We start from the raw sequence: 144,179 nt of genomic DNA on the forward strand, positions 1-144,179 counted from the left end.
TTTACTGTAGAGTAATTTAATATTCCCAGAAGGGGGATTGCTGGGTCGTGTGGAAGTTCAATTTCTAGTTCTTTTAGGAATCATCATGCTGTTTACCATGGAGGTTGAACTAGTCTGCATTCCTACCAACAGTGTAGAAGCATTCTTTTTTCTTCACATTCTTGACAGCATCGGTTGTTTTTTGTTTTATTAATGATAGCCTTTCTTACTGGAGTTAGGCAGTATCTCAATGTGGATTTGCTTTGCATTTCTCTGGTGATTAGTGAGGCTGGGTCTTTTTTCATGTGCCTGTTGGCTGCTTGTATGTCTTCTTTTAAGAAGTGTTTATTTATGTCTTTTGCATACTTTTTAATAGGGCTGTTTGTATTTTTCCTTTCGGACATTTGAGTTCCTTGTAGATCCTGGATGTAGGCCTTTGTCAGATATGCAGTTGGCAAATATTTTTTCCCAGTCTGTGGGCTGTCTCTCCACTCTCTTTATGGTTTCTTTTGCCTTACAGAAGCTTTTCAGTTTGTATACACCAACAACAAACAGGCAGAAAACCCAATAAAAGCACAATCTCATTCACAATAGACACATACACACACAAAATGAAATACCTTGTTGTCTTCCTAACCAGAGAAATGAAAGACCTTTACAATGAAAACTGCAAACGCTGCTCAAATAAGTCAAAGATGACACAAACAAATGGAAAAATATTCCACGCTCATGGATTGGAAGAGTCAACATTGTTAAGATGTTCATCCTACCAAAGACAATCTATGGATTCAATGCTATACTCATTAAACTACCAACATCATTCTTCTGAGACCTCGAAATAGCAATATAGAAATTCATATGGAAACATCAATGACCATCAATAGCCAAAACAAACCTTAGCAAAAGAAACAACACAGGAGGTTTTACATTTCCAGACTTTAAACTTTACTTTAAGGCTATATACCTGGTATTGTTACAAGAATAGGTATATAGACCAATGGAACAGGATAGAGATTCCAGAAGCAAAACCTCAATTTCTTGACCAACTCATCATTGACAAAGCCTCCACAACAATCACTGGGGAGAAAAGAAACTTTTCAGCAAATGATTCTGGGAAAACTGGCTGACCACATGCAGAAGAATGAAACAGGACCCCTACCTATCACCATATGCAAAAATCCAGATGGATCAAAGACATAAACGTAAAACCCCAAATGTTAAGAATCTTAGAAAACACAGGGGACACCCTGACAGATATCAGGAGAGGCAACCAATTTATAATCAAAACCCCATAAGTCCATGCCATGAGAGATAAGATTGACAAGTAGGACTTTTTTTTTGGAAAGAATAATTATTCCTCTATGTTTGAGTTTGGGGGGTTTCCAGACTCTTAAGTTACACATTCATGGACATTCTTTTTAGACTTCATCTAGCCATGGGTAAACCATGACTAAAAAATTTCTTTAAGGGGGACCATGTACTAAGGTCCTGGGCCTGAGCAAGCATTCTATATAAAGGGCATGAGAGTTCCTCATAGTCTCAGAACTCTTTCTTGTCCAGTCTTTTCTGGAAGCTCTAAAAGATGATGTGAAGAGCAAAGTCAGTTGGCGAGAAAAAAGTTAGGTAAAAAAGATGGCTTTAGAGAACAAAACCAAGGTTGTGAATGAGGTATAACTTTGAAGGGATTTCAGGGAGAAATGAAGCCAATTTCTTCCACTTCTATTTCTTTAGTGGTGTTAGAGAGGCAATACCTTTTTTCAAATAGTTGTATTTATAAGGAAATAAATTGCTATACCTTTCTGGGAAAATGAGTCAGTGTACAAGAAGGGAACCCCCCCCAAAAAACCTGAAGTATCTTTTGGAGGGCAGGCCCCTTGTAGTACAGGCTTCCCCTGCTAGGTAAGTGTTCTAGGAACCCATCAGCATCAGTGTATCAGCTAGTGGTGTTGTGAGAGGCTGTGCTTGGCTTCAGTGAATTTTTTTGGAGATTCTTTCAATGCACTTGCCTATTTCATGATGGGTGATTTACAAGCACGCGTGCCCACACTATGCTGAGTGTTCAGCAGTTTTTGATAAATAATGGCATGATTCTCATGCTTCACCCTCCCTATTCACTCAGTATCACGCTGAGTGATTTTTTTTTAAAAGTAAACTTTTTTGTTTTCCTAGGTTAAAAAAAGTCCTCAAAAGGAAACATTTTGCTGCTGTGGAAGAGGTGAAACAAAAAACAGCAGAAGAACTAAAAGGCATAAAAATGGACGAGTTCAAAAGTGTTTTGAGCAGTAGCAAAAATGTCTTGATAGGTGTGTTGCATCAAATGAAGAGTACTTTGAAGGTGGCTGAAGTTTAAACATGTAAGAATGAATATATAATTTTTAATAAATAAATTCTGGTTAGGGGGGTCTTCCCTTGTAAGTACTTTTTTTTGGAAAATCATTTCTGATGTTACTTTATGGAAAAAATAACTAAAACCCAAACCAACAAACAAACAAGCAAGCAATATTTTAAGAGTGATTTTACTGGTTAACTCTTGTCTGCAACCTTATTTCCAAGTTTTCAGGAGTGATTGAAATCATTCTTCATGAATGATTTACAAGGACCAAGGGATGAAAGGAATAAAGAGACTCTTGGAGACTAGGAGATGACTATTTCTGCTCCAGGGAACCCAAAAAAGTCATCAGGACCTGTGATTCTTTATTTTTCTGTTGGTTAATCAAGAAGTCTTCCCTTGGGAGGGGGCAGTGTTTACAGTAGTTGCTAAATGAACTGTCAGATGGTATTTCCTCACTGACTTGACATAGACTTAGCAGTTTCTGCCATTAGAATGCATTTAGGGGTGATCAACATAAAAACTTCTATTAAGAAGAAATGTTTCCTTTGAGGTAGTAACCCATTAGCTCAGATGCCCATCTGAGAATAGCATGCACATGGCAAGGGCTGGAGCATGAACAAGACCAGCACACTTTGTGGGAGGGTTTGGGAGATAGCGTGGTGGGCAAAGTACAGAGGGACTTTGGCATTGCCCTATCCTCAGAAGAGAACTTCAGACTCCGAGTAGTACAGGAGTGGGAGAGCAGCAACTAGAAGACCAATTGCATTGTGGGGTAACTCTGTCCTGTTAACATTGAAATTACCTGTGTTAAAATGGTATGAGTGAGTCAAACCCTGGATATTTGTGCAGAGCAGACTATTGCTGAATGTCAAAGGGAAAAGTTATTCTTTTTTTTTCTTCTGTTTTCTAAATCCTACTTGGGAGTTGTTTTTATCTCCTGGTAAGAAAGCATGAGCTATAGTGTGGCTACATTAAACTAAATGCACTTAGATATTGTTCCACTCACTTAGAGTGCCTCATTTCAACAAGGCTTTTTTCTCCAGTTCAGAGGAGTTATCCACCAGCCAGGTTTATATATTTTTCTGATCTATGGCTTGACATATCCTGAGTATTTCTTATTATCAGAAAAGAGAGAAAAAGGCCCCATTAAGTCCTCACAACAATCTTGAGCTGTCTTCTGGTCTGCAATCTGTTTAATTGGAATGGAGCCTACTGATTTCAAAATGAGTCATATGTTTTTCTCTTTTTTGGAAGAGATGGTTTTCTTTTTCTTAAAATTGATAATTTAATGAGCATATGCATTTTCTAAATAACTGGGAGTTTGTAGGATTTTCTTTTTCTTTCCCAAACTACACAAAACCAAGCCATTACCAGATGAACCATTAGTATTTTCACTTTCTATAACTCTCGAATTTAATTCCTGTGGGATTGTTAGCATTGTTTTTACAGTGTTTTACAAAAAAAGGTAATATGTCTCCACATGACTTAAGGGACTTGATATTTGACATAAAATTATGATCATGTACAGCTCTAAATCTATATACAGAAAGATGAAACTGAATCATTTCATTGACTACAGTACGTTTTCTCCCCAAATAAATTGATTTTAGATGAATTCCCTTCATCTCTTCCACCCTGCTGGGCTCGACTACTTGCTGTGAGACACAGTTAAATAGGAAGGAGGCTGTTGTTATTTGATGGCAAATTAATTCAACGATTTCAACAAACATTTATCGAATGCCTACTATATGCCAAATATAATATGACGTGCTAGGCATAGAAAGAGGAATCAGGTATAGTTCTTGCTTTCCAGAAGTTCACTATGGAGCTAGGTCAGAGCATTTTTTAGTCATCCATAATGTAATCTTTAGTGGTCTATTAGTGACAATGCAAGGGGAGTGCATGGAAGGAAATGATCTGTATTCTTGGGCCATATCTGAACTGGACTTTGAATCTTCGCAGGTGAAAATCATGGAAAGGATGTTTCAGGAAGAAGGAAAAAATAAGAACAGAATTCTATAAACTTAGATTACCTACTGGCTATCTGGCTACAATGCACTAGAATTTAATCTGGGCTAGAAACAGAGATGAGTTTTATATCTCTCCCACAAATCTTTAAAAACTAACATTTATATGATGTCTTATAAAAGACAAAGTGCTTTCCCATGAATTATGTCATTTGCTTCTCACAAAACCATGTAAGATAAGAATTACAGAAATTCCTCTGCTTCCAAATGCTCAAGTTATGACTGTTTCCTAATTCAAGCAGAGCTACTCTTCATAGTAAAATCTTAGAAACTCTGTTTTCTACCAACAGTTGGCGATGGTGGTCATGCACTGTCTGTAGCCACTCTGGGCCTCTGTAGTTTGCTCATAGTGGGCCTCTGTAGTTTGCTCATTGTATATGTAGTGTTTGTGGTGAGTTTTGAGTATTTTACAATTACATTGCATAACAATGGAAATGTATTCTGAGACATACATCCCTAGGTGAATTTGTCATTGTGTGACTATCATAGAATGTACTTGTACAAACCTACATGGGTTACACAGACCTAGGCTCTGTGGTATAGCCTTCTGCTCCTAGGCTATAAACTTGTACCGCATATTGCATATTGCTATACTGAATGCTGTGGGCAATTGTAACACGATGGAATTTGTGTATTTAAATATAACTAAACATAGAAAAGGTACTGTAAAAATATTGCATAAAAGTTAAATAATAGTAACTAGTATAGGGTACTTACCATGAACAAAACTTGCAGAATTGGAAGTAGCTGTGGGTGAGTGAGTAGTGAGTGAATGTGAAGGCATTATTGTACACTACTGAACTTCATCAACACTGCACACTTAGGCTACACTAAATTTATAAAAAATGTTTTCTTTCTTCATTAATAAATTAATCATAGTTTACTGTAACTTTTAATTTTATAAACGTGATTTTTAAAAAACACTTTTGACTGTTTAACACAGCTTAAAACACAAAAGAAACACAAACTTCAACAACTGTATAAAAATATTTTCTTTCTTTATATCCTTAGTGTATAAACTTTTTTCTATTTTTAAAAGTTTTAATTAAAAACTTATTTTTGTTAATAACTAGACACAAACATGCATATTAGCCTAGGTCTACACAGGGTCAGGATCATCCATATCACTGTCTTTCACCTCCACATCCTGCCCTGCTGGGAGGTCTTCAGGGGCAATAACACATATGAAGCTGTCATCTGTGATGGCAATGCCTTCTTCTGGAGTATCTCCTGAAGGACCTGTCTGAGCCTGTTTTACAGTTAACATTTTTTTAAATAAGCAGGAGTACACTCTAAAATAACATTGAACAGTATAGTATAGTGAATGCATAAACCAGTAACATAGTTGTTTATTATCATTATCAAGTATCAGGCACTATATAAAATTGTATGTGCTGTACTCTTATAGGACTAGAAATTCAGTGGGTTTGTTTACATCAGCACTACCACAAACTTATGAGTGAAGTTATGTGACAATGCTATAGAAGCTGTGATGTCATTAGACAGTAGGGATTTTATGGGACCACTAAGGTATATGCCGTTCATTGTTGACTGAAAGATTGTTAATGCAGAACATGACTGTATTATGAACTGCATTGTGTGCAATAAATAGAAAGACAGAAGCATGTGGTAAAGTCGGTAAGGCGAGTACAGCAGAACCTTTGGTGTTCCTGTGGTCCCCTTGCTCTACTTTTAGTTTTAGGTGCAGCCATAGTGGACAGTTCTGGGCAGTCTTTGGACTTCTCTCACATACTGGTGTCACCCCTGAAGAGTGAACTGTATTTTGCTTCAGGGCTTTCTCTGGACTGACATAAGCTTGCTCAGACCACATCTAAGTGCAGCCCTCTCGGGTGCAGGGACTTTAATGTCCTGTATGCAACCCTCAACCAATGTTGGAGAGGGACCTGTGGATAAATCTAGTTCTTTAGTAGACAATTCTGAAATGCATTTCTGCAGGTCCTGGCAGATTTGAGCTCCTGGTGCTACAGCATCTAGATCAATAATATACCCTTTTATTGACTTTTCTTCTTTCTCTAGCCTTCTTAACTGCCTGGCAGTACATTTACCTAGAGACCTTCTTCAGAGTATAAGTTCCATGAGAGCAGGAAATTTTGTTTAGTACCTCAAAGAGTTCCTGGCAAAGAATAGGCAAATCCATGTTTGTTGAATGAATAAGAAAAAGAATATATATATGACAACAAAGAGGAAAAGAATATACCCAGATTTAAAAATTCAAAGGAACAAATTCACACTCTTATGCTGTAGAAATACATTGAGATCTGCAAAATTAAACTTTTCTTTGTCACTTTGGACTACAAACAGATGAACTTGAAACTTATCTTGTTGGTGAGTAAAATACTACATGATATTGTCTATATTGTGTATATGAGAAGACTGAGCTTCAGGTAGACCAAGGACTTGGGTGAGACATAAAAAGTGGCTAAATCTGTGGCAGGTTGAGAAAGGCTCACCCAAGATATCAAGTCCTGATTCCTGAAACTTTAGATGCTATCTTATTTGGTAAGAGGGTCCTTGCAGATGTCATTAAGTTCAGAATCTTGAGGAGGTAACTCTGAATTATCTGGGTGAGACTTATTGCCACCATCTGAGGGAGGACCCCCACAATTCAGAATTTATTTATAAAAAATTACACCCCAAAACCCTAGAATTCATTTATTAAAAAATGTGTATTTGTTTTTAAACTTGTTGCCTTCTAAGTACTCTCTGTTTGATGCAGAGCACCTACCGAGACACTTTTCCATTGCTCAAAACAGCTTTTGAACTCACCAATTTTGATGCCTTTTAGTGCTTCTACCTTTTTTTTTGTTTCACCTCTTCCATATCAGCAAAGCATCTCCCTTTGAGGATATTTTTATCCAGGAAAAAAAAAAAGTTGCTAGGGGTGATTTGGTGAATAGGGAGAGTTGGGCACTGGGGTCAGGCAATTTTTGATTAAAAGAAACCTGTTGAACACTCAGTGTGGTGTGGGCAGGTGCACTCATAAGTCACCCATCATGAAAAGGGCAAACATTTTGAAAGGATCTTAAAAGAAAAATTCACTGAAGCTGAATACAGTCTCTCACAACAATGCTAGCGTACACTGATACGGATGGGTTCCTAGAACACTAACCTAGTGTTCTAGGAACCTGTATTACAAGAGGCCCGCCCTCCAAATGATAATTCCAGGTTTTTTTGCCCCCTCCCCCTTATATATATCCTTATAAAAGAAACACAAAGGGAGATGACACAAGCACAGGATGAGAAGATAATGCGAAGTTGGAGCAGAAAGAGCTGCAGCCACAGTTAAGGAATGCTGACAGCCTCAGGGGTTAGAAGAAGCAGGAATGGATTCTACTCTGGAGCCTCCAGAGGGAGTGCAGTGCTGTCAACATCTTAAATTTTGACTTCTGTCCTACAGAACTGTGAGCAAATAAAGACTACCTGATGTTTTAAGTTACCCAGTTTATGGTAGTTTGTTACAGCAGCCCTAGAAAACGAGTACAGAGGTCCAATAAATGTGTAATATTCACATTAAAGAGTCTCAAAAAGGGAAGAGTCCACCTAAGTCAGCAGGCTGCTTTTTTAGCATTCTCAGGTCCTGGTGAGATTCATTTATGAAAAATTAGTTTTTTTCCTTCTCAAACAGCCTTCATGAAAGACCAGTTAGAGGCAGGAAAGAAGCTCTCGTGGTCTTGCAACATTGGAGGGAAGTTTAGCATGATTAATTAAATTTTTACATCTGACCACCTGCGGTGATGTCCTTTAGGCTGTTTGTGCATAGTTCTGCACCTACTCCAAATTAATTATAGATGAAATTTCAACTTTAGAACTTATAGTTCAACTTTAGGGAAAATGATAAGTTTCTTTCCTCAAACTAACTCCTGAGGAGATAAGGAAAGTATACACACAAATCACAATGCTATGGTAGAGATTTATAGAAATATTGTGACCTGACCAAGGACAAAGAAACTTCTCTATTCCCTTCCCCATGCTCCTAACATAAAATTAGCCTGAAATTCATACTAACTTACAATAGTTCTTTGGGACAGTAGTTTGTCATCTTTTTGGTTTGCTGACTTCCTAAATAAAGTTGTTTTCTTTGCCTCAACACTTTGTCTTTTAACTTATTGGCTGTCATGTGGTGATTGGTACTAGCTTGGACTCAGTTGCAGTTTTTGCAGTGAGTCATGCCCTCCAGAGAGCATCTTAGAAGGGAGTCAGGGTGACCAGGGATCATCATGTTGGAGCTTGGAGTGCATTAAAATGTGCAACTAGCCCATAATCACCTGCTGCTTCTGTCCTGAACGACTATTTGTAAAATAGAAAAATAGATAGGTAGATTTAAAATGAAAACAACTTCTGAGTTTATTTGAGCCAATCAAAGGTTGGAAAATTTCCCAAGAAATGTACTTTTAGAGAGAAACTCCAAAGATAGAACAACTAGAAAAATCCCTTCTTCTTTTTTTACTATCTGCCCAGCCTATCCATGATCAAAGACATCACATTTTACATTCCCATACAACCCTCCCCATAAACACAGCTCACTACAGTACAACGTGCACACATGCATGTACACACACAGCTGTACTGGTAGCAATAACGGTATGCCACTAAAAGAATACCTTTTAATAACCAAAATGTCCATCAACGGATGAATGAATGAACAAAGTGTGGCATATTATATAATGGACCACCTATCAGCAATGGAACATTTTTACACCTATTGTTACTGTCTGTGGTTTCTGGGTAATGGAAAGGAATAAAATACTGTCACATACAACAACATGAATGAATATAAGCAATGTTATGTTGAGTAAAAGTAATCAAACATAAAGTATATATGCCATTGAACTCCATTTCTGTGAAAGTCTAGAACAAACAAAATTATTCTATAGCCATTCTGGCACAGGAGCTATACCCTAAAACCACACCAAACCAAACCAAACAAAAAACTAGTCTATAGCCAGAGTGAATTAGTGGTAGCTTGGGGCTGGCAATCAGGAGACTGATTGCAAAAGGGTATCAAGGAGTTTTTAGTGGGCTGGAAATGCTCTATATCTGGGTTGTGAAGCTAATTAGTTGATTACATGGTTGTACATATTTTTCAAAACTCATAGAACTTGCATACATAACATAGATGCATTTTATTGTATGCAAATTATACCTTGATAAAGTTAATCTAAGAAAAGAACTAAAAGATCTTCTGTACCACTTTTGCATGAGTGTTCCAGCTAAATTATATTGTGTAAAAAGCCAAATATTTTATGTGAGACAATACTATTTCCTCATATATTGTAAGTTATTAGTATAAAAACACAAAATATTAGGTAACTAGAAATATCCATTCCTCTTCTTTCACTCTACCTACAGCTTATTATGTGACCACAGACAGTAACAATAGGTGTAAAAATGTTCCTAAATTTCTATATGTAAAGTCTAAATTTGGATTGTTGATAAAATTTGAATAGAGCACTGTTTTTTAAACTTCCAAATAAAGTTTTATCATTTCAGACTTGAAAACACCCATGATTTAGGGAATGCAAATTGTGGCCCACTCATGACATTTTAAAGGTACTTTTAGTCTTTGCCTGCAGGAAAGATGGGTATATATAACTCATTTGCAAATGTTTTTTCATATGTCTCAACTTTTAACGTCTATTATAAGGAGAGAAATTGTGGCTCTCAAGTTTTTCATTTCTCTTAGTATCAAAGTACTCTTGATAGCAGGTTAAACAAGTAGAGACCATTTAAAAACAAAGAAGATCCACAGATTAGGTACAGCATGTATTTTCTGTTATAAATAAAACTGTTAGCTCAATATAAGAATCACAAGGCATAAAATGCAATCTACAAAAAACTATCAAAATCCAGACATGCGGTAGACATTTTTGTTTCAGATAGAACTCCAGGATCTTGAAATAGATGCAATGATTTCAAGCCTTTTCTCAACTAAATCCAATAAAAAAGGAAATTAGTTCAATGTATTATATTCCATTGTGCCTAAGATACTGCATACAATAGCTTGGAAAATTACAAAGGAAGTTGAAGACTCAATTACTTTTTGGGCCCTTGTTTAAAGACAAAATTGAAAATACAAGCTGCTTGACATTTGATATTTAACATTATGGTTGACATTGAAATTCCAGTGTGTGGGTTAGTGTTTTGCTGAGGGCCAATTCCAGTGGACAATAAATATCTGTCCCGGTATCTCAGTGGATAAAAAGGAAGGAGCTAGTCAACGATGTTGATGAATCTTTCATACATTCTACTATTCTCTGATTTCCTCTCAGTACCATAGATTGGGGGTGGGGTTCAGGCACCACTCATCATGTCTCCTGTTTCCTCTTCCTTCTCTCACCCTACTGCTGTGGTATCTAGTACAATGGTGGCTTTTGTCAGTGCCATTAGAGCAAGTCATGTTTGTTTTCCCTCCCAGTTTTATTGAGGTATAATTGACAAACAAAAATTGTGAATTCAAAGTGTATAATGTTTGATATACATATATAAGATTTGATATGTTTTCACTGCATAATAATTACCATACCAAATTAATCAACACATCCATAACTGTATTCTTTTTGTGTGTGTTTGTGTGGCAAGGGCACAATATCTACTCTTAGAAAATTTCAAGTATACAATACAATATTATTAACTACAGTCATCATGCTGTTTATTGGATTCCCAGAACTTATTGATTTTATTACTGAAAGTCTGTACTCTTTCATCCCTGTTTTCCTCATGCCCCAGCATCTGGCAACCTCCATTCTACCCTCAGCTTCTTTAAGTTCAACTTAGATTCCACATGTGAGACCATATAGTATTTGTCTGTATCTGGCTTATTTCACATAGTATAATGTCCTCCTAGGTCATCTTTGTTGTCACATATGACATTTCCTTCATTTTATGGCTTAATAATATTCCACATTTTATTTATCCATTCATCCATTGATGGACAATTAGGTGGTTTCTTGGCTATTGTGAATGATGCTGAAATGAAAATGGGAGTGCAGACTGCTCTTTGAGATGCTAACTTCATTTACTTTGACTGTATACCTAGCTGTGGGATTGCTGGATCATATGGTAATTCCATTTTTAATTTTTTGAGGCAACGTCATACCATCTTCCATAATGGCTCTACTAATTTACATTCCCACCAACAGTTTTTCTCTGTATCCTTGCCAAAACTTGCTGTGCCATGCCTTGTCTTTTTGATTCTTGTTTACGTGTCTTCTTATTGACGAAAAAAAGATATAGCAATCATGAAACACATATATGTTAAATGAATGCACAGATGCTGACAATTGCAAACAAACAAATGCTTGAAACAATAATGGTTCCAATGTAATTCATGTAGTAGCATGCAGTTGGGTCATATAGGAGAGTGGGCAGTGGCAGAGGTTAAGGTGATGTGGAGTAGTTGGGAGAGCCCCAACTAGGTGTAAAACCAGACTAGGTAAGAGCAGATAGCAAAAATAGAAAGGTTGAAATTACATTTTAGATTCCTCAACTTCTATCATAGAGGTATGCTACCATGAAAGTAGTTATTTTCTTTTCTGAATGGACTAGTTGTCTGAGAAAATAAATGACAGTTAGATGTTTCTATTCTCTCATCATATTCATACCACACTTATAGAAGAGTTTTTTTGTTTATTTTTTTAAGGTTAGAAGTTTTGGAGTAGTCAGTCAGAGCTATTTTGATGTTTACTGTCATGAAGTATATAAAATATGAACACTTAGTCATGATTTATCACTAAAATTTGCTAAGTACAAACCTATGTTTAAATGAAGTTAGCTATATTAAATATATAATGGGAGGAAAACAGTAGTAACTATAATTCTTTAGATTACTTTCAACAATATCTATGTATTTAATAATAGAATCACTATTGAATTCACAATATATGAGTAAAAAGTTGGTGTCTGTCTGTTTTGTGAATTGTTGTTCTGATAGAGTCTGTGTAGCAGACTCTGGTCAGTGAGCTTGGTGGAAAGTTTTGGTTCCATATGTATACATCCCATGTATACAGATATGACCCATTCATCATGCTTAATCAGTTCCTTTTTTGATTTAAGTTGATCAGCAAACATGGAATTTCACATCCCTAGATTTGTCATACCCATTTCATATGGATACATTTTTCTTTTTAAATATAGAAGTAGACATTTGATATATTTCTAATAGTCTAGTGCCCAGTAGGTACCCAGTGCCTTATTTTGAAGTTGTGTGATGAGAACCACACATACAAGGAAATAAAGCTATATGTTTAAATGGAGCAATTAGGTAACACAAATTACAGCGAGTGTATAAGAAATAACTCACTGTAATTGAATATGCCATATGCATAATTATATGGTACATTATGCTCCTATCAATCAACAATACAACCAACTAGTACATCATATGCAACACAAATACTGCATTAGAACAAACAACTGTGTAGTAAGAGCCTTGTAAAACACACTATGTTTTCATGGTTAAGATGAAACAAGCTTTTTAATTATGCTATCACTCACTGAAATCAATACTAAAAAGGGGTTTTAACTTTTTATCTAGCTAGTAAGTATAAGGCTATTTTGCATTTAAATTTTTTTTATTATAAAGTGTGAAGTACAATTCAGGGTTAGGTATACAAATGTTGATTACGCAGGCACCCTTTTTGATGAGGTATGCGCCTCCCTCCTCTGGCAGTTTCCCTCAACTGCCAATCTTACTCCCCCTCCCCTGAGAGTTTCCCACTACTGCCAATTGCTTTCTCATAGTATTATAATTGTTCAAGGTCCGCTTATGAGTGAGAACATTTGGTACTCTGTTTTGTGTTTCTGTGATAGATCACTAAGTATGATCGACTCTAACTCCAACCAATAGTTGCATTTAAATTTTAATTAAATATATAATTGTATAATAACCAATGGGATATATCTGATGACAAACTACATCTATTGAACAAATTAGATAACTGGAAAAATATTTTTATTTCCTTCTGACATACTCCTTTTATCCAGTAGTATTACCCTTTCTTCTCAGCAGATTCTGTTCTGAATTCTTGTGTTCAGCTGATATTGATACATTCTTGTTCTTCTCTTTAAGACAATGTATAGTGTGTAAGCTTGCTAACTTTCTCATCTTTGAACTCTTTAATATTTTTCACCTTCTTCTTTACTATTTATTAACTGCCTTTAGCAATCTATTCTCTGTATAGAATTTCTCCAAGGATTGGGCTGTTTCCAGAATGAAATTTTTGTATTTGAAACCCTGAAATACTCCTTTAGAATACATTTAATTAATACATAGTTCATGTACACACACATACACACAAACATACACACACACACACACTCATTTTCTTGCTCAAGATCCCAATGTTGTAATAACTAGAGATTGATTAAATGAGTATGGATGCTAGCAAACTCCAACAGATTGCAGTGGTAGAAAGATTACAAGCGTTAGAAAAGGAGCAAATGAAGAAGCTCCAGGCTCAAAATAAACTTGGGATATATTTTTAACTAAGTCTTTTTACCCATTAAAGGAAGTCCATTAGGTTGTAGGTAGCACAGGAAAGAAGAGCATCAGTATTTTATAAACCTGGCTACCTCATCTCTTTTGGAGTTCAGATAAATCAGAATGTGCAAAGAACAGAGGCAATAGCATTTTACAGGTGGTGGGATCAAAAGCTTTCTCCTCCAGGGAAAAATTGCTCTATTATTTTCCATTTCTAGCCTTGGGTTAGAATTCAGATTGATTGTCCCATGAGTGTAGTCCAGCCAGAGCCTTCTGCAAAAAGGATTTCGCTTACCTGATTCCTTTATGTAATTTTGGGTCTCCGGTGGTGGCTTCACATTTCAAGATCTCAATAGAGCAATTGCAGAAACATCCCTGGGATGTTCAATTGTCTCCTGGAGTATTTTAGCTTTCAACTCCCTACACATATAGATTTATGGGCTACTAGAGAAAATGATTGAAATGAGAAGAGTGTGTATGTGTGTGAGTGTGTATGTGTGTGTGTATGTGTGTGTGTGTGTGTGTGTGTGTGTGTGTGTGTGTGTGTGAGAGAGAGACAGAGACAGAGAGAGATGGACAAAGAGAGAGATCAATAAGTATTCCTCTACTTTTTTGAGATCTGAAAATATAGGTATTTAACATTTAAGTTAATGCTACATGTGTCTGTGTTTCCATTTACATTGAGTCAATTATCAAAATCATGACTGAATGAATCTGTTGTAAACTCCATATATTTAGTCCATAAAATGATGTACATTTGCAACCTGTATCATACCTCTGTGTATGTGACTTTAAATATATCTTATTAAAATTAGCAAAATATGAACATAGTAATTGTGTCTTTCATAAGGCCATACATTAAAATATCAGGCTTCTATGTAAAAGCTTCCAAATGATTTTTTTCTTCTTTTTTTCATACTTACAAGATATTGGATGATTGGGGAAGACTGCCAGGAAAGAACCCTTCCTTTAAGACATGTAATTCAGGGAATGACTGCTGTACAGCACAAAATACACTTTGATCCAAGTGTTCAGAGAAGGGTCCTGTAATTCAGATTTGGGCCAGGCACTAAGCATTTTTTAAAATTGATGAGGATGTGAAAATAACCATAACTCATTTAACTTCCTCATCAGCAATAATGAATGCCACACAAGACTCCACCACACATCAATACAAATTCAGCTGCAAGGCACTGATATACTGAGGTTATAAGAGAGAGACCCAATCTATAGTTCAGAAATGGAGGACTTAGAAAGGTATTCTAATTATACCTGCTCTAGCTGAAGCTAAAATCTACCTGGTGAGTATTTAAGAAGATGATATTTATTTAGTTTTCTCCCTAGTGCAAGGAACTATGCTGTATCCTGTGAAGATTTTGTTAATTAATAGTGAAGGAAATAGTCCTAGAGGACTTACATCATTTGTCCAATAACCAGTTGCTTAATTTTATAGTGAAGTAAATAGTCCTAGAGGCTTAAGTGATTTGTTCAATAACCAATTGCTCATAAGTTAAAATGAAGTAAGGTTCTGTGTGGTTCCAAATATTTGCTTGTAATTGCTTCACTCCAACAGTCCAGTGTAGTTACAAAATGTGTTAGTTTGCTGAAACAGAAATACTCAGTCTGACAATGAATTTCATACTTACATTGACAGTACTGTCCAAACAACTTGGCAAGGTTTTATAACTTCAGTGCATCAGTGTCTCATAGCTGAATTTGTGCTGATATATGGTGGTGTCTTGCTGTGTGGTGTTCATTATCATTATTGCATGTTTTTGTGTGCTGTCCCAAGAATGTCAGAGCTTGAATTAGAGCAATAAACAAACATTAAATTTCTTGTTAAACTTGGCAAAGATTGGAGATGCACTCAGAAACATGTCAGTCTAAGCTATGGGGATAATGACATGAATAAAATGTACAAATGGATTAAATATTTTTCTGAGAAGACAGAAAGCGTCCCTGATAAAGAGAGGTCAGGACAGTCAGTAAAAGACAGAACTGACAAAAACATTGCAAAAATTTGTTGAATTGTGCATCAAAATTGTTGGCTGACTACGAGAAGCATAGCAGATAAATAAACATCAATAAATAAATAGTTAGAAAATCTTAACCAAAAATCTTGGCATGAGAAATTTATGTGCAAAAATGGTCCTGAAGCTCTTGCATCACAACAATGCACCAGCTCACACAGTACTATTGTGAGGGAATTTTTTGCCAGTAAACAAATAACTGTATTGGAACATCCTCCCTTCTTACCTAATCTGGCCCCAAATGACTTTTTTCTTTACTTGAAGGTAAAGAGAATATTAAAAGGAAGATATTTTTATGACATTTGGGACATCAAGGGTAATACAACGACATCTCTGATGGCCATTCCAGAAAAAGCGTTCCAAAATTGCTTTGACGGGTGTAGAAGACACAGACATCAGTGCATAGGTGACCACAGTGATATTCAACAGTGAGGTATGTAGCACTTTTTCTAGGATGAGTCCTCAAACTTAATGGTCAGACCTTGTATTTCCACCTTTCCACAGATATGAGTAACTTCTGTTGTTACGGAGGCAAGAATAAGTGGGAGTGAATAATCTGTGTGGTTATTTTCACAGGATTTAAAATAACTTTAGATTGACCATATTATAGTTGATTTAATCAACAAAGTACCCTAAGCAAAGATAAAATTAATTCTCAATTAGTTCTTTAAAAAATTCTAAAACTTAGGAATCTGCTGGGGGAAGAGGGGCACATCTCATCTGCATAATGAACATTTGTATCCCTAATCCTAAATTGTACCCCACATCTTTAAAATAAAAAAAGCAAAACAAAACAAAACAAAATTATGAAACTCAAACTTTAAAAGAAAAATTTAAAGATCATCTGGTTGAATCTTCTTACTTTATAGAGTAAAAGCTTAACGAGTTTGTGCTTGGTTATAACACAGGTGAGAACATCTAAGAATCTGCTTCTGTGTTTGTACATCTAAGTTGAAGGCAAGAAGGAGATGGTCACATTTATTGGGAGTCAATATATAATTGTGTTGCATCTGAGAGATTCCCATCTCTCAGGAGATAAAAATCTACAGTCAATAAGAGGAATTAACACGAGTCTGATTTTTTGTTTATATTGAGTCAATCAAGATTATGACTGAATAAATTTTCTGTAAACTTTGAATGCCTACCGTAGTGGAGGCAGTATATTTACAACCTAAACTACATCTTTATGCATGCAAATTTAGTTTCTTCATCTTAATCCAGCTAATTTTTCAACTTTTTCAAGTGTAAGAATCTTTAAAAAATCAAAACATTACTGGAATTTCCACTTGACAGTAGTAATATTCTTAGCATTTACTAACAGAAAATATTTTCAAAAAGTTGCTGTCAATTCAATAGCCCTTTAAAATATATTTGTATTCCATGAGTGTTAGAAGCATGTCTACATATTTGAGAAACAGTAGAACATACACATAAGGGATCTCTTTTTTCAGTATGTAGACATTATCTGATGTGTACATGGATTCTCTTAGTTGCCATAATTTCATTTCACCCATTTACTTATTCACCACATTAATTTTTCATTTACTGCATAATGACATCACATGCCAGATACCGTGTTAGGCGGCGAGTATATGGTAGAGGCCGGGTAGATTGGTTCTTGACTTCTTGGAGCTTAGAGGATAACATCTGAATGGAGGAAGTGTAAAAGGCACCCAGAAAGCATTAATAGTGGCACTTGGCCTAGTTTAGGGGTTTAGGGATCAAACAATGCTTCTTGAGTCAACAACTCACCTGAGACTGGAAGGATGAATAAGTTAGGGAGCTTGTAGAAAAAGACTGTAGGCAAATGGGCACAGTGCTGAGAGAGCCATTAGCTACAAACACAGCGCCAGTCTAGAGCTATTTGCTATAAAGAAGGAGATATATAACCTTATTTTCTATTGATTAAATTAACTGGAATCATTAAGACAAGAAAAACAAACAAACATGCAAACAAATAAACAAACAAACGTTTAGTTAGGCCCTGGTGAAGGCATGGGGTTATTAGAAAAGAACTTACATTACAGAAATGCTTACAGTAGGATGCTTAATATGGATGTACTCAGAGTCCATGAGCTCAAGGCTCATCATATGCTCAAGGTCCGACAGGGTGAAGGTCTGTTTGCTGAGTCTCTTGCAGAGCCTTGCTGAACTCTCTCAGAGTTAAAGGCTAGTCTGTCCCCAAACACCTTCAGAGAGCTCTCATGCAACCATTCATTTGTTCACAAATATTCAATTCCTGTGGTACTTTTCTAGTAACTGGGATATATAAAAGATCTCTGCCCTCAAAGTTTACAATCTGGTGGGTAGGTAGAAGGAAATAAATATAAGGCATGTCAGGTGGCGATGCCAAGAAGATAAAGTGCCATGAAGATAAAGCATATTAAAAAGCATATTAAGCAGAAGACTGAAATTGGGGGTGGGTGGGTAATACCTGTGTAAAGTGGACAGATTAGGTATCTCTGACCCAACCACATTTCAGATGAGACCCAGAGAGAGTAAGAAAGTCCCATTGTTACATGCCTACATTTTCTACACTCTATTAAGTCAGAAAGAATATGATCCTTTCCGTTTTTATTCTAAGGCCTACCCTCTAAGGTCACATTTTCTGCCCACAATTTGCTGCTATGAAGGGTGACTGGCAGTGTTAATATTTATTCCATTCAAGAGAAATCTGAAGGGAAGAACTATTTTGTGAAGGTCTTTTGACCCTATCTAGCCTCTAACAAATCTCTCAGCTTGGTGCAGTAGTTTCAAATGTTTACTGACACCTATAATAAGTTATTATAAACTTTGGTACTTTAAGCACAATTTTTTGACCTCACAATGCAGTTTTATTTATTTTTTCAGTGTCACAGTCCCCTCAGGAGAATGCTGAACAAATACCTTGGAACATACATGTTAGTCATTAGGGATGCTCAAAAATGAAATTTTTCTCACTCTGAGTATATTGGTAAGATTGTTCTTCTCTGCCTATTTAAGCTAGCCTTGGTTATGAGATTTCTTCTGGACAATACAATGTGAGCTGAAGTGATTGATGTGTGTCACTTCTAGGAAGTAACTTTAAGAGCTATTGCATAATTCATCAAGTTTTCTCTTCTGTCTCTGAGATTACAGAAACCGTGTGCTGAAAAAGTCTTCTGTTAGCTGGGTTTCTGAGTAATAATATTGAATTGAGGTCCCTGGTTTACCTATAATAGAGTGAGGAAGAAATTAACTTCGTTGTCTAAATCCACTAAGATTTTGGTTTTTGTTGTTGCAATTTAGCTTAGCTTATACTGGCTGTTCTGGTCCCATGCACAAGAGTAGGAGTGGACTGTTTGTCATTTAACTATAAAAGTTTTCCACTGAGCCAAGGACAATACTATCCATGAAAAGATGAGAAATGATCACACAGCTAGGAAAGTATTGGAGGAGAAGGCCAGAAGAAACTGGATCTTATATCAAGCTGAAGAGACTGAAATGATATCAATGGCCCTTTACTTCAAAGAGGGGAAAAGTGGTGTGACAATATGATGCCAGTAAGGTCAGACATTTAAGAAACACTAGGCATATGGCGGATTATTTCTTTTATATGGTATCTGATATATCTTTCCAGGATTAGGATGGTAAGTAAAAGCATTGCTGAGGGATGGGTAAGTACATTCTTCTTGAATGCAACCCATACCCCAGTATAGGATACTTTGTTAAATACATTTCCTCTTTCAGAAGCACTCTGAAACCTTTTCTGTGCCATTCTCTGCACTAGAAGTCTGATCTATATGAGTTTCTTTGTTCTCTGGATTCTAATTAAGTTTGGGCAATGGGAGATCAAGACTAAAAGGAGAGTGAAGCAGAAGTATGTAGTCTACTGTCTCTATCCCTGTCAAGTTGTTGTGGGCTGGTTGTATCCATCTACCTGAATCCACAGCTTGTAACTTGGCTCTCTCTAAACAGTCATTTTTTCAGGTGCTAGTGAGTGGTCTCTCCTTTCACCCCTTCTAGATTAGGTATAGTAGTGGCACTTTTTTCTTCCTGGATGGGGACATAGCACCTTCCTTTGCTGGCCACCCTAAGACTTGCCTAAATTTTAATAAATGGTTCCTTTAATAAATTGTCCTTAAGTACTCTGTCTTAAAGTGCAATCTGTTTCCTATCAGGGATCTGACTACAATTTCTTACTCTCATATGCTTTTATTTCTTCTATATTCTCATCTACCTTTCCTAGTTCAATCATCAGGGTAGTCTATCTTCACATTCAAGAGATTCATGATTCTCAAAGTCTTGAGTCTTTATTTCAAAGACTATCACAGTCTTCATGTACATAAATACTGTGTTCTTCTTGAATTTCATAAAACTTGTGATGTAAAATTAGGTCTTTACTGGAATCCTTGCTATGTTCTTTTAATTTCCATTTAGACTTTTAAGTGCTTAAGTAAAGAGTCGCTGTTGTAGAAGAATTAGAAATTACAATAATGACGATAGTCATCACTCGTATTTATGGTTAGTGCATACCTACACACTGACTATTCTTCTAGGTGTTTACATGTATTAACTAAAAAAAGTCTAAAATAATGTCTACAGAGATGCAAAGATTTTGTTGTGTATCTTTTGATTTTTCTTATGCAATAAAGTATATTTGTTTTTAACAAAAATGAGATCCCATAAGTATATTATTTGTAATACACCTTTTTTTCACCTAAAATATGTGTGATCACGTTTCTAGACCAATATCATCTACAATGTGATCTACATAATCACTTTTTTAAAAGAGTGATGCAAGACATTGCATTTAATATTGTACTTATATATTCTGCTATTGTTGGATGTGTCTATTTGTTTCCAGTTTTTTGCTATTATGAGCAAAGTGATGAAAAACATTCTTATATATAAATCTTTAGCACATTTCTTATTACTTCTTTAGAATAAATTCTAGTGCCTGGAATTATAAGGTCAAAGGATGTGAACGTTTTAGGACTTTTGAAATTATTCTTAAAAACCCTAATGAGGGTTGTATCAATTTCCACTTACAACAGTATTGTAATAGTGTTTCTATATATACCACCTGAACTGGTTATCATTGTTAATACTACTCCTTCCTAATAAAAATATAATAATAATTAAACAGTTTTAAAATGTCTCATAGCATTTCTTTAATTGTTAGTGAAGTTGAGAACATTTAAATGTTTATTACTATTTATATGCCATTTATTATTTTTTGAAGTGTCTCAATGATATTTTCCATGAGAATGTTTGACTGATTATTGGATTCAATGTATTTCTTTTTAATTAAAGTTGTGCACATAATTTAAGGAGTCACTAGCAGTATAAATTGTTAACGAAGACAATAGTGCCCATTCCTCTTACCCTCTGCTTCCTCTTTCCTGGAAGTAACCACTTTTAACACCTTGACTTGATTTTTCTGGTATCTCTACATCTCTAAAACATGCTAGATTTTCCACTTTGGAAGATGAAGATTCAGCTGTTTTTCTCATTATCTCCCCACCCCCCAGCATTTACATTCTCATCTTTCCCTTCTTATACTATAGTTATATCATTATTTTAGTTAAATTAAGTTTCATTGCTTATGTTATGATGTTTAGAGGTATGTTAAACTGTGATCGCTTTCCTTTCTTGCATAACTTTTTTTCCCCCTGGATTAAATGTCTTTAAAAATATGTATGTTTTGTTTATTTATTTAATGCTTGTTTATTTGCTTAGTTTGCTAAATATTTATCAGTAACAACCGCAAATTATTTTCCAAGTTTCTATTCTCACTTATGCTAGATATTCTATCAAATTAATCTTCCGGAAAAGAGTTACAGCCTACCTCAACATGGACTGCTAGCCTTCTATACCTGGAGCACAGATTGTGTCATCATCTCTCCTTATTCTAATCCATATAATTTCCTTAGCTTTTCTTTGTTGTTGCATTTCTTAGTTCCTGTACCTCAAATATTCCTTTTTTTTTTTTTTACTCCCTCATTTCAATGGAGTGCATTTTTTGTACCTTCTAGAGTAAGGGTGCATGGGGTTAAAGTTTTAGATTTTACAAGTCAGATTACATTTTTATTTTTACCTTCATACTTGGCTGGATAGATATTTCTGGACTGGAAATAAAACAAGAACTTTGAGACATTGCTTTCAGTTTCCATTCTGAAGCTATTCTCTCTCTTGATCATTTGTGCTTTTTTTTTTTTTTCTGGATGCTCATAGAATGTCCTCTTTGTTTCCAGCATCTTGAAATTTTTCAATAATGTGTCCTGTTGGAGATTTAGATCATCTAGTGCTGAGAACCTGATGAGTTCTTTTAATTTGGACACCTGCCTCATTTCTAGAAACTTTTTTGAACAACTTTTTTTTTTTTAACTTTATTGTATTCTAAATATGTGAGGTACAAGTCAGGATTAGGTAAGGTATATGAGGGGTCTACAAGCAGTTGAAGTTTTGGCCTCCATCTGGACCTTACTTCACCTGGTTTAAGATGCAGTACCCTTAGTGAGATTACATGCCCCCCACTCCCCTGACAGTGTCCTGCTCCTGCTGATCCCTTTCTTCTAGTAGTCTTGAACAGCTTCTTTAATACTTTTCTCCTTTCTCAGTTCTTTCTTTTTGTTCTCCTATTATTTGACTGTTGAACTCTCTGGATTTTCTCATTTTATATTTTGTTTGTGTGTTTTTCCATATGTCTCTTCTTTCTTTTTGAAATCTCTTCTGGTTTATTTCTTGAAATTTATCTCCCAATTCTAATGAATTAAAAAATGTTATGTTTTTAATTTAAAGATACTTCTTTTGGTGTTCCCAGAGTTTTTCTGTGTCTATGGTATGCTAATGATTGATTATCTCAGGATTAAAAGAATCACTGGTCATTAACAGTGAGGATTCTTTTTTGGAGGAGGGCACTTTGGTTCTCTCAGAAACTTAATAGGTTTCTAGACTAATTGTGTCAAATAGATTTAAGTGTGAGATGCTACAACAAATTTGTAAAAGTCTGAAGCCTGAGAATTTTTGGCATTTGGTTTCTGTGTTTTGAATACCCTCATTAGCTTAAAGGCTGCTGCTTTGCAGTAATTTGAGATATCCTCTTGGGTGGTGTGGCCATGCTTACTGTGGGCTTAGTGCTGCTTTTCTGCCAGAAAACTTTTAATGGAATGTGCTTAAGCAAGTTCAAGGTCACCAACCTCATTTTCTGTCAAGGCTGTCACTTCACAACTTGTGAGTGTTTCAATATGGGGTACAGAAGCAATTGGTTTTTTTACACTGAAAAAATTCTAATTGGGGACTCTCAGTCAATCTAGATTCTTGCTGAAGGCAGAGTATATCTCAGTCATGCTGCTTTACTTCCTATCTCTGCAAGCAGAATGACTTGCTGTGGTCTGAGTTTATTCTTTTGTTGTTGTTGTTGTTATTGAACTTGGCTGAAAATTGCCAGATTAATTATAATATCCTCACATTCTGAGACGTTCCAATCTTTTAAAAACTACATCCTATGTGGAAATTCTGGTCTGTGTTTCGGAAGGTGTCAAGTCACACTTTGGCCAAGTGTTCTGCTGCATGTAACAAAAGCATTTATATTGTAGCCTGTATGAATCAGTATAATTAGTTACTGATTCATTCAGCTGTAATAGAAAACCAAATCAACAGTGTTTAAACAGGTTAGAATTTACTTCTTTTTTTTTTCTCCCACTTAGTATGTCTGGAAGTTCATAGTCCAGGGTCAGTGCAGCCACTCAAAGATACCCTCAGAGATCTGGACTCCTTTCATCTCCTCCATTTGCCATTTTTAGTGTGTGCTTTTCACTCTTGTAAGATTACTGTTATAACTTTTTCTTTCTGGGGATAAAGAGAAGGCAGAGTGCATGCCACCTGCTTCTCTATTTGAGAAAGCTTTCCTGAAAGTCCCATCCAGCAAATTCTGCTGATAATCGATGTTTGGTTTGCCACATACCATGTGATCTCTACTACCCTAATCCTTGGATAGGATGAATGTTGTGCTAATCAACCAGGAGTGTCTGCAGGGTCCTTTGCCTGAGCTACTGATCCATTTGTTGTCGCCATTAGTCTATCTGTAATGACCTTTTATTTCATTTCTCATGGAAGTGATCTCTCTCCTGACCAAGCTCCAGCTGAATCTATACAGATTAGTTGTCTCTCCCAACCTTTAGTTCAGTGTTGCCAAGTTGTCTAGCTCAGTCCCTGCAGCAAGCCTGATGTTGCTCTCCTCTGCCCAGTCAGCATTATTTTCTCTCTACCCATTTTCTCCTACTTCTGCTTTGTTAAATAAGTTCTTATTTATAGAAAATTTCTTATTCTATGTTTTAAACTACAGTACATTCATTTAAATGAGCTTCAAAGATTTTTCAGTGTAGTCTCTCCAACCTTAAGCAAAATATTAAATGTAAATTTGAAATTCATTTAAAAATGTATCAAGGCATGTAAGTAGATCTATATTTAATTTCCAATTCTATTAAAGGAAACATGGAGGGTAAGAAAATCCCTTATCAGTTTTACCTAGTCATATATAAAATTGGCTCTAATAAGAATATGCTGATCTCCACTTATTTTCACATTATTATTGCCATTCTGATGTTGATTCTTCCTTGTTCTCTAATTTCTGGGTCCATGAATCTGTTCTATTAGAGACAAAAATCAAATGGGCAGAGAAATCAGAACTTCTTCAAGCTTCTCATCAAGTAACAGTAGTAAGAAATGCATGAATGAGCACAATAGGTTTTAATGAAGGAGAGAAAAGAAAGGGGATTTATATTTCACACCCTACAGAAAATAATTTAAAAACCTATTTGAAACAAAGTTCTTTTTAAGTAATTCTGCTATGGAAAGTTTTTTATTTTCCTGCACCTGCTTTGATTTTAAGCCTCTTTTCTTTTCCTACTGTGTTCTATCTTCCACCATCCTTCTACTCTTATGTTCTGCCCTCTGTTATATGGTTCAGTTCAGTTGTGACCTGACTCCCACCTGGATAGTTGGATACACAAACTCAGAAAGGTACTCATCAAAGCAAAGCTTTGTGTTGTCCTTAAGTAGGGTGCAGATATAGTTGTTTTTGGAAAAAAAAGTTGTCTAATACAATATAATCCCATAGTTCTCAAAGTAGGCTGCAAACAGGAAAACAATAAATGTATTTTGTGGAAATTTTGATCATTTCTAAGTGGATTTTTAAAGTATAGTTTTGAGAGGCATGCTAGTCTATAGACATTTTGGCTAGATAGTCTTTGCAGGTCATGATTTTTTTTTTTTAATGGACCATAGTGGGAGAGTAAAAAGATGATGCTAAAAGGCTAAAACTGTACCAATGGGATGTTGTCAAAGTGTTGTATAAAACTTATGGTAAGTTCTTCTTTGTCAGTTTTTCTTTATCGCTAAATAGAACACAGATGTGATGTTAACAGTTCAAGTGTCCATACTGGACCACAAGGGGAAAGCATGTGTGGGGTTGGTAGAGGAGCAAGACAGAAGGACCCTGACATCATAGAGTGCCAAGGTAGCTCTTGGTTGCTTATAGCCAGTTTGTTTATGTGAAAAGGAATTAAGCCTCTATCTTGTTTAAGCCACCCTATTTTGGGATTTTTGTAACTTGAAGCAAAATCAATTTTTAATGACACATATGTACATTTATTGTAGGAATTTGATATAACCAAAGAGCTATAAAGTGTTTACTTTATAGCTAGACTGACTTCTAAAGCAGTGATCTCCAAAATGAGGTTAGCATACCATAGCTGGGTGTGGTGGCTCATGCCTATAATCCTAATGAGTCATGAGGCTGAGGTGAGAGGATCATTTGAGGCCAGGAGTTCAAGATCAACCTGATAAACATAATAAGACCTCATTTCCAAAATAAAAATAAAAAAATTAGCCAGGCATGGTGGCACATGCCTGTAGTCCTAACTTGTTGAGAAGCTTAGGTGAGAGGGTGGCTTGAATCCAGAAACTGCAGGCTACAATGAGCTATATAACTGTGCCACTGCACTCCAGTCTGGGTGACAGAGTGAAATCTCTTCTCAAAAAAAAAAGAAAGAAAGAAAAAGAAAAAAAAAAAAAGAAAAGCATATACCATAGTGTGTGTAAAATGGTCCTTGGTGATATAGGAGGAAAATCTTAGAACATTTCTTTTTAAAAAATTTTAATTATAATCTAATTAGAAAGAAATAGATATTTACTCATATTCAGTTAACAAATTGACTATGGGTGTATGGAACAACCATGTATTCCAAAGGAAGTTCTACAAATGGAGGTCACACTCTGGATTCTTAGTTTGCTTATATTGCTTATATTGCAAAATGTAGGATTTTACTTGTGCTGGGTAAGATGATATTTCCTAATTTTAATTCAATAGCCCTTACAAGATGGCTAAATGACTAAAATATTTTAAGAAAGAAACTATAGATTGGAGATAATCTTAACATAAATAGACACCAAAAAATTGGCAGACACTATTCTGAGTTCCTTTTTTAAGCTATGCTATGAGGTGATAATATCCTATTTTACCTCATAAAAACATTACTATTTTAAGTGTGAGAAAAGCAGTTCTGATACTGTTAATAAATATAATAATCTGCTTAGAATTTTATTCCATCTTAATCTTTTCATTTTTAATTTCTATTTTGTATCTGTTTATCGAGTGCATAATATGTAGTAAATATGTAAAATTTATAAGTAAATAAATATATTTACAAGTATGAAGTGAGGTTTTTGTCTAATGGGGTGAATAAAAATGTTCTTAAAAAAAATTGGAGAAGTTGAAAAGCTCTAAACGAATCCCTCCTTGCCAGAAATTTGAAAAGGAGGAAGCGAGGGATACGGCTCTTTCCTTCAGTTAAAGTCAGCCTATTTCTGAACTAAAACTGCAATAACTCCATGCAAGATTGAAAAGAGATTATGATAAGCATGTTTTGTTTCTCCACTGTTCTAGTTTCCCAGCAGGTCTGGCCTAAGGCCCAGGATGGAGAAAATACAGAAACTAGGGATAATGGTACCAATAAGCAGTGCCATTCAATGAAATTTATCTTTTTTCTTAAACCATCTTTCTTGGAACTGGCTTCCACTGCTCATAATGCTGACTCCAGGTAGTTAAGTCAGCTTATTTCAACTCATTGACTATGTGGGATTCACTGTTTACCTGGACAATATTTTCTTGATATTAAAATTGAGAAATGTAGGTCTGATACCATTTTCAAACTTCTTTTCAAAAATACAGTTACTCTTTTAACCAAGAGCTAAGACTGTAGGCAGTGCATCTTCTGCTTTTGTCACCATGACAATAATTTCTTGTTATAAATTTTTCTAGTGTAAGGCTAAGAATGTTAATCAATGGAACTTAAGAAGACTTGGACTGGATAGAGTAAATGTCAGAAGTATCTATAGTTATGCTGAAACACAGGAAAACATCATTTTCTAGAAAAAGGCATGAGCATTATTTATTTTGACCTGAGAATGAGACATAAAGCAGAATCTAAAGCATAAGTCATTTAGAGTAATGCATAGTGAAACCAATGTAGGTAAATTTTTCATCAATCTTTCTATCCTTCCTATGTTATACATGATGTTGATATAAATGGAGATGCCTACTTTGCTTCTTATTTCATGATTCAGAGTTTGTGTGTGGAGCTACATTATCACTCCCAAATGTTTAGTCCTCAGTAAAAATAGCCTCAAAATGGTTGAAGCCTGAATTTAATCACAGGGGTAGGCTGTGAGAGTGAGGATATGAAGATGAATTTAATTATGTGGGTGTGGGTAGGAGGGGAAGATAGTCACAGTGGAAGTGGACATGATAGAAACTGAGGGATAAGATGTGGATGTCTTTCAGTGCATTTATTATAAATAACAACTAAGATTGTAGTGAGTTTGTGGTCAAATTACAGATGCCCTATGTAATAGGTAATAGAAATATCCTAGGATTATGAACACATAAGAAAGGTAGAGATGAACAATATGGCAGAAACATTCTCTGTTCTAAACTTTACGCTTTAAAGCAATTATCTTCACTGACAGCAACAGATGGATAATCAAAGCAGAAAGTCAACAAAGAAACATTGGAGTTAAACTAGACCCTAAAGCAAATGGACCAAACAGACATCTAAAGAACATTATACTCCAAAACTACAGAATACACTTTTTTCTTATCAGCAAATGGAACATTGTCAAAGATATACCATATGGTAGGCCACAAATCAAATCTTAATAAATTCAAAAAAATTGAAATCATATTACACACCTTCTTAGACTATAGTGAAATAAAAATAGAAATAAACTCCAAGAAGAACTCTCCAAACTGCACAATACATTTGTGTAGGAAACTAAATCATTTTCTCCTGAATGATATTTGGGTCAACAATGAAATCAAGGTGGAAATTTTAAAAAAATTCTTGAAGTGAATGACAACAATGACAGAAGTTGTCAAAACCTGATGGGACACAGCCAAAGCTGTGCTCAGAGGGAAATTTACAGCATTTAAGGTGCACATTAAAAAGACTGAAAGATCACATATTGACAACTTACACCACTCCTCAAAAAAAATAGAAAAAAGGAAGAACTAAACCCAAAGGTAACAGAAGAAAAAAAAATTAACAACGATCAGAGCAAAACTAAATGAAATTGAAATTTAAAAAACCATACAAAGGATCAATGAAATAAACAATTGGTTCTTTGAAAAAAATAAATAAAATTGACAAACCACTAGAAAGACTAAGAAAAGGAGAGATAATATTCAAATTTTATGATTTGAATTTTATACCTAGAAAGTCCTAAAGACTCATGCAAAAGACTTCTGGAGTTGATAAATAATTACAGTAAAGTCTCAAGTTTCAAAATCACCACACAAATCAGTAGTACTGCTGTACACCAATAGAGACCAAGCTGAGCATTAAATCAAGAACTCAATTCCATTTACAGTAGCTGTCATAAAACTAAATTGCCTAGGAATATCTTTAATGAAGGAGGTAAAAGATCTCTACAAGCAAAACTACAAAACATTGATGAAAGAAACTGTAGAGGACACAAACAAATGGAAAAACATCCCATGCTCATGGACTAGAAGAATCAACATTGTTAAAATGACCACATTACCCACAATTCTTATCAAACTGCTAAAGTAATTTTTCACAGAATCAGAAAACAAAAATAAAAAACTAAAATTCATATGGTACCAAAAAAGAACCAGAATAGCCAAAACAAACCTAAGCAAAATAACAAAACTGGTGGTATCACATTACCTGACTTCAAATTATACTAAAAAATTATCGTAGCCAAAACAGATGGTACTAGTACAAGAGCAGACATATGGACCAATGGAACAGAATGGGGAATTCAAATATCTACAACCAACTGATCTTCACCAGAGCAGACAAAAACATACACTGGGAAAAAGACACCCTATCCAACAATGGTGCTTGGAAAATTGGATAGCTACATGCAGAAAAATTAAAACATCCCTATCTGTCACCACATAAAAAATTAATTCAAAATGGACTTAATTCTTAAACTAAGACCTGAAACCATAGAAATACTAGAAGAAAACCTAGGAAATACTAGAGAAAACCTAGGAAAAACTCTTCTGTATATTGGCTTAGGCAAATAAGTCTCCAAAAGCAAATGCAACAAAAACAATACTAAACAAGCGAGACTTAGCTAAACTGAAAAACTTCTTCACAGCAAAAGAAATAAATCAACAGAGTAAATCAATAACCTAAAGAATGGGAGAAGATATTCACAAACTATATGTCTTACAAAAGACTAATATCCAGAACCTACAAAGAACTCAAACAAATCAACAACAAAAAAGCAAATAACCCCATTAAAAAGAGGGCAAATGACATGAACAGACATCTCTTAAAAGACGATAGACAAATGGCCAACAAACATGAAAAAGTAGTCAGCATCACTCATCATAAGGAAAATACAAATTAAAACCACTATGAGATACCACCTTACACCAGTCAGAGTGGTCATTATTAAAAAAATCAAAAAATAGTCAATGTTGGTATGGATGCAGTGTAAAGAAACTACTTATACACTGTTGGTGGGAATGTAAACTAGTACCAACTCAATGGAAAATTTATATGAAGATTTTTCAAACAACTAAAAGTAGAGCTACCATTTGATCCAACAATCCTACTACTTGCTGTCTACCCATAGAAACAGAGGTTGTTATACAAAAAAAGACACCAGCACTTACATGTTTATTGCGGTACAATTCACAATTGCAGAGATGTGGAATCAACCTAAATGCCCATCAATGGATCAGTGGATAATAGAAATGTATTGTGTGTGTGTGTGCACACACACACACCATGGAATATTATACAGTCATACAAAAAGAAATAATGTCTTTTGCAGTAACTTGGATGGAATTGAAGACCATCATCCTAACAGAAGTAATGCAGGAATGGAAAACCAAATACTGAATACTCTCCAACTTACAAATGTGAGGTAACTAAAGTATCTGCAAAGCCATATAGAATTGTCTAATGGGCACTGGGGACTCAGAAGGAGAAGGATGGGATTGGGGGAAAGATGAAAAATCATCAGTAGAGTAAAATATCCATAAGTGGGTATAGTGGGTACACTTCAGGCCCAGACTGCTTCACCACTATACAGTTCATCCATGTAACCAGAAACCATTTGTACCCCTAAAGTTATTGGCATAAAAATGCTTTAAAAAGTGGTTGATTGCCCTGCAATTGAAGAAATAAGCAAATGGAGAACATAGTGGTGTTTTGTAATAATGAACAGCAACAACAATTTATAGATTATTGTAGGTTAAAACTATGATGGTTTCTGTTTTTAATAGCTTTATTGATATATAACTCAAAAATCATACAATTAGCCCAATTAAAGTGTACAGTTTAATGAAGCTGTACATTCAGCATCACAAGTCAAATTTAGAATATTTTCATTACCATCCAAAGAAACTTCATGTCCTTTAACTGCATCAATTCCTTTATCTCTATCAGTTTTAGGCAACTACTACTACTAATATTCCTGTTTACATATAGATTTGCTTGTTCTGGACCTTTCACATTAATGGATCAAACATGTGGCCCTCCGTGGCTGGTTTCTTAGCATAATGTTTCAAGGTGCATTCATCTTGTGACATGTGTCAGTATATCTTTTTGTCTAGAATATTATTCCATTGTATGGATACACCACATTTATTCATTCATCAGTTGATGGGCACTTGGGTTGTTAACTTTTTGACCATTATGAATGATGGCTCTTCTGAAAGTTTTCTCGTGGACATGTTTTTACTTTTCTTGGGCATAATACCTAATACCTAGGAGTAGAGCTGTTTGATCATGTGGTGACTGTATTTTAAAATTTTGAGAAATCGCCAGACTTTTTGCTAAAGTGGTTTCACCGTTTTGTATTCATATCATCAGTATATGAAAGTTTCAGTTTCCCCACATTCTTGTTAATATTTGTTAATATTTGATTTTTTTATTATAACTTTTCTAGTGGTTATAAAGTGGCATCTCATTGTAGTTTTGATTTACATGTCCATGAAGACTAATGATGTTCAACATCTTTTCATGTCCTTACTAGCCATTTGTATACGTTTTTATATTTTTACATTTTTTAAATTAAAAAAAAATTTATTTTAAATATGTGGGGTGCAATTCAGGGTTTGGTATACAAATGTTCATTATGCAGGTACCGTCTTTGATAAGGTGTGCCCCCCTCCCCTGGCAGTGTCCCACTACTGCCAATCCCATTCTTATACCATTATTATAGTTGTTCAAGGTCCGCTTGTGAGTGAGAACATGTGATACTCAGTTCTTTATTTCTGTAATAGATCACTCAGTATTATAGCCTCTAAGTTTATCCAACTTGTTGGGAAGTTCATAATTATGTCCTTCTTTATGGTTGTGTAATATTCTATTGTGTATAAGTACCACATTTAAAAAAATCCAGTCCTCTTTTGATGGGCAGCATGGTTGGTTCCATGTTTTGCTATTGTAAATAATGCTGCAATAAACATGTGTGTGCAGGTATCTTTTTCATAGAGTCATCTGAGTTCCTCCAGGTGTATTCCCAGTAGGGGGATTGTGGGTTCATATGGGAGGTCAATTTTTAAATCTTTTAGGAATTGCCACACTCTTTTCGACAGAGACTGTACTAGTTTACACTCCCGCTTACAGTGTAGAAGTGTTCCCTTTATGCCGCGTCCTCTCAAGCATCTGTTGCTTTTAGAGTTATTGATGATGGTCATCCTGACTGGTGTTAGGTAGTATTGCAGTGTAGTTTTAATTTGCATTTCTTTGATGACTAGTGAGGTTGAGCATTTTTTCATAAATCTGTTGGCTGCTCATATGTCTTCTTTTGAGAAGTGTCTATTCATATCTTTTGCCCACTTTGTAATGGGGCTGTTTGTTTTTTTCTTTTCAGCACATTTGAGTTCCATGTAGATCCTAGATGTTAGGCCTTTGTCAGATATACAGTTGGCAAATATTTTTTCCCAGTCTGTGGGTTGTCTCCTTGCTCTCTCAATGGTTTCTTTGACTTTGCAGAAGCTTATCATTTTGATGAGGTCCCACTTGTATATCTTATGGCATGGGCACTTGGGGTTTTGATGAGGAATTAGTTGCCAGTTCCAATTTCCATAAGGGTGTGTCCTGCATTTTCTAAGGTTCTTATAGTTTGAGGTTTTATGTTTAGGTTTTTGATCCATTTAGAGTTTATTTTTGCATATGGTGATAGGTAGGGGTCTTGTTTTAATCTTCTGCATGTGATCAGCCAGTTTTCCCCACACCATTTACTGAATATGTTCTCCTCTCCCCAGTGGTTGATAGTGGAGGCTTTGTCAAGGATGAGTTGGTGGAGGACTGAGGTTTTGCTTCTGGAATCTCTATCCTGTTCCATTGGTCTATGTACCTGTTCTTGTACCAATACCAGGCTGTTTTGATTATTGTAGCTTTATAATAAAGCTTAAAGTCTGGGAGTGTGATGATTCCTGCTTTGTTTGTTTTTTTGAGGATTGTTTTGGTTATTCATGATAGTATGGTAGTTTATGTTTTCATCTGAATTCCTGTATTCATATGAATTCCATTTCCTGGTCTGAGAATACTGCTACTGGTCATTGAGTGGGTATTGAGTTAAATCTGTAGATTGTCTTGGGCAGGATGGACATCTTAACAATGTTGATTCTTTCAACCCATGAGCATGGAATATTTTTTCATTTGTTCCTGTCATTTTTGCTTTCTTTGAGTAGTGTTTTGTAGTTTTCATTGTAAAGGTCTTTGACTTCACTGGTTAGGAAGATGCCAAGGTATTTCTTTTCTTTTTTTTTTTTTTGTGGCTTGTGACTAGAATTGTGCTTTTTATTTGGGTTCCTATTAGTTCATTGTTGGTGAATAGACATGTGACTGCCTTTTGCACATTTATTTTATACCCTGAGACGTTGCCAAAGTCCTTTATCAGTGCAAGGAGGTTTCTGACAGATTATTTTGGGTTTTCGAGGTATAGAATCATGTCATCTGCCAAGAGGGATAACTTAACTTCCTTTTTTCCTATTTCCTTTTTTTGTCTGATTGTTCTAGCTAGGACTTCCAATACTATGTTGAACAGGAGGTGTGACAGTGGGCATCCTTGTCTTGTTCCGGTTTTCAGGGGGAAATTTTTCCAATTTCTGTCTGCATAGTAGTATGTTGGCTGTGGGTTTCTCATAGGTGGCTATTACTATTTTGAGGTATGTTCCATCTATGCCCAGTTGTTTGAGGGTTTTTATTAAGAAGGGGTGCTGGATTTTATCAAAAGCTTTTTCCACATCTAATGATATAATCACATGACTTTTGTCTTTAAATCTGTTGATGTATTTAATTACATTTATGGTCTTGTGGATTTTGAACCATCCCTGAATCCCAAGGATGAAGCCTACTTGGTCATGGTGGATGATTTTTGAGATGTTGTTGGATCCGGTTTGGTAGAGTCTGTTGAGAATTTTAGCATCTAGGTTCATTAAGGATATTGGATATTAAAGTAGTTCTCTGTCTCAGTTTGGGTATTGGTGTGATGTTAACTTCATAAAATGATTTGGGGAAAGTTCTATCTTTCTTGATTGTCTGGAATACTTTCAATAAGATAAGTATCAGCTTCTTCTTGTATGTTTTATAGAATTCTGCTGGAATTTGTAATGGGGCAGTTTGTTTTTTTCCTTTTGGCACATTTGAGTTCCTTTTAGATCCTAGTTGTTAGGCATTTGTCAGATATACAGCTGACAAATATTTTCTCAAATCTCAAGCACTAAGATTCTTCTGATTGGTTAATTCTGCTTTCTGTGCTTAACAGTTTGTTATTTATTTCATTCACTGTATTCTTTATTGCTGTTATCTCAGTTATCAACTCTTTCATTCTTTCTTCTTGTCTCTCACTTATCTTAATTCTATTAATATTTTGATATCTGTGTTTGTGATTTGAGAGCAGTCATTCTGAGTCATTCTGTTTGAGTTCTGAAGTCTGTATTCTCAGTGGCTGACCTCCCAGGAGTCTGTGTGAGACTCATATTCTTCCTTTGGTTTTTCTTCATTTGTGTAGGGCTTTTTTTTGGTAAGTATTTTTCTTATGACAAAGTTGATTTCCTGGATTATTATTGGTCTATTTAGGGTCTCGATTTATTCTTGTTTCAACCTGGGGAAGTTGTGTGATGTAAGAAAGTCCTCCATTTCATTTTGGTTTTTGTGTTTGTTTGCACACGGGTGTACATAGTAATCTCTGATAATCTTTTGTATTTCTTTGGTGTCAGTTGTGACTTGATTGTTTGAATTTCTGATTGTGATTCATTTAGCCTGCTGTTCTCTTTTTCTTGGTCAGTCTAGCTAGGGGCTCCATCAATCTTGTTTATCCTTTTAAAAAACGATCTTTTGGTTTCAATGATTTCTTTTTTGTATAATATTTTTGTCTCCTATGTCCCAAATTTGGGCATTGATTTTGGTGATCTGGATTCTTCTGCTGAAGTTAGGGTTTTGGTGGTCTTGCTTTTCCAGGTTTCTTAGATAATTTGTTAAGCTGCTAATTTGTGATCTTCCATTTTCTTCATGTGTGTTCATAGACATATGAATCCCCCTCTTAGTACTGTTTTCATGGCAACCCAGAGATTTTGGTAAGATGTTTCTTCATTTTCATTTGTTTCCACGTATCTTTAATTTCTGGTTTGATTTCTGTGTTGACCCAGGAGTTGTTTAGCATCATGCTATTTAGTGTCCATGTCTTTTTGGGTTTTGGGGGGACTTTGTTGGTATTGATATTTATTTTTATTCCACTGTGGTCTCAGAAGGTGAATGGCAGAATTTCAATCTTATGGAATTTGTTTATGCTTGATTTATGACTGAGGGTGTGTTTGATCTCAGGGTACGTTCCATGTGGTGATGAGTAGAATGTATATTCTGTGGTTGTTGTGTGGATTGTTCTGTATATATCAAGTAAGTTCACTTGGTCAAATGTAATGTTGAGGTTCCAGATCTTCTTGTTGACTCTTTGTCTTGATGTTCTGTCTAGTGTTGTTAGTGGGGTATTTAAGGCCCCAGCTATGATAGTGCTGGAGTCAATTTCTTTTTTTAGTTTACCTAGAAGCTGCTCTATGAAAGTTGATGCTCCTACGTTGGGTGCATATACGTTTAGTTTGGATATTTCTTGTTGATGGATTGAACATTTTATCATTATGTATTGATTTTCCATATCTTTTTAACTTGTTGATAGCTTAAAGTGTATTTTGTTTGATATTAAGATTTTGTCTCCTGCTTTCTTGTGTGTTCTGTTTACCTGAAATTTTCTTTCCTATCCTCTTGCTTTGAGTCTGTGAATGTCCTTTCAGATGAGATGAGTCTCTTGGAGACTATAAATTGTTGCCTTATGATATTTTATCCAATTTGCCACTCTGTATTTTCAGTGGTGCATTTAGTCCATTCACATTCAGGCTAATTGTTGAGATGTGAGAGTTCATCCCTGTCATGAGGTTCTTATAGAGTTTGTTGTTGTTGCTGCTGTTTGCTTGTTTATATGTTTTTTGTCTTTCTTTTAATTTTTGGTTGATTCATGTGTTTTTAATCTTTTCCCTGCATTCTTGGGAAGTGTGTTTTCATTCTTTTTTTCCTTTCTTCTGTGTTTAATACTTTCTTAAGTGTTTCTTGTAGAGCTGGTCTGGAGGCAATATAAACTCTTAGGGATTAAATGTCTGGGAAAGAGTTAAATCTCCATCACTGATGAAAATTTGTTTAGCTAGGTAGGTAATTCTTGGTTAAAACTGTTTACCTTTGAGAACTTTGAAAATTGGGCTCCACACTCTCCTATCTTGAAGTATTTCTGTAGATAACTCTGTTGCTATTCTAACTGGCATTCCCCAGCAGTTAGTTTGACCTTTCTCTCTTGCTGCTTTTAGGATTTTTTTCTTTTATACCTACTTTGTGTAGGTGAATTATCATGTGTCTATGAACTGTTCTCCTCATTTGTTGTTTTGCAGGGGTTCTCTGAATCTTTTGTTTGAATGGTTGCATCACTGATGAGATGAGGAAAGTTTTCTAAAAAAAATATAATTTCATGGACTGTTTTTTCCAGGGTGGTCACTGTCTGTCTATCTGCCACAGGAATTCCAATTAATCTTAGATTTGGCCTCTTGAAATGAATGCTCATCACTTGGAGGTTTTGTTCTGTCTTTTAAAGCTTATTTTCTGTGTTTTTAAGAGTTTGGGTTAGTTCTATATTCTGGTCCTCAAGCTCTGAGATTCTTTCTTCTGCTTTGGTTAATTCTGCTTTTCATGCTTATGAGTTTGTTATTTACTTCATTCATTGTATTCTTTATTGCTGTTATCTCAGTTATCAATTCCTTAATTCTTTCCTCTCCTCACTTCTCTTTATTTTCTCTGTTAATATCTTGATATCTGGTTTGTGGTTTGAGAGCCATCATTCTGGGGGCTTTTCATTGTTTGAGTTCTGAAATCTGTATTCTCAGTGGCTGACCTCCCAGGGGTCTGTGTGAGGCTAATGTTATTTCTTTGATTTTTCTTAATTTGTGTAGATTTTCTTCCCTTCTCTTTATTATTATGTTTTTACCTCTTTTTAAATTCTGTTGTTCAGTGATGGGGGTATAGCTTTAAAAATTCTGTTTGCTCAATCTCCTATTCTTCCTTTTTTTTTTTTTTTGAGTTGGAGTCTCACTCGGTCGCCCAGACTGGAGTACAGTGGCTGCTCCCGGCTACTGTAGCCTCGCCTGCTGGGCTCCGGTGAGCCTTCCGCCTCAGCCTTCTGAGTAGCCGGAATTACAGGCATGTGCTACCACGCCTGGCTGATTTTTTGATTTATTGTAGAGATGAGGTCTTGCTGCCCAGGCGGGTCTTGAACCCATGGGCTCAGGCAATCCACTCACCTCAGCCTCCCAAAGGCGTGGGATTACAGGCGGAGCCACTGAGCCCGGCTCCTATTCTTCCTTATGTAGATCCTCTGGTTTTGTTCAATTCTGAAACGGGACTGGGGGTTGGGGCCTGTAATTTTTGCAGTTTTGAGATTTAATTAAGAGTGGAGCTGTGATTCAGAAGCTATCTGGAGCTCCCAGTATCTGATGATAGGTGTGTGGGCCCCCAGGAACCCAATTCCCACTGCTTGACAATCTGTCCATGCAGTGGAGGTGTCTGTTTGCCCCCTAAAAGCAAAATGAGATAAAGTCATGAAAATCTGGAATGGAAAGGAATGGAAAAGAATGAAAAAATGAAGCAGGAAAATGAAAGGAAGGTGGAGAGAGAGAAGAATAAGAAGGAAAACAGGTGTACCAACTAATGAATAAACAGAGAAATAAACAAAGACAGAATAAATAAGAAAGAGAAAAACATACAGACAATTATACAAACAAATAACCCCCTCACTGGTGTCCACTCCCTCAAAAATACCATAGGCAAATGGAAAATATAAAAATAAAATAAAATAACAGAAACAAAGCAAGTACAAAAATATAGACAAAAACAAAGAATCAGAGAAGAAAAAAAGCAAAAACTAAAACAAAAAACAAACAACAGTAAGAAGAATGTTGTTTCTGTAACTTCAGGTTCCTTTTGGAGCCTCTGCCTTAGGGTGTGACTCCAGTCTCCAGCTTTTCCCCTCCGCTTTCAGTGCAGTCTGATAGAGGTCAGATGTCCTATAGAATACTGTGGGAGGAAGATAGATCAGATACAGATTCACCCTACTCACTGCTGCTGCTGTCAAGTCTTCCACTTAGATCTGATGTATATGTGCCTGGTATGGTGGTGTCTTGCTTTCTGAGGGGTGTCTTGCTTTCTGAGTCTGATGAGAGAATAGCCTCTAGGTCCCAAGATGGAGGCTGGGTGGAGCTGGTCGGAGCAATACAGGTCTCTGCCTGGTTTTGGGACTGAGTAGATGGTGCCTGTTGGCATTTCGTCACCAGTATTGGAACTTTATTCCAGATTTCCATGACCTGCTTTCTCCACCATTCTTCCTGCTTGTGCCCAGTCTGCTCTTGCAAGTGATGGCATTAGCCAGGTCCGGTGGGGAGGGGAGGCTGTTCTCTGCTGTCTCCTCTCAAGAGAGCCCCTAGAATGGCAGACAAACCTGTGCACCTGGGTCTCCAATCTCAGGGTAGTGGTGGGTTGTAATGATCTCTAGAGGAAAGCCTTGGTGCATGAACCTGAGTCTCCCCTCTGACAGACTTTCCCTCACCCACTGGCACACCCCACTCATACAGATAGCCTTTATGGACACTTGCTTTTTCAGAGACTCTCACATTCTGACCTGTTTGATCGTCATCTTTCCTGGAAGTTCATTTGTATATCTTATAAATCCCTGATCACATATGTGATTTGCAAAAATCTTCCCCAATTCTTTGGATTATCTTTTCACTTTTTTTTTTTTTTTTGAGTCAGAGTCTCATTCTGTTGCCCAGGCTAGAGTGCAGTGGCACACTCACAGCCAACCCAGCATTGACCTGCTGGGCCCAGGCCATCCTTCCACCTCAGCCTTCCAAGTAGCCAAAACTATGCTACCATGTGTACCATGCCCGGCTAATTTTTTATTTATTGTTGCCTGGCCTGGTCCTGAACCCACAGGTTCAGGTATCCACTTGTCTCTGAAAGTGCTGAGATTGCAGGCTGAGCCACTGAGCCCGGCCTCTTTTCACTTTTTTAATAGGTCTTTTGAAGAATGATTTCTTTCTAAGAGCCTATTTTATAGAATATCTGAGATACCATGAAAACAAAGCTAGAGAAAAGTTTATATACAGGTAGTTTATTTGGAAGCAATCTTAGAGATCAGGAGTGAGGGACAGGGGCATTGAACAGGAAAAAAGGAAAGACAAAAATATGATGCATTACACAGTGGCCACTGGTATACAGGTATGAATGACTAGTACTTGATTCTTGATAGGAATTTCTGTAGGGCTTTATAAAGTGTGTTTCAGAACTGTCCATCTGCAGGACAAAAGAGAGGGAACGTATTTATTTAGCCTCTGCTTTCCATTTACCCATTTGTTAAGGGTGCTTCCATGGTGATTATACTTCTGGGATGTATATAATGAGTGCCAAGTTAGTTTCTGATGACATTCTCATGTTGCATGTCGAAGGAGCTTTGGGATAGGAAGTAAGAGGTGGGTCCTGTAGACCCTAGGCAGTGGCTATCCAGTGGCACCTACATTAAGCTGGTTTAACCTCTAGTGAACTTGTCGTTACAACAGTGGCTGGAGTAAGAGGTGGGACCAAGAGAATTTGAATATATGTCTGTTTTGACAGGTAAAAAATGCTAGACATTGATGAAAAAGCCAGAAGTAATGTGGTGAAAAAAATATTCCCAAAGGACCATTCTAGTTAAGATGAAGTAAAGTAGCCTTGTGGATAATTTCTGGTAATAATATTGCTCATTTGAATAGTAATTAGCAGCTAAGTATTTTTGAAAACATCTAATTGAATCCTTACAATAACTCTGAGAGGTAGTAATTATTAGCTCCTTTTCTTAAGATGAGAAAATTGGGGGCTTGGAGATGATGAAATATCTTGCTCAGGGCCACACAGTGAATTTTGCTGCTGTTTAATACTTTGTCAAAGCTTGGTGAGAGAAATATTGGTGCTGTATGTCTGAGGTAAACACACTCTACTCATTCCTTTGCATCAGGAATTTCAAACTCAGGTGAGTACTGAGGCCAACCAGGAAGGGGTGATTGAAGTGGACAGAGAGTGACTGATGGGATGGCTGTTCTTCATTTCCCAATGATCTCATGTGGGCATACCAGCCCAGTGGAGCTATAGCTTCTAAATAGAAACAAACAAACCCTGAAGTTGAATCTTATTTAAAATTTAAATGTGGGGGGGAAAAAACCCCAAACCTCACGAACCTATGAAAAAACATCTATGGACCTATTTTTTTTGTGTGATGTTTACTCCAGGTACTTTAAGTACCCGTCAAAGCACTGTGCACCTAACATGTCATTTATTCTCTTCTGTAGAATTGGATTTGTTGCATTGTATTTCTGGAACATTGTACTTTTGGCTTACACTGGACTACATCCAGTATATTCTTGCACTTTTTCTAAAGCTATATAGAGGACATTGTTCACTGCTTTAGTCCTCATTATAAGAACCCGATGGGAAAAATTTCTCCCTGGACTCGGAATCAGAAGAGTTGCACTTCTCATGAAAAGCTTTGTTTTAGTCTAACGGACACTTGTAAATCACATAACTGATCATGGTTTTTCACTTGCCTTGCCTTCTAGAACTTTCAGAGCCAAATTTGTGGCCTATACACACTACAGAACACTATGCAGCCATTAAAAAGAATGAAGCAGGTCTATGAAATGACACATACAGTATGGTCATATAAGATCATTAAGTGGGGGAAAAACTCACTTTTGTCATTAAAAATTAAGCTTTGAAGAGAAAAAAGATGTGAGATTGATATTCTAGATCAAAGATCACTATCTTTGACAGCTATTTTCCAAAATTTATTTTGCTCCTTTAATTAAAATGTAAAAACAAACAAACAAAAAGTCAACAAAATTTGTGGTCTATAATAAAGTATCAATGTGATGGCACATTATTTGAGTACTGGTCTTATAGTGATTTTATTTCATTTGTACTCATATTATCTTTACTCCACTTATTCTTGAAAATAATCTTGTATTGAATGCATTTTAAAGCTGACACACACACACACACACACACACACACACACACACACACACACACACACACACGCTGGGCGGGGTACAAATGGTACATCTACCAAAGGTTGGAATCTGAGTTTAAACCCAGAGTTTGGATTCTGAGTCTAGTTTTCTCCTCTTTACGACACAATTTACTCATGTCCGCAGTCTCTAAAACTGTAAGTAGTTTTATTAGAAGGTATGTGTAGTTGGCTATTTCAATAAAGTACAACTGATTGTCTTTTTCTAAAAACATGCTTCTGAGTTTGAGTGTGTATGCACTGCACACTTGGGATACCAAGGATTTTAAAAAGGCATTAGGGGATTGATTGAAACTTATAATCATGTTAACATATTCACAGCAGGGCTGCAAAAAAATTGACTTTGAGCTTAAGAAAATTAACATCTGTCTTCTCTCAATTTCAAGTCATTTAAAATTATTTGGGTAGACATTGTGTTCACAGAAAGTGCTGAGTGCCTGTGTACGTACATTAGATTCAGTTGTGTATTCTGTTTCCTTGAAACCAACGGCAATGCTTAGGCATGACAACAATGGCCAGGGCAACTTGTGCAGTTTAAATAAAACAGAGCACATGTTCTGCTCACCTGCTATTCAGAGTGATCATTAAAGAAGCTTAGGACAACATACTTGCTCTCACATACTTCTTCAGTGCTAAGGTTTTTGAAATCTCATTTCATAGCTGTAAAGGAACACCAAAATTGTCCGTGCCTAGCCCATTATTGGATTATTAACTTATCATCCAAAAACCCATTCAATTTCATATTCTCTTTTACCTTTGGGCATTTAATTATATCTAATACCACAAGGCTATGAAAGTTTTCCAGGGGTCATTAGTTTAGCCTTCTGCTACCCGCAGAAGCAGTTTTTTAAAAAGTATTTTCAGAACAGTAGATTTTATAACCTCTTTTGGAAACACCTTTTGGCATTTAATTGGTTCTTGCCTTATACTTAGCCTGCATCCCTCCAGCTGTAGATTTAGCACTGTTCTTTATACTGAGAAAGAACAAAAAATCAATGATCCATACTGGTGTTTCTAAAAGCTTGTATGAGAATAACCTGAGGTTCTTGTTAAGATACAGATTCCCAGTGCACCAACACCAGAGGTACACATTAGAAAGATCTTGTATAAGACCAAGAAATCTGTAAGGTTTTCAAGCACTGGAGGGGGTGGATTTTCCATACTTGAAGAAGCACTGCTCTATACTATAGACCAGTGTGTCTTAGACTTTAGAAGAGAGTTTGCCAAATTTAAATATATTTGCCTAGCCTTCCTCCTGAATAATCAGATTTTACAGATCTGAAATTGAACCTTGGAGTTCATAGAAATATGCCTCGTGATAACGTTCACCAACGTTTAAGATACCTAACCCTTAACTGTACCCCACAATTTTACAATAAAAAATACGTTAAAAAAAAGATTCATGGTATGAGATCATCTCTAATCTCTCCATACATTTCAGAATATTTAGTTTTTCTTTGCTTGGAGTCAACACTTTAATGCCATAAGTGTTGTATTTAATATTTAAAAGGCATTCAGGCAAAATTGAGCAATACATAAATATATGGAAACATGCATAAATTTTCTTATAATATATACCTTAAAGAAAGCTATGTTGTTAACTTACATGATTGTGCAACAGATTGAAATGAAAACATACAGCAAAGTAGGGAGAACAACATAGCAAATACCCAGACACTTACTATCTGGATTTAATGTGCATATTGCATGCATTTCTTGAGTAACATGATTTAATGTGCATATTGCATGCAATACTTGAGTAGAATTTCTTGTCATGTTGCTTCATTCCTTTTATTCTAAACAATAAGTTATTGATAAAACTGAAGTGTCACTTGGACCCTAATGTATTCAGTTTCCTTTTCCCCTTTGCCGTCTCATAAGTAATCCTTAATTAATATGCACAATTTTTCCTTAAACTACATTTATAGAATGTTAATTGATGAATCAGAAGATGTAGGCATCTAAAATCTGCCAAAATTTCTTAGAAGAAAGTGTGTCAGTTTGTCTTACTGTCTGCAGTGTAAACTTGATTTGTTTCTGTTAGGTCATTGCCAATTGGAGATTTGTCACTAAAAATAAGTGCTAATATGATAAGTGTAGGCGGTATTGTTTAAATTTAAATGATAAATATCATTTAATTTAAACATTTTGAAATCATTTTTTGAATATAGAATACATTTATATTGTTCAAAAATCAGAAAATTTTACAAGTCATAAAGTGAAAAGTCTCTCATTCATCCTTGACATTCAACCCCTAAAGTTAACTGCTACTTTTTAGTTATTTTGTCTACTTCTGAGGTTTCTTTATGCATGTACAGGTAAGTGGGAATATTTCACTAGATTTTTACCTCTCCTTCCCCTTGATATGGCAAAGTTAGTATATTTAGTCACTGTGTGTACCTCAGGTTTTTTTCCCCACTTAACAATATAGTTTGGAGTTATTTCTATAATGGTACACAGAAAATTCCCTTGGTTATATTTTCTGCTGCATAGTATTCTATTGCACATGTATGTTGTCATTTTTTTAACTAGCCCTATTGGTGGATCTTGTTTTCTAACTTTTTCTGTTACACATGATTTTGCCATGAGACATTTCAAATGTGTGACAGTGAATTTTCTGAATCAAAGAATATATTAACTTACAGTTTTGATAGATGTTGTCATATTGTCACCCTCCTTGGGTGTTGTACCCATTATGTTACTCAAGAAATGCATGCAATATCTATTATCTCAGTCTTACCAATCAAAGTGTGATGAAACTTTTGCAATTTTGTCAATCTGATGGATGAAAAAGTTCAGTGCACTTCTGTCTTAATTTTCTGTTACTTTAAGTGAACTGAGCATCTTTTCATGCTTGAGAGCTATTATATTTATGTGAACTCCATTCATATCTTTTGACCATTATATTGAGTTGTTCTTTTCCTGATTGATTTCTAAAAGCCTTTTATGTATTAGTTAGGTTATTCTTTGTCTTTAATATTGAGTTGAAAATTATTTTTCTGATTTTTTGTCTATTGCCTTTTAAAAATAATTTTTATTGCCAAAATATTTTAGAATCTTGTATAATTAAATGTATCAGTCTTATCTCATGTAGATTATGGATTTTGAAACATAGATAAAAACATAGATATAAAGATATTACAATGGACAGGAGATGGGCAAGATGATAATGGAACTGATCAGAGTGTGACAGTCTCTGCAAAAGTGTCCATAAAGAGTGTCTGTGTGAGTGAGTGTGTGCTGGTGGGTGAGTAAAAATCTGTCTGAGGGAGACTTGGGTTCTAGCACTCGAGGATCTCCTCCAGAGGTGACTGCAACCCATTATTGTCCTGAGAGCAGAGGCTCTGGTGCACAGGATCATTTGCTGTTCTCAGGAGTCTCTTGGGAGAAGGCAGGAGAGTTCAGCTGCTCCTCACCACCTGGCACCTGGTTTATTCCACTACCTGCGGCAGCAGGCTGGGTGCTAGCAGCAGGAAACATGGAGAAGATACAGTGAGGAAATCTGGAACTGAGCCCTACTGCTGGTGAGGAGATGCCAATCACTGTCATTTTCTCTGTCCTGGGAGTGGGCAAAGACTGGCATTGCCCTGCCCACCTCTCTCCAGCCTCCAACCTGAGATGCAGAGATTACCTCCACATCCCTCTGGGATTGACCATCAGACACAGAGAGACAGTCATCCCTCCCCCATGCTGGACCAGGCACAGACAAGTCTGATCTGAGTAGGAGACTTGGTAGTAGCAGCAGCAGCAGCAGCAAAGTTGGGTGAGTTGGGATCTGATTCACCCTTCTCCCACAACAGTCCATGGGGTATCTGACCCATGCTGAGAGCAACCCAGTTGGCCTGTGCTGAGAGCAGAGGGAATGGGCTGGAGACTGGAGCCACTCCCTAATGCAGTGAAGCCAAAAGCAGTGGCAATGCTTGGAAAAGGAATCTGAAGTTCCCGAAATGGCCACAGAGGGAGCTCCTTTTTTTATGTTACATTTATGTATACTTTGTTTTTGTTATTTTATTGTTGTTTTTTAGATTTTCTGTTTGTGTATGGGTATCTTTTGAGAGTGAGTACAGCAACAGGGGTTTTTGTTTGCTTGTTTTTTTCTGTTTCTTTATTTGTTGATTGGTGTGCCTGTTTTCCCTCTTCTTCTCTTTCTTCACCTTTCTTTCATCTCCTTCTTTTCCCATTATTTTCCTTTTTCTTATCTCATTTTGCTTTCAGGGGGCAAACTTATACCCCACTCCATGGAAAGATTGTAAGGTGGTGGGAAGTGGGTTCCAGGGGGACCACACACACTTGTCAGCAGATACTGTCATCTGCAGATAGCTTCTGAGCCACAGCTCTCCTCTTAATCAAATATCAAAACTGCCAAAAGCACAGTCCCCAAACCCCAGTCTGGCTTCAAAATTGAGCAAATCCAGAGGATCTACATAAGGAAGAATAGAGGATTGATCAAAAGGAAGTGAAAGCTTTCCCCCATCACTGAACAGCAGAATTAAGGAGGGGGGGAGGAATCTTCACAAATGAAGAAGAATAAATGGAAGAACACAGGTCCCATACAGACACCAGGGAAGACAGCAACTGAAAATACAGACTTCAGAACTCAAACAATGCAGAGCCCCCAGAACAACTGGTCTCAAACCACAAACACAGCTATCAAGATATTAGTATAGAGACTATATAGCAATGAAGAAAGACAAGAGGAAAGAATGAAGGAGTAGATAACTGAGATGATGGCAATAAAGAATACAGTGAATATAATAAATAACAAATTGTTAAGTATGGAAAGCAGAATTAACCAAGCAGAAGAAAAAAATCTCAGAGCTTGAGGACCAAAATATGGAACTAACCCAAACTGTTAAAAATATGGAAAAGAAGCTTAAAAAGATGGGACAAAGCCTACAAGAGATGTGTGATTATATCAAGAGGCCGAACCTAAGATTAATTGGAATCCCTGAGGCAGATGGAGAGAGAGAGGTCACCCCGGAAGAAACATTCCATAAAATTATCTAATAAAACTTCCCTCATCTCATCAGAGATGTGACCATTAAAACACAAGAGATGCAGAGAACCCCTGCAAGACATCAAATGAGAAGACCAACTCCTAGACACATAGTAATTTGTTTACAGAATAGGTATAAAAGAAAAATTCTAAAGGCAGCAAGAGAAAAAGGTCATATTACCTACCAGGAAAGACCAATTAGCATAGCAGCAGATTTATCTATGGAAAGACTACAGGCTAGAAGAGACTGGAGTCCAATTTTCAAAGTTATTAAAGATAAGCAATTTCAACCAAGAATTTCCTACCCAGCTAAGTTAAGCTTTATCAGAATGGAAAATTAAAATCCCTCCCAGACATTCAATCCCAGAGTTTATACCACCTCCAGATCAGCTCAACAAGAAACACTTAAGAAAGTATAAAACATAGAAAAAAGAAAAAAGAAAAAAAAAAGATCACCCCGTTCCCAAGAATGTAAGAAAAAGAAACATAAATAAATCCCAAAATGAAAGAAAGTCAACAAACAAACAAACAACAACAACAAACTCTATAAAAATCTCATGGCAGGGATAAACTCTCACATCTCAATAATTAGCCTGAATGTGGATGGACTGAGTACACCACTGAAAAGACATAGAAAGGCAAATTGGATAGAAAAATATGACTCAACAAAATGCTGTCTCCAGAAGATTCATCTCACCAGAAAGGACACCCACAGACTCAAAGTAAGAGGATGGAAAACAAATTTTCTGTTGAACTAAACACAAAAGAAAGCAAGAGCTGCAATATTAATATCAGACAAAATACCCTTTAAGCTATCAAAAATTTAAAAGGATATGGAAAGTCATGACATAATGATAAAAGATTCAATCCATCAGCAAGAAATATCTATACTAAACGTATATGCACCTAACATAGGAACACCAATTTTCATAAAGCAGCTTCTAGGTAAACTAAAAAAGGATATTGACTCCAGCACTATCATAGATGGGGACTTAAATACCCCACTAACAATCCTAGACAGATCTTTGAGGGAAAAAGTCAACCAGGAGATCCAGAACCTCAACTTCATGCTTGACCGAATGGACTTAATAGAGACCTACAAATCACTCCACCTAACAACCACAGAAGATACATACTACTCATCACCACATGGAACCTACTCTAAGATTGATCACACCCTTGGCCATAAATTGAGCATAAACACATTTCATAAGATGGAAATACTGTGATGAACTTTCTCAGACTACAGTGAAATCAAAATAAATATCAACACCAACCAACTTTTCCCAAACACACAAAGACATGGACACTAACCAGTAGATACTGAACAACTCCTGGGTCAACATGGAAAGCAAAACAGAAATTAAAAGATTCCTGGAAACAAATGAAAATGAAGAAACCTCTTACCAAAATCTCTGGAATGCCATGAAAGCATTACTAAGAGGGTAATTCATATGTTTATGAACACACATGAAGAAAATGGAAAGATCACAAGTTAACAGCCTAGCAAATCACCTATAGGAACTGAAATACTAGACAAAAATCCTAACTTCAGCAGAAGATTCCAGATCACCAAAATAAAAGCCCTAATACAGGACATAGAAGACAAAAACATAATAGAAAAAAAATCAATGAAACAAAAAGCTGGTACTTTGAAAGGATAAGCAAGATTGATGGACCTCTAACCAGACTGACCAAGAAAAAGAGAGAAACAGCCCAAATGTACACAGTAAGAAATGCAAAAGGTAAAGTCACAACTGACTCTGAAGAAATATAAAAAATTGTCAGAAATTACTATGTACACTTGTATGGAAACAAACTTGAAAACCTAAATGAAATGGAGGACTTTCTGGCATCATACAACCTCCCAAGGTTGAAACAAGAAGAAACTGAGACTTTAAATAGACCAATAACAACTCAAGATATTGACTTAATCTTAAGAAAACTACCTACATCAAAAAGCCCTGGACCAGATGGCTTTCCAGCAGAATTCTACAAAACATACAAGGAGGAGATGATACCAATCCTACTGAAAGTATTCCAGGCACTTGAGAAAGATGGAATTCTCCCCAGATCACTTTATGAAGCTAAAATCACATTGATACCCAACCAAGAAATAGAACTACAGGCCAACATTCTTGATGAACATAGATGAAACAATTATCGACAAGATTCTAGCAAACAGGATCCAACAGTACCTTTAAAAGATAATCCACCATGATGAAGTAGTCTTCTTCCCTGGGATTCAGGACTGGTTCAACCTCTGTAAGATCATAAATGTAATTAAATACATTAACAGATGTACAAACAAGAACCACATGATTATATCATTAGATTCAAAAGAGCTTTCAATAAAATCTAGTATCACTTCTTGATAAAAACCCTTGAACATCTAGGCATAGGTGAAACATATCTTAAAATAGTAAGCGCCATCCATGGGAAACCCACAGTCAACATATTGCTAAGCAGATAGAAATAGGAAGCATTTTCCCTGGAAACCAGAACAAGACAATGCTGCCCACTCTCATTCTTCTTGTTCAGCATAGTGTTGGAAGTCCCAGCTAGAGCAATCAGACAAGAGCAGGAAATCAGGAATATTCAAATATGAAAAGAGGAAGTTAAGTTATGCCTCTTTGCAGATGACATGACCCTACACCTTGAAAATCTAAGAGAATCTGTCAAAAACATTCTTGCAATAGTAAAGGACTTTAGCAAAGTCTCAGGTATAAAATAAATGTGTAAAAGGCAGTCATGTTCCAATACATCAACAATAAAGAAATAGAAACCCAAATAAAAAAACACAACCCCCTTCCCAATAACCACAACATAAATGAAATACCTTGACTTCTTCCTAACCAGAGAAGTGAAATGCCTTTACAATGAAAACCACAAAACACTGCTCAAAGAAATCAAAGATGCCACAAACAAATGAAAAAATATTCTATGCTTATGGATTGGAAGAATCATCATTGTTAAGATGTCCATCCTACCCAAGGAAATTTGCAGATTCAATTCAATACCCATTAATTACCAGAAGCATTCTTCTCAGACCTGAAAATGACCATACAGAAATTCATATGGAAATATAAACAACCATAAATAGCCAAAACAGTCTTCAGCAAAATAAACAAAGTGGGAGGTATCACACTTCCAGACTTTAAACTTTATTATAATGCTACAATAATCAAAACAACCTGATATTGGTACAAGAATAGACATATAGACCACTGGAACAGGACAGAGATTCTAGAAGTAAAGCCTCAATTTCTCAACCAACTCATCTTCGACAAAGCCTCCACTAACAACATATTCAGTAAATGGTGCTGGGAAAACTTGTTGACCACATGCAGAAGAATGAAACAGGATCCCTACCTAGCATCATATACAAAAATCAACTCTAAATGGATCAAAGACCTAAATGTAAAACATCAAACTATAAGAACCTTAGAAAATGCAGGAGACACCCTTATGGAAATTGGAACTGGCTACCAATTCCTGATCAAAATCCCAAATGCCCATGCCTGTGGAGGTCCTCAGATACTGCCTTGTGGAGATCTGGGTTCCCCTGCTGGCTACACTGATCTGCCTGGCATGCAGCTGCTGCCAGCTCCCTCCCTGGCTGGGCGACCAGCCCAGTCTTGGGCCATGGCAGCTTGGGGAGGCCCTCCACACCTGCCCCTTGGAACTACAGGCTCCATTCCCTCCTGGGGTGCCCCACTAGGCCCAAAGCTGCCGCTGCCCATGCAGGCCTCCAGCACCCATGCCTTTGGGCTCTCCACCACCACCTGGGCTGAAGCACCCAAACCCTCAGCCGGTGCTGGACCCTTGGAGTTCTGGGTCCCTGCCCTGGGTTCTGGGTCCCCACCCAGCCCCATCTCAAGCCGCCATCACCCAGGGAGGCTCTAGGGGCCCATTCCTCAGAGATACCAGCTCCACTCCTGGCTGAAGTGCCCTGCACAGGGCCCAAAGCCACTGCCACTGCCTGCCACCTGCCCTTTGGAGCTCTGGTCCCCACTCTGGCTGAGGCATCCAGCAGTCTCGCACTCCACTTCCCCAACTTGCCCCTGACTACAGCAGGTCCAGAGAATAGCTGGAGCCCTGTGACCAGGCAGAGACCTGCAATGTCTCACCCACCCAGCTCTTCCTAACCTCCAACTTGGGAGCTAAGACCCCATGGTTATGTAAGAGAACAGTATATCTTAAAGAGGTGCTGAACAGCCACTCTCAGCTCTTGGCTCCAGGCTGGGGAATTCTGGGCTCCTTCCTCCACCCCAAGATGCTGGCAGCACACCAAATGCAGCGCCCAGCTATATCACTAATTCCCAGTGCCTGATGCCAGCCACACACCACCATAACCCATCATAGTGGATCATCCACAGATCTGGATGAGTGGAGAGAAAGGATCAGTGAAAGAGGAGCCACCCACTGCAGCCATTTTCCAGACAGAGATCCGCATTGTGCCGCCCAACTAAAAGTAGCTTTCACCTTGGTTTCTAAGGGTAACCTCACCAAACAGGAGACAGAAGGACCTCCCCTTTGCTTAATCAGACACAGACAATTCAGTCCTGTGGTGGACCTCTCAGACAGCAAGCCAAGGGAACCAACCCAAGCTTTGAGTAAATCTATCTGCCTGCAATGAGAACAAAGGGGAGAGGCTAGAGATCAGAGCTGAAGAGACATTAGACACTTAGGAAAGACACCAGAGCTAGTCTGGTTTCTTATTTTGATTTTATTGCTTTGACTGTTTGTTTTGTTCACTTTTGTTTGCTTTTTGAGTTAGACTACTTGTTTGTGTTGGGGAAAAGCATATCAAAAGCCATGATTTTATTGGACTGTCTTTGTGTGATAACTGGTATGCTTTAGGGAATCTTGTGTGTTTGTTTTTTACTCTTTTCTGGCCTTGTGTCTCTATTCATTCATTAGTTGGTAGGTACGTCTGTTTTCCCTCTTACTCTTCTCTCTCCGACTTCCTCTAGACCCCCCCCTTCTTCGATTATTTTCCTTTTTCTTACCTCCTTTGCTTCCAGGGAGCAAACATAAATCCCACTGCATGAACACATTGTAAGGTAGTGGGAAGTGGGGTCCAGTGTGCCCATACACCTGTTGGTGGATACGGGGATCTGCAGATAGATTCTGAATCACAGGTTCCCCCTCAATTAAATCTCAAAACTACAAAAAGTACAGCCCCAACCCACAGTCCAGCCTCAAAAGTGAACAAAGTCAGAGGACACTCACAAGGAAGAATAGGAGATTGAAAAAAAAGAAGTAAAAGCAACCCCACATTCCCCAAAAAACAGAATTAAAGAAGGGGAGGGAAAGTGGCAGAGAAAAATCTACACAAATGAAGAAAAACCAAAATAAGAATATGGGTCTCTCACAGACCCCTGGGAGGTCAGACACTGAGAAACTGACTTCAGAATGCATACAATGAAGAGCCCCCAGAATGACTGGTCTCAACCTACAAAACTAGATATTAAGACATTAATGGAGAGATGAAAAAGAACTAAGGAGAGACAAGAAGAAATTAGGAAGGCGTTGATAACTGAGATAGCAGTAGTAAAGAATATTGTGAATGAAGTAAATAACAAACTGATAAGAATGGAAAGCAGAATTAGCCAGGCAGAAGAAAGAATCTTAGAACTTGAGGTCCAAAATGTCAAAAACATAGAAAAGAAGCTTAAAAAGACAGAACAAAACCTTCAAGAGATGAGCAATTACTTCAAGAGACCAAATCTAAGAGTAATTGGACTTCCTGAGGCAGAAAGAGAGAGAGAGAGAGAGAGAGAGAGAGAGAGAGAGACCACCCTGGAAAATACATTCCATGAGATTATTCAAGAAAACTTCCCTCATCTCATCAGTGATGTGAAAATTCAAACACAAGTGTGTCAGAGAACTCCTACAAGACAACAAATGAGAAGATCAACTCCCAGACACATAATAATTCACCTAAACCAAGTAGGTATAAAAGAAAAAATCCTAAAGGCAGCAAGAGAAAAAGGTCAGATTACCTACCATGGAACACCAATTAGAATAGCAGCAGATTTATCTACAGAAACCCTTCAGGCTAGGGGAACATGGAGCCCTATCTTCAAAGTTCTAAAAGATAAAAAACTTCAACCAAGAAAAACCTACTTCATCAGTGAGGGAGAATTAAAATCCTTCCCAGATATCTAATCCCTAAGAAGTTATGCTGCCACCAGACCACTTCTACAAGAAACACTTAAGAAAGCATTTAACACAGAAGAAAAGGAAAAAAGAACAATAATGTTCTTCACAAGAGTACAGGAAAAAGATTAAAAACACAAACAAACCAATCCCAAAGCCAAAAGAAAGACAACAAACAAATAGGAACAACAACAACAACTCTATAAGAACCTTATGATAGGGATCAACTCTTACTTTTCAGTAATTAACCTGAACCTGAATGGACTAAATGCACCACCCAAAAGACACAGAATGGCAAAATGGATAAAATATCACCGGGCAGCAATATATTGCTTCCAAGAGAAAATCTCACTAGAAAGGACACTCACAGACTCAAAGTAAGAGAATGGGAAACAAATTTTCAGGTGAATGGAACATAAAAGAAAGGAGGAGTCATGATCTTAATATCAGACAGAATACCCTTTAAGCTATCAAAAATTTAAAAAGATACAGAAGGCCACTACATAATGATAAAAGGTTCAATCCATCAACAAGAAATATCTTTCCTAAACATATATGCACCCAACATAGGAGCGCCAACTTTCACAAAGCAGCTTCTAGGTAAACTAAAAAAGGATATTGACTCTAACACTATCATACCTGGGGACTTTAATACTCACAACCCTAGACAAAAAAACAGCAATGAGACCCAGAACCTCAATGTGACTCTTGACCAAATGAACTTTATTGATACTTACAGAACACTCCACCTAACAACCACAGAATTTACATTCTACTCATCACCTCGTGGAACATATTCTAAGATCGGCCAAATACTTGGCCATAAATCAAGCATAAACAAATTTCAAAAGTTCGAAATTTTGTTATGCATCTTCTCAGAGCACAGTGGAATAAAAATAAACATCAACATCTACAAGGTTCCCCCCAAACCCACAAACACATGGATACCAAACAGCATGATGATAAACAATTCCTGGGTCAATGATGAAATCAAAACAGAGATTAAAAGATACCTGGAAACAAATGAAAATGAAGAAACATCTTACCAAAATCTCTGGAATGCCATGAAAGCTGTAGTAAGATGGGAATTCATATCTCTACAAATGCACATGAAGAAAATGGAAGGATCACAAATTAATAGCCTAACAAGTCACCCAAGGAAGGTGGAAAAGCAAAACCACCAAAACCATAACTTCAGTAGAAGCATCCAGATCACCAAAATAAAAGCCCAAATTCAGGACATAGAAGACAAAAAGATAATACAAAAAATCAATGAAACAAAGAGTTAGTTCTTTTAAAGGATAAACAAGATAGATGGTCCTTTAGCTAGATTGACCAAGAAAAAAACGAGAAAAATCCTAAATAAACACAATCAGAAACACAAAAGATGAAGTCACATCTGACCCTGAAGAAATACAAAAGATCATTAGAGACTAATATGTACACTTGTATGGAAACAAACTTGAAAACCATATGGAAACACAAATGACCAAGAGTAGCCAGAACAATCCTCAGCAAAATGGAGGACTTTTGGACATCAACAACCTGTCTAGATAGAAACAAGAAGAAATTGAGACCCTAAATAGACCAATAATAATCAAGGAAATTGACTATGCAATAAGAAAACTACCTACAAAAATGCCCTGGACCAGATGGCTTTCCAGCAGAATTCTATAAGACATTTAAGGAAGAGCTGATACCAATCCTACTGAAAGTATTCCAGTCAATTGAGAAAGATGGAACTCTCCCCAAATCATTTTATGAAGTTACCATCACATTGATACCCAAGCCAGGTAAAAGAAAGAGAACTACAGGCCAATATCTTTGATGAACATAGATGCTAAAATTCTCAACAAGATCCTAGCAAACTGGATTCAACAACACATCTCAAAAATCATCCATCATGACCAAGTAGGCTTCACTTCTGGGACGCATGGCTGGTTAAACATTTGCAAGACCATAAATGTAATTAAATACATCAACAGACATAAAAGCAAAAACTGCATGATTATATCATTAGATGCAGAGAAAACTTTTGATAAAATCCAGCACCCCTTCTTGATAAAAAACCCTTGAATATCTAGGCATATATGGAACATACCTCAAAATAGTAAAAACCATCTACAAGAAACCCATAGCCAGAATACTCCTAAACATACAAAAATTGGAACCATTTCCCCTGAAAACTGGAACAATACAGGGATGCCAACTCTCACACCTCACGTTTAATATAGTATTGGAAGTCCTGGATAGAGCAATCAGAAAAGAGAAGGTGATCAGTGTATTCAAATAGGAAAAGAGAAAATCAAGTTATCTCTCTTTGCAGATGACATGATTGTGTACCTTGAAAACCCAAGAGAATCTGTCAAAAGCCTTCTTGCAATGATAAAGGACTTTGGCAAAGTCTCAGGGTATAAAATAAATGTGCAAAAGACAATTGCATTTCTTTACACCAATAATAAACAAACAGAAACCCAAATAAAAAGCACAATCCCATTCACAATAGCCACAAAAAAATGAAATACCTTGGCATGTTCCTAACCAGAGATGTGAAAGACCTATACAATGAAAACTACAAGACACTGCTCAAAGAAATCAAGGAAGACACAAACAAGTGGAAAAATATCCCATGCTCATTAATTGGAAGAATCAACATTGTGAAGATGTCCATCTTACCTAAGGCAATCTACAGATTTAATGCAATACCCATCAAATTACGAGCAACATTCTTCTCAGAGCTAAAAAAAACGATACAGGAATTCATATGGAAACACAAATGACCAAGAGTAGCCAGAACAATCCTCAGCAAAAAAACAAAGCAGGAGGTATCACAATACCAGTTTTTAAACTTTACTATAAAGCTACAATAATCAAAACAGCTTGGTATTGGTACAAGAACAGGCATATAGACCAATGGCATAGAATTGAGATTCCAGAAGCAAAATCCCAATTTCTCAACCAACTCATCTTCGACAAAACCTCCACCACCCATCACTGGGGAGAGGAGAACCTATTCAGTAAATGGTCCTGGGAAAACTGGCTGACCACATGCAGAAGATTCAAACAAGACCCCTATCTATCCCCACACACAAAAATTAACTCTAAATGGATCAGAGACCTAAATGTAAAACCTCAAACCATAAGAACTTTAGAAAATGCAGGACATATCCTTATGGAAGTTGGAACTGGCATCCAATTCCTGAGCAAAGAACTGAAACACACGGGCGATAAGAGATAAGATAGATAAGTGGGACTTCATTAATCTTACAAGCTTCTGCAAAGCCACAGAAACCATCAAGAGAGCAGGGAGACAACCCACAGACTGGGAAAAGTATTTGCCACCTCCATGTCTGACAAAGGCCTAACATTTATGATCTATGAGGAACTCAAACATGCTGAAAAGTAAAAAACAAACAACCCCATTACAAAGTGGGCACAATATATGAACAGACACTTCTCAAAAGATGACATACGAGCAGCCAATAGATACATGAAAAAATGTTCAACCTCACTAGTAAATAAGGAGATGCAAATTAAAACTACACCTAACTCCTAGATACCACCTAACTCCTAGATACCACCTAACTCCAGTCAGAATGGCCATTATCAATAACTCAAAAATTAACAGATGCTAGAGAGGATGTGGAGAAATTGGAACACTTCTACACTGTTGGTGGGAGTGTAAACTGGTACATCCTCTGTGGACATCAGTGTGGCAATTCCTAAAAGCTCTAAAAATTCACCTTCCATATGACCCTGCAATCCCACTACTGGGAATATACCCTGAAGAACTCTAATCACTCTATAAAAAGATACCTGCACACATATGTTTATCACAGCATTGTTCGCAATAGCAAGATCATGGAACCAACCATGTCGTCCAGCAAAAGAGGACTGGATTAAAAAATGTGGTACATATACACAATGGAATATTACACAGCCATAAAAAAGAACAAAATCATGAATTTTGCAGCAACCTGGATGGAATTAGAGTTTATAATACTGAGTGAACTGTCACAGAAACAAAGATCTGAGTATCATATGTTCTGACTCATAAGTGGACCTTGAACAACTATCATAATACTATAAGAAAAGGATTGACAATGGTGGGAAACTATGGTGGGGCACAGAAGGGAAGGTTGATGGGATTAACAGTAGTCAATATCTGTCTGGGTTGGGGGGGCACACCTCATCAAAAAGAGTACCTGCACAATGCATAGTTATATACCTAACCCTTAACTGTACCCCACAATCCTAAAATAAAAAATATGTTAAAAAATTAAAAAATAAAATGTGGGCAAAAGAAATGAATAGAGCCTTCTCAAAAAGAAGACATATAAGCAGCCAACAGAAACATAACGAAAAAAAAAAATGCTTAGTCTCATTAATCATCAAAGAAATGCAAATTAAAATCATACTGAGATATCACTTTATCCCAGTCAGGGTGGCCATCATCAATAACTCAAAAACAACAAAGCTTAGCAACAACAAAAAGCAGCAGACACTGGAGAGGATGCAGGGAAAAAGGAACACTTCTACATTGAGTGTAAGCTAATACAATCTCTGTGAAAAACAGTGTAGCGATTCCTAAAAGATCTAAAAATTGACCTTCCATACCATCCCACATTCCCCCTTCTGGAAATATACCTGGAGGAATTCAAATCATACTGTGAAAAAGATACCTGCGCATGCTTATTTAGTGCAGCATTATTCACAATAGCGAAAACATAGAACCAACCATACTGTGCATTGAAAGAGGATTGGATTAAAAAAATGTGGTACATATACATGATGAATATTACACAGCTATAATGAAGGACAAAATTATGAACTTTGCAGCAACTTGGATGGACTTAGAGTCTGAGAGATCTATCACAGAAACAAAGAACTGAGTAGCACATATTCTCACTCATAAGCAGATCTTCAACAATTAATATTACTATAGAAAAGGGATTGGCCACAGTGGAAAACTGCCATGGGAGGGAGCGGGTCACACCTCATCAATAAGGGTATCTGAAGTGGAGACCGAAATGAGGCTCAAAGTTTACCGATACAATGATCATTTGCATACCTAACCCATATCCTTAAATAAAAATAAAATAAAATAATAATTTTACCCCATATCCTTAAATAAAAATAAAATAAAATAATAAAGTTCTCATAATGAAATTACCTTATATCTTCTGTTGCTTTTATTACATCATTTAAGCAGTATTTAAATTTTTGTTTCATTTGTAATTTACTGTACAAGTGAGATTAGAATTACAGATTTAACTTTATTTTCTGGATGGCTATTGAATTATCCCAACATGACTTCATTTCTTGATTAGTCTATTTTCCCCAGTGATGTGAGACTCAGTCTTGATCATATGGTGACTTACCATAGGAATTTGGGTCTACATGTGGATTTCATTTTCTATGACACTTGTGTCTTCACGTAATATTACAACACTGGTCTGATTATTGACATATAATAACGTATTCTAATATTGAGTAGTAGTAACTCCTTTGATCTTTTTGTTCAGTGTTTTCTAATTTTATTTAATTTTTTAATATAAATTTTATGATCAACTCATCTAGTTTAAAAAGTTGATATTTTTTGAATTGTGTTAATTTGTAAATTACTTCAGGGGGAATATGATGTTTGAGTCTTTCTCTTTAAGAAAATAGGCTATCTAGTCATTTGTTCATATCTTATTTTGTATCTTTTAGCAGTATTTAAAAGTTTTCTTCATAATGGTCTTGTGTATTTCTTACATTGTATCTTGGACTTTTAAGTTTTTAAAAAATCCTATTTTATGTGGCATCTCTTATTCCACTCTGTTTTCTACAGGGTTCTTATTTTTACTTGTAAAAAAATATATTTTTCAATGTGTCATGAATATGTCATCAATGAAATGTATAATTATAATAACTACATTTTTGCATTTGCATACATTCTATGCAGTTATTAAACTCAATATGAGTTCTCTTCATTGTGTTCTTGTTTTTCATTATCGTCTCTATTTATTGTCTTAGTTCCTTAATAGCACTAATAGGATTGTCTTAGAGTGTTTTGCAGCTCTCAGGTTAACTTCACCTGTTTTTGGAATCTATTCTATCCTTCATGGCACTTCCTTTTCCTTAGATAATTTACCATTTTTATTATGTCCTCCTCTGCTGGTCTATTTTCTACCCATCGGAGTCTGTTGAATCCCTGGCTGTGAAAATATGAGGGGGAACCCCCCAAAACCTGGGACTTATTTATTAAAGAATTGTGTACTTACTCTTACATGTTTAAATGTCAGTCACTTTTGAAGTACTGTCCACTTGGTGCAATACACCTATCTAAACACTTTTTCCACTGCTCAAAACAGTTTTTGAACTCATCAATTTTGATGCCTTTTAGTGCTTCTGCTTTTTGTTTTATTTCCTCCACATGGGCAAAAGTTTCCCTTTGAGAATTTTTTCATCTGGGGAAACAAATAAAAACAGTTGCTCGGTGGGAGATCAGGTGAGTAGGGAGGGTGGGACATGGGTCATCCTGTTTTTGGTCAAAAACTGCTGAACACTCAGTGTGGTATGGGCAGGTGCATTATAATGGTGGAAGAACCACTCACCTGTTTTGCCACAACTCTGGACATTTCTTAGGCAAATCGTGATGCAACCTCCTGAAAAATGTCCAGACAAAAACGGATGGGTTCCTAGAATACTTACCTAGTGGGGGGAGCTTGTCCTACAAGGGGCTTACCCTGCAAAAAAAAATTCCATTTTTGGGGGTCCCCTCTCCTATTCCTAGAGTAGTTTTACTTCTGCCGGAGTGTTGTTTCCAGTGGCTATAGAGAGGTCTGTATCTCAATTTCTTGTCTTTAGGACACCCTGACTATGTAATTGGTATAGATCAAGATGCTGAATACCTGAGGTGTGATGTCCCATGAGGTTTTTTGTTTTGTTTTGTTTTGTTTTTTAAATCTACCCTTAGAGACTTGGTCAGATGACAGACTTTCTTGCCTTTTCCCCAGGCTTTTCTAAGTCTTTTTTTTCATGGAAGCGACATCTCAACACTGTGTGCCTTATGCAAGGGGCTCAATTTCAGCTACTTTGCTTACTGTAGGCAGAGGTTAGTTATTTTCCAGTGGGAGTGTTCACACTCTATATGTCTGTGTGCCTTGGGCCTATATTCTCTAAGGAATTTTAATATTGATAAGGCAAAACAGTCCAGACGAAAATTAAAATGAATAAGATTGTAGAACTCAGAAATATCAGAAAATAATAATCATGTGAACATGAAGAAATTTCTTCCCATTCTTATAGAAAAACATTAGAGAGATTGACTACAGTGATTTTTTTCCCCCCAAATGAATGCCCGAGGGTTTTTTTTTGGTCAATTTGTGCCCTTGCTTTAAGTAAAAGTTGATAAGGTCTGCATTTTCTTCTCTCACCTCCATCCCTTTTTATGTCAGAAGTTAATTATCCAGTCTGTGTAATTATTACCAGCACACAGAGTCTCAGGGCCCGCAAGAGGTTCAGAATTACATATGGGCTTTTAGCAATTTACACAGTATGGGCTTTGAGCCAATTTGAGAAGCACTGAAAGCCATTATCATCTGTCTACAAAATGCCTTGCCCTGTGTTTGCTGCCCTCAGAACAGTGGGTTACAAGAAAGCCACAAAATACTGGTAAAATAATTGGACATGCAGTTATGGGCATTTTGTATACCCCATTCTCTAGTTGCACATACATTGTGTGCCTTTTTTTTTTCCCACAAGTCAGGCAAACTTTTCTTTTGTTCTAGAGAATCTTTATTCTATTCCACCTACCCATTTTTTCCAGAGTTTTTCTTTACCATAATCTAATCTTCATAGCAGACAATAGGATTTTATTCAAAGTCCATGAGTGTCACAGCCCTACTGGTTGGGACAGCCATTGCTGAGTGATGTTAAAGTTTTTTTTGTTTTTTTTTTAAATTTTATTTGAATTCAGGGATCTAAGGTTTAGACTTCATCTAACAGTTGACTTTCTTGAATATTCTTTCTCTACCATACTGTAATCATAGCATTTTCCTACTTTCCCTCTAGAAGGCAAGCATTCATATTCAGTCATCCAAACCTTTGGAGATACTTTTTTTCCCCAGCTTAATAGTCTTTGATAGAATGTTTCCATATTTTATGTGAATTACTGTTTGGCTATGAATAAAAGTCTTTTAAATTATTTAAGTCTCTTGATAGTGATATAACTTTACATCATCTTTTCACTAGGTAAAAAAACACTGCACCATATCTTTTTAGAAAATAAACAGTGTCACACACCAATCAACATAGCACCGCAGGAATCCTTCAATTCATGAGTGACTGGAATAATGAGAAGAGCTGGGCCTTTGCTGCAAGTTCAGACCTCATCATTCCTTATTGTACTCAACTGCACATTTGGCTTCAGATCTTAAGAATTAACCGTTCACTGGCATTGTTATATGAAAAGAAACAGGTAAGTTCTTTCTGCCTATAGGAGGTGAGTCAAATTTGTGTCCAGACATTGTGTAAACTAAGATCTACCACTGGAATCAGAAAACTGCCTCTGGTGTTCCCAAGTTAGCACTATTTTCCCTCAAGTAAGAGAAATCTCCCATGGAATGGGGCTTTAGATGCAGAAAAATTCGTGTGAAATGAGTGTCCTCCTTTTTAATGGCAGAGATTTTAATTTGCACTGCACACTGACTGCAAAAGCAGTTTTTTGGGGGCTCTGAAACCTCACAAGGGATGTATTTGGGGGAGAATGTGATGAGGCTGGCAAAGTGGTGGCTCATGGCTCCCTGGGCTGCTTGCACTGATGTGCTGATTTAATTCAAGGATGCATTAAAAGAAGCTTCTCTGCTTAGATCACAACTTCCAAAGAGAAGCACCCTTGCAAGTCAATAAAAATGAAGAGGTAACAGTTTTAAGCCAAGAATGTTTATTTTGCATGAGAAGTTTTTCTCAAAGTTTGATAATTATAATGATATGATTGGGCTTAAAGTAGAGTTCTCTCTCCTCCCAAGCCAGTTGAGTAAAAGCAGTCTATTTGGTTGATAAGAGCATTACAAGGTGTAAATTTAATGACATGGTCAGTCCACACATTATTTCAGAAGAGATGGCCACTATGTCTGAGCTGTGGGATGGCAGATAATTACCTACTTGTAAGGACAGTTCTGCAGTAAGAAAGTTTAAGCTGTGGGATAATTTTATTTTATTTTGTCATTCTTTTAGAGTTGTGAGATACTTGTAGGAATTTGCTACATAAGTAAATTGTGTGCAGGTGAGGCTTGGGTTTTTAGCGAGCCCTTTCTCCCCATGGTAGTGGACATGGTACCCAATGGGGTGTGGTTATGCATCCTTTTCCCCCAATTCTCTCTTCTCTCTTCCTCTTTTTTTTTTTTAAGCAGTGCCCAGCCTTGGTTGTTCCCACTTTTGTGCTCACATGCCAATGTTTAGGGCCTGCTTGTGAGTCAGAACATGTGGTATTCATTTTTTTGTTTCTGTGATAGTTCACTTAGAAAGATGATCTCTAGTTGCATCTGGGTGGCTACAAAGAACATGCTTTTGATCTCCTTTACTGTTGTGTAATATTCCATTGTTTATATGTACCACATCTTCTTTATCCAGCCCACTTTCAATGGGCATCTGGGTTGGTTCCATATTTTTGCTATTCTGAATAGTACTTCAATGAACATGCATGTGCAGATGTCTTTTTGGTAGAGTGATTTATGTTCTTCTGGGTATGTTCTCAGAAGGGGGATTGCTGGATTGTATGAGAGCTCAATTGTTAGTTCTTTGTGCAAAGGACACACTGCTTTTTACATAGGTTGAACTAGTTTACATTCCTACTAACTGTAGAAGTGTTTCCTTTCCTCCACAGCCTCACCAACACCTGTTTTTTTTTTGACTATTTTTTGTTTTTTTTGACATTCCTGGCTGGGATGAGGTGGTATTTCATTGTCATTTTGATTTGCATTTCTCAGATGATCAGTGAAGCTGAGAATTTTTTCATGTGTTGGCTGCTTGTGTATCTTCCTTTGAGCTGTGTTCAAGTCCTTTGCCCACTTTTTGATGGGGTTATTTGTTTTTGTTTTTCTTCTCCTGATAATCATTTGAGTACCTTGTAGATTCTGGCTGTTAGGCCTGTTGTAGGCATGGCTTTCAAATATATTTTCACATTCTGTGGGTTGTCTCTTTATTGATGGTTTATTTTCCCATGCAAAAACTTTTTATCTTGATAAGGTCTCATCTATCAATTTTATCTTTTTGTTGCATTTGCTTTTAAGGACTTGGCTTTCAATTAATTTATTACTCCAAAGTCCAGGAGGGTATTTTCTTCTAAGATTCTTATAGTTTGAGGTTTCATGTTTAAGTCCTTGATTCAGTTTGAGTTAATTTTTGTATATGGTGATGGATAGGGGTCTAGTTTCATTCTTCTGCATGTGGTTAGCCAGTTTTCCCAGCACCATTGACTAAATATGGTTTCCTTTCTCTAATGTTTGTTTTATTGTCTTTGTCAAAGGTGAGTCAGTTGAAAATCTGTGAATTTACTTGTGTATTCATCCACTGGTCTATGTGTCTATTTTTGTAACAGTACCACAGTATCATGCTGTCTTGGTTACTGTAGCCTTGTAGTACAGTTTGAGGTCTGGGAATATGATACTCCCACTTTGTTCTTTTTGCTGAGGATTGTTTTAGCTATTCAGGCTCTTCTTTTGCTTCCATATGAATTTCTGTAATTATTTTCTCAGTCTTAAAAAATGATGTTGGCAAATTATAGGAATCGCACTGAATCTATAGATTGTCTTGGGTAGAAATGATGTCTTGATGATGTTATTTCCTTCAATTCATAAGCATGGGATATTCTTCCATTTGTTTGTGTCATCTTTGATTTTTTGAGCAGTGTTTTATAGCTCCCCTTGTAAATGTCTTTAGCCTCTTCGGTTAGATGGATGCTGACATGATTTTTTGTAGTTAATGTTAATGGGATTGTGTTATTTTATTTGGTTTTCACCCTGCTTGTTGGTGTATAAAAATGCAACTGTTTTTTGCACATTGATTTTGTGTTCTGAAACTTTACTGAAGTTGCTTATCAGTGTGAAAAGGTTTTTGACAGACTTTCTAGAGTTTTCTAGGTATAGAATCATATAATCTGCAAAGAGGGTTAATTTAACTTCCCCTTTTCCTATTTTTATCCCCCTATTATCTTTCTACTGCCTGATGTCTCTGGTTAGGACATCTAATACTGTGCTAAATAAGAGGTGAGAGTAGGCATCCTTGTCTTGTTTTAGTTCTTAGGGGGAATACTTTCAGCTTCTGCCTTTTATGTATGATGTTGGTTGCAGGTTTGCCATAGATGGCTCTTATTATTTTGAGGAAATGTTCCTTTGATGCCTGGGTGTTAGAGTTTTTTTTTTTTTTTTTTTAAATCAAGAAGGGATGTTGATTTTATTGAATAGTTTTCTGGATCTTCTTAGATAATCATGTGGCTCTTGGTTTTACACCTGCTTATGAGATTGATTACATTTATTGATTTATGTTTGTTTAATCCTGCATCCCAGGAATGTAACCCACCTGGTATTGCTTAATGATTCTTGAAATATGTTTTTGGATGTGATTTGCTAGAATCTTGTTGAGAATTTTTGCATCTATGTTCTCCAGAGAAATTGGCTGGTAGTATTCTTTTCTTGTTGGGTCACTGACATTTTTTGGCTATCAGTATTATTCTGGCATCTTATAATGAGCTAGGGATGATTACTTCCTTCTCTGTTGCCTGGAATACTTTTAGTAGCATTGGTATCAACTCTTCCTTGTATATGTTATGTAATTCAGCTGAGAAATCATCCAGTCGAGGGCTTTTTTTTGGTGGGGAGGTTTCTTATTGTTGTATTAATTTCTTGGGTTGTTATTGGTTTATTTAAGATTTTAATTTCTTCCTGTTTCAATCTTTGGAGGTTATCCATTTCCTCTAGATTTTCTTGTTAATCACATATAGATGTTCATAATAATTTCTGATAATCTTTTGTTTTTCTTAAAGGCCAGCTGTAACATAACTTTTTTCATTTCTAATTGTGTTTATTCAAATTTTTTCTCTTTCTCTTGTTAATCTGGGCAGGAGTCTGTCAATCTTATTTATCCTTTCAAAGAAACACCTTTTCATCTCATTGATCCTTTGTATGATTATTTGTCTCTGTTTCATTCAGTTGTGACTCTATTTAAAAAATTCACTTTTTCTGCTTATTCTGGGATTGGTTTGCTCTTGTCTTTCCAGCTCTTTTTGGTGCAGCATTAGGATGTTTACTTGAGATCCTTCTATTTTCTTTATATGTGTGTGCAATTCTATAAACTTCCCTTTTAGCATTGTTTTCATGGTACCCCGGAGGTTTGGTGTGTTGTGCCTTTGTTTTTAGGAATCTCTTTATTTCTGCCCTATTCAGAAGCCTGTTGTTTAATATCCATATATTTTTGTGCTTTGGGGAGTTTATGTTGGTGATGATATTTATTTTTATTTCACTGTGGTTGAAGAAGATGCTTGGTATGATTTTGACCTTTTGAAATTTTTTCATGTTTGACTTGTATCAGAGTACAAGGTTAATCTTAAAGTATGTTTCATGTGCTGATGAGAAGAATATATATTCTGTGGTTATTGCATGAAATGCTCTGTAGATGTCTATTAGGTTCAACTGGTCAAGTGTCAAGTTAAAGTTGTGGATTTTCTTGTTAGTTTTTTGCTTTGATGGTCTGTCTAAGGCTATTAGTGGGATATTAAATTTTCTGACTATAATTGTATTGCTATTTATGTCCTTACTTATTTTAATTAGCATTTGTTTTATAGATATGGGTGCTTATATGTTGAGTGCATTTGTATTCAAGGTGGATATGTCTTGCTGGTGGATTGAGCCTTTTATCACTATGAAGTGTCCTTTTTAACTTTTATTGGTTTGAAGTCTGCTTTGTCTGATATAAGAATAGCCACTCTTGCTATTCCATTTGTCTGGAAGATCTTTCTCCAGCCATTTACCTTGAGCCTTTGGGTGTCATTTGCAATGATGTGGGTTTCCTGAAGACAGCAGAAGGATGGATTATGCTTCTTTATCCAATTTACCACTCTATGCCTTTTAAGTGACACATTCAGTCCATTCATGTTTAAGTTGATTTTTCATTTGTGGGTGTTTGTGCCTGTCAGAGTGCTATTAAGAAGCTGCTTTGCTTTTTAGGTTTTGTGGTTGATTTGTATGGTCTGTGCTTGCCTGTGCTTTTGAGATGAATGGAATTGTTCTTTCATTTTTGTGGTTATAATTTTCTTAAGCATCTCCTGAAGGACTGGTCTGGATGTGGTATATTCTCTTATGGAATGGATGTCTGGGAAAGATTTTAATTCTCCTTCATTAATGAAGTTTAGCATGGTAGGGTAGAAAATTTGGGGCTGTAATTACTTTTCTTTAAGAATGTTTAAGGTGGGACCCCTGTCCTTTCTGGCATGTAGGGTTTCTGCTGAGAAGTCAACTGCAATTCTGATAAGACTTCTTTAGTAGGTGATCCGTTCTTTCTCTTAAGCTATAGCCACTGCCACCGTCCACACTGTGCAGAGGTACTCCACCTCCTTTCCTGCTCCAAAGGAGGTATTTATGGCAATTGTGGTGACCCTCTGCAGCCCTGAGCTAGGGCCACAATGGCTGCTGGCACCATAGAAATTTCCCTGAATTGGTTACATCACCCCTACTGGGTGCTGGGGAGGGAGAGAGGGAAGCATGCCTATTTGGCACACACTACCCCTGCAGGGTATTTCCCCCTAAGATTCTCCATGGAGGGATTGGCATCTGCGGTGCAGGACTCTTGGGATCTGGGGTTCCCCAGGCTTCATGTGGGACCTGTAAGTGCCTCAGTCTCTATTTAGGGCAGCCCTTTGCTCATGGCAGTTTGGAGAAGGAAGTGTGTGTGTGTGTGTGTGTGTGTGTGTGTGTGTGTGTGTGTGTGTGTGTATGAGCGTGCATGTGGTGTTCCTAGGCTCTAACTGGGCTCCAAAACTGCCACTGACAATCATACCTAATATTACTAATTAATTCATTCTTCTACTCTACCTGACAACTACTTTACTCTTTCTTCCTCCCCATCTTCAACATTTTTCACTTTCAATTTTCACAGAGAAAATGAAAACATTGGGAGAGGATTTCCATAGCCTCTTATGACATGTACTGTTAAGTCTTCCAGCATCTGCACCTACATACTCTGTCTTCCTACCTGTGAATTAACTCAAAATGTATTTAATACTTAAATATAAGACCTGACACCATAAAATTCCTAGAAGAAAATCTTGGAAAACTATTCTGAACATTGGCTCAGGCAGACTTTCTCACTAAGACCCCAACAACAAATGCAACAAAAACAAAAATAAACAAGTGGAACTCAATTAAACTAAAAAGCTTCTATACATCTCTCAGAAACTTTCTTCCCCTAGATGTGCACGACTGACCACATGACTTCATTTAACTCTTTTCTTAAATATCAACTTCTCAGTGGAATCTAATCTGATGGTTTTATTTAAAATTTTAATCTGTATACTCTCTACTTTTCTGAGTCTCTTTGCAATATTGGATAGTTTTCCATAGCCCCTATCATATATCTTGATATACAATGCATAATCTACTTATTAATTATATTTATTTTGTCTTGTCTCTATCCTGCCAGAATGTAAACTCCCTAATGTCTGGAATCTTCATTGTATTTGTTCACTGATATATCCTCAGTTCCTGTAATTGTGCCTGGCAAAAAGTGAGACTCAAAATACATTTTCGAATAAATAAATGACTTTGGAGACCTTGTTATCCTAGGGATACAGTTACAGACAGTGATGACATTAGGGTACTTTGGCATTTATGGTTATCTATTCCTGAGATAAGATGATTCTTTGTTAGAAAGAATCAAGATATTTTATGGGAAACTTTGGTGTATCCTTGGTGAAGAATAGATTTCATTTGCAGGACTACAAAATTCAGTTTTCCTAGGATTTTACAAAATATCCTATGTCCTTAGCATCATATCTGGTACATTAATAAATGGAGATGAAAAACTCTAGACTTTATCTAGGCCTTGCATTTTTGTAAAGTGACATGAGTTCTAGAATATACTTACCGGAAGGCAGGGGAACCATTTATATCTTCTCTGTGATGATCTAGGACCTCATGGCCACACAGTACATATTGAGACATCTGGGAACCTCTTGGGGGATGGATGCATGATTGTTAAATAGACAGTGTTGAGGTGGAAACAACACAAGCTTGAAGTCAGGTAGATGTAGGATTGGGCCAGATCATTGACTTAACTTCGCCAAGCTTTCTTTCCTTCAACTATAAGCCATTGTGAAACTCAAATGAAATGTGTAAGTAGCATGGGTATTGTTCCCAGCCCAGGGCAAGCTCAGAGCAGGACCACTAAGGATGAATTTTTTTTTCCTAGGCAAGAATACTCTGTATTAAGTCTTATTACATTATTCTCTGAATATCATAAAGAAATTTAACTTGTCTCAATACATGAACTACAAATATTAACCTATGATCTGGAAGAAATGGAACAAAGGGCTTCTTGCTTTTCTTTTACTAACTGTTTCAGATTTACAGTGTATATTATAAAACTACAGCAGATTTCTAGAAAATATTAATGAAAGGATTACAAATAATTGATTTTGGAGATGAAAGTAACTCAGTAACCATTTACATTTCAACTAAGAATGTGTGATCGTGAATATTTATTGAGAATCTACTGTAAGCAGGCATCAGATATTTTGTAGAACTGACCTTAGAAGAGATGAGACTTGTGGATTCCAGAACTCCTAAAGTGCTAGTGTAAATGTTAATGTGCTTTTTGTAGTACTGAGCAAAATATTTCTATCAAGACTGCTAAAAGGCTTCTGAGGGACTTCTAAGAGATTGTTAGGTACACTTCAGAGGATACTGTTAGGAAACTTTTAGGGTAGTTGTGCAAATGCATAGTCAGCTTAAAGCTGTTAGATGCATTAATTAATGCCAATTATTCTCTGTGGTAGCCATAGCTTCAATTGAGAATGACTGTCTCACATCTGTTTCCTTCAGGCACAACTTTAGTCTTCATTTGAGGGAGGGTGTAGAAGATTTAGCATTAAAAACCCTTAGGAATTCTAAGAAATTCAATTGCTATGTGGCCCTATAAAAATCACCTACCCGTTCAGAGCTACAATTAATTCACCTGTGAAACAGAAATAGTAACAATGAAAATTAAAAAAATTTTCTGGAACATCTAATTAAAGTTCCCCCAAATTGAAGTGGGCTGAAATTGATTATGGAAATTATAATGCAACTCAACAGCTGAAGAAATTCAATTTTATTATAAAGCTAAAAATAGATTTGCCCATACTTGTTTCTGCTTCCTGAAGTTGTAGCTGCCTATACCTGAAAGGTAACCCTTCAATAGCAAATGTGAGTAATGCCAGGTTTGAAATGAGTTTGTCTCATCTTTCTGAATAGGTTATATAAGAATAACTACCTTTAGTGGTGCCAAACCAGTTTAGACTATTGAAATAATTTTAAGTTATTTTCATTTACGTAAATGGAACTAAGCTGCTGATTTATATGTATTAACTAGATGGAAATAACTGACTTTATGATACACTTTAAATATAAAACGATAATTAAATTATGGACATAAGTTGGTATGTCCTCATCAATACCTAAGTGAAAAATCAGAATATAAAACTTAATATAAAATATAATCTCGACTATGCAAGCATATTTACATACTTTACATTTTCTTCATATGTATGCTTAAGAAAGAATTGGAAATAAGCACAGTGAATATTAGCAATGGTCATCTCTGGTGATAGACTTACTGGTATCTTGTTTCTTTGTTGTATTTTTAATGTTTTCCTTGTTCCAGTGAAATCCATTAGTCTTATATTAGTAGGAAAAAGTCATTAAAATTGTGCTTGAAGACTACTTTTCATGGGGTAGGAGCATAGGACTGTAGGTGCTGAGTAAGAGAATGAATCTATCAGGAAAGTGGACAGGCTTTACCAACTCTCTGGCTGCTCTGTCCATCTTTCTTGTAGGGATGATAATAAAATGTCACATTATGAAGGTTTCATTGAAAAATTAGTGAGAGCATATTATAAATCACTACCATAAAGAGTAAGCATAAACTAATCAAGTCCCTTTTGTGATGAGACAGTTCTAATTGTTTTTAATTTCATGCTTGCACTTATGGTATTTGCTAATTTTTAAATTTGTAATCCCCAGTATTCTATTAGATATTAGTATAAATTAGCAATGTTGTACTATATGCAAATCAGTTGGCTGAAAAAGTCAGTTATGTGAAAAATACTGTAAATAACCTTTTTCAACTCAACTAAACGATTTTGGTGTGATACCCCAGGCTTTAAGGAACAAGTAATTGTCTAAAACAGTTAAAAAACCTCTGGGGTCCAATCCAGAAAACCTTACACAGACAAAATTTCCACTTTCTTCAGCACTAATCTTACACACCCAGGAATACCAGAATAAACCCAGAGATGAAATTCTATGTGGACAAAAAAAGAGGGTTATGAGCTGATATTACTGAATGCTACATGCAGTATTGTAATTCTTAGTCCCCAAAGTAAATAGGGCATTGAAATATAAAATGTGATGAAAGATATGCCCTTCAGTGTTTTCTAAACTGTATTATGATGATGTCTACTCTCTCAAGGTTCTTTGTTGTTTACAAATGGAGTTTTATGATTTGGGGAAATTTTACATAATATATGTCTCTCTTGATGGGTCTTAAAGAACACTAATATATTGAAGGTCTAAAAACTTGTGCAGTAAAGAAATATTTTTCTTTGTTTATTCCAGGGATTAATCGCATTTAAAAACTGTAACTATTTTATCTTATGTTTTTACTTAACTTCTACTAACATCCCATAGACTATCATTCCATGGAACAGACTCAAAGATAAAAATGTATTAAAACAATATTCTGATCCGGGCTAGGTGGCTCAGCCTGTAATCCTGCACCTTTGGGTGGCTGAGGTGAATGGATTGCTGGAGCCCAGAGGTTCGGGACCCGCCTGGGCAACTTGGTGAGCCCTCATCTCTACAATAAATCAAAAATTAGCCGGGCATGGTAGCACGTGCCTGTATTTCCAGCTACTTGGAAGGCTGAGGCGGAAGAATCACTGGAGCCCAGCAGGTTGAGGCTGCAGTGGCCGGGAGCGGCCACCACACTCCAGTCTGGGCGACAGAGTGAGACGCCAACTCAAAAAAAAAAAACCCCAATAAACTAATATTCTGTACATTGGACTTGTTGTATATGGTGCATATGTAATTTGGAGGTAAAGTCTATGGCTCTCACATTACCCCCCTATCTAGTAAGTAGTTGTGGTGTAATGGGAAATATATATTTGTTCTTTGTTCTTGGTTCGTGGCACACAGCTGGAATATCTTTTGTATACTAATGAGATAACTAGTGACCTGGGGTCCCCAGATAGCTTCAGGATAGGAGCTGATCATCAGAAAGACCATGTGATTAGACAATTGGAACTTTCAGTACCACCTCTTGACCCCGGGGTAGGAAAAACAACCAACAGCAGAATGAGTTCAATCACCAATGGTGAATGATTTAGTCAATCATGCCTGTGCAATGGCATTGCCATGAAAACTCCTCAGCAGTGGAGTTCAGAAAACTTCCAGGTTGGAGTACACATGGAGGTGCTGGGAGGGTAGTATCACTCCTAGGCAGGACATAAAAGCTTTGTGCATCCCTCATGCCCATTCCTTGTCCTATGCATCTCATCCATTTGGCTGTTCCTGAGTTGTATATTTTATAATAAACTTGTAACAGTAATAGTAATAATAGCAAGTAAAATATAATATAAAAATATAAAGTAGTAATAATAGTAAGTAAACCATTTTCCCATGTTCTGTCAGCTGTACAAGCAAAACATTGAGCCCGAGGCGGTATGTGTCATGAGAATCCCCTAATGGTAGCCAAGTTAGACAAAAGTAGGGGAACCTGGGAACCCAATACTTGTGACTGGCTCTGCAGTGCAGGCAGTTTTGGGGAGCTGAATCCTTAAACCTGTGGAGTCTCACAGTAGCTCCAGGTAGTAAGTGTCAGAATTGAATTAATTGTGGTACAAATAGATGCTAATATAATCTGTTCTTCCTGTGAATAAAATATAGTGTCCTCGTGCCTGCTAGGATCCATTCAAATCCAGGTATGTCTAACAAAAACTTGTTTAGGATTTTTGATTTTTTTTGAAATAAAATGACATATTTAAAAATAATTCAATTGCACAGCATGTATAAAACATGTCTTTTGCAATTTGAAGAGCAGCAGACTTACGTAAAGGCCTGATCTTCTTACCTTCTCACCAGTATTTCCACCTGCCACATTGATAACCATTGTTTTAAGTCACAGATATGAATAAGTTTTGACTTTCAAGTTGGTATCGTTGGACTGTGATATGGGGGTGGAAAGAGTGTTTTAAGTCCAAGTCTTATTTAGGTCTACTGATCCACTGTCCTCTTATTCTTTCTCAAAAATCTGACAAATACCTTCTGCATAGAGCTCACTCCTCTGCTATATTATTCTTTCAGGGCCTTGTGGCCAATCTGTATGTGTAGAAAACAAAATTAAATCTCCTTCTTGAGTTCTCTTCCTTAAAAGGTCATCAAACTGTAGTTTAGGGGCACACCTTAAGGCTTTAGGGCATCTGTTGAAAACTTACTTTGATATATTTGCTCTTTAATCTTATAGCAATTTTTTTTTGTGTGTGGCTTCTATACATTAATTTATACTAAACAGACTGAACACATACTAGAAAATACAGCAAATCTATGGAATGCTTGGGAATATATTAAACTAGAAATGGGATTCCTGCTGCATAATTTCTACACGGAGACCCTGAAATAATAAAAATTCTTAATTGTTCCTTGTACCAAACAAAAAAACAGAAATTTGTGCCAGAAAGGATAGAGAGATTGAGAGAAGATCCTGCTTGCTGTTTACCTATGAAATGCTAGAACAACTTTCTGTGCATCCCTTTTTTAAAAAAAACAAACTTTTTAATCTTAACTTTAAAAATCATGCTAACTGCATTTGCATTAATTTTAAAGTAGAAATATTTCTGCTTTGCATTTCTAGAGGGCAGTTGGTTTGAAGTTTTTAAAAATGTGTTCAGTAGTATCTCTGTCCCAAAGGCATATGCTCACACTTGATTTATTTCTTTAAATATAAAACTTGTATAAGAACGGTTGCTCATTATTTGCTTTTAGTGTCAGTGCATCACCTCACTCCTGAGGCATTTCCCCTTTGTTAATCATTTTTATCACTCTGGGATTTTTATTTTTTTCTTACTCAGAGTATGTTAATTTTTTCTTTTTTGTCATACTTGTATTCATCATTATTTTCCTGGTTTAAGGTGACTCTAGAATCTATTCGAATGGATTACTCTAGGGAAGTGGGGAAAGTATTTGAATCTGAAAGCACTTTAAGGAACGCATCTCTTGTTTTTTTTTAAACCAATATTTTTTATTATGATATTGTGGGGTACAGTTAAGGGTTAGGTATACAAATATGCTTCGTTTAGGCACCCTTGTTGATAAGAGGTGTCTCCCCATCACCAGACAGATATTTATTACTGTTAATCCCATCTCCCTCCCCCTCCCCCCACATAGTTTCCCACCACTGTCAGTCCTTTTCTTATACTATTACATTGGATGTTAAAGGTCCATTATATGAGTGAGAACATGTGATACTCAGATCTTTGTTTCTGTGAGAGGTCACTCAGTATTATAGACTCTAGTTCCATCCAGGTTCCTGATAAATTCATGATTTTGTTCTTTTTTATGACTGCATAGTATTCCATCGTGTATATGTAGCACATTTTTTAAATCCAGTCCTCTTTTGATGGACAGTATGGTTGCTTCCAGGTTCTTGCTATTGTGAACAATGCTGCGATAAACATACATGTGCAAGTATCTTTTTGATAGAGTGATTTGAGTTCTTCAGGGTATATTCCCAGTAGAGGTATTGCGGGGTCATATGGGAGGTCAGTATTTAGAGCTTTTAGGAATTGCCATACTGTTTTCCACAGAGGCTGTACTAGTTTTCACTCCTACCAACAGTGTAGAAGTGTTCCCTTTTCTCCACACCCTCTCCAGCAATTGTTATTGATAATTGCCATTCTGACTGGAGTTAGATGGTATCTCACTGTGGTTTTGATTTGCTTCTCCCTCATGATTAGTGAGGTTGAACATTTTTTCATGTATCTGTTGGCTGCTCGGATGTCTTCCTTTGAGAAGTATCTGTTCATATCTTTTGCCCATTTTATAATGGGATTGTTTGTTTTTTCTTTTCAGCAGGTTTGAGTTCGTTATAGATCCAAGATGTTAAACCTTTGTCAGACCTAGAGTTGGCAAATACTTTTTCCCAGTCTGTAGGCTATCTCCCTGCTCTCTTGATGGTTTCTTTGACTTTGCAGAAGCTTGTCAGTTTAATGAGGTCCCACTTATCTATCTTATCTCTTATGGCCTGTGGGTTTCGGGTTTTGTTCAGGAACTGGATGCCAGTTCCAATATCCATGAGGCTATGTCCTTCATTTTCTAAGGTTCTTATGGTTTGAGGTTTTACATTTAGGTCTCTGATCCATTTAGAGTTAATTTTTGTGTATGGGGATAGATAGGGGTCCTGTTTCAATCTTCTGCATGTGGTCAGTCAGTTTTCCCAGCACCATTTACTGAATAGGTTCTCCTCTCCCCAGTGGTAGGTGGTGGAGGCTCTGTTGAAGATGAGTTGGTTGAGAAATTGAGGTTTTGCTTCTGGAATCTCAATTCTATTCCATTGATCTATATGCCTGTTCCTGTACCAATACCAAGCTGTTTTGATGATTGTAGCTTTATAGTAAAGTTTGAAGTCTGGTAATGTGATACCACCTGCTTTGTTTTTTTTTTTTTGCTGAGGATTGTTCTGATTATTCTTGGTCGTTTGTGTTTCCATATGAATTCCTGTGTTGTTTTTTCTAGTTCTGAGAAGAATATTGCTGGTAATTTGATGGGTATTGCATTAAATCTGTAGATTGCCTTAGGTAAGATGGACATCTTCACAATGTTGATTCTTCCAATCGATGAGCATAGGATATTTTTCCACTTGTTTGTGTCATCTTTGATTTCTTTGAGCAGTGTTTTGTAGTTTTCATTGTAAAGGTCTTTCACGTTTCTGGTTAGGAATATGCCAAGGTATTTCATTTTTTTTGTGGCTATTGTGAATGGAATTGTGCTTTTTGGGGTATCTGTTTGTTTATTATTGGTGTAAAGAAATGCGATTGTCTTTTGCACATTTATTTTATATCCTGAGACTTTGCCAAAGTCCTTTATCAGTGTAAGGCGGTATTTGACAGATTCTCTTGGGTTTTAAAGGTACACGATCATGTCATCTGCAAAGAGAGATAGCTTGACTTCCTCTTTTCCTATTTGAATACCCCTGGTTGCCTTCTCCTCTCTGATTGCTCTAGCCAGGACTTCCAATACTATATTGAACAGGATGGGTGAGAGTGGGCATCCTGTCTTGTTCCAATTTTCAGGGAAAATGGTTCCAGTTTTTGTCTGTTTAGGAGTATGCTGGCTGTGGGTTTCTCGTAGATGGTTTTTACTATTTTGAGGTATGTTCCCCGTATGCCTAGCTATTTGAGGGTTTTTATCAAGAAGGGGTGCTGGATTTTATCAAAAGCTTTTTCTGTGTCTAATGATATAATCATGTGGTTTTTGTTTTGACATCTGTTGATGTATTTAATTACATTTATGGTTTTACAAATGTTGAACCAGCCTTGCATTCCAGGGATGAAGCCTACTTGGTCATGATGGATGATTTTTGAGATGTGTTGTTGAATCTGGTTTGCTAGAACCTTGCTGAGAATTTTGGCATCTATGTTCATCAAAGATATTGGCCTGTAGTTCTCTTTCTTTGTTGGGTCTTTTACCTGGCTTGGGTATCAATGGATGTTAGCTTCGTAAAATGATTTGGGGAGAGTTCCATCTTTCTCAATTACCTGGAATACCTTCAGTTGGATTGGTATAAACTCCTTCTTAAATGTCTTGTAGAATTCTGCTGGAAAGCCATCTGGTCCAGGGCTTTTTTTTTGTAGGTAATTTTCTTATTACGTGGTCAATTTCCTTGATTGTTATTGGTCTATTTAGGGTCTCAATTTCTTCTTATTTCAACCTAGGCAGGTTGTGTGATGACAGAAATTCCTCCATTTCCTTAAGGTTTTCAAGTTTGTTTCTATACAAGTGTACATAGTAGTCTCTAATGATCTTTTGTATTTCTTCAGGGTCAGATGTGACTTCATCTTTTGTGTTTCTGATTGTGTTTATTTGGGTGTTTTCTCTCTTCTTCTTGGTCAGTCTAGCTAGGGGACCATTGATCTTGTTTATCCTTTCGAAGGACCAGCTTTTTGTTTAATTGATTTTTTTGTATTATCTTTTTGTCTTCCATGTCCTGAATTTGAACTTTTATTTTGGTGATCTGGATTCTTCTGCTGAAATTAGGGTTTTGGTGGTCTTGCTTTTCAAGCTTTTTTAGGTGGCTTGTTAGGCTGTTAATTTGTGATCCTTCCATTTTCTTCATGTGAGTTTGTAGGGATATAAATTCCCCTCTTACTACAGCTTTCATGGCGTCCCAGAGATTTTGGTAAGATGTTTCTTCATTTTCATTTGTTTCCAGATATCTTTTAATCTCTGTTTTGATTTCATCATTGACCCAGGAGTTGTTTAGCATCATGCTGAATAGTGTCCATGTCTTTGTGGGTTTTGGGGGGACCATGTTTGTGTTGATGATTATTTTTATTCCACTGTGGTTCGAGTAGGTGTATTGTAAAATTTTAGTCCTTTTATATTTGCTTATGCTTGATTTATGGTCAAGAATGTGGTCAATCTTAGAGTACATTCCGTGCGGTGATGAGTAGAATGTGTATTCTGTGGTCTTTGGATGGAAGGTTCTGTAGGTATCAATTAAGTTCATTTGATCAAGAGTTACATTGAGGTTTCAGATCTCGTTGCTGTATTTTTTTCCTGATGATCTATCTAGGGTTGTGAGTGGGGTATTGAAGTCCCCAGCTATGATGGTATTGGAGTCGATATCTTTTTTTTTGTTTACCTAGGAGCTGCTTTATGAAAGTTGGTGCTCCTATGTTCGGTGCATATATGTTTAGGATGGATATTTCTTGTTGATGGATTGAAATTTTTATCATTATGTAGTGGCCTTCTGTATCTTTTTAAATTTTTGATAGCTTAAAGGGTATTTTGTCTGAGATTAAGATCACGACTCCTCCTTTCTTTTGTGTTCCGTTCGCCTGAAAATTTGTTTCCCATCCTCTTACTGGTGAGTCTCTTGAAGACAATAGATTGTTGCCTGGTGACATTTTACCCATTTTTCCATGCTATGTCTTTTCAGTGGTGCATTTAATCTGTTCCCATTCAAACTAATTATTGAAATGTGAGAGTTGATCCCTATCATAATGTTCTTACAGAGTTGTTGTTCTTCCTGTTTGTGTGCTGTCTTTCTTTTGGTTTTAGAGTTGGATCACGTGAGTTTGTAAACTTTTGCATGTACTCTTATGAAAAATGTTGTTGTTCTTTTTTCCTTTTCTTTTGTGTTCAATACTTTCTTAAGTGTTTCTTGTAGAGGTGGTCTTGTGGGCGCGTAGATTCTTAGGGATTGGATATCTGGGAAAGATTTCAATATTCCTTCAATGATGAAGCTTAGCTTGGCTGGGTAGGTTATTCTCAGTTGAAATTGTTTATCTTTTAGAACTTTGGAGATAGCGCTCCAAGCTCTCCTAGCCTGGAGGGTTTCTATAGTAAATCTGCTGCTATTCTAATTGGTCTTCCCTGGTAGTTAGTCTGACCTTTTTCTCTTGCTACCTTTAGGATTTTTCTTTTATACCTACTTTGTTTAGGCAAATTATTATATGTTTGGGAGTTGGTCTTCTCATTTTTTGTCTTGCAGGGGTTCTCTGAATCTCTTGTGTTTGAATTTTTTTCATCCTTGATGAGATGAGGGAAGTTTTCTTGAATGATTTCATGAAATGTTTGTTCCAGTGTGGCCTCTGTTTCTCTCTCTGCCTCAGGAAGGTCAATTACTCTTAGGTTCAGTCTCTTGAAGTGATCATTCATCTCTTGAAGGTTTTTTTTTTGTCTTTTTGAGCTTCTTTTCTATGCTTTTGACAGTTTGGGTTAGTTCTGTGTTTTGGTCTTCAAGCTCTGAGATTCTTCTGCTTGGCTAATTCTGCTTTCCATGCTTATTAGTTTGTTTTTTATTTCCATCACAGTATTCTTTACTGCTGTTATTTCTGACATCAGCTCCTTCTTATTTTCCTCTTGTCTCTCCTCAATTTTTTTATTCTCTCTATTAATGTCTTGATGTCTGGGTTTGTTGCATGTGACCAGTCATTCTGGGGGCTTTTGTTTTTTGTGTTCCGGAATCTGTTTTCTCAGTGTCTTATTTCCCAGGGATCTGTGTGGACCTATATTCTATATTCTTCTTTTGGTTTTTCTTCATTTGTGGTTTTTCCCTCCTCCCTACTTTTTCCTTCCCTCCACGTCACCATCTTCTTTAATTCTGTTATTCAGTGGTAGAGGGATTGGTTTTACTTCTGTTTGTTCAATCTCCTATTCTTTATGTATGCCCTCTTACTTTGTTCAATTCTGGAGTTGCACTCTAGGTTGGGGGTGGTGGTCCTTTTTGCAGTTTTGAGATTTACTTAAGGGGGGAGCTTGATTCAAAATCTATCTGCAGGTCCTGGTATTCACCAAGAGGTGTATGGATAATTTAAAACCCACTTCCCACTGCCTTGGAATCTGTCCATGCAGTGGGGTTGTAGGTTTACTCCCTGAAATAAAATGTGCTTAGCAGAGGGAAGAGAATGGAGCAGACAGTGGGGGGGAAGAGGGGAATGGAGAGAGAAAGGAGTAAGGCGGGAAACAGATGAGTGTATCAACAAATGGAGAGAGAGACCTAAACTGAAACAGATAAAAACAATAGACCATGGCTACAGACTAACCAGCTTCCATACAAAAAAAATAAATAAAACATACAATGATGCTAACATACAAGCTAACCAACCACCTTATTGGTGTGCTGTTCCTCTATACAAAGTTATGGTTTACGGAAAGGAGAAAAGAGAAGAAAAGGAAGAGAGAAAAAAAGGAACAAACAATAGGAATAGAATCAACTCATTAAACTAACAGAACCAATTGAGCACATTCTAAGACTTTTCGTTTAAGTCCAGTGTCCTTTCTGCTCTGATTTCTAGCTTTCTTTTCAAGCTGGTAAATTTGTTCTCCGTTAGGGTCAGTTGCCCCTGGCCTGTTGTGAAGGATAGTTCAGATCAACCTCTGTTCACACTCAAATCTGGCCCATGTCTCTTTTTCAAGCTTGTTTCTCCCGTTTTGGTGTTGTTATCTTGAATTGGCAGCAGGTGGTGCTATCTCAGCTGCTCGCCCCAGAGGGGGTGGGGCCGGACAGGAGCCGCCAATGGAAACCTGCCTCAGGGCACACAGGAGGAGACCCATGGCTGGTAGGACGTCAAGGTGGCAGCAGAGGTGGCAGCGATCCTCCCAGCAGATCTTGCCTGCAGGGGTTTCAAGGACTGAAGTCGTGGATTGCCTCAGGCACGGGTGGCGTGATGCGCTATGGCCACCATGGAGGCCGTGGTGGTGCTGGCTGCTGCTGTGTGTGTGTCTGCAGCTGCAGTGGTTGTCCAGACCGCTGAGATGCCCCAGCGGTGGCGACGGCCGAACTCTGTGTGAAGAGCAGTCTGCCGACGTTGGGGTCCGCAGCCCCCGGGGAGAGAGCCAGAGACCCTCTGCATTCTCCTTTGCAGAAGGTTTCATAGACCAGGCTGCCCCGTCGCCATTTCACCGGAAGTCCCAGGGAATGCATCTCAATCGTACACAAGTATCTGAGATTTGGGGAGGACCACATGTCACAGAATGGATAGTCAAAACTTGTTTTATGTCCTTGTAGCATAATAAATCAGAACGGAGACATGAATATTATTTCCCTAGTCTGAAAAATTTGCCCCTCTCATCTGGCCTTTAAATAAAAAAGGAATATTATAATTACCAAATAGATTTTCAGAAAAATAAAAATAATACCAGGGTAAAACTCTTCACTTTCAAAAAATCTAGAAAAAGTTGAATTCAAAGAGAAAATGTTCTAGATACTTATCTAGATCAGTGACTGTCAATGAGCAATTTATCCCCTTCCACATCATTTGGGAATGGGAGGTCCTCCCTGTGAAGACATTTTTGGTTGCCATATTTTTTGGGGGGTTGCTACTGTTATCCAGTGATTAGAGGCCAGGGATGCTGTTAAATATCTTATAATGCACAGGACAGTCTCCCGCAACCAAGAATTATCTGGCTCAAAATGTCAATAATACTGAGAATGAGAAACTTTGTTGTTGATTAGTTGTTTTCAGGTTGTGATCCCAGACAAGAAGCATCAGCATCACCTGGGAATTTGTTAGACAGTAGCGTTGGGCCTCAACTGGGACCTCCTAAGCAGAGTGAAGTCTAACATCTATGTTTTTTTTCCTTGAGGTTATAAGGTAAACTTTTTTTTTTTACTATTTTACCTAAAACTGTATCTGTCTAGGTACTTAGAAATCTAGACTTTTCTAAGGAATTAAGTCAATGCCAAGTGTCCCATATCTTTGGGCATTACATCAGATTGATAGTTTCACACAATTTTTCAGACTTAGTTTGTGTTAGCTGTTTAAAAAAAAATAAAGTGAAATAATTTAGAGAAAAAACTTACTGAAATAATTACTTGATATTCAATAATATACATTTAAATACTTTTAAATTTATTATTATTATTTTTTCTTCTAATTTTTAAAAACGTTATTTTAAAGATGTGGGGTACAATTCAGGACTAGGTATACAAGTGGTCATCGAACAGGAAAAGTTTGGGCCTCCCTTTGGCCCCCACTTTGCCTGGTTTGAGATTCAGTACCCTTATTAATGTTGTGTCCTCCCGCCATCCCCCACCCCAGTAGTATCCCACTACTGCCAATCCCTTTCTTAATAGATACTTTTTAATAAACATCATAAGAAAGAGCTGCTGTTAAAATAGTCATTTAAAAAGAGTTACCCTGATACCAAACCTAAAAGAAGACACTGCAGGAAAAGAAAACTACAGACCAACATAGGTCTGAATACTGATGCAAAGATTTTCACAAACTATTAGCAAAAAGACACAAGAGTGAATTAAAAGGATTATACATCATGACCAAATGGGATTTATTCTTGGAATCAACAGAGGTTCAACATACTAAAATCAATCAATATAGTATACAACATAAATAAAATGAAGAAAGCAAATAATTATCGTTATTGATGTAAAAAAAAAAGCATTTGACAAGACACCCTTTTAGGAAAGAAAAACATTTAAAAAACTAAGAATAGAAGGAAACTAACCTCAGTATAATAGAGGTCATATATTAAGCAAAACAAAACAAAACAAAAACTTATAGCTTACATCATACTCAATGGTAAAAGATTGAAAGCTTTTCTTCTAAGATCAGAAACAGTGCAAGATGCCTGCTCTTGCCAGTTCGAATCAACATAATATTTCCAATCTTAGTCAGAGTGGTTAGGCAAGAAAAATGAAGGCATCTAGATTGGAAAGGAAGGAGTAAAATTATCTCTATCATAGATGACATTATCTTATATGTAGAAAACCCTAAAGATGCCACAAAAAATCCTGACAGAACTTTTAAATAAGCTCAGTAAACTTGCGGGATACAAAATAAATGTGTAAAAAATCAGTTGCATTGATATACACGAAAAATGAATCACACCTGTGTTCTAACAAGCACTCTAGGAGATTCTGAAGCACGTGTATTGGAAAATCACTGAGACAGATATTTATATCTATTTTTTTCAGTCTCTTTTAAAAATTTAAATTCTGGCCAGGCTCGGTGGCTCAGCCTGTAATCCCAGCACTTTGGGAGGCCGAGGCGAGTGTATTGCCTGAGCCTGCGGGTTTGAGACCTGCCAGGGCAACTTGGCGAGACCTCGTCTCACAATAAATCAAAAACCAGTTGGGCGTGGTAGCATGTGCCTGTAGTTCCAGCTATTTGGAAGGCTGAGATGGAAGGATCTCTGGAGCCCAGCAGGTCAAGGCTGCAGTGGCTGGGAGCATGCCATTGCACTCCAGTCTGGGCGACAGAGTGAGACCCAACTAAAAAAAAAAAAAGTTGAATTCTTGCTCTCTACTCAGTCTTTTTCTTTGACCAGTGGCTGAAGTTTAGAATCAAGCCTCTTCAGAAACTCTAGCTTCTACTTCCAAGAACCTTCTTGTGTAGTGGCCTCTCTTCAGTCCTCTGGCCCCGAAGTCTCCCTCTCAGGGACATCTGCATCTTCTCTTCATTTGTGTTGTTCTAAAGACAAATTGGCAGTAGCCAAGCCTATGATTTGGTTTACCACAATTAGTCTACTCCATGACTTTTATAAAGCTGTAGCTTGTCTTGCAATGAGTCAGCGCTGGTAGGTGGAGGTTTATACAACTGTTGGATCATGCTATGTCAAGGGGCTTTGAAACTAACACCTTGAATTCTTTCAAGCTATGAATCAGTTAGATTCCTTCACAGTTCTGCAGTTTGAGACTGGAGTTTGTAGTTTGCCTTTAATTTGTCATAAGACACTTGACAAATTAGCTCAAATGAAAATCTTCACTGTAAAATGGCTCACAGTGCATGTCTCAAGAGCTGGTGGCTTGACATGGGTTTCTTTAGATCTGAAAAAGTATACCACATTCTCATGCCAGGCTGTGGAGCAGGAAATGGAACATCTAAAACTGGGAGGCTGAAGTTTGTCATTGACAGCTTTTGGTAACTTGAGGAGGAATTGAGTCCTTAAAAATGCTAGTTAGGAAGGCTGTGGCTTGCCATTCCAGGCCCAATCTTTTCCCATGTATTTGAATGCTTATTTCAATGTAAGAAAAGACAGCTTTTGTATGAACTTTTATGATCGAGTAGAGGAATACAAATCTTATAATTAAAAACTCAACCTTCATTATTAGCCTGCAAATCATGCAATAAAATAAATCTGACAGACATGGCCAAATGTTCTTACTCAATTAATTTGTTAATGTATTATTCATCTGTTATGGCCTGATATTGCAGCTGACAGTTTTGCTTTTCTTCCATTCTATTGAGAGTTTCTGGCAAATGGCACTGCCAAAAGTGTTGAAAACCTGATCACAAGGTAATTGTCACAAATCCAGAGGGGTGAACTGTGTAGCCACCTGTAGTTTTCTTCTTGAATTGTCCCCTTCATTTCCATGACAGTTGGAGACTTCCATTGAGTCAGTGTGAAAAATACTTTATATTGTGTTGTCAGGAAATAATGGCTGCACATAAGGCTTTATAACAAGCAGCTGTCACAGAACTGGGATGAAGAAAACACCCCTCCCCCCAAATGGAAGATAAACCCGAGTTCTAACTTGACACTTGGTCTCGTCATATTTCCTTCAGTGTCATTCTTCAGGTAATATTACCATATGTTCTCACTCATAAGCAGACCTTGAACAATTATAATACTATAAGAAAGGAATTGACTGTAGTGGGAAACTGTCAGGGGAGGGAGGTGGGATAGGCAGTTGAGGGAAACTACTAGGGGAGGGAGGGACAAACCTCATCAACAAGGGTACCTGCATAATCAACGTTTGTATACACAACCCTGCATTGTACCCCACATATTTATAATTTAAAAAAAGAGGCAATTATGCTCTTCATGATCCTAGACTTTGTTTTTCTGGGTGTCAAGAAACAACAGGGATCTGAATTTAATTTGTCATTTTTTTATCTAGCAATGAACATAAATTTGAGTGGTGGTTTTTTGTTTTGTTTTGTTTGTTTGTTTTTTCAAGTAGGCCATTGGGATTTTTTTCCTTAAAAATATCCCTAGTGTGGCCTCTTGTGCTTTGGGATGGTAAAACCTGGTTCTGTTCCTTAAAAAGTAGTTTAAATTCTGTAGGCTAGCCGGGCTCGGTGGCTCAGCCTGTAATCCCTCGCCTTTGGGAGGCTGAGGTGAGTGGATTGCCTGAGCCCGTGGGTACGAGACCCGCCTGGGCAGCGAGACCTCATCTCTACAATAAATCAAAAAATCAGCCGAGCGTGGTAGCACGTGCCTGTTAATTCCGGCTACTTGGAAGGCTGAGGCGGAAGAATCGCCGGACCCCAGCAGGTCGAGGTTGCAGTGGCCGGCAGCAACCACTGTACTCCAGTCTGGGCGACAGAGTGAGACTCCAACTCAAAAAAAAAAAAAAAAAAAGAAATACTGCAATAGTTACCATAAGCCAATAGAAACAAAAGGTGTTTCTACTGACCACTTAAACCATTCCTTTCTCATACAATGAAATCACACACAATTTACTTCAGATATAACATAAAAAGGGAATTTTACAACTGTCTTATCTAACCCTGTATTCATCTCAAACAGGACAACTTAGCCCACACTGATGTTCTGTCCTTGCTCCCCAATAATAGGTTCATGTAAAATCAGATGAACTTATTTATTTATTTTTAAAGCAGAAAAGCTCCCGAAGAGGGGACCCGAAGGAGGGAACCCGAAGAGGTTACCCCAGATGGACTTTAGATTGCTCTTTTTCTAGACTTAAGCAGGCAGATGGATAGTTACCCAGATTAGATGCTAAGAATGTTGGTGGCAGGCATATTTTAACTCAACGATCAAGAGGAAAAATGTGATAGTAAGAGTCCAGACACCCAAGAGAGCTGGCAGCAGCAGGGATAAATGTTACACAACACTTCTAAATTCTGAACTGCTTTTATATCTCTATCTCCTGGTACATTCGCTCCTCTTGTCTGGGTCTCTTCATCATTCTTTTCAAAGTTAAACAGCTTCTACTCTCTTCTAGTTGCTTGTAGGCATTTAAATTATCTAACGTTCTAAATCAACTGACCTATTTCCCTGTACTCTGGATAATTCTAGGAGCTAGATAAATAGATGACTTGGCAAAATTTGAGATTAAGATTTTCAAAAGGTCTGCCAGATCAATGTACCAGATCAATTTTAACTCCTTATTTTGCAAACTTTTGCTTGTTGCCATTATCATTACATTAATGGACAGTGCTTAAGATCATAGACTCAGTGCTTGAGTTTGAATTCTAGTTACTTTATAGTTGTGTGATTTTGGCAAGTTATTTAACTCTTCTGTACCTCAGTTTCTTCATTTGTGAGATGAAGTTTATAATAGTACCTATAGCCATAGATAATTGTATTAAATGGGCCAATATATGTAATACTCTTAGAACAGTTCCTGACATATAGTAAGCACTCAGAAAGTTTTAGCTACTTTTTATTGTCCTTGTGTCTGTCTCCTTGTAGCTATAAATGATTCCTAACTAGAGGAAAATGTGACTCCTTGTGTCAGCCATGACTCCCTTTCCCCGGCATTATACATTTCTAGTGGTGGAAGAGAAAAGTAGAGCCTGAAGACACAGTCCCTAGGGCGTAACTGGGAAGTGAAAAAAGTGAGTAGACACTTTTCACTTCCTTTTCCCATTCCTGTAGTGGTGACTAGCAAATTTCTGGAGAAATTCAAAACTATTTTTTCATCATTATAGTTAAGATACCTTTATTCTGTCTAATCCATTTTTAGAAATGGATGAAAGTATGATGCATAACGAGTAAAGGTTTATTTTTTTCATAACCAAGGTAATCTAGAGTTTTGGTTCAGTGACTCAGGGGTGTCAGGGCTATGACTGTGATTTTTGTGGACTTTTCCTCTTGTTTATCAGTTTTTTGTCTGCCCTCTTCTGTCAGAGGAAACAAAAGCTTTCCCAAAATGCCCCTCTCTCCATCCCTTCACACCCAGAACTTTCAGCTATTGTTTCATTGGGGCACCTGCAAGTCTCAACTTCAGGTGAAGTAGGGAACAGGATTGTCAAAACTGTTCTAAACAGATCGTGACCCTTTGTTTGAAACTGGGCACTGTCTCTGAGCATTCTCGAGAATCTGTTTGCAAAGAAAGTGAGGGGAGTAATGGACATTGGCCAGGCCATTAGCAATGTCTTCTGCCTCAGCACTCATACTTACTGCTCTTGCTTTTCTCAGTTGTCAGAACTTTTACCTGCATTATCTTCATTATTAATCAAAACAAATTCCTAAGTAGGTAGCCCCTTTTACAGTTGAGAAAAACAAGGCAGCTAACAGTTGGTGGAGACAGGATTCAGTCTCAGGCCATTTGATATCATGCCAGCGCTACCTGCTACCTCTACGTTCCCATAGTGATTAGATTGGAGTCAAGGCAAAGTGGCTATCTGGCACCTCCATGGGAAAATGAAATGTGATTTTCCAGGCTCATTACCAGAGAGAAAAATTTCTGGAGTCTTCTATATGAGAGTCCTGAACCTTGAACTACTTGTCATAGCAAGTGACCCAGAATACCTGTGAAGCACAACCTCCCTTCTGAGACCCTAGACACAGTCTTCTCTGTACCCATTTGAAGAACTCTATTTTGATCTCATATATCTTTCCGCCTGGCATCTCCTTTTCTGTCAATTTATGGCAATTCCCAATAAAATGTAACTCCTACAGTGTGGGTGACCTTGGACATTCCTTGACTTGTGACAGTTACCCTTATGTAAAGAAAACTTTTCCAGAAATCCTCAGACACAATCATTTTACCTCCTTTGGGTGCAGGGAAAAGCTCACAGTTCACCAAGGATGTGATCGCATATTTTCCACTCCGAATGCACTTACACCTGGTTTGAGGCCTAATTATGCCATCAGCTTTGGCCCATATGTCTCGCTGTGCAGCTGCAGAGAGAGTTGGTGCTGGGGTCACTTGAAGGGAACTTAGCAGGACTCTCACAGAGACTATCAAGGAGCTCCTTGTTTAGCCTAGAGAAAGGTGAGGGCTTCTGTTTTCTTACCACTCTTTTCTGAGCAGTGGCAGGCCTGGGGATATGGTAAGCAAAGTAAAATATGATGCTTTAGAACCTGTCTGTTTGTATGGGGAAGAAGGCATTTTTCCCTTTTGATGCCTTTCCTCCTCTACCAATACATACTAGTAACAGTGGTCCTTCTCCTTTCCAATCTTCAACAGAGAAATGAAAAGTCATCCTGCATAATGGACAAATTATTAGCACCTCAATGTAATGACTATCTGGTCCTTATAAAGTCTCAGAATCTGGGAAAGTGCCATGGCAGATTTGGAGATCTTAGTGCCTACCTGAGGAAGTCAGCAATATTTTTTCTGTAAAGGGCCAAATAGTAAATATTTTAGACTTTGCTGGTCATACGCTTTCTGTCACAAATATTCAACTCGGTGGTTGTAACTGAAAAGAATCCACTGACAATACGTAAATGAATGAGCATGGCTGTGTTCCAATAAAACTTCTTGTACTTTGAAACTTGAATTTCACATAATTTTCACATTTTATAAAAGATTCTTCTTTTTTCCACCAACCATTTAAAAACAAAACAAAACAAAATCTCATGGATCATACAAAAACAGACAGCAGGCTAAGTTTGGCCTGTGGGATGTAGTTCATTGACCCTGGCTCTAAATCACCTCTATCTAGTAGACTCTTGTGTGAGGGTAGAAATGTTTTATAAAATTGAGCACGTGAAATGTGGCTAATGCAATGGAGGAATTCCATATTGAATTTCAATGAATTGAATTTTAAAGAGAATTTTAAAATGCCACCTGTGAGTAGTGGCTACTGTATTGAATAGACCTAAAGATCTACTGTTCATCTGACCAAGATTCAGAATTTTTAGTTTTTTGTCTTTTAGATTGGAATTTGAAATTCCTGGAAGAAAAAGTGTGGCTGATCTAGTGAGGGCATAATCACATAATAGATATTTGACTTTCTGGAACCCTGTTATTGGATGGGGTCAAATGGGGATTTCCTTCAGAAGAGAGCCTAACAATACAACTCAAGAAGAGTTTGCTACGATTTTCTGAGGTTTTTGAATTTTTAACAAGAGGTCCCTAATGGAAAAGAAGGAAATGACTCCAATTAATCTATAAATAGCTGAGATTCTTAATTATATCTAGTAATTTGTCAAATGTTCACTTCATTTAGCATTACTGTTTATTGATAACTTTTATAATGTCCAAGTTACTATGTCTTATACTTTTGATCACTTTTTGAAATATTTATGCTTCCAAATATAATTAGTGATTGATTATCAACTTAAAGGATATTTAATAATCTACAAATATGCATTTTTATATGCCCTTGGCTGATTTGAATCCTTTATGTGTAAAGTTCCTATTAAAAAGCCACCATGCAATAATAAAACATTTAAAGCTGACTTAAATACACAAACTGTTCAATTCAAACCTGTGTAAATCATCTTTGGTTCAATTATGTTTATTCCATCTGTTTTTTATCATCTGCTGTTACAATAATTTATCATTTCTACGTGGTATTAAAATGTAAATGAATCAAGAGAGGAAACACATCTGTGAACTGTTAGTTAATAAAACTACATTCAGCAAGTAAACTAAGCCATAATAATTAATTAAATTTCACTGCCCATATATGCTTGTAATTGTATATTTAGTGTGCATTTGCATAATCACATAATGGATCTGTATGATTCATGCTTTGTTGAGCATAATCTAGATGCACAAATTACCAATCCAAAACTAGATCTACTTATAAAGATATTACAGAGACATTTTCTTTTTTCAGGAAATGATGTATAGGAAGTAAATAAGAAGAAATATTTTAAAAATGTAAGTTTCACATTCTTCAAGTTTAGCAGAATAAATTGATGGAAAAGATAATTCAAGTTACAGAGAAGTTCTGGTTTTGTTCTTTGAAATTTTGCTTTTAAAATATACTGTTCTTTCCCTCTAGAGAGTACTGTATTAAGTAGCTTTTGATTAGGGAAAGTATTCCTTACTCTTTTGAAGACATGAATGAGCAGGTCAGATTAGATATCATTTCGGGCCATGTTGTATGTAAAGAACCCCCTATTCATAATTGTTTTTGACTGAATCACCTTCTAATTATTCTAATCTCACAATCAATTAAGTTAATTAAAAATGGAGCCCAAATAGTTGTTTTAGGACCATATCCTGGGATGAAATTGTGCATACTGGCCTTAAACACTTAGATATATGCAGCTTATGACATTTGCTGAAGGTAACAGGGGACAATTTTCAAAAGTGACATACTGCAGACGGCAGGGCTCTAGATAAGATCTATTTTTGGCACTGTCCACCTCTACCTTTTTAAAACCTAGTCCTTTCCAGCTGTCCTCTATTAGTTGATCAAAATAATTCACAGCAAGTTGTAAATGACAAAGATTTCACTGTCTTATGTATATTTGCATATTGAAAAAGAAGCTTGTAATCTATACAGCTTTTGAATAATGCCAATTTATTGAAACCAGTCCCCTACCTGGTGCTGTTTTCAGGCCCATCAGGGTTTCAAGTTGAAGTTTAAAGACCTCAATGCATTTAACACTGCTTGCCAGGTCCTTCATGGTTTGATCACCTTTGCTCTCCTTTTCTGCCTCCCTCATCTCACACCATTTATCTTTCTATATTACTCAAGAGTTTAATTACCAAATGACCACAAGATAAGTGCTGCATTATTTTTTTACGTGGTAAAAATGGTAAAGTACACTGTTTCAGTCTCATAATTATATTTTTACCTCTGCTAATGTCGGATTAAGGGTTAGGTCAATTGTGTTGCTCTTCCGAATACCAGTTAATTAAAGATGCTAACGTGGGATTAGAATAAATCAGAAGTATGGAACATGAGTTAACTCAGGTATCTAAGTATAATTCCCTTCTTGAGTGGACAAAATAAGAATTGTTTTCCTCCTACCAAAAAAATGGCACCATTTTTTGAAATAAACACACAACCCTTAGCTTAGGTACCACACACTGATCTCTCCACTAAGTGATTTATCAACAGAATAGAACAGGTTTATCTTGCAGTTGAAGCAGTAGGGCAGGCCACCAACACAGAGAACAATCAGATAAGCAGTTAGTTGAAATTCCAAAACTGGAGAATTCAAATGTTACCATTAATTAAGAATGAGTTTGTCTGTTTTGATATTTACATTGTAAATGCTTTTTGTAAAATACACTCCCTACCTTCTTCCCCCCCACCAAAAAACTTCTCAAAAACTTAAGAAAAACCTGAAGATAGAACAACAGCTACAGAGAAGATGAAAATATTTTGTTGTCATAGAAACAAAAAATCATTTAAAATGTATTTTGAACAGGGCTAATGGAGGAAAAAAAAAAAAAAACCTTTGTAACTCAAGACAATTTAAAATGAGTTAAAAATGCTATGTTACATCAGTGCATTTAATAATTACTTATTTTGAATATAAAGAAGGGTTTGGTTAATATAACATGTTTCTCTTTGTCTCTATTAAACATTGAATCCTAACTTTCCTCTTGAGTCTCCTTGTCAGTAGGAGCAATTCTTTTTCTCCTGTTAAGGCTGCTTTGTTTTTTACATTTTGAAATAATTTCAGATGTACAAAAAAAGCTTCAAAAGTAATTCAGGGTTCTGTATACCCTTCACCTGGCTTCCCTATGAAAATTGTTTCTGATGTACACAATGGACGAAATGACTTAATTCACCATAAAATGATCTCATACATCGTTTATCTATCAAAGGAAATCATTTTACAGAAGTGAACCAATCGGCTATAGAATCTGCTAGTCATATATGTACTTTGTCACCAAGAAAAAAATGGCCTTAGAACTATGAGATGGCCTGCTGAAAACTTAATGTGGTTCCAGTAAGAGACAACACTGTGAGTTGGTGATGATGCATTACAAAATGCTATATATGATAGCCATGGACAGCCAACATGGAGTGCTCTTTCTCCCATAGCTAAATCCAAGGGGTAGGAGTAGAAGTAGGAGAATTTTCTCTTCCTGTTATATGTAATGACTCTTTCCTTCCCCACAACTTTGGTCTCTGGCGACTTTTGCTTTTATTCCCACAAACTTGGTTTTAGATGTTTCAGAGTTCTCTGTTATCAGGGAAGAATGCTTTCTTTAGGGGAGGGGATAGGCTGTGGGGTGGCATAAAAATGGTAATTGGAATTGAGATTACCACCTGGCCATTTTGGGCTCCTAGTACCACTGAACTAGCAGATAAAGAGGTTGCTAAACTGGCTTCCAGTTGGCAAGAAACTGTTGGATTGCTCTTGCATGTGGAGATGTCTGAGACCCAGGGGATTCACTGGGGCACTTAAATGAATAATAAAAGCCAATGGAAGATTAGAACAACCCAGTAGAGGTTGGACCACTAAAGGCGTAGCCTCTTCAAAGAAGAATGTGTAGGTCACTGCACCAGGCAATGTCTCTCTATTGGCAGTGTGCTAGCTAAGGACAAGGAAGGCATGAAGTGAATGGTGGGAAAATAATTTGTTTAAATAATAACTGTCCCTCATGATAAGTTACTAGAAGGAACACCAGAAAAGATGTTATTTCACATATATATTTTGAACATAAAGTCTGTGTGTATTGAGAAAGAAAAAAAAGAAGTCCTTCATATCTGGTAACTGGTTTGATGCTCACAGCTTGGCCATGTTATTCTCCTGTTGGACATGGACAATTTCATGGAACATCAGCATCAGACAAGATCACTCTGAAACCCTGATAAAGTGAGACAAAAGCAAAGTCACTGAGCAAACCACAAACTACCAAACACCTCCTTCTTTAGATAATGTGAGTGATTGCTGTTTTTATTGTAGATTTATCCTCACTCTAGTCTGTCCTCCATATAGACAAGATTTACTAAGATGCTCAGTCTTAGCATTGCCCCTACTTTTCTCCCCACCATCCCCAAAACACCCAGCTGAGCTCAGGTCCTATCCTATAACAGGCTTTTTCTAACATCTTCTTACTGAGACACTTATGTTGTGTTCTCTATGGTGTGTGTTCTCCCACCCTGCAGTAGTAAAAACCCAGCTTGTTCATCTTGTTCCATTAGTGGTCTTTGGTTGAAGGATGTTGACAACATTAACCACTCATTTTTCTCTCCTCATTTCCCTTGTTTTTTGATTTCACATAAGGAGTGTTATCCTTAAGTTTACAGTTTAGTCTTTAGGGTTACAGAGTGCTCTGGTAGAATTTTGATTGAGGTAGATGAGAAAGTAACATTAATGGGACGTTTCCTCTTCTTCTGAAGGTGAGAGTGAGGGTATCCTAGTTTGTATGAAGTATGGCTCCATTGCTATAGACAGATGCAAGCAGTTTCTGCTGTATGAGAGTTAAACATAGCTCAGGATAAAGATTGATGCTGAGAGCACACAGGATAAATTGTGCTAACAATTTGCTTTTTTGCCCTCAGATCTAGTTCCCTTTCTTAACCCTAATTTGCTCCAGTTTAAAGGAGGCCTGGTTTCCTGGGCTCCCTTGCCCAGTGGCTTCCAATTCGGTTTGACTGATGGGAGACACAGACAGGATATTGTCCAGCGGAACTGATGGCACTTCTAGTAGTGTTTAGTACAGTGGCTACATCTCCTCCGTGGGTCTAGACGCAGTCATATAGCCCCTCTGACCACAGTCCCTTCTCCCAGGTTCCAGCTCACATGTAAGGCCTTCTCTGTTTGCCTTTGATCATACCAGCTGCTTCATTTGTTTACCTCCCTGAAAAAAAGTAGCAACTTCCTGCTGTTATTTTCTGTTTGCTTTAACTTTCTTTGTTTTCAGTTCTTCCAACATGCCTTTAAACAGTTACCCATATTAAGTTTCTTCTGATGAGATACCTGGATTAAATAATGTTTTTTTCATTTTATCTGGATGGATACACTGGATAAGCCTAAATTGTGGATGCTTTTTTTTTCTCTCACTTTAAAATTTTTATTTTAAAATTGTGGGGTACAATTCAGGGTTAGGTATACAAATATTCATTGTGCAGGTACCCTTGTTGATGAGGGGTGCCCCCCTTCCCCAGGCAGATATTGACTACTGTCAATCCCAACTTCCCACCTCTCCTCCCCACTCCTGCAGTGCCCTGCTACTGTCAATCCTTTTCTTATAGTATTACAGTAGTTGTTCAAGGTCCACTTATGAGTGAGAACATGTGATACTCAGCTCTATGTTTCTGTGAAAGATCACTCAGTATTATAAACTCTAATTCTATCCAGGTTGCTGCAAAGTTCATGACTTTGTTTTTCTTTATGGCTGAGTAATATTCCATCGTGTATATGTACCACATTTTTTTAAACCTGTTCACTTTTGATGGGTGGCAAGGTTGGTTCCATGTTCTTGCTACTGTGAACAATGCTGTGAAAAACATATGTGTGCGGGTATTTTTTTATACAGTGATTTGAGTTCTTCCGGGTATATTCTCAGTAGGAGGATTGAGGGGTCATATGGAAGGTCAATTTTTAGAACTTTTAGGAATCACCACACTGACTTTCACAGAGGCTGTACTAGTTTACACTCCCACCAACAGTGTAGAAGTGTTTCCTTTTTGCCACATCCTCTCCAGCATCTGTTATTTTTTGAGTTATTGATAATGGCCATTCTGACTGGAGTTAGACGGAGTTTTTTTTTTTTTTAGTTCGAGTCCCACTCTGTCGCCCAGACTGGAGTGCAGTGGCCGCTCTCGGCCACCGCAGCCTCGACCTGCTGAGCTCCGGTGATCCTTCCGCCTCAGCTTTCCAAGTAGCTGGAACTACAGGCGTGTGTTACCACACCCGGCTAATTTTTGATTTATTGTAGAGATGAGGTCTCGCCAAGTTGTCCAGGTGGGTCTTGAACGGGGGGCTCAGGCAATCCACTCACCTCAGCCTCCCAAGGCGCAGGATTACAGACTGAGCCACCGAGCCCGGCTTCAGCGTAGTTTTAATTTGCTTGATGACTAGTGAGGCTGAGCATTTTTTCATGCATCTGTTGGCTGCTTATATGTCTTCTTTTGAGAAGTGTCCATTCATATCTTTTGTCCACTTTGTAATGGGGCTGTTTGTTTTTTTCTTTTCAATATGTTTGAGTTCCTTGTAGATGCTTGATGTTAGGCCCTTGTCAGACATGGAGTTAGCAAATATTTTTTCCCAGTCTGTGAGCTGTCTCCCTGCTCTCTGGATGATTTCTTTGGCTTTGCAGAAGCGTGCCAGTTTAATGACGTCCCATTTGTCTAGCTTATCTCTTATGGCCTGGGTACTTCAGGCTTTGATCAGGAATCGGTTGCTAGTTCCAACTTCCATAAGAGTGTCTCCTGCATTTTCTAAAGTTCTTACAGTTTGAGGTTTTTACATTTAGGTCTGTGATCAATTTAGAGTTAATTTTTGTGTATGGGGATAGGTAGGGGTCCTGTTTCTTTTTTTCTTTTTTTTTCTTTTTATTGTAGAGATGAGGTCTTGCCAAGTTGTCCAGGTTGGGCTTGAACCAGCGGGATAAGGCAATCCACTCGCCTCGGCCTCCCAAAGTGCTGGGATTACTGGCTGAGCCACTGAGCCTGACTCTTTCCTGTTTCAATCTTCTGCATGTGGTCAGCCAGTTTTCCCAGCATCATTTACTGAATAGGTTCTACTCTCCCCAGTGGTGAGTGGTGGAGGTTTTGTCAAAGATGAGTTGGCTGAGAAATTGGGGTTTTGCTTCTGGAATCTCAATTCTATTCCATTGGTCTATATGCCTATTCTTGTACCAATACCAGGCTGTTTTGATTGTTGTAGCTTTATAGTAAAGTTTAAAGTCTGGGAGTGGAATACTTCCTGCTTTGTTTTTTTTTACTGAAGATTGTTTTGGCTATTCTTGGTCTTTTATGTTTCCATATGAATGCCTATATTGTTTTTTCTAAGTCTGAGAAGAATGTTGTTGGTAATTTGATGGGTATTGAGTTAAATCTGTAGATTGTCTTAGGTAAAATGAACATCTTAACAATGTTGATTCTTCTAGTTCATGAGCATGGAATATTTTTCCACTTGTTTGTGTCATCTTTGATTTATTTGAGCAGTGTTTTGTAGTTTTCATTGTAAAAGTCTTTCCTATCTCTGGCTAGGAAGATGCCCAGGTATTTCATTTTTTTTATGGCTATTGTGAATGGAATTGTGCTTTTTTATTTGAGTTTCTGTTTGTTTATTATTGGTGTATAGAAATGCAATTATCTTTTGCACATTTATTTTATACCCTGAGACTTTGCCAAAGTCCTTTATCAGTGCAAGGAGGTTTTTGGCAGATTCTCTTGTGTTTTCAAGGTATACAATCATGTCATCTGCAAAGAGAGATAACTTGACTTCCTCTTTTCCTATTTGGATACCCATGATCACCTTCTTGTCTCTGATTGCTCTATTTAGGACTTCCAAAACTATGTTGAACAGGAGAGGTGAGAGTGGGCATCCTTGTCTTGTTCCAGTTTTCAGGGGAAATGTTTCAAATTTTTTTGTTTAGGAGTATTCTGGTTGTGGGTTTCTCATAGATGGCTCTTACTATTTTGAGGTATGTTCCACCTATGCCTAGATGTTCGAGAGTTTTTATCAAGAAGGGGTGCTGGATTTTATCAAAAGCTTTTTCTGCATCTAATGATATAATCATGTGGTTTTTGTTTTTACATCTGTTGATGTATTTAATTACATTTATCGTCTTACAAATGTTGAACCCACCTTGCATCCCAGAGATTAAGCATACTTGGTCGTGATGAATGATATTTGGGATATGTTGTTGAATCCGGTTTGCTAGGATCTTTTTGAGAATTTTAGCATCTATGTTAATCAAAGATATTGGCCTATAGTTCTCTTTTTTTGTTGGGTCTTTTACCTGGCTTGGGTATCAATGTGATGTTAACTTCATAAAATGATTTGGGGAGAGTTCCATCTTTCTCAATCACCTGGAATACTTTTAATAGGACTGGTATCTGTTCCTCCTTATATGTTTTTTAGAATTCTGCTGGAAAACCATCTGGTCCAAGGCTTTTTTTTTGTAAGTAGTTTTCTTGTGACATAGTCAATTTTCTTGATTGTTATTGGGTCTCAATAACATTGATTGTTATTGGGTCTATTTAGGGTCTCAATTTCTTCTTGTTTCAACCTAGGGAGGTTGCATGATGTCAGAAAGTCCTTCATTTCCTTTAGGTTTTCAAGTTTGTTTCCATACAATTGTACATAGTAGTCTCTGATAATCTTTTGTATTTCTTCAGGTTCATTGTGACTTCATCTTTTGTGTTTTTGATTGAGTTTATTTGGACTAGGGGAACATTGATCTTGTTTATTCTTTCAAAGAACCAGCTTTTTGTTTCATTGATTTTTAAAATTATCTTTTTGACCTCTATGTCCTGGATTTGGGCTTTTATTTTGGTGATCTGGATTCTTCTGTTGAAGTTAGGGTTCTGGTGGTCATGCTTTTCCAGCTTCCCTAGGTGAACTGTTAAGCTGTTAACTTGTGATCTTTCCATTTTCTTCATGTGTGTTTGTAAAGATATGAATTCCCCTCTTACTACTGTTTTCATGGCATCCCAGAGTTTTAGTAAGATGTTTCTTCATTTTCATTTGTTTCTAGGTACCTCTAATCTCTGTTTTGATTTCATTGTTGACCCAGGAGTTGCTTAGCACCATACTGTTTAGTGTTCATGTCTATGTGGGTTTTGTGGGAACTTTGTTGGTGTTGATATTTATTTTTATTCCACTATGGTCTTAGAAGGTGCATGGCAAAATTTCAATTTTATGAAATTTGTTTATGTTTGATTTATGGCCAATTATGTGGTTGATCTTGGAGTACATTCCATGTGTGATGAGTAAAATGTATATTCTGTGGTCGTTGGGTGGAGTGTTCTGTAGGTATCAATTAAGTCCATTTGTTCAAGAGTGTCATTGAAGTTCCAGATCTCCTTGCTGATTTTTTTGTCTTGATGATCTGTCTAGGGTTGTGAGTGGGGTATTAAAGTCCCCAGCTATGACAGTGTTAGAGTCAATCTCTTTTTTAGTTAGAAGCTGCTTTACAAACATTGGTGCTCCTATGTTGAATGCATATATGCTTAGAAAGGATATTTCTTGTTGATGGATTGAACCCTTTATCATTATATAGGGACCTTCTTCATCTTTTTAATTTTTGATAGCTTAAAGGGTATTTTGTCTGATACTAAGATTGCAACTGCAGCTTTCTTTTGTGTTCCATTCGCCTGAAATTTTGCTTCCCATTCTTACTTTGAGTCTATAAGTGTCCTTTCTGGTGAGATGAGTCTCTTAGAGACAATATATTATTGTCTCATGATATTTCATCTATTTTGCCATTCTATGTCTTTTCAGTGGTGCATTTAGTCCATTAACATTCAGGCTAATTATTGAAATATGAGAGTTTATCCCTGTCATGAGGTTCTTATAGAGGTGTTGTTGTTCCTGTTTGTTTATTGTGTTTCTTTTGATTTTTGGGTTGGTTCATGTGTGTTTTAAATCTTTTTCCTGCACTCTTGTGAAGAACGTTGTTGTTCTTTTTTTCCTTTCTGTGTTTAATACTTTCTTAAGTGTTTCTTGTAGAGCTGACCTAGAGGCAACATAAGTTCTTAGGGATTGTATGGGAAAGATTTTAATTCTCCCTCACTGGTGAAGCTTAGTTTAACTGGGTAGGTTATTCTTGGTTAAAATTGATTATCTTTGAGAACTTTGAAGACTGGGCTTCAAGCTCTCCTAGCCTGAAGTGTTTCTGTAGATAAATCTGCTGCTATTCTAATTGGTCTTCCCCGTTAGGTAGTCTGACCTTTTCTCTTGCTGCCTTTAGGATTTTTTTCTTTTATATCTACTTATTTAGGCAAATTATTATGTGTCTAGGAGTTGGTCTTTTCATTTGTTGTCTTGAAAGGGTTCTCTGAATCTCTTGTGTTTGAATGGTCACATCACTGATGAGATGAGAGAAGTTTTCTTGAATAATTTCATAGGATGTTTGTTCCACGGTGGTCTCTATCTCTCTTTCTGCCTCAGGAAGTTCAATTACCCTTAGGTTTGACCTCTTGAAGTAATTGCTTATCTCTTGAAGGTTTTGTTCTGTCTTTTTAAGCTTCTTTTCTATGTTTTTGACTGTTTGGATTGGTTCTATATTTTGGCCCATAGGCTCTGAGATTCTTTCTTCTGCTTTCCATGCCTATCTGTTTGTTATTTATTTCATTCTCAGTATTCTTTACTGCTGTTATCTCAGTTATCAACTCCTTCCTATATTCCTCTTGTCTCTCCTCAATTCTTTTCAGTCTTTCTATTAATGTCTTGATATCTGGGTTTGTAGTTTGAGACCAGTCATTCTGGGGTCTCTTCATTGTTTGCATTTCAAAATCTATTTTCTCAGTGTCTGATTTTCAGGGGTCTGTGAGAGACCCATGTTCTTCTTTTGGTTTTTCTTCATTTTTGTAGATTTTCCTACCCCCTCCCAACTATTTACCCCTCCTTCTTTAATTCTGTTTTTCAGGGATGGCATGGTTGCTTTTTCTTCTTTTTCTCAGTCTCCTGTTCTTCCTTTTATGTATCCTCTGGCTTTGTTTACTTCTGGAACTGGGCTGTGGGTTGGGGGCTGTACTTTTTGCAGTTTTGAGATTTAGTTGAGGGGGGAGCTGTGATTCAGAATCTATTTGCAGATCCCAGTATCCACCGACAGGTGTATGGGCACCCTGGAGCCCACTTCCCACTGCCTTACAATCTGTTCATGCAGTGGGGGTTTAGGTTTGCCCCCTGGAACAAAATGAAGTAAGAAAAAGGAAAACAATGGAAGAAGGAGGGGTGGGGGTCAAGAGGAAGGTGGAGTGAGAGAAGAGTAAGGAAGAAAATAGACATACCAGAAAAGAGGAAGAAAACAAAAACAAAACAAAACCCTAGAGCATACAGGTAATCACACAAACACATAGTCCAACGAAATCCTACCTTGATGTACTCTCCCACTACACAATCAGGGAGTCTAAAGAATAGAAAGAAGAAAAAAAAATTAGTAAAATAAAAAAAGCAAAGCAAGTATGAGGACATTATTAAATTCAGAATGAAAGAGTAAAAAAAAAAGAAAACAAAAAGCAAACATAAGTGAGCAAAACAAACAGTCTAAAAATAAAAAATAAAATCAAAGAATCAGACTGGTTCTGGGGTTCTTCCTGTATGTCCAGAGTCCCTTCAGCTCTGACCTCTAGACCCTCCCCTCTGCTCTTATCACAGGCAGATAGGGTTACTCATAGCTTGGGTCAGTTGCTGCAGGCCTGCTTTGGGAGGGGACTGAGTCAGATCTAGAGTCACTTGGTTTGCTACCTATCAGGTGCCACACAGATCTGAGTTGTCTGTGTCTGATTCAGCCTGGGGGTGGGGCTTCTGTCTCTCCCAGGTTGATGAAATTACCTTAGGCAACAAGTTGGAGGCTGTGCAGAGCTGGGAGGGCAATGCAAATCTCTGCCTGGTCCTGGGTCAAAGAAAATGACTGTGTGGGTGGCTCCTCACTGGGCATGGACTTCTCTTTAGTTTTTCTGATCCTCTCTTTCCACTGATCAGATTCAAGCCTCCAGCTGATCTGTTATGACAGGTGATGGTGTGGGCCAGGCACCAGGCAATGGGAATCAGCTGGATACAGCAGGCTTTTCTCAGGCGCCATTCCTGCCAGCAGCAGATGATCCTGCCCACGATCTTGCCAGCTGCACTCCAATCTCAGGGTGGTGGGGGCTTGCATTTGCCTTCAGATGGCGGACCCAGATGCATGTACCTTAGTATCCCCTCAGATGGACTTTCACGTTCCTACCAGCACCTGCCCACTCACTCAGAGTGTCTTTATGAACACTTGCCTCCACAGAGACTCTTACAGTCCGACCTCAATTATAGATGCTTTTTAAATACCATTATAGAAAATAGATTGTAAGTATTATTACTAGTTATTTTGATAAAGTTACATTTTTCTAAAACGAGACAGCTTAATTTAAAGAAACTTAAGGTGATTTTTGATAACTAAATCCTATGGAATCACAATCTACAAAAAAAGATGCAAATTCATTATTTTCCCCATATTCTTGCCTTATTCTTCGTAGTTATAAGTAATTTCATTAATACTTATAAACAGTTGGATCACATAGCTGAAAAAATACTTAACAGTCATTTCTTAATTGTTTGGCATTATAAAACAGATGTGACAAGACAGGAGTAGAGAGCTAAAACGAAGTTCAATCTTAAAGCTTCTTTTGCCCCAGAAACTGGTTAAAAGAACATGATCTTCTTATGATGTAAATCGCCCTGGCTTTAGCAGGAGTTATTTACAAATCCAGCTGGAGGAGAGGATCTTAATTTTTTATTCTCTCAGTGGTTACCTGTCTGAATTTGTCTTATCAAGGTTAAAAGATACCCTCAGGTGCTTTTAAGATCAGAATTGAATAAGTTTAAAACTCTAGAAATGTCTGTAGAAGACCTCTGAGTATATCATCATTTTTGCCAACAGCTTCATAGTTAAGCAAGGAGAAATAAAATCTAAATGTAGTAACAAAACAATTAATAGAAAACTTGCTATCCTTAAAGTTTGGGTACAATTTATTTGTAGACTTGTGTTGATTCATCATTTTTGTTATTATTATTGATTGACTATTACAGTCGTAGCCATGGGTGGCAGTTTCTTTTAGACAATGTTTAAATAGTGAAGAAATAATTCCTCAGGATAACAGTGTCATTTAATAAATATTCTGCTTGGGTTTGTAAAATATAAAATTTGACTTCTTCCTTCTTAATTAATGTGTTCCAGAGAACTTGATGCTCCAGACAAGCCCAAGGAAGACTCCTTACCCATCTTTGGAGCTCAGGGGAATTTTGATTCTCTCTTGGTTTTTCATTATATATTCAGTAAATGGGCCACTTGTGGCCAGAAAGATTTAGTGCACCACTTTAACTGTTCAAATTACCTTCAGGCAATGGCTTAGAACTGTGGAAAATTCAACTCAATGTCTTTGAAGAGCTTTGAGTAAGTCCTATGAAAGCAACTGCTAAGAAGCGAGTAAAATTATATGCTATTTATTATGCTATGAATTGAAGTGCTGAATATGTTTATTAGATGAGCTAGTTAGCCATGGGGAATGTAAAAAATTCTCAGCAAGTAAATATTCAAGCCAGATTTTTTTGGTATGTCTCTCTTTGCATACTCTGAGTACTACCCGTTTTATAGACTGTATTTTCTCTTATTCAGAAAAGGTTTCTTCCATACCTTTCCTGACAGTTGTTTAAGAGGCAGGAAAGAGATAGAATCACAGAGAGAACACAGTAATCTCAAGGAATCAATCTTAAGAATGAAGGAAAGGAGAATACTATCATGTAGATATGCACAAATCTAGGGCTTAAAACATGTCAAACCACAAGTCATTTTGGAATTTAAATAAAAGTGAAAAATGTAAGTTGGTAAGATATTTTGGTTTACACCTGCCACTTCTGGGCCATTTCTCCTCTTCTCTGCAAATCTCTATATTACCTACATCTGAATACACAGTTCAAATTTTTCCTTGGAGTTTTCTGACAACTTTCTAACCTATAGAGACCCTCTTCTTGTTTCTAATAACTGTATCATTCTGAAGTAAGGTAAGTATATTAGGCATTCAGTGAAATTTAAGCCATATTAGTTGAATGAATAAATCAGAAATGTAATCTTTGTTTCTTGCATTTTGTTTGAAAATCACATCATTTTTATGTTATTTATGTTTCCTCTGCTTAAGCCTTATTTCCATTCCCAGACTGTAAACTCATCGAAGGCAGGAACTTGAATATTATTCACAAGACTTCCTGCCATCCTCAGAGTAGACATAGCTCAATAAATTCCTATTTAATGGTCACTGATGACCCCTATCATTACTTTGTAAAATCATGATATATCAACTCACAGTTGTCCTAGGGCACTCTAAGATTACTCAGTGCTGTTCCCTAGGACTGGCACTCCATCACATAGCAAGTAATTCAACATCCAGCAGCCTGGGTGATTACCTTGCTAATTTTCCATGAAAAGGGCTCACTACTTAGCATTGATTTGATCTATATTTCTTCAGACATAATGTTGCTCCTCTGAGATTGGTGGGTCATATTTTACTATTATATTGTCATTTTGAAGGATATAGTGTCTAAGAATTTCCATTTTTGGTAAAAATATTTTGTTTAAATATAATTTTTTGCCCCATCGAGCAGAGTTTCTAAGTGATTTAAAGTAGGCTCACAACCTTTATCTGAATATGCATTTTTCTTTCACTTTTTGCATCTGCCCTTAGAAATTATGAAATTTCAGAAATGGAAATAGGTTGTGTAGTTTTCTTAAACACTGCTGTTAGGCTTGCTACTGCAGGTTTCTGGAAATTTAAATAAATGATGGTGGTTTAATATTTTCAGAAAGAGCTTCTTTGTTAAACGTCTCAGTATTGATAAAGGTCTTTTCATACAGAGCAACAGGGCCTGCTGAAATCTCAGGGTTTCTATTTTAACTTTGAGGGGAACAAAAGCAAGAAAATCTTCTTTGAAGGTCCCCTTGAATTTAGTCAATTAAGCGTATATTGATGGAGCACTTTGTGTGCCCCCGTGCTAGGTCCTGGAATAAATATAAATCAGACACAACTCTGCAAAAAGTATAGGTAGTTTGAGGCAGAAGCATTAGCAGGTGGGCATTCCAGTAGAGGCAACATCATGTGCAAATGACAGGAGTTTCCCATTGGCATTGACATATGGAGAGTATGGTGTGCTTGAGAAGCTGTAAGCTGTTCAGAATCACTGGAGCACAAAGTGTAAGAAAAGCATAGCAGGGGATATGATTGTATAGTTAGTCCACCCATCTATATCATGATGGGCTTTGAATGTGATGCTGAAGAATTTGGAATTTGTCCTCTAGGGAATTGGAATCCAGTGAAGTATTAGAAACAGGAAAAAGACAACAGTCAGATAATTATTTTAGAAATTTCCTCTGTGTTGCCTGAGGCTTATAAAGGTACACAAATAAAGGTAAGAAACCCTTTAAGGGACTCTACAGAAGCTTATGTGAGAAAGGGAGCACTGACTGTACCCTCATTTGTAGAAAATTAGAACTGTACATTGTGTTTTGTGATGTTCTTTTTCTTGGTGGGAATTCGTATTTTTCTGGTGAAGAAGATACAGTTAATTTTATATTAATGGGTAAATTTCTTTATTCTCACATATATTTTATCCATTATTATTTTGATATTATCAATTTACCATGGTATGGAATTAAGTAACAAGAACAACTTCACAAATTTATATAAAATGCAAGCTATAATAATAACAAAAAATAGTTAATAAAATTGAAATGTTTTAAATTAAATTGGTTACTGAATGTTTCTTCTTGTGTATATAACTACAGGAATCTTTAATATCCCAGAAATATTTTCTTGTCTCAGACTGAAATCACTTTAAAAAAAAGTAACAAGACCAGACTTTATTTAGGATTAGGAACTATCAAGCATTCAAAATGTGAAAAAATAATTGTCTTTATGAATGGAAATATATGTAAAAGCTAAATCTGTGTATGACATTTTAGGACTTCAGAAAATTATAAAATTTTCCATCTAGTACCAGAGATATTACCTCCATTTAGGATACTCACAGGTGGTTTATAATGTATAATAGTCTGGAATGCTTCTACCTTTCTAGTGCAAGTTAATTAAAATTTGGAAGAAACTAGTTTCTTACCCCTCACACACATTTTCAGTGCATTTTAAAAACCTAAGTAGCCTAGGTAATCATTTAGAAATAGTTCATGCTTATTTCAGTTCACATTATAAAATAATCAATAGAATGAAATTTTATTAAGTGGTACTGATTTATTAGAATACATAGTACACTCAATTCTACCCATATCAATGGTAAAAATATGCACCAGCACATGCAAAACAGAGCATGCTGATGGTTTTTTATCTATTTAGTTTTATGTCTTTTTATTTTGAAGTATATCAGAAACTTAATTTTGTTTTCTGGGTAGTTTTCAACCCATGATGGCATGAGAAAATAAGTGTTGCAACTAATAACAAATACTTGCTGTGTGTCTGATGCATGCCAAGTCTTAAACAATATAAACTCATTTGAATTCACAGGCATGTCATTCCACAAATTATGCTATCATGCATAGGTTCATGTCCCAACTGTTTTTATAGATAATAATTCTAATCAAGGAGAGGCTCAGTAGTGGCCAAGGAATTATACAGAAGATTCCTGAATAGTCTAAATTATGGTTATGAGCAAAATAACTTGCTTCTCAAATTTATAGTACAAACTCAGTTGTGCCTTTTATTGTAATAGTTAATTTCTTGAACCCCTACCTTCACACTGGTGGGAGGCCCAGCATTACCATCATGAGCACACTTTCCTTTGTCAAACTGTCTGACAAACCTGGTATCATTGTTGACTCTTAGTCTCTACAGTCCCATGGATAGTTGGCCATTGAAACCTGGCTCAACTCTGCAGATAGTAATGATTCTTCTTTCAGAGAGGAAAACTGAACTCCACATTTCCACCCTGACCCCACCATCAGCAAATGCTAAGTGCTTCCAAAGCACCTATACACTAGACTTCCCAGGACCGAGCACCCTAGTTTACCCTTTTAATCCAGCAATTGTTCCTCGTTGTTCTCAAACACTCTGCCAGGAAGGCTGTGTCCTGAGAGTCTTCCAGCATTGGGCATTCACTCTTCAGAAATCAATTCTCCCCTTAACTCAGTATTAAATCAGTATCACCAGTCTAAATGGTCAATCATTTTAGGGATCTCTAAACCGTATTCTTCTATCTGACTATGGTCAGTGTTGTCTAATGTGCTTTAAAAAATTTCCTTGGTGGCAAGTTTTAGAGAGTAGGGATTAGGATCTGAATACCTTCTATTCTAAAAAATCCTTGGGTCCCACACATCTACCTTATTTGGCTTGATTATTAATAATTTCTGAGTACAAGGGCTACAGGTAATAGCATCTCTCAATCGTACACTCATTCACATCGGTAAGTAGGCTTATTCTAAATTTTTATGGATTCCTTAGGTGATGATTCCCAGGATAAAGAATACAACTTATCTTATTAAAAAAATAAAAAAATTAAAACTCCCCCACCAAAAAAAACCAATCAAAACAAACTACATGCACAATGTCACACCAAATCAGACAAAACCATAGGCATAAACAAGCAAAACCAAATGTCCCACACTGTATCAACGTACATATTTATAAGCAAGATTATATGCATTCTGGAGTGACCCATCTTTTTTGCCTTAGAGATATTCTATAACCTCCTGAACTTCAAAATCCATGATCCAGATCAGAACAAACAATTCTCTGTGTAAATAATGCTTTGTCTCTAACTACTTAGGGATTAAGATTAAGGCTTTTCTAAAACACTCAAGCTCTGCAATATCCCCCACGCTCATTCATCTTTGTTTAGAAAATAAAAGTGACAGTGAAGTGGGAGAGAGAAAGCAAGGGGTGTGTGTGTGTGTGTGTGTGTGTGTGTGTGTGTGTGTGTGTGTGTGTGTATGGTGTGTGTGTGTATGGTGTGTGTGTGTGTGTGTGTGTGTGTGAGAGTCTTTGGCTCAAAGAATGAAAGAATGTAGAACCCACAAAAATTATAGAATAATTCTGATAGATAAGGAGGCAATTTTCAAGGTAAAAACGTCTTACAAAGTGATTTTCTTTTGTGTTGGGTTGCTAATGGTTTTTAACCCCCCCCCCCCACAGTGTATCATTTGACATATGAAATAAAAGCTAGAGGTCCAGAGTTTGACTCAAAGCAACCCCAGATCAAGAATTCTAATTTTCCTGTGATTTAAGGGCACATCATATTATTTTCTCAGTATTCTGGGCACACTTTCCCTCTCTCCTGAGCTCATTTTTTTCTTAATTTATTATTAAATAAAAATTTTACGATAGTCATCAACTTACACTTAACATTTTATCCAATGTATTTCTCTCTGGTCTTGGGCAGCTTAGAAAAGAAATTTATACTACAGATATAATACATTTGTTTTGACTAATATAAATCATTTCATACTATACATTTTCTCACACACACATTGCAATCTATCATCCAACGTTTCTAAGTCACACCTGAACTGGACGTGAAGTCATTAAGATAATTGTGGCTGAGAAGAATTCCCTGGCTAGCTGAGAGTGTCCTTTAAAGAGAAAGGAGGATGGGGGGGCAGGTGGGAGGCAAATGTACACATAGGCATCAGACTGTGGAGACACTGCAAAAGCATGAGTCTATAAAATTTTACTCAGCGGCATCTAAGTACAGGGAGAAAGGTACAACACATATTTTTCCAGGTGGTGTTTACCTTCAACATCATTGCTCCAAATCTCTCTCTCTAATAAAATTTCCTTTCAATGCCTTCATAGTTATTATTATCATAAAAATTGCATATTTTATCCACAAAACAACTTCTTTGAAGAAAAATAAGCAAGGATGGAATGAACATTTTGATTATCATGAGAAAGTGTGCTAGACACTGGAGTTATATAACTGAACAAATTCAGGAATTTACTCATACACTATAGAGTGGAAGAGGGACAGACCTGAAAATGTACTTACACAACTATGTAAGCATAGTTTTATGACCACTTATAAACAGAAATATGGGGGTATGACAAACATAAAACAAGAAACAGGGAGGACTGGGGAACGCTTTCCTGAGATCTCTGAAGAAGTGATAGTTAATCTTAAACCTGAAGTATAAGTTAGGCAGATGGAGACAGGTTAGAGATGGGGGGATAGACAGTAGTTTTTCCAGTCTATTGAAGGGAGCTTGGCATTTGGGAAGAGGTAAAACTTTTGGGCAGAGTACAGTGCAAAAGAGAGAATAATAAAAAATCAAGCGGGGAAACAGGCAATCAGGGACCCAGTCTCACAGGACCTTATCGGTCATACTGGGAACATTGGGCTTTATCATAAATGCAGTGGGATGCAAATCGAGTTTTAAGGAGAGTGACATGATCATATTTGCTTTTTATTTTGTCTTTACTCTGGAGAATAGATTGGGCAAGAATAAATGCCAGATGAAGGATTAGGAGACTATTTCAAATTGCGTGGCAGAGAGATGATGGTGGCTTTTGAGTAAGGTGATAAGGTATGAAACAGAGATTCTTATAATATTTCCTAATTTCATTCCTTCAGAATAACTCCTGGCACCAAACTTGAAATATCACATGGGATTTTTAATTCAGGAAGAAAGAACAGATGGATTTCATTGCTATTCTTCAAAGAGCTGAGAGAAGACAAGTTGAGGACAGACTTAATTTGTGGTAGATTGTACTACTATTCCAACTTTGCTGGAAGACTGACCATCAGACATATAAATAAATATAATCATTACTGAGGTATGTTTCAAGTTATAATTTACATAATTGCTTGATAAAGAAGAGTTAATTGGAAACGATTTCAACCATCCTGTTTGTTATCTTCACATAATATTTTAATCATTAATGTATATTAATTATATAGCTGGAACGCAAAAGATTATTTTGACCAAAACCAAATTATTGTAATTTTGGTGTCTCAGGTATTAGTGTGTATATGTGATTTTGTAGCTTTGTTAGTCAGTTACTATGGAAAACTGTTAGCTGTGAAGTGACACACGTTTGGGGAGGAAATGAGGAGACAATTTTGAAGCCCAGAGAACTGAGTAAAGGATTCTTAAGTAAGTTTTAACCTATAAACTGAGTTTAGAAAATCCTGTTCCAGGCTGGGTGAGATGGCTCATACCTGTTATCCCAACATTTGGGAGGTGGAGGCTAGAGGCTAGAGGATTGCTTGAGTCCAGTAGCTCTAGATCAGCCTGGGCAACATGGTGAGACCTTGTCTCTACAATTACAAAGAAAAAAAAAATTAGCTGGGCATGGTGGTGCAGTTCCAGTTACTTGGAAGACTGAGGTGGAAGGATTGCCTGAGCCCTGCAGGTTGAGCCTGCAGTAGGCTGCGATAGCTGTTAGTGTGCCACTGTACTCCTGCCTGGGTAATAAAGTGAGACTCTGACTCAAGAAAACAAAAAGAAATTCTATTTCAAACAGATTAGAGAAACTAAAGTATTTCATAATGATAAAGATATTTTTAAAAGAGTACAGTCATGCATTGCATAATGACATTTCAGTCGATGATGGACCACAAATACAACAGTGCTCCTGTAAGTAAATAATCAGACTGTATTTTTACTGTCACTTGTCTATGTTTGGATACACAAATACTTAGCAACTTGTTACAACTGCCTATAGTTCAGTGCAGTAACATACTGTACAGGTTTGTAGCCACAAAGCAATAGACTGTGTCACCTAACCTAACGTATAGTATTGCCTGTATCATCTAGATTTGTGTAAGTACACTCCATGATGTTTACTCAGTGATGAAATCACCTAAGGACACATTTCTCAGAACATATTCACATTGTTAAGTGGCACATGAACTGTATATTGCTCTTGAGGGATAGGACGTTCTAAAAATAGAATCCTGATGGAGCAATCTCCTCCATCCACATTAGTAGAAAAAAGAAGAAAGGATACATTTAAAAATGTATTTTCTGATAATAAAATTCAGAAGATTTGAAATTTGTAAACTAAAAAAATAGTATATTGTAGAACAGGTTCACTGTACACTGGTTACCAACTTGTCTTAGTCCGGTGAGACAGAACATATTCATATATGCAACAAGTTACATGAAGCGAGTTTATTGCTTACAGATAAGCAGCAAGGGATAGAAGGAGTCTAGCAACCATTGTGAGCTGGTCCCCTAAGACTCAAGAAAGGTGCGGACGGAGACTCGATTGTGCATGTACCTCAGTTGTACCACAGCTGAGGAACCCTGAAAGGCAGCCTGTCGTGGGTTATATACCTCAGGACCACGTGACTCACTGGGAAAAGCTTTAATTCTTTTTTTCTTTTGGAACTCAGGAGCAAGTTTTTGAGTTAATTGTATTCCTTGAATCATCAAACTTACTGCATATACATGCAATGCTCTGCTATTTATCCATCCATCTACCCACCATCTCTCTATTGCTTACTTATCTAACTATCCATTCATCACATATCTATTTCTATGTATCTATGCCCATGTTTCCTTACTTCACTCCTATTCTCCTAATATAATATATAATCATTTTACTATGTTTTGTGAATACCTTTTGACTCAAGTGTTTTCTTGTAAAATGTATATTGTTTTATGATTATACAATTTAATTTATATTAATAATATTATTAGATATTTCATTCTATTTTCTATTTTCCCACTAAACATAAATATAAGATTTAGCTGTGTTATTTTTATAGAAGATCTTTTTCTCAACCATTACGAAATTCTCAAAGTTGTGCCACATTTTGCTCATTTTTCTTTCCCTGTGAGGGATTTCCAGGGTGCCTCCTGTTTTTCACCTATTATAAATGAATGGTGTGGATTCCCTGGAACACAATCCCACATAAACCTTTATAAATATTTCTCTAGATTCTGTTGTGTGTATGTAGTGAATTGACTAAGCAGTGCCGCTGGATTCTAACTATAAGCAGTGCAATAAGATTTCTGTATTCCCACATTCTCATCAGCCTTTGGTGTTCTAATTTGCCAGACTAAAACATGTATTGTCTCATTGATTTAATTTGCATTTTTGAAATATCAATGATTTTTAGCATCTTGTCATATGCTTGCTAGCTTTGTGTGTGCATTTTTAATCACCTGTTTATCTCTGTTGTGTATTTTATGTATTGAGTGTTTTTGAAAAATCATTATTATTTATTCTCCAGCTCTATAACAATCAATTTTGAGATTATTATTATTTTTGTATTCTCTTATTCTTTGATCTTAGCTTTAAAAACATAGCAATCATGCTATGATTCTTTTCAATTTGAAGTCTTCCATCTAAATCCAGGCAACTCTTTCTTTAGCTCCCTAACACATTTTAAAGCTTATTTTTAAGTTTTAATTTTTCAAATAAATCAGTTGGTATATGCTATAGTCTAAATTTTTATGACTATCCAAAATTCATATGTTGAAATCCTCACCCCCAAGGTATGGTGGGGCCTTTGAAGGTTATTAGGTCATGAGGGTGAAGCCCTCATGCATGGAATTAGTGCCCTTATAATAGAGGCCCAAGAGAGATTCCTTGACTCTTTCACCATATGAGTTTAAAGTGAGAAGAAGGCTATCTGTGAGAAAGTGACACATTATGAAACACTGAATCTGCTTGTGCCTTGTTCCCAGACTCCAGAACTGTGAGAAATAAATTTCTGTTGTTTATAAGCTGCTCAATCTATAATATTTTGTTATAGCACCTTGAGCACACAAGACAACATATTTTATCTAATTAAAAAAATTCATTGGGCCACTGATACTTCTTATTTTGACTTGTGAACTCATTGTCTCTTAGGGGATAAGCTCCTCTGTCTAGTAATGTGAACTGAGGGTGAGTTGAAGGTCAATTTCCAATGTTTGCTAGTCTGGCTAGGAGGGGAGAGCAGAGGAACCGAGTCTTGATTATCCTCATTTTCTTCCAAGGCACTGCATATACCATCTCTGTTCTGCCTCCTGTAATGCTTTGGAGAGTAGCAGCATTAGGAGACTGTCTTCCTAGGTTGTAACTCACTCGTCCTGGGTGATTGGATTGCAGGGTGTGTAAAAGTGACAAGTTGGGGGGCAGCTGCTTTATGGGCACCTGTTTGTACAGACTACAGGACTTTGGCAGTCTCCTGATAATACATTGGAACATCTGCATTAGCAATATGAATGATTGACACTGGTTTTTCTGATGAAGGCTTGGAAAATGATTGTCTCAAACACAGAGGAGAGGTTAGAGCAGTATTTACAAAGCTTTTCTCTAACACGTCCTCTTGCTGCTCCTCCAGTTGTTCTCTGCTCCAAGCTTCAGGTAAAGGTTTCCCTCAACATATCATTTAAATCAGCTTTAACATCTCAATAGAAAGATTTGCATCTACAATACATTTTTCCTTCCCATTTCTATGGTTATTCTAGGGTTAATTTTATAGAGGGAACCAGAAGCCCCATGTTAAGTCGCCATATGGGCAGAAACCAGAAGTTCCTACTATGTTGTGTAAATATTTTTTCACAAGCTGATGTCCTGTTTTATATAGCATCTGTTCATTCTTTTGCCCATTTATCCTTAAGGATCTTTGTTTTTTTTTAAACATTCATTTAATTGAGCTATTTATATATTATAGATATTGACACACTTTTGGCCATTTTAATGCAAATATTTTAAATGCAAATATTAAAATAGTAATTTTTTTCTTGTTTGCCTGTATTTTAGATATTGATAATGAATAAAATTTATACTTTTATGTAGATAATTATATCTGCAATTTCTTTTGTGATATCCTCTATTAATTTTAATCTTAGTATTGGGGATAAGAGGAGGTCAAGGGTAGAACACAATTAAATCATTTAAATATATAGGATTTATATGTATAGTGAGCACCTTTTTTTTTTTTTGAGTTGAGGTCTCACTCTGTCACCCAGGCTGGAGGGCAATAGCATGATCACAGCTTACCTCAGCCTCAACATCCTGGCCTCAGGTGACCCTTCCGCCTCAGCATCCTGATTAGCTGCAATTACAGGTTTGTGGCACCATGCTCGGCTAATTAAAAAAAAAAATGTTTGTAGAGATGAGGTTTCACTATATTTCGTATGTTTGAACTCTTGGGCTCAAGTAATTCTCTTGCCTTGGTCTCCCAAAATGTTAAGATTATAGGTGTGAGGTACACACCCTGCCTTATAGTTAGCATCTTGATGAACATAAAGTATCACATCCAGTAAAACAGAAGGCATATTCATCAATGACTAGTAGTAGGAAGCAATTCTTGAGACTGAATTGAGGCTCATAAACATTTTTCAAAATTTGTAAAAGTATATTTTCGAGGCGTTCTTCAGAACAAGGAAAACCTAGGATTCAGGAGTCAAGATCTAAGAGTCTGTCTTGAATGCATTTGAAACTTTCTAATGGATGAACTTACATATTATTTAGCCTCTTTTAGTCTCAATTTTAAAAATATGCAAAATGATAATGATAACCATTAAAAATTCATAGTTTTGACATTTTAAACATTTTAAATTTAATAAATACTTTATGTGCTAACAGTAATAATAGTAAAAAAAAAGGAATTCCTTTGTGTTTATCTTCTGAAGAAATATGCTAGGAAGAATAGGAAAACCTCCAAAGTGATCTAAAGTGAGAAGATAATAGAATAATGCCTACGCACTTTCAATGGGTAAACACTCAGATATTGTATTCAAATCTTTCCACTATTTTTTTCATTGCGCATCCAGGATTGATGAAATTCACACATGCAGTATTCCTATGAGTATCCACTGACCTTGATCAAACTCGTGATTGGTTAGAAAAATAAATTAAAGATCAAAATTATTGTGTTGGTTAAAATACAAGTACAGCTGGAAGTAGCAGAAACTCAAAAAACAATAGTTAAACTGAGAGCAGTTCATTTTCTCGGACATGAAACAGTTTGCAGGGAAATGTCTCATGGTGGATGTAATGACCCTGCTCCTTGCAGCCTTTCAGAGATGTTTCTTCTATCTTGATGCTCTGCCAGGATGCTGCCATCATCTATGATGTCCAATATGATTCACCACTATGATTATGTTCCAAGCAGTGGATGGAAGAAGGCAAAGGAAAAGGACATGTCCCTCCCTTTAAAAATATAACCTTGAAATGACACAACTTACTTCCTCCTTATTTCTATGGCAAATCTTAGTCAATGGTATACTATTGCTGCAAGTAATAATAAGGAAGAATTTAGTTTTTATTCTGTACAGAAAATGCTGAGCTAAACATTAAGTTCTTAATATTCTAAGAGTGAAACAGAAGACAGACATTCAGAGGACTATTAGCAGCTTCTTCATGTTAGTTATTTGGGTGTTGGACTGCCTTCCTATTCAAATCCAAATTTATATCTTTTTCTTTTATTTGTAATTGGACTGTTCTATTGCTTAAACTCTAGCAATTATAGATGTGTAAACTGAACATGAATTTTTGGCACATTTTAAATAAATTGTTCATAAATATTTAGAAAAATACAAAGTGATCCTTAAATGACATTTGGTTAAACATTATTCTGGGGGTGTGTGTGAGCATTTTTTCTGGATGAGATTATCATTTGAAATAGTAGACTGAGTAAAGAAGATTGCCCTCTCTAATGTGGGAGGAACTCATCCAAGTCATTGAAGACCTGAACAGACAAAACACTGACCATCCTGCAAGTTGGAGAAAATTTCCTTCTGTCTGATTGCCTTGAGTTGGTACATTAGTTTTCTCCTGTCTTTGGGACTCAGACTGAAACATCAGCTCTCTATGGGTATCAAACTTGGAGGCCTTCAGAATAGAGCTACACCATTGGCTCTCCTGGTTGTCATGACCTGGACTAGGACTATATTGTTGACTCTTTTGGGTCCCTAGCTTGATGACTGCAGATCTTGGGACTTGTCAGCTTCCATAATCATGTGAGACAATTCCTTATAATATATATACAACATATATATTATATATATATGTGTGTGTGTATACATATATATGTCTGCCTATCTATCTATCTATCTATCTATCTATCTATCTATCTATCTATCTATCTATCTATCAATTAGTTCTTTTTCTCTGGAAAGCTCTAATACACATGTTGATAATTTTTAAAAAATATTTTGGAAAATGAAGACAAACTCTTTGTTGGTATCACAGGCTTATTCCTGTAAACTTATTTTGCTCCTCAGAATGAATACTGCTTCATTCTAAAAGGAAAGGATGTTGAAGAAATGTATTGCTCATTGAGTTTTATTGTAACACACAATTCTCATTCCTCTGGATCATTTCTGAACATAAATACAACAAACACAATCAAGGAACCATATTTTCATAACTAATAAATCTAATATAAAATTAGAGATCAAATATTATGTTGTCCCTTAATCTTCTGTCATTTGACTACATTTTACTTAATTGCTGTTCTCTTTTACTGCCTTTAGGCTATTCTTTACTGATTCAGCCACATCTCAGGAAAAAACCTTTCACCTGGAATCTGGCCAGGTGCACAGCTTGGGCTGCAAAGTCTCTTTCATCTTTCTGGGAAGCTGCCAACTAACATGTCTTAGTTTGCAATTCTGAAGAACATCAGTAGAAATGTGAGCCTTTGTATTCATGTAGAAGATATTGAGGGGGACATATAATATACTTCAGTGTTAAAATTATAAGGGAAAATATACTAGCATTGTATTTAGCTTCAATTTTTTGTGGCAGTTCTCCCAGATTTAAAATTCTGTGTCGGTTGCTTAACATTTGGTTAATAATTGAACAGTTTTCTATAAACAAACAGGTGTCTTGTTATTAAAATATCATATTATAAAATAAACCTCTTATTCAATTAGAGGCCTTAGCTACATTTTTCTTCCAAAATCCTAAAATTGAGGCCTTACATTTCAACCTTTTATGCTTTAAGCATCCGAAAAATAAGTATAAATAATGAATGCTCATCACTGGTGTTTAATGAAGATTATGTAAAATGCTCTTAGAGATATGGACAGGTATACACCAGCAAAGAAAACAAATATTTCAGGGAATTATCCAGATATTTAAAGAAAAATATGCATTTTATTCAAGTATTGCTAATTTAGGTCTTCCTAACTCTTATGTGCTATTCTTTCCTCCTTTTCCATTTTAGTGATTGATTTGTGTCTATATCTTGCTTTGCTAATATAGACAGAGACAGTGAATACAGAGTGATTTTTTTTTTTTTTTTTAGTCAAAGTCACTCTGTTGCTCAGGCTGGAATGCAGTGGCTCATTCGTGGCTTACTGCAGCCTCGACCTCCTTGGCTCATGTGATCCTCCACCTCAAACTTCCAAGTAGCTGAAGCTACAGACATGTATCACCACACTTGACTGATTTTTTTGTGAAGACAAGTTCTCTCTGTATTGCTCAGGCTGGTCTCAAACTCTTGAGATCAAGCAATCCTGCCGCATCAGCGTCCCAAAATGCAGGGACTACAGATGTGAACCACTGTGCCCTGCCTGTAGAGGCAATTTTATTATGAAATAAAGAATGTAATTTGTGATGTCATCATCCTTACAACACACAAGTGTTTTGCAAATAAATTTGTACTCGTATTTGAAAAAGTGCTTGACTTGAAAAATAGGATAATGCTTGTTACCAAAAAACAAAACCAAACAAAACAACAACAACAAACAACAACAACAAAAACCCTAAAAACTGGAATTAGGACCATAATAGTTGAAAACCTAAATCTAAAGGTGAAACATTTCAGTGAGAGGCTATGTTTAGCTGCAAAGGTGGGTGAATTACAGGCTTGTTCTTATAATTCAGATGTAAAAGCCAAAAGATATTTGAGACTATGCAATATCAAAAATCAAAATTCTTGAAATTAAGTTGTGATAAGATAAATTCAAAGGAAATTATTGTAAATGGGATATGAATTGTCTATCTTTCCAGAATACTGTTTGTCATTTTTCTCAATGTTTTTCCTATATTTATTCTTTTGTAAGATTGTCCTTTCAACCTCTTAAAAAGACAAATGTCACTATATGTTTCTTCAGTAAACTTAGTGCTCCGAAAAGCAATGAAAAGTGGCTAACATTTTTCTGATTATTTTTTTCCTTTTTGAAATATGGCCACTATGGCAAAGCATTTAACTGTTTTGTAGCTCAAGTTCTTATTTGTAGAAAGGGGATAATAATAGTGCCTATCTAATGAGGTTGATTGGATTAAAATAATGAAAACAAGTAGAAGTCCTGGAACAAGTTAATGTTCTTTAAATGTTACTTATTTTAATTTTACTACTGAATTTTTAAAAGAAGACTTCATTACTTCTAAAAACATGTACAGTATATACTGAAGAGGACCATTTAGCTGGAAAGTGAATGCTAATATCTCAGGTCATGAAAATTGGAAAGTAAAGAAATCAATGATACTGTCAGCTCAGAACCAGGCTTGGAATAATACACTTGCTACTTTATTGTTTGCAATAATTCAGTGAATATGAAGAAAGAAAGATATGTGTGTGCTTGTACTGAGATAGAGAGAAATAGAGAGGATTCCAGAACCTGGAGCAAATATCCTTTTGGGCTAAGTAGTTCCAGAAAAGTTCTTCTTTACATCAGCTTATATTTTAGGTCAAAATAGAGTTATCATTCCCGTTGTCAATGTAGTTGTAATTATTTCCCCTCTTTGATGCCAATCAGCTAAATTTCCCTTCATTTGCAGATTGTATCAGGAGATCGATATTGTTATTAAATTGAGTCTGTTCAGAATTATCTTTCTGCCAATGAACACATCACTGTCAAATTTCTCCTGGCTGATGCATGTGGAAGATAGGAGTTACACTACAGGACTGTTACTGGTATGTCCCTTTGCTGGTCTCTTACACTTCATTAGCTCTTTTGTTTATTACACAATTAACAATTTACTGCAATGCTGCCAAGATTTTAATGACGTTTTTCAACAATACAAAGCACACCAAGATGCTAGTTTTTTTGTTTATTTTAATTATTTTCTCTACATATCAACTACCAGTCAGCCTTTAAGACATAGACCAAGGTATCCTTTGGGACGCTTCCTTCGGTGTCCTCCACTGCTCTCTCATACTCTTGTGCTTCTCTTTAATGTAGTGTATTGTAAGGATCATTTTAGTTTTTTATATCCCTAATTCACACGTCAAGATCTATTGGTTTTGCCTCTAAATATTCAAGTAGGAATATATATATAAGTATATATTATACTTATATATAAGTAGGAACTCATACATATTTGCTGAATGAATAAATCATTGAACAAATATCTGTAAATTCCCACATCTTATGTTTCATTAGATTAAATTCTAGGGATTCACCAGGCAGACAAAGAGGACAAAATGTGTCTGGCAAGTCACACAGCATGGAAACAGAGAAAAGAGGAAGAAGAGTGTAGTGTATTTTAGGGATTGTAAAGGGTCTTATAGGGGCACAACGCTTTGTACATCAGTACTCACTAGAGAACTTCTGTTCATTCTTAAACACATTGCTCAAGTCTTGCATGTTTGGAGAAGTCTTCTGGGACCTTTTCTCCTTTCCTTTACCCAAAGTAGAATTTTTACTACTCTTTGTTTCTAGCATTACTTTACATTCTACACATTGTCATTATATTACATTAAACGTTTTATTGCAAGTGTTTTTTTGACCTTTCCTGCTTAAACGTGCAGCAACATAGACAAAGAGAGACTGAAATTTGTAGTCTGACAGACCTGGGTTTAGATACTGATTTTGCTACTTCTAACTGGGTAATTGACATTAAACAACCAGCGAGTTTTCTTGAATCTTTGTTTCTTTATTAGTAAAATGGGGAAAATAGTACTAACTTCACAGTGCTATTGTATCACATATATTAGGTATATACCAGGTGAAAATAAATTTTATTTCCCTTTCCCTTTTACCTCTTTTGAAGATAGGAGTCATGTTCAATTAATTTATTCCTAGCAACTAGTACATTTCCTGACACCTAGAAATGTTTAATAGATGGATATTGAATAAACAAAGTATGCGTTTATTTAAATGTCTAATATAAATGAGTGCGTGTGTGTGTGTGTTTGTGTGTGTGTGTGTATAAGTAGATAGTCATAAAAAAATTATTTGGAACCAAGAACTACCTGTAATTATTCTAAATTTAATATATCAGGGTCACTGCTACAATCATTCCCATATAGTCTATCCTTGGTAAGGTATCAAGTTAGTCTGAATTCAGGTGTGGAATATGGGAAGGAAAAACTTTCCAAACTTTCCGCTTGCTGAGATTGCGCCTACTGGAATATCTGGGGAAATAATCCTGCACAACACAAACTTCCAGGTTACTAGCTTATTACTAGCTTGTTACCAGCTTATTATAAATCAGAGAGTGAGTTCAAATCAATAGCTAGGATGCTTGAACGTGCTATCCTTTTTCCTGAGCGTAGTTGCTGATTAAAAAGTGCTTCCAGAGGGGCTCAATTCTGCCTTTTGGCAATACGTACACATGAGTATTGTATGCCATTTCTATAAATATTAGCAGTCCAGCAAGGCTGGAGAATGTGCAAGGGAAGGCCAATGGATTACTCTCAGTTCCTGTCCACATTTTATTTTGCTGTGGGTATTTGAATTCCACTGGATTTGCTGTATAGCCTCTTTTCTTGTCTCTGCTCCTCTTCCTCCTACTCTCTCTTTACCTCCATCTCCCATATCCCTTCTCCACTTTTATTTATTTGCTCAATAGTTGACTCAACAAGACTAACTGCAAAACTGCATGGCTACATCAAGAATGTGATTGAGTCAGATACTTTTTACCTTGGAAATCCCATTTTGACTGATCACTACCTGTCAGTAAAAGTGACTTCTCCTGCTACTCATTTGGAGAGTTCAATTACTTTGAAAAGCTTCAGTGCTAGTGAAAAAACTGGAGAAATAAGATAAAGTGGTTATGAAGGAATTATTCTTCTACTAAATAATTTATCTATTTTGCTAATTGAGCTCTCAATATTCAATTATTATTTAGGGAATGTGTAACTTGATTGAAATTTCTAACAGTACAGTTAAATTAACAAAAGTAAGTTTTATTGCATGAAACTGTTGAGTAAATTTCTAGTTGAATTTATCTTTATCTAATATTATTTGATATTAACTTTTTTCTACTTAAATTTAGAATAATTTTATGAATAAAGAAAATAGATAAAATTATGAACTTTATATTTTTTAAAAAAGACTCGGTGAATATTCAACACTTTAAAATCTATCATCCCAAAATATGATTTTTTTTTTTTTTTGAGTTGGAATCTCACTCTGTCACCCAGACTGGAGTGCAGTGGCCGCTCCTGGCCACCGCAGCCTCGAACCACTGGGCTCCGGTGATCCTTCCGCCTCAGCCTTCGAAGTAGCCGGAATTACAGGCATGCACTCCACGCCCGGCTGATTTTTTGATTTATTGTAGGGATGAGGTCTTGCCTACCCAGGTGGGTCTCGAACCCGTGGGCTCAGGCAATCCACTCACCTCAGCCTCCCAAAGGTGCGGGATTACAGGCTGAGCCACCGAGCCCAGTTTCCAAAATATGATCTTTAAAATATGATCTTTACATTTGCTTTGTTTGTTTACATTTCTTTTGTGCCAAATTCTCTTTTGACACTAATAAACAGCCATCAAGAATTACATATTCTATGACTTCTCTTAGTACAGCTCAGTATTTGATGTTGATATTCTTTAGTATATGATACTTAACAAGGTCAAATATAATGCAAAAAAATTATAAATTAAATTTAATTTCCATTAAATAATAGAATACTTTAAAGGTTAGATCAAAGATTATTTTTCCCAGTATAGGTTAAAGTGATACTTTTTAAAATTTAAATTTAAATTTTAAAGATGTGGGGTACAATTCAGGGTTAGGTATACAAATGGTCATTGTACAGGTAAAGTTTGGTCCCCACTTCATCTAGTTTGAGATTAGGTATCCTTACTGATGGTCATTGTACAGGTAAAGTTTGGTCCCCACTTCATCTAATTTGAGATTAGGTATCCTTACTAATAAGGTGTGCCTTCCTTGCTGCCTCCCCTGGCAGTTTCCCACTACTGCCATCCCTTTCTTATAGTATTATGATAATTGTCCAGAGTCTTCTGAATGGGAATATGTGGTACTCAGTTCTTTGTTTCTATGATAGGTCACTGAGTATTACAGACTCTAAATCCATCCCAGTTGCTGCAAAGTTCATAATTTTGTCCTACTTTATGGCTGTGCAATATTCCATTGTGTATAATACCACATTTTAAAAATCCAATCTACTTTCGATGGGCAGCATGGTTGGTTCCATGTTTTTCTATTGTGAATAGTGCTGCAATAAACATGCATGCACAGGTATCTTTTTGTAGAATGATTTAAGCTCCTCTGGGTATATTCCCAGAAGGGGGATTGCTGGGTTGTATGGGAGGTCAATTTTTATTTTTATTTATTTTATTTTATTATTTTATTTTATTTGAATTGGAGTCTCACTCTGTCACCCAGACTGGAGTGCAGTGGCTGCTCCCGGCCACTGCAACCTCGACCTGCTGGAGTCCAGCGATTCTTCCGCCTCAGCCTTCCAGTAGCTGAAACTACAGGTGTGCGCTACCACACCTGGCTAATTTTTTTTTTTTAATTTATTGTAGAGATGAGGTCTTGCCAAGTTGTCCAGGTGGGTCTCGAACCCACGGGCTCAGGCAATCCACTCACCTCAGCCTCCCAAAGCGCGGGATTACAGGCTGAGCCACCGAGCCCGGCTGGGAGGTCAATTTTTAGATCTTTTAGGAATTGCCACACTGTTTTCCACAGAAGTTGTACTAGTTTACACTCCCACCAACAGTGTAGAGGTGATCCCTTTTCCTTGCATCCTCTCCAGCATCTGTTGTTTTTTGAGTTATTGATGATAGCTATCCTGACTGGAATTAGGTGGTATCTTAGTGTAGTTTGAACTTGCATTTATTTGATGATTAGAGAGGCTGAGCATTTTTTTCGTGTATCTGTTGGCTGCCTGTATGTCTTCTTTTGAGAAGTTTCTGTTCATATCTGTTGCCCTACCTATTACTATACACAAAAATCAACTCTAAGTGGATCAAAGAACTAAACATAAAACTTCAAACTATAAGAACTTTAGAAAATGCAGGAGATACCCTTATGGAAATTGGAGCTGGCAACCAATTCCTGATACAACTCCAAGTGCCCATGCCATAAAGATAAGATAGACAAGTGGGTCCTCATCAAACTGAAAAGTTTCTGCAAAGCAAAAGAAAACATCAAGAGAGTGAGGAGACAAATCACAGACTGGGAAAAGATATTTGCCAACTGTATATCTGATAAACGTCTAACATCTTGGATCTACAAGGAACTCAAATATGCCAAAAAGAAAAAAAAAGTAGTCCTGTTAAAAAGTGAGCAAAAAGTGTGAATAGGAATACTTCATACTGACTTAATGCCTGGTGTTTAGTAAGTACAAAGCACATTTATAAAATCCACAGAAGCAAATTTACATCTTAAAATAATTTCCCTAGACTTGTGACAAAGTTATTGTGTATTAAGAAAAAAAGTTAAGTGCTTAAATACGTTCACGTGCTTCAGGGATGAGGTATTTTTCTGGGCATCTTGCCCTTATCATTTTGGAAGACAGACTTCACATCAGATGAGCTTGTCAAAACTGATGGCCTGGCATTATGTCTCTGGCATTGAACTTGATTCAGCGTTTTAAGAGAAACATAAAAATCACCAACATTCTGTGTTTACACTTTGCCAGTTGCTGCACATTAGAAAAAATATCCCTTTTTGATGTTCTATACTTGAGCAATGCATACACTGGCATATGCTTTTCCCTTATAGACAAAGTATAACTGAAGTGCCACTGTCTATACTGTGAAATTAGGAATTAATCTTAATATCTTTGATATAGTTATAAATGTGCTAATGCCATTATACCTTCTCAAAGTAAATATCAGGTTACGTTTAAATGCATTATATAAAATACTTATTTACAATACAGATAAATTACATTAAATTCCTTTATCTGTTTTATTTTTTAAATTTTTTAATTTTTAATTTTTTAATTTTTAATTTTTTGAGTTGGAGTCTCACTCAGTCGCCCAGACTGGAGTGCAGTGGCCACCGCAGCCTTGGCCTGCTGGGCCCCGGCGATCCTTCTGCCTCAGCTTTCCGAGTAACCAGAATTACAGGCACACGCTACCATGCCCGGCTGATTTTTTTTGATTTATTGTAGAGATGAGGTCTTGCCAAGTTGCCGAGGCGGGTTTCGAACCCGTGGGCTCAGGCAATCCACTCACCTCAGCCTCCCAAAGAAAACCTGGCTGTTTTCTTATGGGATAAAAAAATGACATTAACCAAATGGAAACGAATGATCTATTTAACAGTATTCAAAGTTATTTTTAAGAAGTGGCACTCTTCCCTTCTAAATTAAAGTAAATACATAGGCACAAATACTGGAAAAGATTTCTTTTTCTCCCTGTCTGTACTGAACTGTGTACCATCAGATTTCTTGTGTTAAAGTCCTACTTGGCAGTACCTCAGAATGTGACTATATTTCACAACTGGATCTTTAAAGATGTGATTTAACTTAAATGAGGTGATAAGTATGGGCCCTACTTTAATATGACTGGTGCTTTATAAGAGTAGGAAGAGATACTAGGGATGCATTCACAGGGAAAAGGCCACATCACTGTGAGGACGGCAGCAGGCCATCATCTGCAAGCCAAGAAGAGAGGCTTCAGAAAAAAACAAACCTGTTGACATCTTGATTTTGGACTTCTAAGCTTCAGAATTGTGAAAAAATAAGTTTCTGTTGTTTAACTCACCCAGTCTGTTGTATTCTGTTATGACACCCCTAGCAAAACAAAAACAAAAACAAAAACCAACCAAACAAAAAAACCTTCCTTTTTATTTCTTTAACCAAACTGATAATACTCATTCCCTGTGAAGAAAAATATGAGAGAGGGAGAGAAGGAGAGAGAGAGAGAGAGAGAGAGAGAGAGAGAGAGAGAGAGAGAGCGCGAGCGAGAGAGAGGGAAGAGAGATGAAGAGGAAATGAACGAGAAGGAGGAGGAGGAGAAAGGAAAAGGAGAAAAAGACAGAAACAGAGGAGGATGGAAGAAGAAAGCACAAAGGGACAATGACTAGAAACAATGTAGACAATATGTCACAGTAATAATCTCTCAGGAAGAAAATGAACAAATAATGACTAAAAGTAGAGTATTGAATGAACATCAGGACCTGTGCTAAATACTGTATATACATTAACTCCTATAACCCTCACAAAAATATTATAAAGTGATGTTACCATTAGCCTTCCTTAGAATATATATATATATACAAAAGAGAGGTGAGATTTGAGCCCAGGTCTGTTGAAGATTATAGATGATTCTCCTAATCTCCATGTGCAATATTCTCTCCTGATGGAATCAAAGCCAGAAAAATGGAATTGTAGTTCTAACATTTTCCATCTTAAGCATTGTTATAATTGGGAAAATTCAATCTAGTAAACCTTTCTTCAGTATCTGAATGAAATGAAGACGACAATTTTTCTTGAAGTGTAATCTAATAATGTAGAATTGAGGTCAAGCGCAGTAATACAAGAATGTTGACGGTAGAAAGGAAAGAATGACAGAATCTCCCTGGTTGGTGGTGGTTGTAGTGTGGCTGATGATGACAGTGGAATGAATCACAATTTTAGTTTTGCTCTTTAAATATTTTTATGTAGTTATATTTTTAAAAAATATTAATTCTTATTCTTGATATATTTATGTGCCAAAACAATACAGATCAATTCAGAATTAAATTTGCTTTAGAGACCTTACCTTACATTTAAACAATGTCAGTATTATCTTCACTTGTTGTTTCACTGTACAATTACTCTGTTTTTTAGATATTTTAGGCCTTTTCTGTACCCATTCAGCAACGTGGGTACAATTTTTAGAAATGATATTATTGTTAATATATTTAAAAATCACATAGTAGATATTTTGCTATAGAGATGATTGACTTTCAGCAGTTAAAAAAACCTCACAATTCTTCACCACTCTCAAGTTACCAGCCTCCTTCCTCTTCTTCCTTTTATCACCAGTCTCTCCAAACCATAGTCTACTCATCTCTTCTTAATAGTTTCTAAGTTTACTTCTACCCCATTGCTATTCTGTACCAGCACTACCAGAGGTCACCAGTGACTTATAGCTACCAGTGACACTACCTTTTCTCATTCTTTGGTCTCAAGACCTTTTTTGAAATGCTCTACTGATGTGTCAGGAATATGACAGCTGAGCCAGTCAGACTATGTGAGTCCCAGTTTGAGTGAGTGAGTGTATGTACTGGTGAGTGACTGGGTGTGTGAGTGGCTGAATCAGTGAGAACTAGGGAACTAGCAGCCAGGGTAGCAGCTGGTGCCATATCTGCTTGGCTTGGACCCTAGTGATTTCTGGGAGGCAGAAACTGAGCACCATTTAAAAAAAGAAAATCAACAAAACTCTTCCTAGGCAGAAAATGCTGGGAGAGACTGACTAAGTGGGAGCTCGTGAGCAAATGGCCAGAGCCCTCCTGGTGAAGCAGCTGATGCTGCAACTTCTCTGCTTGGTTCCTAGTGCTTTCCAAGTCACAGAAGCCAAGCACCATTTTTTTTTTTTACAGACAAAGGTTTTCCTCCAAAGAAGCGGCAGGGAGAGACTATTGGCTCTAGGCTCTGCCTCAGCACTTCAGCACCTGGCTGGACACTGGCAACAAGAGCTGTGGAGGGAGCCCAGAAGCAGAGTTCCACTGGAGAAGATGAAAGAGGCACCCCACCAACATCTTGAGAACAGGGCAGGAAAGTGCTCCAACTGACTCACCATGGAGCAACAGACCCGATCTCTGTTACTGGCGGATCAACAACTCAGGGGTTGATTGTGAACCAGAGGGAATATCCTGAAAGCACAAATTTTGGAGGTATCTGAAGAGTGCTGAGTCCCAGATGCCACATCCCCTATCCTGATCAAGCCGTGAGACAAAGGTGTGGCCAGAAAAGGATGAGGAAGAACTATAAAGAGATCGGTGGTGAGTCTGAGACTGACCCAACCCACTCCTCCCCAGAAATCTTCTGAACACAACTGGGCCATGACTGAGAGGGACAAACTCAGGTGGAGCCTGGATATCAGTTGCATAAGGAGAACTCCATTCCAGGATAGGCCTGGCTGGGGCTCCTCCCACAAGTACATACCTGGGGATGAGACAATCCTGCACCTCCCTACTGGAAGGGATCTCCCTGACCATTTGAGAGTGAGAGGGGAGGGTTGCAGCCCCACCCACCCCCACTGTCCCTGCTCCAGACACTGGGGAGAGAGTGAACGAGGTGGAAGCTCTACAGGGGACAGTAAAGCAGAAGAGAGGGAAAACTACAAAGACTGTCACAAGCCGACAATGTTTTTCTTTTCTTTTTTAAAATTTAATAATTTTTTGGCCTGTTTGTTTGTTAGTTCATCTATTTTAAAAATAGTTTTACATTGTGCATGAATGCGTATGTGAGGGTTTGATCTGCATCCCCCCCTTTTCTTTTCTTTTTCTTTCTTCTTTTGTTTTCTATTTATATGTGTATGTGAATGATTGAGTGTTCATCTTTCCATTTTTTTTTGTTGTTGGTTTGTTTTTACTTTTTTTTTATTTTTAGTTTTTTTAGTTTAAGGTGTGTGTTAATAAATGTGTGAGCGTCAAATCTGAATTCCTTTTTCTCCCCCCAGTCTTTCTCTTTTTCTTCTCCATTCATTTTGTGCTAGCCGTGTGTGTGTGTGTGTGTGTGTGTGTGTGTGTGTGTGTGTGTGTGTTTAGTTTTTCTGGGGGTTTTTTTGGTTTCACTTTGTTGTTATTTTAGTTTGTTTTGGTGTGTGTGTGTGTGTGTGTGTGTGTGTGTGTTCAACGGTCTTTTGCTTTGATTTTTGCTTTCGCTGTTCTGTGTTTTTTTTTAAATTTTTTTCTTTTTTAACTCTTGTCCATCTTATTTCATTCTATTTTTCTCTGGGCTCATCATTGCTGTCATTGTATCTTGGACTCAGGAGTACACACATGTACCCACTGAATCTTCTATATAGTGATGGTCAGGAGTGGGTCTCAGGGAACACATACCACATTCAGTGAGCATTGTAATTTGCCATTAGTTTCTGAATCTTAGCTCCCCATCCCCTACTTTATTCAACTTTCAAAACTACAACAGATAACAAAACTTCCTACCCACAGTTCTGTTTCAAAATAGAATAAATCCAGAGCCCAGATAAGGGAAGAATAGAGGGCTGAGTGAACATTAGAAGGGAAATCCTGTCCCACTGACACTGAATAATGGAACTAAAGAGAAAAGCAAGAAAACTGTCACAAATGAGGAAAAACCAAAGGAAGATCACAGGTAAGTTCAAGTGTAACAAATAGAAAACTCCCAAAAAAGCATACCATAGAGCCCAAACAATGGAAGTCACCAATGGCTGACCCCAGAAAATGACAGGAATTAGGGAATGGATGGAAAGAGTGAATAGGACTCAAGAAAGACAAGATGCAACACTGAAAGAATTTGTAACAGAGATTTTGGCAATAAAAAGATTTCATCCAGGAAATAAATAACAAGATGACACGCATGGAAAACAGAATTAATCTAGCCAAAGAAAGGATATCAGAACTTGAAGATCAGAACACAGAATTAACTCAATCTGTAAAAAACATAGAAAGAAGACTCAGAAAGAAAGAACAAAGCCTACAAGAGATGTGCAATTATAGCAAGAGGCCGAATCTATGCCTGATTGGTATCCCAGAAGAAGAAAGGGAAATGGAGAACAACTTGGAGCAAGTATTCCAGGAGGTAATCCAAGAAAAATTTCCCCATCTCACCAGTGATGTGACCAGCCAAACACAAGAGAATCAGAGAACCCCCACAAGACACCAAATGAGAAGATCAATCCCTAGACAAATAGTAATTCATCTACACAAAGTAGACACCAAAGAAAAAATCCTAAAGGCAACAAGAAAGAAAGGTCAGACTATCTACTGGTGAAAACCAACCAGAATAGCAACAGACCTATAGGCAGAAACACTACAAGCAAGAAGGGACTGGAGTACAATATTAAAAGTGCTCAAAGAGAAACAATTGCAACCAAGAATTTCCTCCTCAGCCAAATTCAGCTTCATCAGTGATGGAGAATTAAAATCCTTCCCAGACATCCAGTCCCTAAAAGATTATGCAGCTTCCAGATCAGCTCTATAGGAGACGCTTAAAAAGGTATTAAACACAGAAGAAAGAAAAAAAAAATAAATGACTACACACATCCCAAGAAAACAGCAGAGCACAGAATCAACAGAGAATACAGCAGAACAGCAAGCTTGAAAACCCACACATACACGAATCCCACAGCCAAAAGAAAACAACTGAACAAAGAAAAAAATTTATAAGAATCTCATGATAGGGATAAATAATCACATTTCAATAATCAGTCTGAATGTGAATGGATTAAATGCACCACTGAAAAGACAGAGAAGGGCAAACTGGATAAGAAACCATGACTTAATTATTTGCTGCATCCAGGAAACTCACCACAAGGGACACACATAGACTCAAAGTTAAAGGATGGAAAATGAATTTTCAGGCAATGGATCACAAAAGAAGGCAGGAGTCACAATCTTACTACCAGGCAGAACAACCTTCAAGCTATCAAAAGTTTTAAAAGATACAAGAGGACACTACATGACAAAAGGTTCAATCCATCAACAAAAAATATCCATCCTAAACATATATGCACCCAGCATAGGAGCACTAGCATTTGTAAAGCAACTACTAAGTAACTAAAAAAAGATATTGACTCTAACACTATTATAGCAGGGAACTTGAATACCTCACTAACAGCCATAGATAGATCATCGAGGCAAAAAAATCAATGAGGAGATCCAGAACCTAAACTTGATACTTGATCAAATAGACTTAGTAGTTACCTACAGATTATTCCACCCAAAACCACAGATTGTACATTCTACTCATCACCACATGGATGTACTCCAAGATCAATCACATCCTTTGCCATAAATCAAGCATAAACAAATTCAATATTGTTGAAATATTGCCATGTTCCTTCTCAGACAACAGTGGAATAAAAATAAATACCAACACCAAAAAAATTTTCCTGAAGCCCAGAAAGACTTCGACACTAAGTAGCATGATGCTAAACAACTATTGGGTCAACACTGAAATCAAAGCAGAAATTAAAATACTACTGGAAGCAAATGAAAATGAGAAACATCTTATCAAAATTTCTGGGATGCCATGAATACAGTTCTAAGAGAGGAATTTATATCTCTATGAGCACACATCAAGAAAATGGCAAGATCACAAGTTGAGAGCCTAACAAATCACCTAAAGGAGCTAGAAAGAGAGGGCCATCAAAACGCTAACTCTAGGAGAAGAATCCAAATCACCAAAACAAGAGCACAAATATGGGAAATAGAATACAAAAACATCATAGAAAGCATCAACAAAACAAAAAGATGATTCTTTGAAAGAATTAACAAGATTGATGGACCCCTAGCCAGAATGACCAAGAAAGAGAGAAAAGGCCCAAATAAACACAATCAGAAATGCAAAAGATCAAATCACAACTGACCAGGAGAAATACACAGATTACCAGAGATTGCCATGTATACCTATATGGAAAAAAACTTGATAGCCTAAATGAAATGGAGGACTTTCTAGTGTCACACAACCTCCCCAGGTTGTAACAAGAAGACATTGAGATAAAATAGACCAACAAAAACCCAGGAAACCGACTCTTTCATAAGAAAACAAACTACAGCAAAAAGCCCTAGACTGGGTGACTTTCCAGCAGAATTCTACAAAACGAACAAGGAGGAGCTGATACCAAACCTATTAAAAGTATTCCAGGCAATTGAGAAAGATGAAATTCTCCCCAAATCATTTTATGAAGATAACATCACACTGAAACCTAAACCAGGTAAAGATCAAACAAAAAAAGATAACTACAGACCAATATCCCATATGAACATAGATGCAAATATCCTCAATAAGATTCTATCAATTCAGATCCAAAAACACATCTGAAAAATTATCCACCATGGTCAAGAAGGTTTCATCCCCAGGATGTAGGGTTGGCTCAACATTTGTAAGACCATAACCATAATTAAATACATCAACAGATGTAAAAACAAAAACCACATGATTATATCATTAGATGAAGAACAGGCTTTTGATAAAATCCAGCATCCCTTCTTGATAAAAATGCTCAAACACTTAGGTATAGAAGGAGCATACCTCAAAATAGTAAGTGACATTTACGATAAACCTATAGCTAACATATTGCTAAATGGACAGAAACTGGAAACATTTCCCCTGAAAACTGAAACAAGACAAGACTGCCTACTCTCACCCCTCTTGCTCAACATTGTGTTGAAAGTCCTAGATAGGGCAATTAGACAAGAGAAGGAAATCAGGGGTATCAAAATAAGAAAAGAGGAAGTCAAGTTATCCCTCTTTGCTGATGATATGATCCTATACATGAAAATCCAAAAGAATCTGTCAAAAACCTGCTTGCAATGATAAAGGACTTTGTCAAAGTCTTGGGGTGCAAAATAAATGTGCAAATGACAGTTGCATTCTTTTTTTTGAGTTGGAGTCTCACTCTGTTGCCCAGACTGGAGTGCAGTGGCCGCTCCTGGCCACCACAGTCTTGAACTACTGGGCTCCGGTGATCCTTCTGCCTCAGCCTTCTGAGTAGCTGGAATTACAGGGATGAGCTACCATGCCCGGCTTATTTTTTGATTTATTGTAGAGATGAGGTCTCGCCAAGTTACCCAGGCGGGTCTCGAACCCACGGACTCGGGCAATCCACTCACCTCAGCCTCCCAAAGGCATGGAATTACAGACTGAGCCACCGAGCCTGGCTCGACAGTTGCATTCTTATACACCAGTAACAAGCAGACAGAAAACCAAATAAACACAATCCCGCCGGGCTCAATGGCTCAGCATGTAATCCCGCACCTTTGGGAGGCTGAGGTGAGTGGATTGCCTGCGCCCGCGGGTTCGAGACCCGCCTGGGCACCGAGACCTCATCTCTAAAATAAAATAAAAAAAAATCAACCGGGCGTGGTAGCGCATGCCTGTAATTCCGGCTACTTGGAAGGCTGAGGCGGAAGGATTGCCAGAGCGCATCTGGTCAAGGCTGCGGTGGCTGGGAGCGGCCACTGCACTCCAGTCTGGGCGACAGAGTGAGACTCCAACTCAAAAAAAAAACACACAAAAAAAACCCAAAACACAATCCCATTCACAATAGGCACAGAAAAATGAAGTACCTCAGCATCTTCTTACCCAGAGATGTGAAAGACCTTTACAATGAGAACTATAAAAAAGAAATCTAAGATGACACAAACAAATGGAAAAATACTCCATGCTCATCCAGGAAGAATCAGCACTATTAAGATGTCCATCCTACCAAAGGCAATCTAATTCAATGCAATATCCATTAAATTACCAGCATCATTCTTCTCAGACGTGGAAATGACAATACAGAAATTCATATGGACATGTAAACGACCATGAATAGCCAAAACAATCCTTAGCAAAAGAAACAAAGCAGGAAGTATCACACTTCCAAACTTCAAACTTTACTATAAGACTACAGTTATCAAGACAGCCTGATGTTGGTACAAGAACAGGCATATAGACCAATGGAAAAGGATAGAGACTCTGGAAGCAAATCCTCAATTTCTCAATCATCTTTTACAAAACCTCCAACAACAACCACTGGGGAGAGGAGAACCTATTCAGTAAATGGAGCTGGGAAAATTGGCTGATCACATACAGAAGATTGAAACAGGAACCCTACCTAACAACATACACAAAAATTAACTCTAAATGGATCAAAGACCTAAATGTAAAACCTCAAGCTATAAGAATCTTAGAAAATGTAGGAGACATCCTTATGGAAATTGGAACTGGCAACCAATTCTTGATTAAAAACCTAAGTGCCCATTCTGTAAGAAATAGGATAGACAAGTGGGACCTCATCAAACTGATGAGTTTCTGCCGCACAAAAAAACCATCAAGAGAGCAGGGAAACAGTCCACAGAATGGGAAAAAATATTTGCCAACTGTATATCTGACAAAGTCCTAACATCTAGGATCTACAAGGACCTCAAATGAACTGATAAGAAAAAACCAAACAGCCCCATTAAAGTAGGCAAAAGACATGATTAGACACTTTTCAAAAGAAGGTATACGGGCAACCAACAGACACATGAAAGAGTGCTCAGCCTCACTAATCATCAAAGAAATACTAATCAAAACCACACTGAGATACTACCTAACCCCAGTAAGAACGGCCATCATTTATAAAACAAACAACAGATACTGGCAAGGATGTGGAGAAAAAGATACACTTTTACACTGCTGGTGAGAATGTAAACTAGTGCAACCTCTTTGGAAGACAGTGTGGCGATTTCTGAAAAAACTAGAAATTGACCTTCCATATGATCCAGCAATCCCCTTATTGGGAATATACCCAGAGGAACTCAAATCATTCCCCAAAAGATACCTGCTCATGTATGTTTCTTGCAGGTCTATTCACAATAGCAAAACCAGGGAACCAACCATGTTGCCCATTAAAACTAGACTGGATTAAAAAAATGTGGTACATTTACACAATGGAATATTATGCAGCCATAAAGAAAGACGAACATATGGACTTTACAGCAACTTGGATGGATTGAGAGTCTGTCATACTCAGTGATCTATCATAGAATGAAAGAACAGAGTACCAGATATTTTCACTCACCAGTGGACCTTGAACAATTATCATAATACTGTAAGAAATGCATTGGTAGTAGTGGGAAACTGCCAGGGGAGGGGGTTGGAATTTGTAGTTGAGGGAAACTGCCAGAGGAGGGAGGGGCACACCTCATCAACATGGGTAGCTAAATAATGAACATTTGTATACCTATCCCTGAAATGAACCCCATATATTTAAAATAAAAAAAGAATACATACAAATAGCCAACAAACATGATAAAATGCTCAACGTCACTAATTATCAGAGAAATGCAAATTAAAACTGCAATGTGTTATCACCTTATACCAGTCAGAATGGTAATTATAAAAAGTCAAAGAATGACAGATGTTGGCATGGTTATGAAGAAAAGGGAACATTCACTGTTGTTGGGATTGTAAACTAATAAAAAAAAGTACGGAGATTTCTTAAATAACTAAAAATTGAATTCCCATTAGACCCAGCAATCCAACTACTAGGAATCTACCCAAACGAAAATAAATCATTATATAAAATGATGCCTTTACTTGTATGTTCATTGCAGCACTATTCACAGTAGCAAAATCATGGAACCAACCCAAGTGCCCACCAACAATTGACTGTATAAAGAATATGTGGTATATTTACACCATGGAATACTACACAGTCATAAGAAAGAGTGAAATCATGTCCTTTGCAGTAACATGGATGGAGCTGATGATCATCATCCTAAGTGAACTGACTCAGAAACAGAGATCCAAACCCCACCTGTTCCCATTCGTATGCAGAAGCAAAATAGTCACAAAGATGAACGTAATAGACACTATGCACACAAATATGAGCTAAGGTGGGAGGGGTGCTAAGATTAAGAAATTACCTAATGGGTACAATGTTCACTATCTGGGAAATAGGTCAACAGAGACCCAATTTCTATTACTGCATAATATGTTATGCGACAAACATATGCTTGTACACCTTAAATATGAAATAAAAAAGAAAAACAAAACAAAACAACAACAAAAAAGAAATGCTCTACTTCTAGATTCTATAGCATTGTAATGTCTCATTTTTCTACTAAAGGCATTCAATTCCATTATGATCTCTTTGTCCATTCAAGCTTTAGTAATAGGTCCTTTTCATTTCTTTGTCCTTAAACCTTTTACTTATGTCCAGGAAGTGGATACTATAAGGGTCACCCCCAGTGTTTATCTGTCATCTCTTCTAAGTTTAAGATCTGATTTTTCAACTTTACTATTTTATTTCTTAATTCTCTACTTCCCTTGTTCCCTTAATACCACATCAGCATCTAAAGTCAAACATGTTGCAAATACACTCTTCAGAATATCCTATTTCCATTTTATAAAAAGTCACCATTTTCCCAATTAGAACCTCTCGATGCTGCTTTGAATCCTCTCCCAACCACAGTATCAAGAATCTAGTTCTGTCTTCAGACTTCACTTCAGGAGGCTTCTTACATCCATTAGTTACGAAATTAGACTCTAGAGTCAGAATGACAGGGTTTGAATCCTGGCTCTTCCAATGAATATCTGTGGTCTTAGTTACCACTTTATCTCTTTGGTAAAATGAGATAATAATAGCATCTACTCCAAGGGTTTTATAATGAGTAAATATATTGACATTTGTAAAGTATTTAAGTGTTGTCTAATACAGTAATTACTAGATACTAGTTTTTATATCATTATCATCGTATCATCGTCTTCATCATCATCATCATCTATAACTTTCCATTTCCATGACCATCTTGTTTTGGGTTCTCATTATGTCTTGTTGGGTCTCTGGTAGATCTCTCTAACTGGTTTCTCTCATCCTCAATCTCTCTGTATTCTACTTAATTCTAAATTAACATTCCAGAAACAGAACCTGGATTATGATAGCCTCTTACTGAGAAATATTCAGTGATTCAGTTTTATTCATTTGTGTGATGTCTGCCAAATCACTAAACTTCTCTGATTTGGGTTTCCTAATCCCTACCATGAGGGTAGGGCTGAATACCCCTAGCAAAAATGTTGATTCTGTACTTTGATTCCCCATTGCCTATACAGTGTAATATATATCCCTAAGCATGCCATTCAAAAGCCTTCCTGCTTTGGTTCCAAACTGCATTCCCAGCATTATCATTTCTTTCTTCGTTTTGTGATTTAACTGGACAGAATGAAATGTAATATTAGGTATTCTCTGAAAACATCTGGTGCTGTCCCACCTTCATGAATATAATTATAACCTTCTCTCTGCCTGGAATGTCCTTCCTCTTTATTTACTTAACAAAATCCTGCCCTTTGCCATATCCAGTTCAGTTCATGTTCAGTTCAGTGCCAATGCTTTCATAAATCTGCCCCACAGATAAATATCCACAAATAAATATGATTACTGTCTCCTCTGAAATCCATAATGAATACGTTGTATTACCTAATTGTTTATCTGTCTCTCCCCCTTAAATGCAATTTCCTTGTGAGTAGGGACCCATTTTTACTTATCCTTGCATTCCCTGCCCTCAAATGCAGCATATGTCCTATGCTTTGCACATAGACTCTGCTCAATGGATATATAAAATGAATATGTGGGGCATCTAGTGTCTATAGCACTTTGTGTGGCTCAGCAGAAACTTACTGAAAATGCAGCGGACATAGTACTAGTGTGTAAGAATCTTATAATGGATTAGGAATCTTCACTGCGAGGCAGCCATGGAGAACTCCAAGTTGTTGCATAATCCCACTGAAGGCCTTAGGCTATGCAGAGAGACCCTTTTCTCAGTTGGCAGTGATTTGTGAGCCTATTTTGATTTAGCTATATCAGATGACTCTGTGTCCTCTGTATACAATGGTTGGGATAAAATCTCTTTTTCTGCTTCCATGAGAACAAGTACTATCTCAAGTAATATATATGGGAAAGTAGTAAATATGAGCTCCACATTTACTTTGGTATCCAGACAGCCTGACTAATAGTGAGTGCTTGATATATTTTAGGGGAGGGAGCTATCAGAGCATGTAATTTGGGGTGAGGCTCATGACAACCCATCTGAAGCTTGCATCCCACGGCTGAACTCATTCATGCTGAGGCAGGGAACGTGAAGGTAGGAGAGCCAGGGTCAGTCAGAGGACAAACTGGATAGTCTCTCTGAATAATAATACCAAGCGGAGTAACTCGAAATGCTTTTTTGATTACTTAGAGATTTCCTAAAATATATAAATTTTAAACAAGTGCCAGTGATTTTTTTTTTCTGGTCATCAATTTATAGGGACTTTTTCAGCTACTGGGGTTAAAATAGTGCTGTCCCTTGATGTAACCTCCATGCATTATTTAGAGAAATCTGGTGTTATTTGTAATCTAATGCCATCTGTCCTGTGAAAGTTAATTGCTCTTCCCTATTCTAAAGCAAAATCTCCATCCATAGAGACAGGGTCACTGGATTATCTAGGATTAAAACTCCGCTTATTAACCCAAATTCTCTGATTTACTGATTACATAGTACTAGCTCACAGGGAAATTGCTAGTTCTCTACTTGGAGGAAAAAGAGCTAGAGTAAACAGCACTTAAATGATTTGGCCAAGTTTGCACAGCAAACTAAGAACAAAGACAGGAATAGATGAACTGCTTCTACAAACTTAAATTTCATTTGCCACCAAGAACATCTCTTTAGGCAATGTATAACTTTACCTCTGCTATTGCATTTGACAAAAATAAAATAATGTTAAATTTTTGGTCTATGAAGTTATCATTCAAGTCATATTCAAAATTCCACTGTCTTAATCTCATACCATATTAGATTACTATGTTTAAATTATTAAAAAATAATAAAACGACCCATCTGTCATGTTTAGTTAGTGCATATATTTGGAAACTTGGGTTTCCTAGTAAAATTTAGGAAATGTAATTGGTATACAAACCTGAGCTGTCCTAAATCCAAAAGCATTAACAAGAGAGGAAGTTCAAAGTTCAGCTGGCTTCTGAAGAGGCTTAATTTACTATGTAACCAATGCTTCTCACCTCTTTGCATGTGTTATTTTGAGTTATACAAACAGTAGAATAAAGAAATGCTCAATATACATTTTTTTTCCTGAAATACTTCAATGCTATTCTTCCTAGTATAGATAATCTCTGTATCAAGTATCTCTCAAATCTATAAAACTATATGATTATAAATATTTTGTAAATGTGTCTTTACATATAACTTCTCTAAAGAAATGTTAGAAATTCTAGATAGCTGATTATTGGAAGTTATTTAGCTATATCCATAATTTATATGAAAAGATGGACTTTAAGATAGCACTTCAAGAGCTACAACCATAATCTCTTAGTAAGTGCCATGAGACCCGGAATTCATCCATATAATCTGGTTTGCATTTTTGTATCTAAAAGCCCCATGCACAAACTAATTTGTCATTTAAATACATGGACCAACAACACTCTCTTAAAATTTTTCCTGAAAGCAGCTCCCAAACCAGTAAATATGTGTGTTTAGCAGAGAAGCACATCTATTAATATAAACAGACAACAAAAAAATTGGTAAAGTCCATATGGCAGCATCCATAAATCTTACAATGTCATCAAAGCCACATTACTCAAATAAAATAAGTGAGCATTTACTCTAGTTAGCCTAACACCAATTCGGTGTATCTATACCACTGCTCAAAGAGTAAGGGAATGCTATGTATTAAGTATGCTGAGTGTCTGGCAAGTTTATCTGATCACATCTCATTATCTTCTAGAGCTTCTTATTCTCTCCATTAAGTAATAGCCCTTGTTTTAATACTTTTGGCCAGTAACCTCATTCCAATAACATTTTTGAAAGGATATAACATGGATTGAATATTTTCAATAAGCAGCCATTTTAACATTGCCTAAATCTCATGTTTTTCTAGCAGTTCACTTATCCTCTAATTACTCGCCAAGGTGAACTGTTTTCTCAGAGGTAGCTATTGATAATTATTTTACAACACCCTTTCCAAGCTTGTTTTGTACTAGTTAGTTTTTTTATTTCAAGTATTTGCCTTCACCCATAAGACCCAAGTTAACCTGATCAGCCCTTCGTGACACAGTCAGACCCCACCACCATAGCAGCAATCATGTGACTAACACACCCAGCTGCCTGCTGTCCATCATCTGACGTCAGTAGCTGTGCTTACCTACCCTTACATGATGATGTGGAGCAGACCACCTTAACAACTTTCCCCCATCAAAAGGAAGGATTAAAAGCACTCAACCTCTAGCAACCAGCTGCCACAGCTTTACTAAACTCTGGTGTGGCCATATGCTCTTTGAGCTATGGCTGCCATCATGTTTCCTAAGTTTTGGTCCTCTTCTCTGTAATGTTTGGAGATACTGAAAGAGGCACAGGACAAGGGGCTGGTATAAATCAAGCATTTATTGGGGGAGAAACTCCCAGGCGAGTCCCGTGGTCCAGGAAGATGGGCCAAGGGAGTTGCGCCCAAGGAGGGGTGGGCTTGGGTTTTTAAGGGTGCTGTATCTGGGAGGGTGTTGGGGGTGGCAGTGAAGCAAGGAGACAAAGCGTCGCATCTGGTGTGGGCTGGAAGTGTCACGTTTGGCGTGGGCTGGAAGGTCCCTGTCTGGCCCTTCTTGGCAGCTGGTGGCAGGTTCCAGGAAGCTTCAAGTGAGGTATGCGAATGTGGGCTTGGGGTGGAAGGGCGCATAGGGGATCGGTGAGTGGAGGGGCAGATGGGGGAAGGTGGGTGCTGCTTCCCTCCAGTCCTAACATCCCAACCTCTTTGGTATAAGGGGTGCTGACTCGATCTGGCTGCTTTGAGGTGAAAGGGGGTGTAGTTTTAGGGGAGGCTGGGATGGGGTGGCTTGGAGGGAAGTGGGGCATACAGATAGGGGTGCAGGAGTAGCTGATTACAATGTGAGAAATTTCTTTCATGCAGGACTGCAAAAAATTAAACAGACAGGGTGCAACCATAAGTAAAAGACAGATAAGTAGAACAGGTCCCAAGAATGGCATGACCCACTGGGCGATGCCTGAGTTCCACCAGGCAGAGAAAGGTGAGTTGGTGGATGATTTTCTCCAAAGTTCGTCTCCTAGTTTTTGGAGAACATCAACATTTTCCTCCACTAGACCGATTTCATTGATGTAGAAGCAGCACTCTTCCTGGAGAAACATACAGGTTCCCCCTTGACTGGCGGTGAGAATGTCAAGAGCTCTGCGATTTTGCAGTGTAACTTGGGCTAGAGAAGTAATTTATCGTTGGAGGGATGTTAAGGAGCTAGCGGATGCCTCCAGGGCAACCTTAAGTTTTTCCTCCAGCTCCTGGGACAGGAGAATGCTGTCCCCCCATCCTCCGGCTGCCATGGATGTGGCAAATGTGAGGCCGAGCATGAGGGGAAGGAATGCTGCGTGGTGGGTGCGGCCAGGAGCAGGGAAGGCCTTGAGGAGAAGTCCTTCCTCAGAAAAAAGAGTGAGCTGTGGAATGAGGGTTACCGGGGAACAGCAAGAGCGGGAGCTGTTGATAGCCTTAACAAGTGTGCCGTTGCACCAAAAGAATCTGACCTTTGGGGCGGAAAGAGTGGAGGAGATGGACATAGAATTGTTGTAGGAGCAAGAGCCATAACAGGTAGTGGGAGGTGTTTCGGGAGGATAGAACAGAGGGATTGCTGAGATTGGAGAGAGTTGTTTGGGTGGGCTAGGCGACCTTTCAGTGTTGTTGAATAGGCGCGTGACAGGAACGACTACCAGTGGGGAGCAGCTTAGGGTGGCACAGAGGAAACAGTTACTTACATTTCCAGCAGAAGAGTGATTAAGTAATGTGATGCCCTGTCGTATGAGGCAAAGCCATGAAAATAGGGACAGGTGGGTGGCACTCAGGGAGGGAAGCTGGATGCTTAAAGAGGTTTCAGCTTCTGAAATGAGCTACGGAGATTGGCGAGGGAGGGGAGAACACCGCAGTATGACTGGAAAATGCAGATTTTTCCTTGTGGTCTTGAATTTGCGGCCACATGATAAACAGCCCATTTGACCCCCTGAGCCTACCTGGGATGCTGAGGATCAGAGATGGTGAAATGGGATATTGAGCCTGGCTGGGTAAGGGTTGCATGCATAATGTGTAGTTTGCCCTCACCATATGGACACCCTCCATAAATTTCGGGCAACTTGTTACACTGTGGCTGTGTTTGGTTATAGAGGAAACAGAGGGCTGGAGCAGTAAAACCTTGACCGATGGAGTTCATTTTGGGGATTGAAATGTTAACGGTAACCGGCGCCTGGCATCCCCCGGGCTGGCACAGTCTGGTGCCTACCACAGTTGTCTCCTTACCATTAGATGTGTTTGTTTCCTCTACCAAAAACTGCCAGAGGTAACCATTATCCGGCAGCATTGTGTGTAACAGAGGCAGCAGGATTAGAATGAGTAGCGGGACCCTGGGTGAGGCGAAGACAGGTAGGTACCACCTGTTGACATTGCCAAGGGGCCTCTGTGGCCAGGGCCAATTTGAGGCAGGAGACATGATACCAGGAGGAGTGTCCCAGTAATATGGCAGCTGTGGGAGTGGTGAGGACCACCATGAACGGGCCAACCCACCGGGGGGTTAGAGCTTGAGGGGACAGTTGTTTGAGTAGGACGGAGTCCCCCAGTTGGAGGGCCATACAAATCGGATTTGATGGGTTGTCAGGAGTGACCGTGGGAAGGGTTTGCTCCACGTACTCCCTTAGCAACTGCCTAAGCAGAGACAAGTAAGGCAAGTAGGAAGCAAGCGGAGGTGGTGAGGAGGGTAGGTTGTGATTGATTAAAAAGGGCCTGCCATACCACAGCTCAAAAGAGCTGAGACACGACGGAGCCCTTGAAGCCACCCTTATTCTGGAGAGGGCGAGTGGGAGGAGGGCAGGCCAGCCGAGTTTTACCTTAGGGTGAATTTAGTGAGGTGTGTTTTTAAAATGCTATTTGCCCTTTCTACCTTACCTGATGACTGTGGGCGGTAATGGGTATGGAGTTTTCAGGTAATCCCCAGGCTAGCAGCCACCTGCTGGACAACTTTGGCGGTGAAGGCAGGTCTGTTATCTGTCTGGATGTTGGCTGGGAGGCTGAACCTGGGGATGATGTATTCCAGAAGGACTGTGGTCACGACGTCAGCCGTTTCCTTGGCAGTGGGGAAGGCCTCGATCCAGCCTGAAAAGGTATCCACTAGAGTGAGCAAATACCGAAATTTTTTGTGCATATGGGTGAAGTCAATTTTCCAGTCCTTGACTGGGAGGTGGCCCCTCATCTGGTGAGTGAGAATACAGGAGCGCAATCCTCCCTGCGGAGTGATGGCAGAGCAGAGTGAGCATGTGGTATGAAGCTGAGAGATAAGCCTTTTTAACCTGTTAGATGGACTACAGGAGAGAAAAACCAATACATGGCCTCAGGTCCGATGTGCAGACAGTGGTGAACTTCTGTCAAAATATGGGAGGCCTGGTTTTGTGGTAGCACAACACGATCCCCCAGCATGATCCAGTCCTGCTGTGTGACACGGCCCCCCCTTGTCTAATAGGGACTGCCATTCCTCAGGGAGGTACTGGGGTTGTAGGAAGGGAGAAAGGAAGAGGAGGGGGATGGAGGTGCAACCTGGGTTAGTCCCCCTGCGACAGAGTCTGCCCAGGCATTGCCCTTTGTCACTGGATCTTGTGAGGCTTGATGGTCTCGACAGTGGACAATGGTGACTTCCCGTGGGCTCGGCAGAACCTGGAGTAGTTTAGAAATTAGTTTGGCATTGGTAATGGGTGTGCCCTTGGTGGTGAGATATCCTCTTTCCTTCCAAATGGCGGCATGGGAATGAGCAATGAGGAAGGCATATCGGGAGTTGTTGTAGATGGTGACCTGCTGCCCTTTAGATAGTTTGAGAGCCCGTTAAGAGCAACAAGCTTCGGTTTTTGGGAAGTGGTGCCCAGAGGAAGGGTCTGGACCTCGAGAACAGAGTCAGCAGAGATACAGCATAGGCTGCTCGCTGGTGGCCTTGTGGGGTGCAGACAGAACTACCATCCACAAACAGAGTGAGGTCTGGGAACTGAAGTGGCTGATCTGAGAGTCCATCCCTAGGTGGAGTTAGGACCTCCACCACCTCCAGGCAAGAGTGGGTAGGCCCTGCATCAGAGGAGGGGAGAGAGCAGGGACACCGGGTTAAGGGGTGGTGAAGTCTTCAGAGTTACCCCCGGGTTGTCAAGGAACAACAAATGGAACTTCTGTATCCTGGAGGGGCCTAGGAGAGAGAGCACCCGATGTCCCAACAGTTCGTGGACTCTGTGAGGGGAGAAGACAGTGATATGGTGATGTAAGAAAAGTTTTAAAGCCTCCTTGGTTAGAACAGTGGCTGTGGTTAGTGCCCGTAGGCAGGGTTGCCACCCCTGAATAGTGGTATCGAGCTGTTTGGAGAGGTAGGCTACCAGGTGGTGGGAGGGACCCACCGGATATGTTAGGACACCCACAGCTATTCCATGGTGCTCATGTGTGAACAAACAGAAGGGCTAAGAGGGGTTAGGGAGACACAGCGGTGGTAAAGACAGGAGGGTGTCGCGGAGAGCAACCAACACCTTGCACGGGAGGTGAGGGGCCCCATAGGCATTGACTTGGCGGCCACATACAGAAGTTTGGCTAACAGGGCGAAGTTAGAGATCCATTGCCTGAAGTACCCCACAAAGCCCAAAAAGGATAAGATTTGGTCACCATTTTCTGGGGGTGTCAGCTGCCGTATAGCATGGAGGCGATCCATTGTCAGGGCCTTAGTGGTGGGAGTAAGGCGGATGCCATGGTAGATGACTTCAGGTTTTGTGAGCTGGGCTTTCTGGGGGGACACCCGGTATCCCCTAGAGGCCAGGAAATTGAGAAAGGTGGCTGTGTGTGTGCGCAACAGTTCCTCAGATGGAAAAATAAGAGATCATCCACGTACTGGATGAGGTGGCTAGGTTGGAGAGGGCAATCAGCTAGGTCAGCTGCAAAAGTCTGACCAAAGAGGTGGGGGCTGTCCTGGAAGCCCTGCGGCAAGACCGTCCATGTAAGTTTTTGTGCCTGTTCCATGTCCGGGTCCTCCCAGGTGAAAGCAAAAAGGAGGTAAGAGTCTGGGTGTAGGGGGATAGTAAAGAAAGCGTCCTTGAGGTCGATGACAGTGAAATGTGTTGTCTGAGGTGGTATTTGAGATAAAAGAGTGTAGGGATTAGGAACCACTGGGTAGAGAAGGACCACCACCTCATTAATGAGACGGAGGTCCTGGACCAAGCGGTAGTCTCCAGAGGGTTTGCAGACCGGAAGGATGGGGGTGTTACATGAAGAGTTAACAAGTATGAGGAGGCCCTGAGAAAGCAAGCGAGTGATGATGGGTTTAAAGTCCTTACGATGTGTGGCTGAAATGGGGGACTGGGGTCTAGAAGGGAAGTGAGAGAGGTTTCTCAAAACTATGCGAACCGGGGTGTGGTGTTGGGCTATGACTGGGGTGGAAAATGTTCCACACATCAGGGTTGACTAGGTGGGGTGAGAGGGGAGCCGGCAGGTCTGAATTGGGAAAGACAGAGACTAGAGCAATATTGGCAAGGAGTGGGACCGCCGATTGAACCGGCAGCGTCAAAGTGGCCCCCAAGTTTGAGAGGATATCCCTGCCAAGCAATGGAATGGGGCAGGACGGGACAACGAGGAAGGAATGACTAAACATCCAACACTGAGAGAACAAGGCAGAGGTGGGGTGTGAAGGGGGGCAGAAGGCTGGCCATCGATACCAATGATCGAGACCTGGAAAGGAGATAGAGGCCCCAAAAAGGAAGGCAGAACCGAATAGGTAGCCCCCGTGTTCACGAGGAATGAGATTGACTTACCTGCTACCTGGAGCAAGACTCTGGACTTGGTGAGGGTAACTGGGGTCCTCGAGTCCGGGCATCCTCAGCTTTCCACCAGTTCGAGCAGCTCATGGAGCCGAGCAGGCGGCTCAGCCACACCCCCATGTGGAGGTACCGGGGCTTGGCCAGGCCAAGTGTAATCTGACTTCCAATGGCCCTTTTACTTGCAGATAGGACATGGCTTACTCAGTGGATGCGGGTTAGGGCACTGCTTGGCCCAGTGGCCCTCCTAGCCACACTTGAAACAGGCTCCCAGGGGAGCTTTGTTACCCGTCTCTGGACACCTAGAGACCCTTGTACCCTGTTGCACTGGCCGCAGGGCTGCAACCAGGGTGTGGGCTTGCGCTTTAGCAGCCTGCTGGAGGCGTTGCTGCCTAGCGGTTTCTGCATCTTCCTCGTGGGCATTAAAACCTTAAAGGCCATGTTTACCAGGTCACAGACAGGGGTTTGAGGGTCATCCTCTACCTTTTTTAGCTTTCTGCGGATATCAGGGGCGGATTGGGTAATGAAATGGGTAGTGAGAATAGTAGCCCCGGCAGGATCATCCAGATTGAGGAGGGTGTGGAGAGTCATAGCCTTGGTGATGCAGTTTAGAAAAACAGCCAGGTTTTCATTTGGGCTTTGGGTTATTTCCCCAAGTTTATCATAATTCACTACCTTTTGAGATGCTGCCTTGAGTTCTGCCTGAATGCACCGTATTATGCAATTTCTATGTTTACGTCCTATGTGGCCGGCTTGGTAGTCCCAATTGGGGTCCATTGCCAGGGTGGCCTCAGCCCCCACTGGCTGCGTGTTGTCTGTTAGATGGCTTTTATCTGGGTACTCCTGAGCAGCGGCTATGATATGATTCTGTTTGTCAAGAGTGAGGATGGAAGTAGAGATAACATGAATATCATGCCATGTTAGATTATAAGCCTGAGTAAGGTAATGGAACTCTTTGGCAAAGGCAGTAGGCAGAAAATGACCCCAATCATTTTTTAATGGCAGATAAGTCAGCCAAAGAAAAAGGGATGTGTACTCACACAATGCCTTCTGGGCTGGCAACCTCTCGGAGAGGACAAATGGGTGCAGGAGCAAGTGGGTGGGGAAGGTGTTGGGGTCGGCAGTAAAGCAGGGAGACAAAGAGTCGAATCCGGCGTAGCTGGAAGCGTCGTGTTTGGCGTGGGCTGGAAGGTCCCTGTCTGGCCCTTCTCGGCAGCTGGTGGCAGGATCTGGGAAGCTTCAAGCGAGGTATGCGGATGTGGGCTTGGGGTGAAGGGGCGCATAAGGAATCGGTGTGTGAAGCGGCAGATGGGGGAAAGTAGGTGTTGCTTCCCTCCGGACCTAACACTCTCCTACCTTGGAGAGGTGAATCCTTTCTCTCTCTCTCTCTCTCATTTACTTTTTAAATAAACAATATTTTCTTATCTAACCTCTGTACAATGCTTTACATCTTTCAAGTGGCACTGGATTGCAAACCAGACACCTGTCCCCCTTGTGGGCCTGACCTAACATTCTGGAGGCCCCTGCTGGGAGTGTAACCTAACATTTTTGGAGGTCCCACCAAATATATTTTAACCTAACAATTTTAAACCTTTTCATGTCTATATTGTCATTTTCATTAGTTAAATAGTTTCCTCCTTCTTTTTCCATATATCTGGCCTTCCATTTCCTTTCCAAAGATTCAAAATACCACCAAAAGATCACTTCCTCCAGGAAACCAACCCCCAAGTCACCTTGTAAACTCTGACCTCAGATTGCTTGAAAGTCTGCAAGAGATTCAGCTGTATTGAAATCTTTTCCAAGGTGAATTCATTCACCAACAATACATGGAACAGATAAAATATGCAGTAGCTATTTCTGTGGGGAAAATAAATATTCAAAAATCTCTGCTTTTTAAACATTGCCATGATAAGTTGTGATAAATACAAGAAAAGAAGGTAAGAAATGTGTATTTACCTGGAGGAGTGAAAAGTGCAGTATTTTCATTAAGAGCTTACTCTCATGGGCCTGAACATGACTCATGACACATAGAGTTACAAGGAGCAAGCATAAAATCAAGTCCCTTTCCATTAAGTAAATGCTGAGTTTAGTGTTCACAAAGGAATATTGGATTCTTAAACATATTTGTTATGTATCTCAGAATTTAATTTATAATGCACTTCACCCATACTGACATATGAATAAAACTGGAAAAAATTATTGAAAATAACAAAACCAGATAAAGAAAGCTTGTGACTGTGTTAGAGCCAGCTGGAGCCTTTCCTGGTTGCTTGTGACAAATGGAAAAGGAGGGAGAGAATGGGGTCAACAGCTCCGTAGCACATCCTAGTGGTCTTGGGGTCAATGGTCCTTCCTGATCCCTAATGCTCAGTGGGCCTCTGTGGCCGGTTCCCAACATGACTGGAAAAACGAGGTCAACATAACCTTTTCTTAAGCTTTCAAAGATGCAAATGATCACTGAAGTCACAAGATAGTTGCTTCATCTCTAAGATTCCAAAGAAATAAGAACCTAAACAATTGGAAGATGGAACTAGAAATTAGTAAATTAGATAACTACAATAAGAACAAATAAACACTATTTTTAGAAAGGGGAAATGGAGGTGAGGCAGTCTTTAAAAATATGCTTAAGGACATTCCTAGCATTTTTTGTTTTTATTTTGACTACCATATTTCTACAAATTTGATAAAGATAGAAAAAATAAAACAATAACTTATATTTGATTTTAAAAATAACCTCAGGAGTATTTAAAATTTTTCAACAAAAAAGTTTGCTTATTTGTTTGTGTGTTATTTGCATTATTAGGGGTTAAACTACAATATGAGCAGTGTCTTCATTTTAAGTTCAATACTCTTGCTGATAGCACATTGAAGTGAAAAGAAAAGGAGCCAGAGAGGTTACTCAGAACTGTTAAGCA

Source organism: Carlito syrichta, unplaced genomic scaffold (genome assembly GCF_000164805.1).
Source record: "Carlito syrichta isolate Samal-C Ts95f unplaced genomic scaffold, Tarsius_syrichta-2.0.1 Scaffold308855, whole genome shotgun sequence".
Lineage (NCBI taxonomy): Eukaryota > Metazoa > Chordata > Mammalia > Primates > Tarsiidae > Carlito > Carlito syrichta.